This window comes from Cajanus cajan, chromosome 5 (genome assembly GCF_000230855.2).
Source record: "Cajanus cajan strain Asha chromosome 5, NIPB_CcT2T_4, whole genome shotgun sequence".
NCBI classification, from domain to species: domain Eukaryota; kingdom Viridiplantae; phylum Streptophyta; class Magnoliopsida; order Fabales; family Fabaceae; genus Cajanus; species Cajanus cajan.
Genome location: NC_138521.1, coordinates 3,796,416 through 3,940,594, shown reverse-complemented (window position 1 = coordinate 3,940,594; position 144,179 = coordinate 3,796,416). Strand labels below are relative to the sequence as shown.

At 32.3% G+C, this 144,179-nt stretch overlaps 12 protein-coding genes and 3 non-coding genes across 24 annotated transcripts; 10 read left to right on the top strand and 5 right to left on the bottom strand.

The window, feature by feature from the left end:
* The first annotated feature begins 2,422 nt into the window (after positions 1–2,422).
* On the top strand, positions 2,423–11,236 carry LOC109807913 (uncharacterized). 3 transcript variants are annotated; one of them, XM_020370639.3, is made up of 16 exons: positions 2,423–2,843; positions 3,321–3,928; positions 4,960–5,071; positions 5,176–5,377; positions 5,599–5,685; positions 5,763–5,822; positions 5,915–6,001; positions 7,259–7,330; positions 7,592–7,647; positions 7,968–8,053; positions 8,299–8,389; positions 8,469–8,626; positions 8,728–8,819; positions 9,722–9,802; positions 10,100–10,173; positions 10,792–11,236. In XM_020370639.3, the coding sequence occupies exons 2-16, from the start codon at positions 3,364–3,366 to the stop codon at positions 10,865–10,867; spliced, it is 1,899 nt and encodes a 632-aa protein (XP_020226228.1). In that variant the 5' UTR covers positions 2,423–2,843; positions 3,321–3,363; the 3' UTR covers positions 10,868–11,236. The 3 variants fall into 3 exon arrangements, with proteins under 3 accessions (XP_020226228.1, XP_020226226.1, XP_020226227.1); XM_020370637.3 differs by having other exon boundaries at positions 2,424–2,843; positions 4,942–5,071; XM_020370638.3 differs by having other exon boundaries at positions 2,424–2,843; positions 3,318–3,928; positions 4,942–5,071.
* Positions 11,237–14,161: 2,925 nt separating this feature from the next.
* On the bottom strand, positions 14,162–21,706 carry LOC109807860 (Ubiquitin-conjugating enzyme family protein). 2 transcript variants are annotated; one of them, XM_083074757.1, is made up of 11 exons: positions 21,474–21,706; positions 21,259–21,351; positions 21,077–21,144; positions 20,451–20,484; positions 20,221–20,290; positions 20,021–20,078; positions 19,649–19,777; positions 15,544–15,635; positions 15,218–15,296; positions 14,656–14,734; positions 14,162–14,544 (listed from the first exon to the last, which is right to left on the bottom strand). In XM_083074757.1, exons 1-11 carry the CDS (start codon positions 21,478–21,480, stop codon positions 14,462–14,464), a joined length of 792 nt encoding a protein of 263 aa, XP_082930883.1. In that variant the 5' UTR covers positions 21,481–21,706; the 3' UTR covers positions 14,162–14,461. The 2 variants fall into 2 exon arrangements, with proteins under 2 accessions (XP_082930883.1, XP_082930884.1); XM_083074758.1 differs by having other exon boundaries at positions 21,259–21,324; positions 21,474–21,704.
* An 8,170-nt stretch (positions 21,707–29,876) lies between these two features.
* LOC109809105 (Tudor/PWWP/MBT superfamily protein) lies at positions 29,877–35,443 on the top strand. The gene is made up of 3 exons (XM_083074756.1): positions 29,877–30,484; positions 31,908–32,977; positions 33,839–35,443. The coding sequence occupies exons 1-3, from the start codon at positions 30,294–30,296 to the stop codon at positions 34,918–34,920; spliced, it is 2,343 nt and encodes a 780-aa protein (XP_082930882.1). The 5' UTR covers positions 29,877–30,293; the 3' UTR covers positions 34,921–35,443.
* A 2,061-nt stretch (positions 35,444–37,504) lies between these two features.
* On the top strand, positions 37,505–39,909 carry LOC109807517 (large ribosomal subunit protein eL28y). Its single transcript, XM_020370054.3, has 3 exons — positions 37,505–37,701; positions 37,927–38,090; positions 39,550–39,909. Exons 1-3 carry the CDS (start codon positions 37,554–37,556, stop codon positions 39,688–39,690), a joined length of 453 nt encoding a protein of 150 aa, XP_020225643.1. The 5' UTR covers positions 37,505–37,553; the 3' UTR covers positions 39,691–39,909.
* On the top strand, positions 38,532–38,621 carry LOC114916582 (small nucleolar RNA R24). The gene has a single exon (XR_003805139.1). It is a non-coding gene; the product is annotated as a small nucleolar RNA R24 (small nucleolar RNA).
* LOC114916583 (small nucleolar RNA R24) lies at positions 38,783–38,872 on the top strand. Its single transcript, XR_003805140.1, has one exon. It is a non-coding gene; the product is annotated as a small nucleolar RNA R24 (small nucleolar RNA).
* Positions 39,036–39,125, top strand: LOC114916584 (small nucleolar RNA R24). Its single transcript, XR_003805141.1, has one exon. It is a non-coding gene; the product is annotated as a small nucleolar RNA R24 (small nucleolar RNA).
* A 2,844-nt stretch (positions 39,910–42,753) lies between the features above and the next one.
* Positions 42,754–48,256, bottom strand: LOC109808637 (anoctamin-like protein). 2 transcript variants are annotated; one of them, XR_014433823.1, is made up of 16 exons: positions 47,608–48,256; positions 47,402–47,471; positions 47,149–47,264; positions 46,705–46,831; positions 46,522–46,622; positions 46,336–46,427; positions 46,138–46,242; positions 45,763–46,032; positions 44,889–45,021; positions 44,695–44,808; positions 44,524–44,591; positions 44,291–44,418; positions 44,026–44,108; positions 43,787–43,894; positions 43,280–43,395; positions 42,754–43,187 (listed from the first exon to the last, which is right to left on the bottom strand). XR_014433823.1 is itself a non-coding variant. In XM_020371700.3 (16 exons), exons 1-16 carry the CDS (start codon positions 47,779–47,781, stop codon positions 43,059–43,061), a joined length of 1,977 nt encoding a protein of 658 aa, XP_020227289.2. In that variant the 5' UTR covers positions 47,782–48,253; the 3' UTR covers positions 42,754–43,058. The 2 variants fall into 2 exon arrangements, 1 of the variants encoding a protein (XP_020227289.2); XM_020371700.3 differs by having other exon boundaries at positions 43,280–43,438; positions 47,608–48,253.
* Positions 48,257–53,943: 5,687 nt separating this feature from the next.
* LOC109809373 (IAA-amino acid hydrolase ILR1-like 4) lies at positions 53,944–57,771 on the top strand. Its single transcript, XM_020372662.3, has 5 exons — positions 53,944–54,352; positions 54,859–54,984; positions 55,560–55,874; positions 56,799–56,927; positions 57,278–57,771. The coding sequence occupies exons 1-5, from the start codon at positions 54,005–54,007 to the stop codon at positions 57,683–57,685; spliced, it is 1,326 nt and encodes a 441-aa protein (XP_020228251.1). The 5' UTR covers positions 53,944–54,004; the 3' UTR covers positions 57,686–57,771.
* A 5,069-nt stretch (positions 57,772–62,840) lies between these two features.
* LOC109808265 (IAA-amino acid hydrolase ILR1-like 4) lies at positions 62,841–66,739 on the top strand. The gene is made up of 5 exons (XM_020371170.3): positions 62,841–63,286; positions 63,521–63,646; positions 64,238–64,552; positions 65,437–65,565; positions 66,167–66,739. Exons 1-5 carry the CDS (start codon positions 62,933–62,935, stop codon positions 66,554–66,556), a joined length of 1,314 nt encoding a protein of 437 aa, XP_020226759.1. The 5' UTR covers positions 62,841–62,932; the 3' UTR covers positions 66,557–66,739.
* A 17,268-nt stretch (positions 66,740–84,007) lies between these two features.
* Positions 84,008–89,114, top strand: LOC109808266 (IAA-amino acid hydrolase ILR1-like 4). Its single transcript, XM_083074755.1, has 5 exons — positions 84,008–84,427; positions 84,573–84,698; positions 84,792–85,106; positions 85,228–85,356; positions 88,536–89,114. The coding sequence occupies exons 1-5, from the start codon at positions 84,074–84,076 to the stop codon at positions 88,944–88,946; spliced, it is 1,335 nt and encodes a 444-aa protein (XP_082930881.1). The 5' UTR covers positions 84,008–84,073; the 3' UTR covers positions 88,947–89,114.
* A 730-nt stretch (positions 89,115–89,844) lies between these two features.
* LOC109809523 (glycosyltransferase BC10) lies at positions 89,845–95,745 on the bottom strand. Its single transcript, XM_020372857.3, has 2 exons — positions 94,539–95,745; positions 89,845–90,747 (listed from the first exon to the last, which is right to left on the bottom strand). Exons 1-2 carry the CDS (start codon positions 95,040–95,042, stop codon positions 90,106–90,108), a joined length of 1,146 nt encoding a protein of 381 aa, XP_020228446.1. The 5' UTR covers positions 95,043–95,745; the 3' UTR covers positions 89,845–90,105.
* Positions 95,746–106,852: 11,107 nt separating this feature from the next.
* Positions 106,853–115,830, bottom strand: LOC145957703 (uncharacterized). Its single transcript, XM_083074119.1, has 8 exons — positions 114,550–115,830; positions 111,870–112,954; positions 111,457–111,473; positions 111,281–111,340; positions 111,001–111,123; positions 110,687–110,877; positions 109,891–110,035; positions 106,853–106,918 (listed from the first exon to the last, which is right to left on the bottom strand). Exons 2-8 carry the CDS (start codon positions 112,945–112,947, stop codon positions 106,853–106,855), a joined length of 1,680 nt encoding a protein of 559 aa, XP_082930245.1. The 5' UTR covers positions 112,948–112,954; positions 114,550–115,830.
* A 118-nt stretch (positions 115,831–115,948) lies between these two features.
* On the bottom strand, positions 115,949–121,394 carry LOC109808113 (ELF3-like protein 2). 6 transcript variants are annotated; one of them, XM_020370964.3, is made up of 7 exons: positions 121,164–121,393; positions 120,501–120,742; positions 119,711–119,818; positions 119,255–119,615; positions 118,864–119,185; positions 117,533–117,584; positions 115,949–117,443 (listed from the first exon to the last, which is right to left on the bottom strand). In XM_020370964.3, the coding sequence occupies exons 2-7, from the start codon at positions 120,738–120,740 to the stop codon at positions 116,445–116,447; spliced, it is 2,082 nt and encodes a 693-aa protein (XP_020226553.1). In that variant the 5' UTR covers positions 120,741–120,742; positions 121,164–121,393; the 3' UTR covers positions 115,949–116,444. The 6 variants fall into 6 exon arrangements, with proteins under 6 accessions (XP_020226553.1, XP_020226554.1, XP_020226552.1 ...); XM_020370965.3 differs by having other exon boundaries at positions 118,864–119,164; positions 121,164–121,392; XM_020370963.3 differs by having other exon boundaries at positions 118,864–119,615; positions 120,516–120,742; positions 121,164–121,394.
* An 11,257-nt stretch (positions 121,395–132,651) lies between these two features.
* LOC109809159 (transcription factor bHLH87) lies at positions 132,652–135,403 on the top strand. The gene is made up of 3 exons (XM_020372396.3): positions 132,652–133,005; positions 133,212–133,401; positions 133,503–135,403. The coding sequence occupies exon 3, from the start codon at positions 133,570–133,572 to the stop codon at positions 134,896–134,898; it is 1,329 nt and encodes a 442-aa protein (XP_020227985.1). The 5' UTR covers positions 132,652–133,005; positions 133,212–133,401; positions 133,503–133,569; the 3' UTR covers positions 134,899–135,403.
* The last annotated feature ends 8,776 nt before the right edge of the window (positions 135,404–144,179 follow it).

Here is a 144,179-nt window from a genome sequence, read left to right as displayed (position 1 = left end):
GGGTAGAGGTGTCAAAAATTAACCTTATATGTCTTATTTCATTTTAGCCTCCAACTTGTATCTTGTGTGTGATATTCTTATTATTATTTTTCTATCATTTTGTTGTATTAATCTCAAATGTATCTTTATTGGTTACCTATATAATAAAAAAGGTACAAGTGTTATCACTTTTAAACTCGTCAATTTTTGTATCAATGAATGTCACATTTCATGAAATAGTACCCTTCTTTTCCAACCCTCAACTTCAAGGGGTTTATATTTTAGAAGTTAAATTTTTTTGGATTATTATCTCTTCCTTCCTTATAGGACGTACAAGATACTAATCTTGAAGAAACACAAATAGATCATTATGATGAAGCAAAGGAATATCACGATGATGCAAAAGAGAAAGATTGATTCTTTGGAAGAAAAATATTAAAAAGAAACCTATTGTATTCCTACAACAAATTGAATTGTCTAAACTAGAGGTAAATGTCCGTGTGGATGATAATGATGATGAGAAAGTTACAAATGACATGCTTATTGGCTTGAGGGAAGGGAAGATATCATATGTCATGTATCTTATTTCTTAATTTGTTTGCACCAACCATCTTTTTATTCAACATCAAAGTTTTGCTACAACCATTGATGTAATGAAAACACTTAAGTCAATACAAGAAATTCCTAAAGATAGAATTTGGTTTAGAACCATGAATGAAAAGATGGGGCATTAGAGAGAAACTCAACTTGAGATATAATTGATAAACCAAAAGACAAGATAATTGTAGAATCCAAATGGATATACATAATAAAGTATAAATCGGATGAGATATTAGATCGATACAGGGCAAGATTGATGGACAAGGGGTACACAAAAACTTATGGCATTACTATGGAGAAACATTTGCTCTTTTAGCAAAAATGAATACAATAAAAATCATTTTCTCCCTAGCTGTTTACTTTGGTTGGAATCTACAACAATTTGATGTTAAAAATATCTTCTTGAATGAAGACCTAGAGGGGGAACTCTACATGGAGATTTCCCCAGGATTTAAATCTCATGACGAAAATAATAGGGTGTAGGTTGAAAAAGGTTCTCTTTGGCCTCAAACAATCTCTCTGAGTATGGTTTGAAAGTTTTACTTAAACCATGAAGTCCTTGGGAAACAAATAGAATCTATCATACTTGATTCATAAAACATTCCCCGGATGAAAAACTCATTTTTCTTCAAGTGTATGTAGATGATATGATCACTGTAAGTGATAATGAGATAGAGAAAATAATCCTAAAATAAATTTTGGCAACTCAATTTGAAATGAAAAAGTTCTATAAGCTTGTAATTCCTTGAAATAAAGGCTGCCTATTCTAAAAAAGACATCTTCATCTCTACAAGAAAATATGTTCTTGATCTTTTGAAGGAAACATGAAATGAGATGCAAAGCTAAATAAAGAAATTTGAAATAATCACATCAACATATCTTTTAACTTTAAATTTTATGAAATGAAGGATTATTTATATTTTCTTTAAAATGTTAAAAATAAAAATAATATGTACATATATATATATATAATATTAATATATAATAATAATATATTGTTAAAGATAAGAAGTTATAGAAAAAATTCTGAAAAATGATTGTGTTAAAAAATAATTAAAAACACTTTTATTCAAAAATAGTCTAAAAACATTTTGATTCAAAAACATTTTTTTTCTAATTTGAGAAACATGATAAATTTCAATAATTTATTTGATATTTTTTCAGTTTTAACTTTAGATATTAATATAAGAAAAAAATAAATTATACTTTTAGTTTTTTTTATCTTATATTTAAATTTATTTTAATCTTTTATTTTTTAAAATGTTCATTTTAATTATTTATCTCTTAAATTTAGACGAATATGATATTTTTGAAATAATAATAATTTTTAATTTTTAAGAAATGATTTTAAATATTTTTAATTAATTTAAGATTTGAAACTCATCTCATTATATTAAATACAATCAACATTCAAACTAACAAGTTTTACAAACATGATAAATATAGTATAAAATAAGTATAAAAAAAAGTAAAAAATTCAAAAATTTAATTTTATACTATTTTTTAGTTAATCTTATGATATATTTTTCACTATATTTATAGTTTTTTTAAATTCAAACTTTAATTAAATTTTATAATTTTCATGCAAGAACAATCTCATAATTCAAAATTATGTCATATAATTAAAAATAATTATTTTAAAAAAGATTAATTTAATCAAATATAAAAAATTAAAAATTAAAATAAATATTTTATCATATATAACATAAGATTAAAATAAATATTAAAAATGGTCCTTTATTTATTGTATTGTATGTGGTAAAATACAAATTCTGAAAAATCGTAAAATCCAAATTTGATGTTTATCAGATGAAATCATGCTGGTGAAAACGTTCTTAATTGTTAATTTTGTTCTGGCATCAAATCAGGCTGACGGCAAGAGTGTTTGGTTTGCATATTTGATGGATGATGATCCCACACACAATCCACATCACATCACATCACCATCACATACATGAAATGATCATACCTTCATCCTCGTCACTCTTCACTCTTCCCACTTTCGATTCCGGAAATACCTAACAAAACAAACAGTCCCAGAAACAATCATTAAACTCCCAACCTCTGTGTTGTTCCACTCACCACTCACCATCACCCTCCACTCTCATACCCCAATTTCAAATTAAAGTTTCCTCCTTTTCTTCCTTTCGCTGCTGCAATCTTCGCTCTTTGAATCTCACTTGAACAAAGAGAGTCTCGGATATGTAAAGAGATGCTCACAACTTCCGCTTTTCAAGTTTGCCATTTTTATTCAAATTCTCAAGGTATTTGAGCTCATCGATTAAATTCAACTTCTGGGTGTCTCTGCAAATTTAATCATGATTTGTGGTCGTTGGCAAAAAAACATTTTTTTTCTCCATCACTTGTTGTGTTTGTGGACTCTGGCCTTTTGTATTAATGAGGGATTCTGAGGTTTATGCTGTGCCTTGGGGTGTAAACGATTGTCAATTCAAATGGGTACTTGCTAAATCTGGGGCGAGGGGAGTTTTGGGGGAATTTGTTCAATTGAAATGTTGTCTGAGTACTAGAAATGATTTTCATGTTTGGTACTTTTGTTTATTGAAGTGCTACTGTTTTGATTTCTACTTGAGTGGTAGGTTAGTTTTATGTTGTGTGTTTCTAGTCCAACTCAATTGAGCCAAGCAATCCAGACAAATGTTATATTGTTAATGAGTTTTTATTGTTTGTTCCATTAACTCTAAAATAGGTAAAGTGGTGATTTGATGTATTTGTTTTAGCAGAAAGAAAAGCATTTTAAATTTGTGGGGAGGGCTGTCATGCTGAATGTTGTTGCCTACCATTGGAGTAGAGATGAATTCTGCAATGGATGATATGAATTTGATTCAGCAAACCCAGAGACACCACCACTTGGTTGTGAGAGAAATTGGTGAGGAGATTGATTTAGAAATTGGACCTGGGGAGGATGACCCTTCATTTGGTAACACTACTCTAATTGGTGCACCAATGCGGGAATCTTCCGCAGAAGAACATGGTGAGAGCAAGCAGATGGGGATGGTTTCTCAGCTTCCTAATGATGCTCAAGATATGTCCAAGACCCAACAAGTAAAAAGGAAGAAAAAGGTTGTTAAAAGATGGAGAGAAGAATGGGCAGATACCTATAAATGGGCTTTCGTTGATATGAAAGATGGAACACCAAGGATTTTCTGCTCTGTTTGCAGGGAGTATGGCCGGAAGCATAGAAGAAATCCTTATGGTAATGAGGGCAGTCGTAATATGCAGATGAGTGCCCTGGAAGAACACAATAACAGTTTGCTTCACAAAGAGGCTCTTCGTCTTCAAATGGCCTCCAAAGATAAAATTGTGGTTGACAAGCCTGTTTATGTAAAAGGTTAGCCATCTTTGAAAATTTTAATGAATGTATACTGTGTTTTCTAATAGTTGAGTTGAACCATTTGATGTGCTCTTCCCCAATTCATTTTAATTTGTGGTCATAAGTTCATAAAAACATATTGTTAGTCATGTTGAAATTTCACAAAAGATGCATTTCATCAATTATATAGGGTAATATGAATATGTTTCAATGCTGCATTCAACATTTTAACTGATCTTCAGTTGTATGAAGTGCAAGCATTGTGTTATTATTAGAGAAATTTGAATGTAATTGTGAACTATACTTCTTTTTTTGGAGATTATATTACTGACTGATTTGACAGCATCCTATGGCATTCAACTATTTTTATTTGTTCCCTCCACTGGTTTAATGGTTGCTTTGCAAATCTTAGTTTCATGCACACTTTTAAATGCTTGTTTTCTGCTTTTATCCTGAATAAAATATTATTAGTTTGTCATTTTATTTAATATTAGAGTATACAATTGTATTTTGATACTGTAGTTGTATACTGTCTGTATCCTGAAGTTGTATATTGTTGCCAGTGTATTGTTAGCTTTATAACACATATACGTTCCCTCATTCTGTTAGTTATGATTATGAGAAGTAATTAACAGATCAGTTTAAGTGTTCAGATAGTTAGTAGCACAACTGTTCTGTTACAACTGAACTAATTCAGTTGCAACTGTATGCCCTACACAGTTTCCCTATACATCCAGAGCTGCACTCAGATCACAGGATTCACCTATACAACATTTAATGTCATTTTTTAAGTTTCAAGGTGCATCTTAAAATGTCAAACTTCAGATTATCATTACTATGACAAATTTCAGCTCATTTATGTTGTTCTGTGTGTAAGAATTTCTATTTTACAATTGACATCATCAATTTCTTGATTCTTGAAATATGTTGGTTATCTACACACAAAATAATATGTGAAAAAGATAAGTCATCTTCTTTCTTGTAAAAATGTTTACATTCTTGGGTATTGTCTGACAATTCTATAATTGAAGTTGCCATGTCAAAAACAGCGGGATCAATTCTTGAAGCTACACTGAAAAGGGATCCTCATGAGGTTGAATTCATTCAGGCAGTCCAGGAGGCAGTTCAAGCCCTTGAAAGAGTCATAGCAAAAAATTCTCGGTGAGTTTTATTCAAATGGCTATAATTATATATTTATTTATCCACAGATGACAAGACCAATGCTTTAGTATTGGATGCATCTCATCAATATTCTCATGTTTCAGTTATGTTAACATCATGGAGCGCCTGTTGGAACCTGAACGAATGATTGTTTTTCGTGTTTCATGGGTGGATGATAGGGGTGAGACACATGTTAATCGGGGATTTAGGGTACAATTTAACCAGTCAATGGGTCCATGTAGGGGTGGTATTCGTTTTCATCCATCAATGAATTTAAGTGTTGCCAAGTTCCTTGGTTTTGAACAGGTATTATGAATATTTTTAGCATTCATATATGGCATTATTTCCTGCAACTAATGAATTAACTATTGCAGAAGTAATGATATATATGTAAGCCTTTATTTGTTTATATTTGACAAATATACTGAGATTCATATATCAGAAAAAGTTAAGAATCTGGATTCTGTCCCAGCTGCATTTCTGTATTGGATCACTTTATTGTTTATACGACACATCCTTCTCTGCAGACTTTAAAAAATGCTTTATCACCGTACAAATTAGGAGGAGCAGCTGGTGGAAGTGATTTTGATCCAAAAGGAAAAAGTGATAATGAAGTGAGTTTTCAACTTATTCAATTGCGAGTAGTAAAGTAATTTTATAATTACTAAACGTTACCTTGATAAGTTGGCAGATTATGCATTTTTGCCAAAGTTTCATGAGTGAGATGTATCGTTACCTAGGGCCTGACAAGGTAATTGAAAGCATATTCTTTTTCTATATCTTTTAACCTATTAACATTCAAGGCCTATTTCATGTATTTTTCTTGTGATGGATGTGTATTAGGACCTTCCATCAGAGGAAATGGGTGTTGGTACCCGAGAAATGGGGTATCTTTTTGGACAGTATAGACGTCTAGCTGGTCATTTTCAGGTAATTCAGACATTCTCAAATCCTAACAAACTATTTGGTGGAAAAATAAATATTTTACCTTTTTTCTTATATGCGTTCTTCTGTACATTTATCCCTCATATTGCTTGCTTGTTGCACTTTATGTAAAAACATCAATAGAATAAATCCCAACGACCAAGTGGCATGATAGTGACGTGGCAGTGTGGAGTAGCCTCCAACTGTTATTCTAAACCTTTCATGGAGCATTTTTATGTAGCAGAAGTTGCATCTTCAAGCTTTGGCCTTTCTCCCAGAAATACTGTCATTGCAGCTGCTTTTGTTGATGGAAGAAAGGTCTCCTCATTAACCCTGTTCTTGTGGGATGCTGATCCTATTTTTGGGATATGCTGGTATTTTAGTATTCTTTTTGAGAGATAAGGTTTCTTTCATTAGAACTGCCATGCTTCTGTCACGAGAAGTTGAGAACAAATATGAAACCAGCAAATCAATGAGTACCTTGGTTTCTGGAAAACATGTCCATTTCTGTCACACAGCTTTGATGTCAGTTCTGGTGTTGTTTTTGACTTTCTGGTGAACTCCCACACCTGTTTTACCCTTCTTTTCTGTTCTCTCTCTCTCTCTCTCTCTCTCCAGCACAGCTCTCTGATCTCCATCCATCAGATTGACAAGGGTCGTTCATTTCATTGTTCTGCCTTTTCTGTCTATTCTTTTTTGGGTCATGTTTTCAAAGTTCTAACTTGAGTCTTGACCTCATCACCACGCCATTTTCATTATTCCTTGACTTGTGTTGTTATCAACTTGTGTGTTTATCGACTTCTCTGTTCTCCTCCATCAGATGGGCTTTTGACCATTAATTATTAATGTCTTTAATTTTACTTATTTTATTTTTGACCATTTATATTTAACTTGTGTTTATAATCTTTAAAATATATGTCATCCCACCATGTGTTATCCTATTATAATGATTTTGGGGTTGGCTGCTCTGCACTGCAATTCAAGATTGATAACTATGGACCCAATCTAATAGCAAAAAGAAAAGGATTTTGTTTGCAGTTGTTCTTTGTTTTTATGTGCGCAGGGATCATTGATTTACTGTGCATAAATGAATGTTGCATATCTTGCACGGTATGCATCAAGTATAGCATAGTGTCTAACATATCTAATCATTTAAGGAACATGAAATTTCAAGATACTGATTATGTTAGCATTTGTAGCTGAAAGGAAAACTATGTTTTCTTTTTGTTGGGTACTTTTCATATGTGTGCCTTACTTATGCAGGGAAGTTTTACAGGGCCAAGGATATTTTGGTCTGGATCCAGTCTTCGTCCCGAAGCTACTGGCTATGGGCTGGTAATTTCAATTATAAATCTTACTATCTAACTCTCCATGGATGTATGGTGAGATGTGAAATGAGTATCCTTCAATTTTCTTTCCCATAAGAGAAATCACTAAGCAGTGTTGCCCACAATGTCATATCAGCCAACTCCATTTCAGAACAAAGGACATGTAACATGCACGTCCATTCTGAACAAGAAGATCAATATAAAAAAGTCCTCTGCATCTATTGTTTCAAGTTATTAAACTTTTAACAAGTTTAGCATGCTTCTGCAGGTTTTCTTTGCCCAGATCATGCTTGCCGACATGAATAAAGAACTTAAAGGATTAAGGTTTCTATTTTAATTCAGACCATTTCATAAACATTATTGCTACCAACTCATTCATTATTGGTGTTACCTTTCGGACCCTCATTTCTTGTTATAATTAAATATTCCTTTGAGGATTTGAATATTTTCTTTTTAATTTGATATAGTTTTCTTTTCTTATATTCAAAATTCCATCAATATTAGAAACCTGGAAGCTCCCATTTTCCATGTTTTTTTAACTTATTAAATTCGTTTTAAGACAATTATGAATTTATTGTGATTCCTAAATTGATTTCAGACATTTATGATCCAGGAATCCTCTTATAATTTATAATTTCCTGTAGGTGTGTTGTGAGTGGTTCTGGAAAGATTGCAATGCATGTTTTAGAGAAGCTAATTGCTTATGGTGCTCTTCCAATTTCAGTATCAGGTAATTTTGGTTTTTTATGAAAATATGGGGGCTACTGCATCTTAGCAGATGCAGTGTATTCTAAATTCTTTTACTCTAGCAATAATGAGAATTTGTGCTTTGTTACTCATAAGAGTTCTCATCTTAATATTAATCATCATCAAATATAGTAGTAATTGAATCTGGGATTCTCATATTATTTTGAATACCTTTATTTTTCCTGGTCTTTTCAAGAAGTATCTTCTTTTAACAAATGCATTTGTCAGATTCTAGAGGATATTTGGTTGATGAGGACGGATTTGACTTCATGAAAATATCATTTTTGAGGGACATTAAAGCTCAACAAAGAAGTTTGCGGTTTGTATCACTTACGTTGTCTCTTTACTCTTTAGTCTATAATTTTACTGTCCTTGTTCATAAAACTGACAATATGCAGAGACTATTCAAAGACCTATGCTCGGTCCAAATATTATGATGAAGCAAAACCGTGGAATGAAAGGTGTGATCTTGCATTTGCTTGTGCTTCACAGAATGAAATTGATCAATCAGATGCCATTAATTTGGTTAATTCAGGTTGTCGTATACTAGTAGAAGGTAGTTGCTTTTGTAAGATGCAATATATATATGGCCTTTTTTCTGTTTTCTTTCTCTCTCATATATACTAATGGAAGCTACTTGTTTAATTTGAATCCTAGGTTCAAACATGCCTTGTACCCCTGAGGCAGTTCAGATTCTGAGGAAAGCTAGTGTTCTCATTGCTCCTGCAATGGCTGCTGGTGCTGGAGGGGTGAGATTTTTACTTTACAATTTCTATGTATATTGCGAACATATTCCCACGGTAACCTAAACAACAGCGACATTAATGATCATGGTGGTGTACAGCCTCTTTCATTTCTAATACTGCAATGATGAAAAATGCAAATATTATCCTCTTTAACTAAGCATGTCAATGCAAAGTTAGTTGTGTATTATATTTTGGTTATTAGGCATCAGTTGGCATGGAGATGTAGAGGAACAGGAAAGAAGATGGAGTAGTTTTCTAATGTTGAGTCCTTGTGTGAGGAATCTAACATCTTTCTCCTTTGCTTCAATTCCCCCCAAATTTCAGGCATAGCATTAGTTTTTTAATAAATACTTCCCTCTATTAGGCCCTCATTAAATGCATATAGTGAATGCTTAAATTGATGAGCAAGGGCCTTGCCTCAATGATAAGTTTTTTGTCTTATGACCGATGGTCGTTGGTTTTAGTTGTGGAAACTGACTCTATCCACGAGAGTTTGTGTACATCTGACTTTCTTCAGCCCCTACAATTATGAGGTGCACTCCCACACTTTTGTACTTGCCAAACTAATGCCATCATTAAGCTGAAGGTTTCATTTGATGATGGTTTAATTGACTAATTATATAATCCATTGGGCTAGAACTGCAAATCAGTCCATTATGTGTCTGTGGTGTATTCCCCTTGTGAAGAACTATATGCAATTGCTTAAAATAACTTGGTAGAACTATTAGAATCTCTAGTTAAGCCATTCCTGAATAAGCAGATTGAAACTCTGATCCTAAGCTCGTGACAGATTGGTTAGCATCATTTAATTGAGTTCAACTTATGGCAGATTCAATTTCAACATCAACATTAGACATGACATTTGGACGGACCGTTCTTTAATCTTCTGTTCTTATTACTTGCAGGTCGTGGCTGGAGAACTTGAACTGAATCATGAATGCAGTTTGATGAACTGGTCACCAGAGGACTTTGAATCTAAATTGCAGGTAGTTTTGTGAAATCAATTGCTCTTACAAATCATATAAAATCTGATATGCTTCTTGTTTGCAAAGGAATAAATTATAATTTGTATTTGTGATTTCCATTTTTCTTTTATTTTTGGGGGGGGGGGGGGGTTGACAATTATTGGGTCCATGGCACACATTAAGAATGATAATGACTGGCACCAGATGAAATTTGGCATAGCTGATAGAAATTGTATTATTAATTTTTCTTTAGTAAGCATCAGCCACACACTATTTTATATCAACTTGTGTATTCAAATTTGCTTTTTCATTGGGCAGGAAGCAATGAGACAAACTTATCAGAGAGCTATCAAAGCTGCAACCGACTTTGGTTATCAAAAAGAAAGCCCTGAGTAAGTGTTTTCTTCAGTAGCATTACAACAATGATCAATACTAAACATTATTTGCTTTTCTTTCCAAAATTAATGGCTCGCCCAGTAGGGGATCCTATCTGGTTAGTTCTCTCCCTCTTTCAATATTGATTAGTTTTCTCTCTTTTTCAATATATACAATTTTCCTCTGTGAAGATGTGTCTTAAAGTTCTGAGTATTGAGTATACCAATTTAGCAAAATTGTAGCGTTCATTAATTCATGATTCCGATTCTTATATGAGCAATTGCAAAGAAAATCATACTTTTACTTTCTTACAAAAACACATCAGGTACAAGACCTGTCTTAACATAGGTTATTTCTCAACCAACAAGATTGCATTGGTGAGATGTAATGTTTTTCTATTATAAAAAAAATAAAAAATAAAAGCTCAAGTCACCTATACCTATTGCATTCTTGTGTAACATGATTTATTGGGATAAGACTTTGTTTTTTGTTGTACAGGTATTTTGTGTAACATGTCATTGTAATTATTTTGTACTTTTCTTGCAATGGATTTTTGTTTGAATGATTATTCATCTTCAAATGTCTTTGTTCTAAATATGCAGCCTAAGTTAATATTTGTGTGCTTGTTATGTCAGGGCTCTGGTACATGGAGCGGTCATATCTGCCTTTCTAACTATTGCTCAGGCCATGACTGATCAAGGCTCTGTATAGAAAAGTTCACGCTGCAAAGTTTTGAATGCAATTAAATGCTGATTTACGTAGCAGTATGGTTCGAATCTGCATTCACTGAATAGTCCAAATCATTGCTGATGCTACACTGTCTAATTGTCAATGATAGTATGATACACGATTGCCAAAGCACATTGCCTTGTAAAATATGTAATATAAGAAAATTTAGACTTAGAAAAGAAAAATATCTAGAGGACAAATTTTAGTTCACAACAGAATAGGTATCTTTATTATTGCCAAGAAAAAGGAGAAATTGTCCTTGGCTTATTAAACCCTGCTTGATGCTTGTTCCAAACTTGAGAAATATTTGGATATTGATATTTGAAATAAAAGCTTAGCATTGAAATTGAATATGCTTATTGTTTAATTGGTTCAATTCCTGTCATTAGCAATCCATTTTGGCTGGTAAATTTTAAGTATAATTATTAAGCATTTTTTTTCATTGGTAGACAATTCGAAAATTTAAAGTCTGTACAAAAGATATTAAATCTTCCTAAACTTGCCAATAACTACTGAGAATTACTATAATATACTGATACAGATAAAAATATATATTCTAATCTAGTTTCTATAATGTACTGATTTCTATTAACGAAAATATTTTTTTTTTTTTCTGTTCTCAACTTCTTTAGCCTAGTTAATAATGTTAAAAGAAATAAAACATTAAAATTGGAAGAGATTTTTTAAAACCAATAAAAAAATCTTCTTTCTCACAAGTAATGTATGGTATTTTTTCCAGGCCCATGTTTCATAATCACAACGCCCTCAACACAAAATTCGAAACCTTAAACGCCTTTATCACTCTCACATCATTGCAAACAAATTTACTGTCTTTCCCATCTCTTCAATGCATTCAATCATAGGCCACTGAAAGTCTGGAACAATACCTCCCACTTTAATTGTCAAAATTTTCCTTCTTTTCCTTCTATTTGTTTCCCTGTCATAATAAGTGTTGGACACTTATTATTTTAATATTTTTATTTATAATATACAAATTTATCAAATCTAATTGATAAATCATATATTATATTAATAATTACATTATTATACATATCAATTTTTAGATAAATATACCATTCATACATAATATTATGTTTTAAAAGGGTAGTATGTGTTAAAACAAAGTTGATTAATGAAATATCGATTAATTTTTATATTTTATAAACTTGATTTCAGTCAATGAAACTTTCAATCCATTAATTAGATTGGTGTAATTCAATGTTTTATAAAAGCCTAATAAGATATACAAATTTAATAAGACACTCTTAAAGTAAATGAGTCATCACCCTCAAGATTTAGAAATAAACTTAGGTATATTTATCATTATTATAAACTTAGATAAAGTACTTTAAAAATTATGTATAAAATAAATTTAATTAGTGGTGTAAAAATATTTTACATAGATAGTATATAGAGACTTGAATCTTTGCTAACATAAATGTCTATATTTATATATGGAACAAAATTATTACCTTGAGAAAGATGCCTACTACTCTACTAGGGAATCTCTCCTCTCCCCTAAAAAAAATAAGCAATATATGGGATTCAAGCATTTTCTTTTATGCCCACACCAAAAGCAAAAAAGTATTTTCTTTCCCTTTTTTTTTTGTTTTTTGGTTTAGATTAAGACATGTTTCCACACTTTTGTGAGACAAGTCCTAGGTTAAGCGTCAGCCTAACTCTAAGGTAATCTAAGAAATTTTGAAATAAGTTTTTTTCATAAGCCGATTCAATGTAACCTGGGGAAAGAAAATGAACCAAAAAGTCAGAAAACTGAATATACAAAAATCAAACAAACAAAAAAGTCAAAATACCTGTTTTTGTTTTTTTTATTGGATCACATTTCAAATATGATTTTTTGAAAAGATTTAAATATGTTTTTAGTCTTTTAAATTTAAGATAAATTTATTTTTAATTCTTCTAATTTAAAATTATTCTTTTTAATTTCTATAATTTTAAAAAAAATCTTATTTTAGTTCTTATACTTAAATTTTGTTAGAAAATATGTTAAATGTTGTTGCATAAAATCTACCAAATAGTATCTTTATTAGTAAAAATATCACTTTAAACTCAATTGATAGTATATAACTATATCAATCTATCACTTTCAGATATATTATTGGTTATTTGAAGGACTAGAATAAGATTTTTAAAAATTACAGGACTAAAAATAATAATTTTAAATTTGAGGAACCAAAAATAAATTTATCCTAAATTTAAGAGACTAAATACATATTTGAACCTTTTTGAAAATTAGTCTCATCCAATCAAATTCAATCCTAGCTAAATTTACATGCACATAAAATTTCATTTGTGAATCTATCATACTACTCTTATTTGAGTAAGAATATGCTTATAAAATTACTACCCCAATTTATCTTTCTCTTAATCTTATTATCTAAATTTGTATTAGTTTATTTAGTAAGTTGAAAATTGTTCTTATATCTTATTCTTTGTTATTTGTTAAATAAAGAATACATTAAAGAAAATTAGCAAGTCCATGTTTACAAACTAAAACAATTTATTACATTTCTTGTTAAAATTATGATGAACTTTTATATTTTGAAAATTTAGATTATTTAAACTAGTGATTATATTTTTAATCATGTTTTGAAGTAGGATGAATCTTATTTAATACTTGGAATAACCTCTTATTTTATTTTATGATGTATTTAGTGTTTTATTTAATATTTTTGGTTGGTGTCAAAAATATGTATTTTGGTTCTTAAAAAACAAAAATTGATATGAATATACATTTCAAATAATTTATTGCTATAAATCAAATCATAATTTATTGTTATAATCAAATAGGCCTGACGTTGTAAATTGAATATTTAGAAAAACTATCTACCCCTTTATTGTGGCTTTGACCTTTAACTTTAAATTTAATGCAAAATTTATTTACATAGTGAAACGGTCCTCTCCTATGGCTAGCATGGACCAATCCTCCCCATTTGTAATTAAGATGCAGAGATCTGGTCCTTCAAAAAAAAAGGCGAAATATTTAAGAAAAATATGGTTGAATAGGTGTTATACAATCATAACTTGCATTGGATGCCGTAAAAACTTGGGTTACTGTGGGCACAGCAGAACTTTCGTTTTACATTTCAAGATAAATATGACCATATCCCATAAAAATAAATAAAATTTAAGAATTCCATTTATGTCTAAACTTGAATGAACTCAAATTCAGACATCTCCATACTCGATTTGAAAGGTCAAAAAGTCAGTTGTATTCTTAGTTTCTTACAGGATACTTCAGAATAGATACACACATTCACAATGAAATAAATCATCTTATTTCTACTTCGAATTGGGTTATAAAGTTGTTTAACCATGTGTTACTGATTTCATACAATTCAAGGATGATGGCTACAACCAAAAAAAAATCTTTTTATATCAAACGGTGTTTACAATATCACACATCAAACACTTCTGCATTGTAACTTGATAAATATCAAAAAACCAAATGCTCCAGTCCTAGAAAGATGGCAGAAACTGCCTCAGTCAGTGAGGCAAACCGTAAAACTCTGCCTGATATGCAAGTCATAAACTGCGATATGCGGCATATTCAATTTAACTTGCTCTCCTCGAAGAATGTGTGGATGAATCAGTTTTTTCAGCCAGATAATGCTCAAGCATATCCTCTTCATCATCATCTGTCATGACAAACATAAAACATGTATTTTATTATATTCAAAATAAGAAAGCATTTGTTCCAATGGAAAAACTGTGTTTAAAGAGAAAGAGAGAGAGAGAGAGGGGAATACCTTCAAAATCATCTTCATCAAAATCAATATCTTCCTCATCCTCCTCGTCAGATTCCTCCGCAACCGCAGCTGCACCTTTCTGTGAATGTACAAAAATAGCTGGTATATTTATATGTTCATAAAATTTAAGAGAATTATCGCAAGATGCCAATCGGAACGAAATTTAAAGAAATGGGATCCATTAACCAAGAGTGGTTAATTATGTTATGGAGTGCTTTAAGCAAGATTCATTTAACAAGGAACCTTGGGTGACTATATTCAACAACCAGGACGCATTAACCACTAGTATGGTTAATCTTGATACGAAGTGAACAAGAGGTTACTGGGCTAATTGGGATAAATTTTACAGCCCACATATCCTTTGTAATAATTATCTCAATTTTTAATGTTTCATTTGGAGGCATTGAATCACAGTTTACCAATAATTTTTTGGCCACAGGCCTTTTCTCAGACATCATTAAATCCAAGTTGTGGATTCTTTTCGCCTGAGTTGTTGAACGTTTAACACAGATTAATTTCGGACATCAAGATAGGAATAATTATAGTAAGAACAAGAAGGTACCGCTCTTCCACTTTCAAACCACTGTCTACCAGAGAGCTTCTTTTCCTTGGGAGCTGCGAGCGCAGCCTCTGGCATTAGCCTGCAATTAGAACAAATTATTTTGGTGTCAAAAGGAAAGTTGTTACGGCAGGTTATTAAACAGAATTTGAGGAACTGGTTGACTAATTCTTTATTATGTTATTTGTTATACTGCTACATTTCAAATTTACAATCCTCTCATCCCCCACAGATAATCACGTGTCACACATGGAGAAGATTCATCGATCTACAGAAAACTTGTATTCCAAATTGTAGATTAGGGAATTAGAAAACTAAAAGGAGCTTACTTGGCACGTTCCAATGCTAGTTCAGCTTCAAACCTCTCTCTCCATGCCAAAAATGTTTCAACAGTAACTGGTTCCCCGTGGGGTATCACTATCTAAAATGTTGCTTAGATAATATTGTCAGACAGCTTTTTCAACACAATTTCATATGCAAATGTATAAAATCATAAAAAGAATATATTACATAGGAAATAGATCATCTTAAAATGAATCCAGGTAAGAATATCAGAAGAAACAAACCATTACTGCTACCTTTAGAATATGAGTTTTAAGAACTAAGGATTATGCTCCAAAACATGTTAATAAACAAGAAGTAATTATATATAAAAATGAATGTATAGTTTATAATTCCATATGCTCACTACCATGTACAATCTAGTGGGAAAGCTTTTGTAACAATTACTAAGAGAAAGTCAGATAATAAAAACATCTACCAAGTAGGAATAGTAAACTGAGTGTGTTAGAGGTTATTGAACCTAATATATTACAATAAGTTGGTCAAATGGTAATTTTCCATCATAGTAAAAAAATTTATAGGAGGTTATCGGACTTTGAACTTTGATCATATCAGTCCTCTTATTCAAGGTTGTCAAACTCGAGAGTCTACACAAACTCGTGGAGCTCTCGTAGACTCGACTCGTAGACTCGACTCATAGACTCGTAAGAGTCTACCTAATATTAAAAGATATTAAAAAACATGAACACACACAATATGATATCACTATTTCAACATTCTAAGTCTGAAATAAGTCAAATAACGACAATAAAATGTCATAATACAAATCTTAAACCATACATAAACAACAAAAAGTCAAAAACACATAGGTCCACAAATCAAAAACATAAAACAAGATCTAAATCACCGGTTTCAAGGGCATTTTTCCTTGCTCTGGAAGAAGAAACTGCATTGCTTGAAGACTTTGAGCCACCACCGGTTTCAGACATCTTGCTAATTTTAGGAGTAAGAGACTAAGTATATAAATTGTGAATAACACTAACAGACCAAAAAATCAAAAAATGCTAGAGTGAGAAATAGCACTCACGTAGACGCGTTCGTATGCAGCAGAGATGCAGCGGAGGGAGAGAAAACAGAAACAAACCCGCGTCCTTCCCAGCAAGAGGACGCGCGTTCGTATGCAGCGGCGGCGTTCGTACGCGGCGGAGATGCTCGTTCCTAGCAGCGGAGATGGGTGTTCGTAGCGGCGGAGATGGACATTCGTAGCAGCAGAGATGCACGTTCGTACCAGCGGAGATGAGTGTTCGAACGCTCGGAGGGAGAGAAACCAGGTCAAAAACGTGAGAATGATGGAGGCATCTTCGCGCGAAGGGAAAAATGCCTAACCCTAGGTAAAACGACGTCGTTTTGGGCCATTTAGGGGTGAAAAAAAAACGGAACCAGACTCGTGGACTCGGCCTCAGACTCGCGATTCTGACCGAGTCTACCCGAGTCAGCCCGAGTCTACCAAAAAACGAGTCTATGGGCGAGTTAACCCGTTTGGCTACCCTAGACTCGTAGACTCGTACGAGTTTACGAATTGACTCGCGAGTTTGACAACCATGCTCTTATTCACTACGACTTGACTATTACCCTTCTGTAATTGTCCCTACTCCTACACGATGCCTAAGATTTACAAGCACACGTTTTCTCCTTCTACACAGCCAAACTTCTTCCATACACAAAACTAAACCATTTTCTGGTAAAGTCCTTTTCTATTTTCTTGTTTTATGTTGAAATTGTAGCAATCTCATTTATTGTTTTATCAGAAATCATTGTATAATGTATATAGCTTTAATCTTGTTCTACACAATTGTACTACAAGCTGTACACAGCTCTTTCTCCTAATAAATCTCAGACACAAGTTACTATCTCTTTTACAGAAGAAAAAAATACAATGAAACAGGGAATAAAACAACTAAGAATTTTGAGAACATGGGATTCTCAATGGTGATATATAAAAAAAATAAAAATAAAAAAATGCAGGCTCTGTCTAGATCCTGCCTCTTTACAAGTTATAAGAGCTTATACGACCAAGAAGTTGAGTTCCATCCAAGCCATTTCCATTCTTTATAATTAAATTGTAATTTTGTAAGATGATGGTCTTAAGCACTGGCCATGCTTAGAGCCCAAGGATTTTTGCATAATGAATGTGCTAGAAATTTAAAAACATTCATGTGTCTCCACCTAAACCTAATAGATTAAGATTTAAGGAGTTGGTATTCAAAGAAAATATATTCCCAGCAGTTAGCATCTTAGGCGTTTAGGAACTATACTGTTCACAACTAACAACTTAAGCTTTTAGCAATTATATTTCCTACAAGTACAAGTCAGCCCATGATCCCATTAAAGCAGTCTAGTTTTAAAATGAGGTATGTTGTAACACAGACACATACATCTAACAGGTTATAGTCCCTTCCAATACTGGGAGGAAGTATTACACCAACTAGGGTGGAGCTCAATATGTCCAGGATAATCCACTCCTAAGTGCCAGGTTGCTAAGAGGGGAAAGACTCCTCAATGGATGGGAGTTTTGTGCCTTAAAAACTGGCTGATATGGTAATCATGCTCCTTCATCAGTCCTATAAGATTGAAAAGAGTAGTCCATTCGCACAGGGGGGCAGAAAACCAATTTCTGATACAATACAACTTAATGTAAAGAAGACCCCAATCCTAAAATCCAGGCTGTTAAGATGGGATGGAGAGTCTCTACTTTAAAAGGGTTTTCCATGTCCCAGAACTGGACAAACCCCCTGCCTCACTACAGCAGCTGGGGCACTCTATTCCTCTCTTTTTAAAGTTCACCCCTTCATATCCATTTGAATGATAGAATCCCACTCTCCACTTTTCATTAGTGTTTGAAGAGATGAAATTGCCATTCTCCGATGTTTGATGTCCGAGAAAGTTGAAACTTGGTGGTAACTCAGAATATGGAGTTGGGGCCCAAGAAATAGACTGTAAAGTCTAAGGATTTGACTCTTCTGAAATGAGGGGGGAGTACTTTAAAGGATAAAGTCCACACGCAATTGCTGATTATAAAATTAACAATTAAGATTTGTGATAAAATCAAATTCTTGTTAAATAAAATTTAAAATTAATTATAATATCAACCTTTGATTTTTTAATCAATGATTATTGTTGCACTTTATTCTCTAAAGTGCAATTTTCTCACCTTCGAGGAGCTAGATCCAAAGTCTAAACACGAGAACATTGGAAAATATTATGGAAACTAAAAAGGATAGCATCAACGATTGAGATGGCAGAGAAGATGAAACATATAACTACATTTAGTAACTATCCTGATTGCAGTTCCTCCAGGAACTTTCACCAGTCTATACATATTAGCTTATATATCCTGCCATATCAAGTTAACTTCAGCCATTCAAGCTTTATCTTGAGTTGCATTATTTATTTAATCTATATCTTGATACTTTATATATGCTATGAATATCCAATTTGACTACTATACAATTTCAATTGTTTCACCATGTGCATTCACCGGTGCATCGCAGCTTACTAACATTCAGTAATATAAAAAATTATACTATTTTACTCTTGGAAAGTAGAAAGCATTCAACTAGGCCCAAGTTTGGATTGGATAATTTTTAGAGATTATAATCTGTTTCCTTAAAAACTGTTTATAGTATTGTTCTCTCTTGTTTGGTAATATTGGTGAACAGCAGATGACAATCTTAGATTATTCTATTACAAAGAAAAACGTTATTTTCAAATAAGCAAGATTTTGAAGAATATGGTTAATACCTAACAAATAACTTTCTAGCTAACTTCTATTTTCCTATTTTGTCACTAACAATTGATTAATTTAAATGCAGAGTCAACCACTACAAATAAGTTCATAGCTCATACCTTTTTTTTTATAGTAATTTTACTATAACAAAAATGATTACTTTAGACAATCTAAACAAAATAGATTATCTTAAAACTAGTTTTCACCTAACATGTCCAAAGTCCTGACATTAAAATTTCATATAATTGATTATAATAATAAATAACTATATATAATTGATAATTGAAATAATCTCTAAAAATAATTCAATTGAAACACACAAACCAAAATTTCAAAAGAAATCATAAAATAGATGACAGTCTTACATCATCTTTGGCTGCTTCTTCTGCTTCAATAATCTCAGCAGCAGAATCTTCACAAAACCGGTCAGCCAACCACTCTTTAGCTGAGGTAACAAGTGTATAGATCATAGCCATACCAAGATTTTCAGATGCCTGTGGAACACAATTTTTGCATCAAAATTTCCACAACCCAGCAAGAATCCACAACAAATCTAGAGTTCCATAACCATTAGTTGTTTGTGCAACATGAAAATGCACACATAACAACTGCAGACATATTAAATTCCAAGTGGCTATCAATATGTGTTTCAATCTGAATGACAACCAGTGCAAGAATAGCACAGAGACCAGATATGCTCAAACATTAAATAACAAAACTGCATTGTAAAAGACTACCTCTTGTTGAAGTTTTTCTTTCAAAATCCTTAGATCTTCGGTTGATAGTCCTTGCAAACTGTTGAGTATTGGTGAAATATGGCCACATCGTAATATTAGTGTATAATAAATGAAACAAAATCATTCGTAATGCAATTGACATTAACTGGACACACAAACAAAAATAATAAATATTATATTACTATAATAGCAATACTGACCTTTTCAAATTTAAAAGTGGAGGTTCATCGGGATATTTTTCTGTGTGTGAAAAGATCAAAGCCAGTTGAGCTGCAACAAAAATATCAATTGCATCTTTCATATTTTATGCAGTAAATAATCTCCAAAAGTAAAGCAACATCTTAGGAAGAAAAACAAGATATTCCAAAATCTGAAGTACAACACCAAAATGGAAAAGAGCATAATATATCAAAGAGAGAGAAAAATAAACCTGGATTAGTTATTGGCCCATCTACGTCGTCATCCTGAACAAATGAATAATATTTAAAAAAATATAAGGATATTTTTTGCCAAGTTATTCGATAGGGAAGACATCTCAGTTCCCTAAGTACATTGCATCAATCAGCAGGCGGGGGAATAATAGAAATAACCCAACTTCCAAATCCCCAAAAGATAAAACTACAGCAAACAGAGCACAACAAGCTACTCTACTCTATACCAAAAAAAGACATTAATAATATTCCAAATAATTTAAATGAGCGTCAGAACACTACAAACAACCGGGACATGTTCTCTTCTTCTCAACAACAGGAGAACTTCATTAAATAGAATAAGAAAAATTAAACGATTATTAAAATATATGGATCACTATAACATAAACACAAAATGCTTCCATCATAATTAAATAAGCTACATAAGAGCAACTATCATAGTTATCCATGCCATAGATTTCAACAACAGCAAAAGTATTTTCCGCCAGGTAGGGCCAGCTATATGGATCACAGAATACCACCATACATGTTACTACAAACCAACTCTTCCGACTTAAAAAATGAGAAGTAAAAACAAAAATACATAACATTAGCAACCACACTAAAAGAGAGGGGTAACATTTACCTGCGCAACAACCTTTATTTGGAAGCACCGATTGGAAGTACTTAGGCCACTTTCACCAGAGTGTATTTCTACATGGAATGTCAAACAGAAAATCAAGCCCTTTTTTATTATTAAGAAAGAAAAAAAAAAAGTAAATTTTGCATAATAATATATAATATCTTAAATGGCATAAATAAACAAACCTTTGAAGTCCTCCATAAGTATAGCTTCTAATGCTTCAATCTCCATATCCTGTTCTTGTTTGAAGTCTGCGTGACACGCATCATCAAAGAAGGCTTAACCAACGGTGTCGTATTGGGCAGTGTCCAAAATTAACAAAATGAGGAATTTGCAAAACGAAAAACGAAAAGGGGGAAAAATTAAAAAATAAAAAATAAAATTAAGAACAATGAATTACCCGTCATGGTTGGAAAGTAATTGGGAGATGCGTCTGAAAGTGTAGAGAGAGAGAGAGAGAGAGGATGGGATTAGAATAAAGAAGAAGCAGTGTGTGTAGGGTGCAGCTTAGCACAGAGAAGACCTAACCACTGAAACACTGCTTCTCTTTAAACGGTACGTTTTAACCAATATGAATCCTATTCTCCACTAGTCCTCGATCTGGGTTTGTCTAACCTCGTTTTCTAATCGGATCATAATACTAGCCCACAAGGGTTCATACTTCATATACATCAGATAAAATTTTAAATAAAATAAAATTAAGATGAATCAAAATCGATGCAAAATTAAAAATTATCTACAGATATTACCATTAAAAAAATCAGCTAAAATCACTCTAGTTAAAAAATATTGTACCTCCTAAAATCACTCTCGGATGAAAATATGATTCTAAATTATACAATTACTAGTATGTTAAAATTATATATATATATATATATATAATATAATATAATATATAAATTATATTTTAAATTTATGATAAATAATTTATGTTGTAAACAATTTTTATTTTTATTTACTAATAAATTATTTTAAAATATTAATATTAATTTATAATAATTATAATAAATAAAAATTAAATTAGAAAATAAAAAAATAATAATTACAAACCTTCTAGTTTTTAAAAAAAATCCTTAAAAACAGTCATGTGTAAAGTAAAGGTTCATGTATAATATATATGAATCGATTTTAATTTGTAAAATGTACATGTCAAATATTTATTATATATAAAATTATAAAAACCTAAAATATGAATAAATATTATATTTAATATATAATTTATATTAATTTATAATTTATATAAAAAAAATCTAAATACATAAATTCATTCTTGTATATTAAATACAATTTTTAATCGAGTTTTCCTCATCTCTTCACTAAATTAAATTACTCTAAGAATTGGTTACCTTATATCTAGAAATTTCCCTATATAATATGTTTTTATGCGATAAGAGAGTGTTTTTAAAAATTCTTTTAACTTCTTATTTATTTTAATAATAATATTTTAGTATATGCAATGCACATGCATTTTTATTTATATTAGTATACAAAGGAAATATTATTCTTTATAATTATTTTTTATTTCTATTTTCAATTGGACCATTAAACCCTTCAATTGTTAAGGAAAAATTAGAAAATTATGAGTTTATAATGTCATTTCATTAGCAACTTCCTCACACTATTCGATAATTACATATTTCATTATTTTTAATTTTTTAAAAACTCCAAAAAATCGGTAATTTAGCCACACTTTTTTTTTGTAAAGATAAGAAAGATTACAAAAATGGTCGCAATGAAGATTCAACCTAGATCCTCATACTTCTAACTACCTCAATCTCTCCCTACCCAACCACTAGACTAATATCCTAGTGGTTGGCCACACTCTTTAATAACTACTTGTTGTCCATTTTATTATTTATTATTTATTTTTATTTTTTTTAAAATAATTAAGAGGCACAAAGTGCCTTTTTCCCTAATAGTTATAAATAATATAATTAAAATTTATAATAAATTATATATAAAAATATTATATTTTAACATATAAATTATATTTAAAATAAATATACATAAATATTTTTATACATATAAATTATATTTTAGATTTATGATAAATAATTTGTATTGTAAAAAAATAGTTGTTATCTATTCATAATTTATTTTAAAATATTAATATTTAATTAATAAATTATTATGATAAATAAAAATTAAATTAGATAAGAAGTTATAAAAATTCTTATAAATCTTGTTGTTGGAAAAAAATCTCCTAAAAACACTCTCGTATAAGATAGATCTTCACGTTTAATATATAGAAGTTGATTTATTTACAAATTAATTTTTAATATTTTAAAAATAAATAATCAACAATTAAAATAATTTTATATTATAATATAAATTATTTATCATAAATCTAGAATATAATTTATGTATTTAAATATATTTTAAATATAATTTATATATTATTTATTTGTATATGTTTTATTGTGAAACTTAGTTATATAATACATATTTAACATGTGAAATAATTATATTTCATAAATAAAATAATATATATTGTGGCACATGATTATTTTTAATTATTTTAAATTTAATATATTTTATTTAAAATATAATAAATATAAATTAAAATAAAACAATTTTATGGCACTTTCTACCCTTCATACTATAACACATGAAAATATAAAAATTAAATAAAGTCAATATAATAAAATAACTCAAAATTTTTACAAGTATAAAGACTCATATTTTGTATCTTAAACAAATGACATAACATAACTATAAAAATTACAAAGAAACTAAAAACTAATGTTTTCCAAATGAACCAACAAAAACAAAGTTCTAACTATACTCTACTGTCACATATCAGAAAAACCTAACATGGAGCTTAAACCTCATCACCAACATTTTTCAGCATCATATTGATCATCACTTGCAAAATAAACATAAGAGCAACAATAAATATAAAAAGGGTGTAAGAAATATCTCACTTTGACTCATGGTGTAGAAATGCAAATCGGATAATCAAACACAAATAAGACATACGACAAGATATGACATAACATACACATACAATATCATTATCATGTTTGGTTTATTCATGACATAATAAATAATAACAGTTAACACTATAATGCATATGCAATGGACACGGAATACATGTTATCATGTATTTGACATTAGTAAAAACATTACATTTGTCCATTGCCACTAACAATACACGTAGAGTAGTATAGGAGTGCATGTTGGGTCACACTCTTTGCACACTCGCAATAAGAGGACATATTACCAGAGTATGGTTGAGATAGCTAAATCGTATAAGATATATCCCATGCACATGATAATAGGACTAAGACATTCCAAATTGAGTTATCCCTAAGGTTGATTCCCAAAATTTTACAAAAAGGACCTTTCTTACCGGTGTATTCCACATTATACCCCAAAAACATATTTTATGTCATTGATGCATGTCAGACTAACTCGATGCAATAACATACACATGATCTCACTTCATGTATCACATATTTCTCATATTACTTCATATATCTCATGTACATTTTTAAATACATTAGTTAGTTATTAGTAAAAAGGTAGTATAAAAATCACAAAGGTAAAACATCCAAGCAATAGTCATTAAGGGATGTTACCTCGTTCAATAGACTGAGCTCCTTATAGCCTTTCGCTAAGCGACAAATATCTAAGTGAGCCACCAACATTTAGCTAAGCAAGTTGAGCCCTCTAGGGCTTCTCGTTGAGTAACCAACATCTAGTTGAGTGAGTTGAGCCCCCTAGGGCTTCTTGCTAAGCGACGTAACACATCATTGAAAAGTTGTGTTGCCTATATGCTAAGTTGTAATTTGTTAAAGGCTTCAGTTCTAAATTCCACGATGTATGTTGTTTTTATTTTGTTAAATTGGGCTTTGGGCTATTGATATGTTAATTCTTTTGAAATATAGTTTATCCTTGTATATTTTTCATGTGGTTTAAATTGCGATGATTATGATTTTCATAAGAGTAAGGCAAAGTTAGCTGGAGAGAGAGCTTTTGGAGCTGTAGTGAGGCCATATCATTAGCGATGTAGTTAACAACTACTTTTGTTGGCCTATATAAACGTTGTTTGATCGATAACTTAGGATTTTATATTTTGTACTTATCAGATTATTGTATATATACTTGTATAGTTGTTTTAGTTATATTTAAACATTTACCTACTACAGTGTACATATCCTGGTATTGTGAGTATATGATCCTAAGTAGTAGTTACAGTTGTGATCCGTAAGTGTGATGGCTATGGCAGGTCATTATCGTTCTACCTCGATAGGAGTACTAAATTTTTTAATTTAAGTAGCGACATTCGATTAACCATGTTGTGTTATGGATTCATATTCAAATTTATTGTTGATTTATCAAGTTCAAAAGTATCACCTTGTGTTGTTGATTTGATAAGGTCAAACCACTTAAATTATTCACCTGTGTTGTAGGAGATCTCCTAGTCAAAATACGTGATGATACATGTAGTTGTTACGTTGTATATACTATGTTGTTGTGTTGAAATCCGAATTGTTGATGTTGTGTTACAATGTGGATTTGTGATGAAATGTGATATTATGTTGCAAATTGCGGTGTTGATGATGTGATGTATAAGTTGAAAATATGCGTTATTGTATTGAAAATTGTTGGTTGACATTATGTTGTAATAGATTGAGTTATTCATGTTAATTGTATAGTTGTTTTACTTATATTCTAACTATGTTTATTCTTTGAACTTTAGCTTACCCTTGCATAATTTCGTATGGTTGGACTGCAATAATCATACTTAATATAAGAGCAAAATAGAGATAGGTATAAGGTTTTGTGCATTAGAGGTCATCTGACAAATGGTGGAGTGATGTTTTTTGATACTACTACTGTGTAGTTTTGTATAGATGCACTTGATTGATACCTAGAGTTTCACTTGGTTATTTGGATTATTGTATAGGTATACACACATATTATGTGTCTTTTTAGTTGTAAATATGTATGTATATAGTGAGAGTTGAGTATCCATTAGCCACTTGATGTAATCCTTAGGCAGATGTTATTTATTTTTCGTTGCTAGATATTGAGTTGTTAAGTGTAAGGATCATAACAAGTTGTTACAAATATATTAACCCTTTTTAAAATAGAAAAGCATATAATTGGAATTTATCTTCTTCCAAAACTTTCATTTTTTCACACATCATTGTTCATTTATCAAATTTTGAGTTGGAGATAACAACATCTTGTACTCTCTCATAAATTCCATGCAAGCCTTTATCTTTCTTGTTATTATGTCTCTGTGTGATGTAAATATTTTTATTAATGCAAGACTCATTATTTTTATCATTTCCTGTTTTATTGATTTTTTTTATATCTATTTGTTTGATATGTTAAATTGTGTGTTTTTGTGATTCCATCAAATGCTTTTTTATTTTGTAATTAATATTTTTTTTATCCATTATCATTTGAACAAAAAATACAAAACACATTAATTTTGTTAACTAATTAAAATATTAATTAAATTAAATTTTTGTAGACATATTATTTTTTCCTTTTATTTTTTTTACCCTTTTTATGATATTGTTTTTTAAAAAAGAAAAAAAAAAGAAATCAATACAACATTTTGTATATACACTTTTAACAAATTATTTTATTATAAAATATTTGATTGTTTATTAGGTAAGAATTACTATTTTTTTTATCATTTATCTTGTTAACTAATAATAAAAACCAAATATTTATATAATTTTCATAAGATATGATATTTTTATAATTATTTAAAATTTATAAATTATAAAAATGAAGTTATTTTAATAAAGATATTTTTATAAAAATATTCATACAGTTAAGAAAGTAATATTGTAACTAAATAGAATTTTTTTTATTTTTTAAGAAACATATATAAACATTATTAGAAATCTTTATAAGTAGTCAAAAGAATTTAAGCTATTTTTAAGATTTTTAATTCTCAAACATCATGATTCTCATATATAAAAATGCTTTTCCCTTACCAAATATCCTTCTTAATGCAAAAATATTGACAAAAAAATTAATTTAATTTAACATAAGCACTCTGAGGAACTATTTTTTTTTTAAAATTAAATAATGATTTGAAAATAAAAAGTTGAAAGAATGAAAATGTATTTTAACCATTTCTATATAAAAAAGTTTTAAGTAAAAAAAAAAAAAAATCTTCCACCAAATCCCAATTAAGAGATAAGAGAGTTTGAAAAACTCTAAATTACACTTTATTTTTTTTATAAACTTTAAAAAGCATTGTATTATCTTTTATTACTATTTCTTATTTATTATTTCGAGGATCATTCCAACTATGATTAGAAAAATCTCAGGTTATTACTATTAATTTAAAAAAAAAAAAAAAACAAATGTTTGATTATTTTATCTCAATCAATTTATTTCTCTAACCCGATTACGTTCTTTCTGTGCCCATTTTCACATCCACAATTAACCTTTACCACTTTTGTTTTAAAATTTCACATTTTCACTGATATTGTCTCTCAAGTCTCAATCTTTACATCCTTCATATGCTTTGTTTTAACAAATCTCGTTTGACACCTTTGACAACACCTCTTTTAGCAATGTGTCAAGAAAGGTGACAATGTATGTAACCATAATAATTTGTACATATTTAAAGCCAACTAGGGATGAGATTTGGTTACATCACTATGGACATCTTAAAAGTTAAAACTAACATATTACAAATCTTACACATGACAACTTTCCCATATAATAATAATCAACGTACTTTTATAATCCTAACAAATGAATTATTGCTTATGCCGATATACAGTTGTTATGAAGTAAAAATATAAACCAAAGTAAGTGGTGAAGAGTGGTCCTATGGTGAAAATTATGGAAGTGAAGGTACATAGAAGTGCTTTAAAGGTGATTAAAGGAGAAAAAAAGTATTTTAACAAAAAAGATGGTGGTGACTATAAGAATGAAAAGGCTAGATGTTTAGAATTTGCAATGACAATGACCCAATGATGGAAAACTAAAGAGAAAAATTCAGGATTGTGATAATTTATCATTAGTTCTTATCACTATTTCCAACCTTATAAATTTAGAGTGTTTAGACAGATAATTTAAATAAAGTAATTTAAATTTTTAAAATTTTTAAATATTTTACGATAAAAATATTTTATTTAGATAGAGAATTTTAGAAATTCAAAGTTTAAGTATTTGTATTTTTTTTTTAAATAATAGAATTTTCAAATTCTAAAAAACAAAAAAAATCTTAATATATATATATATTTTTATCTTTCTTCTATTTCTCTTTTTTCTTCACCTTTTCTTCTTTCTATTTTGTTTTTTTTATCTCCTACCTCCCTCACTTCTTTTTTAAATTCAACATAAAATATCAATAATTTTTAATTATTAAATATTTAAAATTGGTCAATATTTATTATTATAAAATTTAATCTTAAAATATTAATATATATATATAATCAATTTTATCATGATGAAAATAAATTATCATATCTAAAATAAGAATTTAAAAATTTAAAAAATTAAATTAACTTATTCAAGCAAAATATTTAAAATATACAAATAAAAATAAAAATAATTAAAATTCTAAAAAATTCAAATATTTTTAATTTCTAAAATTTCTCTTCTACCTATAAAAGAACAGTTAGAATTTAGCAGAAGATGCTTAAATAAAATACCGACAACATGAGACGAGAAACACAATAAAATAAACAAGTGATGAAAAATCTTATAGTGTGTTTGGATGAGAAATTTTACAAATTCAAGGATTTTTAAATTCTTGGTATTTGAATTACTTTGATTTCAATTTCTATCATTCTTAAAATATTTTGTTTGGATGAGTCAATTTAAATTTCTTAAATTTTAAATTGTTAGGTTGAATATGATAATTTGATTCCATCATATAGTAAAATTGATTTTAAAAATATATTTATATGTTGAGATTTTTAAATTAAATTTTATAAAAATAAATATTAATCCATTTTTAAATATTTAATAATTTTAAAAATTAATATAAGATAATATTTAATAATTTTAAAAATATTTTTGAATATCTAATAATTAAAAGAATGAAGAGATAAGATAAAATATATAGGTGAAATAAGAAAAAACAAATATGAGAAATTTCAAATTCTTTCGTTTTTGGAAAAATTTAAAATTCTACTATTTTAAGGAATTTCACAAATGTTTGGATTTCAAATTCTTTATAAATTCCTCATCTAAACAAAGCATTTCATCTCAAAAAATTTGAAATTCTTCAAATAAATGAATTATCCTATATAAATTCTTCGTCTAAACACACCAGGAACGTTTTACGCATAATACACAGTCTCAAATTTTATAAGAAATAAAACCGAAGCACCTCCTCCAATAAAGGAAAAAACTGATACCATATTTTTAAAAACTCAATAATAATAAATACATGTACGCTGACAACACAGGAGAAACCTGACAAACGGTGTGCCACTTCAACTGAAAAAATGGGCTCTTTTTAATAAAAAATAGACTCTTATTATTTTTTATTTTCAAATAAAACTGAACCCAATTCAATCACGACTTGTTTGGATAAAATAAATTTAAGGTAATTTTAGAGAAAGATTAAAACAAAATTTTACACAAAAATAAAAAATAAAGTAAAATTAATTTATATATAATTTTTCACTTAACCAATATAAATTTGAAAAAATTAATAGAAGAAATTTTTTACAAACTAACTTGTACATAAATTAATATTAATTTATTAATTTACATAATAATTTATTAATTTATTATAATTTTAAGAAAAAACAAAAACGAAGACATCTCTTCCTCCCTGCTTGTTTATGTAATGGGCCATCATCGCCTAAAGATACGAATGTCACGTTTTGATCCAAACAAGGAACCCAACCCTTCTATCTCTCTCTCTCTCTCTCTCTCTCTCTCTTAGTTCAGAAACCGCTTCACTCTTTCTCTCTCAACCTTCACTCACTACTCACTCTCCCTACACTGCAGAGTAAAGTTGGCACCGATGATGAGCAGCACCCTCTCATGAAACCGCACCCAATGCAAAAACCCTTCGCACACCGCCATAGTAGATCCCTTTCCTAGATCTTCTCCCTGCATGCGCCATTACTCATTCCAAAGGGGTTTTGGGCTTCGAGGGGTTCACCCGTTTGGCGCAAAAGCGAAACCTTTGGGCCCTTTCCCAAGTGGGTAGCTCCGCAATGGCGCGTTTGGATTGATCCTTATTTTTTTTAGAGGGTTTAAGGGGTTTTGAGAAATGGGTAGCTCCGGTGAGTCGAACATGAACGGAATCGACGCGTCCGTCGGTGGCTTGGTTTGGGTCCGACGCCGAAACGGGTCCTGGTGGCCGGGTCGGATAATGGGTCACCATGAATTGTCGGAGAGTTGTTTGGTTTCTCCGAGATCGGGTACACCCGTCAAGCTCTTAGGTCGTGAGGATGCAAGCGTGTCAGTGCTTCTTTTTTCTTTTCTCAACTTTTTTTCTTTTGTGTCTTGCTCATATTTCTGATTGAACTTTTTTTTTTTTTTTTTTTTAAGTTTTAATTGGATGGTGTTGTGGTTATGTGATATGATACTGGTTTGATTTTGATCACTGGAGTTTTATTTTATTTTTTTTTGGGTGAGGTTGGGATGGGGGGACTGTTCTTGATTGAAGTGGCGTTTTCAGTCCAGATAGTGGATTGGGAATTTGAGATACTTGGGACAAGCTTTTCTGTAATTTTAATGTGATGTGGGTTTTTATGCTAATCGTCGAGTGTGGACCGTTATTTTAAAGTGATTTTCTAGACAGTTTTTTTGGTGTTTCTGGTTTTGTTCATTGGAGATATTGTGGGATTGAGTTGTTCTTTCAGTTTCTTAATTGTGTTCCCCACAACTTTATTGGGGACTTGATGGGGTTGCGTGTGTTTTTATTTTTTGAATTATTGGGGATTTTGCAGCCATTGAGCTATCGCGTTTTAAACCATAAAATTAATATTATTGGTATTGAAGAGAGGTATTAAATGTGTCTGTCATTGTTTCCTGTTAGGTGAAGCTTAGGAAAGAGTATAACTAATTTATGTTTCTCCAAATATATGATCGGAACTGTTTTGTTTTTGCTGATTTGTTGTTTGTTCTAAACTATGTTGAAAATGCTTTGTTTTTACTGATTGGTCAATGTCAATTGCTTGGCATGGGCCTTCACATTGACATGCAGAAATATCCCGAGTGGCTTTTCTGTGAATGTTTATCTTCTGATTTTTTTTGTAGCATAAGATCAAGATGCAACTTTTGATGAGAGTGGCAGTTATGAAGTTGTTTTTCTTTGGTTACTTAAGATAAATGGATGAAACTTTTTGGGTGTCATGATATAGGTTAAGAAATCACCTTGTGTAAGGTTTAGTTTTAGTTACTTCTTGTTTGATTACTATTACATCCAAGCAAGCTTTTGGGAAGGTTATCAAATGTGGTGATCCTAGCAATTATAGTTGGCTGTGGTTACTACCTTTCATTCTTCCAGAATGAAAATTGAACCATATAGTCTTGTCTGTCTCTGGAGAAACATTATGATGCTTACATCCTATAAATCTATAATTCCTGGTTAGGCTACAAACAGATTTTCAGAATAATCAGGTCCAATTTTAGAACTTGGTTGTTGTCACCACTGTTTTGGACATGGCTTTCCCTTTTTAGCTGAACTGTAAGCTGTTTGCCAGTAGGGAACTTACCGATTTTCCACTGTAACTTCCCGAATTCGATTCATTGTCATGATATAAAAAAAAGTTGAATCTGCTTGTGCACTTCAGTTGTCTTTCTTGAATTTGTTTGAGCTATTAAAGTTTCTTAAAATTTGCATAAGGTCTGATTTTGGAAAAGCTTCTTTGGGATGCAGGGATTGGTATAATCTTGAGAAATCCAAGCGGGTAAAAGCTTTTCGCTGTGGAGAGTATGATGAATGCATTGAGAAAGCAAAGGCATCTGCTGCAAATTCAAACAAGAAGGCAGTAAAGTATGCTCGCAGGGAAGATGCTATTCTTCATGCTCTTGAACTAGAGAGTGCTCACCTGGACAAGGAACCATTAAGCTTATGCTCCAGATTAGATAAATCTGGTAGTGATAATGGAGGATCAGCTGGAGAGTTACCACTTATGTCTAATTCTGAAGATGACAATGAGGATGTGATTGATGATCCGAGTGACTCTGATGACAATTCTAATTCAGCTCCAGAATTGTCACAATCTGGCATATCTTTTGAAGAGCCTAATCACAATGGTTCTTTAAAGATGCAATCTGTGCAAGGAAGGAGGAGGAGAACACCTAATGATTCAGAAGATGATGGATCTGAAGGAGTCAAGCGAATGAGAGGACTTGAGGACCTAGGCATTGGTGTAATGTCAAAAAGAAAGGTCCAAGGTACAGGTACATCGGAGATTGTTCAGCACATTAGTGCTTCACTCAACAATTCAACCACAGGGAACTGCCTGGCAAATGGGACTTCTGTAAATGGTGGTAAAGGTTATTCTGCGACAATGAAAAGGAAGAGATCACAAGTGGCAAATGCTCCTGAACTCCTGAAAAGGAAAAGTCGACGCCGACCATTGACTAAGGTTTTGGAGAGTACAGCCATGGTGTCAGTTCCTGTCATTTGTGATCAACTTCTCAGTTCAAGCAGTTCTCCACTTTGTGGGGTAACTGATGGAAGAATTTCAGGATTAGATTCTAATGATTCAAAGAAAACTTTTCCAGTGACAACACTTAATTCAGATGGTAATGAGGCTGCTTGTGAGAATGGAACTTCATTAATTGTTCATGACCATGGTAGTGATGATGCTTCCCAGATCAATCATGGGGTCAAGGAGAATGAGACTTCTGGCATACCAGAGCTAGTGGGCAAAAATTCTCCTGAAAAACTATTTGATGTGCCATTTGTTGGGGTTCTAGGGGAGGAAAAACGCACTCTGGGTATGCCACAGTATCTGAATTTCTATAGGTTCTTTTGTGTGTGTAAAGTGCAATGTTTACGATTGTCGTTGAAATGTCTTGTAGTTCATGATCCTCTCTACCCCTGCTTGCTAATATTATTTTTCTTTCCTTTTTGCTCATTATTCTATTTCTCCCTTTTGGTTTCTTGATAGATTCAAGTCTTTAGATGGGTGTGTTGCATAAGTATGATAGATAGTTTATGTTGCCTTACTCAGAACATGAATTTCAGAAGAAAAAAAAAATTGGAAATTGAATGTGGATTCTGGAAGAGGCACAGTGATCATACATTAGACTAATAACAGTTGAATAGGCTAGGTTACAACATGGTTTTATGGTTGGCTTCTTTGGAAGTAAAATATCAAGATTCACCAACTTTAAATTTTGCACCCGAGCAAGTGGCACTCATGTTACCTATGTTGCAGAAACAGTTATATCTGATTATAACTTGCTTCTCTTCACCATTGTGATTGTTGCTTGCTTTTGTCTGGTTTTTTATGGTTATTGCTTATGTCCCGATATTATGTGTAGTTGTGTACAAACTGTTTGGTTAGAGTTGCGTCACCCAGTTATAGTGCAAGAATAAATATATAAATTTCATAATATGTGATTTTTTTTTCCTGAGGTTTGCATATCAATGCTACTTGCTCCCTTATTTTCATTTGTTTATCTTTAATCAATAAAACCCTTTTTTACCTATTGTTGAAACTTGTAAAATATAGTTAATTGTATTGTCTGTAGTGCTTCAATTTAGCTGTACTACAACTTTGCATTTTATATGTTGTGGTTTGAAAAGATGTGGGATGGATAATTAACATGCACTGATGTAATTTCTTTTTCCAGGTTTCTCATCTGTACTAGTTTCTTGTTCATCTGGCAAGCCTCAAGTTAGTGCATTGGGACAACCATCTTGTAATGCTAGTCAATGTGAAGATGTGTCTTTGAGAAATGAGAGCAGGAATGAACCTGGTTGTACTGGTTCAGCAGCTGGTCACAATATTGGCCATAGAGCAGACAAAAGTAGTTCAAAGTGGCAGTCAAAAGGAAAGAGGAAATCGAGACATACTAGTAAAAATATAAAGCAACTCTCAAGAAAATATGAGGACACGGACCATCAATCCAGTGCTTATTTGCCAGGAATAGGAAACTCAGATGGAATCTATCAGGGTGCTGGTCAGAAAGTTGATTGGAATGAAATGGGTGCCCCTAACACTTCATACAATTGTACTTCTCAAGTTAAGGGCAAACCTGTTGCTGAAGGCCAACTAGATGGATTTCGGGACTTGAAGCATATCAAGGGTACAACAGTGGAGGCAAAGCTATTGCCCGATGTATCTCTCACACCTCAGAGATTGCTTCCTTATCGCCATTCACGCTTTACTGTTAACTCCAGATATCAAATGTCAGATTTTCCTGGAAGAAATCATTGTTCTGATGCTTCATTATACGATGTTAAGCTAGAAGTTAAATCCAGCTACCGGCCACAGCATGTGCCTTTGGTTTCTCTTGTGAGCAAACTGAATGGCAAAGCCTTCATTGGACACCCTTTGACGGTTGAGGTTTTGGATGAAGGTCATTGTGATAAAATGTTGAGTGGCATTGGATGTGACTTGGAGGCTAGTGATGTCTACTGTGTGGCCAAACCAAAATTGGTCAGCGGAAGAATACGATCCAAGAATTTGAGGCGTTTATCTAGTAAGTCTTCCAAGATGAAAAAATCTGGGCTTTCGAATAAAAAGATTCGGAAATTGTCATCATTGACAGGTCACAGGCAGTCAGAAGAGGGGAGAAAACCGGTGGTAGATAAGCTGAAGGGTCCAGTTATAGCCTGTATTCCCCTTACATTGGTATTCAGTAGGATACATGAAGCAGTGAGTGGTCAGGCACGGTCCACACACCGTGCAATACCAACATCTAATCCATGACTTGTGTTGTTGGGAAGGATTTAGAATGAATGGATGATGCTGCGGATAAATGCTTCTTTGGTAATTTGAGAGATTTTGGTTTAGTTATGCAGACCATAATATTATCTACTTATTTTTAACTATATGCACAGTTTGCAGCCCCACATATATGAAGGTTGAATCTTCTGTACAATTTTCAAGACATTTTCATGTAGTGGTAGGGAGTTATAAATCATCTGAGGCTTCTCCTGGCTCTGTAAATAATGTAACATTGGATGAGGTGTAAAGAGGGATATGGTCTAGTATTAGGTGTTTGACCTGATATTAGGTTCTTATAAAGTAATGAATTAGGATGTTACGGAGGTTCAATAACTACATTTTATACTCATGTTGGATTTGGAGTCGATAGTTTATACCTCTATGAATCCTACAAGGCTAAAACAAAGAAAAATGCAATTATGAGAACATTTGGATCAATCCCCATTTCAATTTATTGTTTGTATGGAACCTTGTTATGCATATCAATACATATGCCGGTTGCCCATATTATTTTGCATTTTCTTCGTTGTCTATGCTGATTCTTTATTTTGGGTGTTATTTCATTAGCGTAAATACATAATTAGCTGTTTCTGGTTGTGATTACTGATTATTTTAAGTAACATGCAAAAGAAAGAAGAGAATAATTTTAATTTATTAATAGTACATTTCTTTAATGAAATTTCATATCCTAGTTGTTTCCCCCAATCCCCCGGTTATGAAATTACACAAAAAATACAAAGACATAAAATAGAAGGTCACAATGTAATGTTTTTCAAATAATTAAGAGGGTTAAAGAAATATACAAGGGGTGATAATGTAATAGTTTTCAAACAATTAAAGGAGTATATTGTAGGGGTAGAAAAAGTATGGGATTTTGTACAATTTTACAAAATTTTAGGGACTATTAGTGTAATTTATTCTTTTTTTTTTGTACTACACCAATGATATCTTTCAAATGATAGTAAAAAAATATTCATTTAAAAGAAAAAAAATTGTTTGACAAAGAGGTGAAACTCTTCATCAAATGAGTCCTTATAAAAGTAAAATATATTTTTATACTTTATATAAGTCAAAATCAAACTTCAGTCATCTATTAATAAATACAAGTGTTAAACCATTTAAATTATTGATCTTTAATCTAATTCCTTACATTTGAGATGTAAAAATTATCAAAATAAGTTTTATTTCTTCCGACAAAATCTTTTGCACCCCTCATTAACAAAAATAGTATTTAGTAATTTGTAAATATTATTTAGTGATTTATGTAGTACTTAAGGTGTTCATTGATTGGATTCAAGCAATTTTGAGGGGAAAAATATCTTATCCAATCTCTTTGATTTTATTGCTTGACCATCTAATTTGTTTGGTTTAAAAATCAATTCAATCCAAATATATTTTGATTTGGATTAGTTTGGTTTTTGATTTTTAAAACATAGCTACAATATTTTCATAGATAAAATAAATTATTAGTATCAATAATAATTATTAATAATTTATATCTATCACTATTAATAAAAAGGAATATGTTATTTTGATGTCTACATTTTCAAGACTCTTTTATGCCTCAACTAATATCTATAATCACTCTACTAATATAAAATTCACTCTTATTTTATTATCTATTTATTATTTTTTTTTACTTTTTAAAATAATAACGAAATATAGAGTGTCTCATTTTACTTAGTTATTAGTAAGACAATATAACCCTAAGTGTGTGGTTCAGCAGTAGGGGTTGATTCACGCTTAAGCAAGGTCAGAGGTTTGAATCTTGCTTTGTGTATGCAGTCGCGTTAAATCTTGGGGTCAGCTATCCCACAAAAAAAAAAGTAAAGACAATATGCCTTTTGGATATACATATTTTATTGACTATTTTGTCCCTTAATTTCCAAAATACTCTTTCTCTTCCATTCTTTTCCTTATTTAGTTTTTATTTTATTTTTCTTCATTTCTTCATAATTGTTTTTTCAAATATCTCACCCTTTAAATAATTACTCAAAATTACTAACATCATCAAATTGTTAACCACTCACAAATTTAACACCAATTTTATTTTTACATAAAAACACACCAAGTCAAGGAATGATTTTTCTATACTAATAATAATTATATATGTAACATCATGACTTTTCTATACTATTAATAATAATATATGTAACATCAAGAATTTTTATTTTACCTTTTTAAAGTTCTCAATTTTTTAGTAGTAAAATTTATTTCATAAAAATAAATTAATTTATTAGTTTATTTATTATTTAAAAATGAAGGTTAATTTTTCTAATCTATATTTTATTATTATTATTTTTGTTTCAGATTTCATATTTAAGTATTTATATATTTTTTAATTTTTGAAGTAATTGTAAAATAATTTTATATTATTCAAGCACATATTTAATGAGCTTCAATAAAAGTACATGTTTAAATGGGCTGTGCGATCCTAGTCTAACAGTAATCAGATCCAAATCCAACCCACAAATACACGGATCTTGTTTACGGGTAAACGGGTCGAACTTGCCGAACCCGCTTTATTCAATTTTATAAATTAGGGTTTCTTCATAGTCCTATATATACAAAGCCAAACGCAAAACCCTAGTTGGGAATTGCAGGTGAAGTTGAAAATGGCGACAGTTCCAGGGCAGCTCGTGTGGGAGATCGTGAAGAAGAACAACTCATTCTTGGTGAAACAGTTCGGAAGGGGCACTCAGAGCATCCAATTCAGCAGAGAGCCAAACAATCTCTATAACCTCAATTCTTTCAAGTACTCTGGTGCGTTACCACTCAATTTTATTTTTATTTTTTTGAGAAAAAATGTTGATGGGGATGAGGTTATTTGATTCTTGAAAATGGGCACCTAGAAAAACCAATCCTTTTTATGACATTGAGTAGGAATACTTGGTTTATCTAATGATCTCAGCTGATTACATCTGAGAAACCTATTGTGGATTGGATCACTGTTTTTTTAATTGTTTGTTGCTTGCATTGGCATGATAGGTTTGGCAAACAAGAAGACTGTTACCGTTCAGCCAGCTGGAAAAGATCTGTCTGTGTTGTTTGCCACAACAAAGACGAAGAAGCAAAACAAGCCCTCTGCTTTGCTTCACAAATCTGTGATGAAGAAGGAGTTCAGGAGGATGGCAAAGGCTGTGGAAAACCAGGTAAACAAAAAAATACTTAGTATCTTAGAGTTTAGCTTTGTTATGCCTGTGAATGGTGTATGATATTGTTGTTGTAATTCCTGAGAGTTTGATTCTATTGCTATTTCAAATATTTGTTTTTTTTTGCTTATTTTTTTTCCTTTGATGATGTATATTTTGGCTGGTTAATTTGTTTTTGCTGGTAGTTTCTGTAGCCAAAAGTTGAATAGGACTAGTTCTTATTATACCTGTAAGTGTCATTGACAATAGTATTATGATCTGCATCTATGCTTACCATATTATGTCAGTGACTGAACCGGCCCCAGGTGGCAATTTTGGTGTCATTTTCATAAATGAAAAGAAGTTGCCTTGCTCGTGTTTTTGATCTAGTGATTGTTGTGTATTTGTTGGGGCATTTTTTGCTTAAAGGATAACTTTGTGGGCTTTTACCAGCAAGGCTCAGCAGCGGTGATGAGCTTCTAACATATAAGAAGAATCCTTTTCTGGGTTTCTTCAATGAAATATACATGTTACGCTTGGCTTCTGAGCTTATATTATTCAGAATTTCATTCATGAGTTTATTCTTGTCATCCCTTCCTGATGTTAATAGATGAAATCTTACCTCTCTTTCCTATGCTGGTTTATCAGTCTCTAGTGTTGGTGTCCAAATTTTCTACATTGTTTATAGTTATAGTCTTGGTCAACAAGACTCTGCAGCGTTGATGAGCCTCTAACATATAAGAAGAATCCTTTTTTGGGTTTCTTCAATGAAATATACATGTTACGCTTGGCTTCTGAGCTTATATTATTCAGAAATTCATTCATGAGTTTATTCTTGTCATCCCTTCCTGATGTTAATATAGACAAAATCTTACCTCTCTTTCCTATGCTGGTTAATCGGTCTCTAGTGTTAGTATCCAAGTTTTCTACATTGTTTATAGTTAGAGTCTTGGTCAATAAGACTCCACAGCGTTGATGAGCCTCTAACATATAAGAAGAATTCTTTTTTGGGTTTCTTCAATGAAATATACATGTTACGCTTGGCTTCTGAGCTTCTATTATTCAGAAATTCATTCATGAATTTATTCCAGTGATCCCTTCCTGATGTTAATAGACTAAAGCTTACCTCTCTTTCCGATGCTGGTTAATCATTATTTAGTTCAAGTGTCCAAATTTTCTGTATTATTATATTGTCTTGGTCTGAATTTCCATCAATATTTTGCATGTTTCCATGAGTTAGACTATTAGTTTTGCACGGACAGCAAGACTTCTTTTACCCTTGATTAGGTATACACGGTTCTATTTAGTTTAATCTATAATTATTTTCTATGTATATTCCCACTGTGCAAAATCTCTAATTAATGCTTGCTCATATTTTGTGAATTGTTGCTTGTAAGAATGCTGTTGTGCAGTTACCTCCTTATATTCATGTGGTTTCTTTTATCTGATTTCTTTTTTCTAATCATGCAACGTGCTGCAGGTGGCAGAAAATTACTACAGGCCTGATCTCAAGAAGGCTGCTCTTGCTAGGTTGAGTGTTGTTCATAGAAGCCTCAAAGTTGCCAAGTCTGGTGCCAAGAAGAGGAATAGACAGGCTGTGAAGGTCCATGGCAGGAAGTGAAAGCGAATTGAGAAGAGTTAGATTGCATTCGACCATCGTTTTTGCCTCCTTTTTTTTGTTTTTTTTTGTTTTTTTAGAACTCTATTTTAGATTTCCTGAGTTTTGAGATGCAATTATTTATCTAGTATTCAATATGAAACTGGAACTAGCATGTAATAGCTTACAACTCGTTTGATGTTTGTCTTTGATATAATCACTTTATTGTTGGTTTAAAGTCAACTGACAAAGTGGCTGGCTATTGCATCAAAGTAGGGATGATTAGTGTCTTTAGCATTAAAACCCTTGATTGAAACTATCTGTTTTTCTCGAGTTTTATCTAGCATAACGAAAACAGTTTTGTGGACCTTGAAATCAGCTGGAGTGAGGATTTTGGGGTTGAAGCACGGTAAGCCATATGCATCAATGTTCTATTCTTGTTTTGAAAAAGACGGGCCCTATGGTGGGTGTTTGATTCAGCAATCGTAATCATGTTTCCTCCATTTATTAATTAAAGTAGCACGTATTAATGTTGCAGTCTTCAAAAGATGGGGACAACTATTGAAAGATGAAACATCAGAAGATGAGCAATGGTTTTTTGTAAATTGATGAGCCATGTGTTGACACTTCCATGTTCATAAAAACCCGTGGGGGAAAGTATTGCCACTTGTTTGAGTCTATTTAATGTTAATGTGTAGAAGTCTTTGTTAATACAGGTGCATTTATTTGGAAGCTCTTTTCGTCTTTTGAGATATTAATCTTAAGTTAGTTTTGGCTTTGGTTGGGTAATATTTTTTTGTGTAAGAAATGTAGAAGTAAATTTCACATACCAGAAGCTATTTGATCGTGTAAAGGTTGATAGAAAAACAAAGGGATATACCACAACTAAAAGTATTTTACTTCGTGGCTAATAGTATTAACTATTAAGCTATTCAGAAGTTTCGGACCATATACGTTTGTTGGACCAAGATGTATGTTAGGTAAACGATTTCACATAATAACAAGTAGAATGTAGATATTTTATAAATATAACGACTGCACCTAGAGCCTCCAAAACTACCTTCTTTCATTTTCGTTACATTTATGAGTGGTGTCTGAAATATGCTGATGAGTCATTGTTGGTAATCTTATTATGAATAGACTTAATTGTCGGCTGACTGTCTTGCGTGATCAACACGATAGTTTTTAACCGCTTGAGGCACTTTGATTTGTGAAAAAAAAGTATTTAACCACCTTAAATTTCACCTCCTTTACAAATAGATACTGTAAACTTTAATTTGATCTCAATTGACCCTTAAACTTTATCTTGTTAGTAAATAGACACTATAATCTTTTATTGTGTTATAATTGATTTTTAAACTTTACCTTTTTTACAAATAAACACCTTGATTTTAATTTAATCTTAATTCTTAAATTTTTTCTCTTATGTATTTAGTCATCTCTTATATTATTTTGAGGTTAAAAAACTAATTATTTATTTTATATCACTCATTCATTAGTTTTTTTTATATCATTTTTTATATTAAACCATAAAATTTAAAATTTAAAAATTAAATATTTTTTTTTTATTATTCTTCCTTTTTAAAATCATATTTTATCATATTTAAAAATAATTCTAATACATGAAGAAAAAATTAATGAATGATCGATATTTAAAATAAATAATTGAACTCTAAATTAATAAAATAAAACTGTAAATTATAAATAGTAAATAACAATTATAATGAAATTAAAGTTGAAGGTGTTTATTTAAAAAAAAAAGAAAGAAAGAGAGAAGTTTAGGGATTAATTGGAACAAAATTAAAATTTATAGTGTCTATCTACAAATAAAATAAAGTTTAAGGATTGATTAAGATAGATTTAAAATTTAGGATGCTTATTTGTAAAAACCGTAAAATTTAGGGTGAGTGAATACTTTTTTCCTTGTTTTTTTTACAATGCGGATCTTTAATACAAACTATTCACGTTTAGTTGAGTCGGGAGGCTTCTCAAATCCAACCTCGGAAGAATTTGACACGCTATAGTTTTTTTTGTTACAAATTTTGAATAATCAAACTGTATTGTTCTTCTAATTATTCTTAATAGTTAAGTTAATGCGGTCTTTAGTATTATCATACAAAATTCTAATGATTAGAATTTTGTAGTTGGTGGGCTAGTACACAAAGGAATTTATCAAATTTAGAAGGGTAAAAAACTATCCCTATGGATGCCAACTTTTGTACTGCGTATTATATTCAAAGTTACAAGGGTTTTTGGTGTTAATAAAAAAATCAAATAGAATAGTATAAGGTATTAATATTTAAACTTGTTGAGGAATCCTTCCTAAAAAGTGTTGACAAAGTCTAAAGTCAATGAAAGCATATTATTACACGCATTGGAATACCATGTTACTTGTCCTAGTGTAATTCGCTAGCCTTATAAATGAGTCAGATACAGCACAAGGTTTCATGATTCGTTTGGTACTTACTGTACCACATTATATTCCGCAAACTATTCTGGCTGCTGATCACACAGCAGCTATGTCTGTTAAGAAATCTGTGTCTCTGAATGGTGGCAGTGCCATTACCAACCTTAAGGGCCAGAAACCTTCAAAACGGAGGCGTTTTGATCGTTATTTTTCTTCAGTTGAGTTGTCTTTGGAGCCAGGGAAGCAGCTGAAGGACATGGATTCCAACAAGTTGAAGGCTGAGATCAAGAGGTGGGCTAAGGCTGTTGTTGCATATGCACGCCAAGTAAGTGGCCGTTTTGGGAAGTCTCGTGGCTAAGCCACAAATTTAACTTTATGTAGCAACAATTTCTTGTCTAAGGGCCTATATCACAAACATGGCTTTTGGATTTGGTTAATGAAAGAAATGTTGGTGGAATTATGAGAATGAGATTTAGATTAAGTGGTTGTAGCCTTGAGAATTGTTGGTTGTATATTTGTTTGTAAAAAGCAAAGATCAAATAATTGTGTGGGGGAATTGCATCCATTTGTACGGACAAGAACCATGCCTTGTCAATCTGAAGGTAGAATGCCAAATTATAAATTTTCAATGCATTTAAGTTTCACAAAGAGATTGTAAATATACTCAATATAATCTGGAATTAGAAACTAATTTTTCTCTCCATTCAAATGCTTCCAAAGACAATCCTAATTTCACTAACATTTTGATAACACTTGAAGTAATTCGTAATTTTCATATCTACAATTTAGAAGGGAGACTGAACTGTAGGGTTATATGAGTTAGTTAGTACAGGTGAGGGAAGGCAAACAGGTCAATTAAAGCAAAATCCCTTCTTAATATACAATTCATCCATGGAAAACTGAGATAACTAAAAGACAATCCAGCATAAGCTTTCTTTCTCTCGTGTTAAACTGGTAATGACGTAAATGATAACGTGGAAAGGCATTATTCCAATTTTTTCTCCTCCATAAGAGTCTTCTCTCCGCCTGAAATGGACCTTAAAAGCTTCTTAGAACATATATCCTGTGCCTGTGTAGTGTGTTTTACACGGTTGGCTCTTACCCAAGCAGGTTCCTGCAGAACACAGTACCATATCCTGTTATCTCTCATAAAGCAATTTGAAAAGGAGTGATTGACTAATTGTGGATGTGAGGCAAAACAATCACCTCAGGAACAAAGCGAGAGAAACCAAACTTAATCAACAAGAGGACATGCTCCATGATTAGAATTGCTGCTAGTCCAGGCTCTATTTTCCATTTCCCCTCCTCATCATATAGCCATACTAAAAGAGCACAGTTTGTGCATATAGACATCAATATAAGAAACTGCAAAATGAAGAATGTCCTCAAATAAGAGTAACGTAAAAATCAAGTATAACTCAGTGTGAATTAAACATAAGTGAGTAGAGTTTACCCACGACGCACTCATTCATGTTTAAAGATGCAATTTTACAAACGCCTAATGGAAATGTCATTTGACTGTTACATCATTCCTTCCCATGCCTCTTTCTCAATTAAAACTTAAAAAAGGTTGCATGCTGAAAATTTCAGTAGATGGACCTCCCATATAGTTCGATATTTGGTAAATGTGTTCCAATTTATAATTAATATGAAGTGAATTCTCCAGAATAATTGACAAATAGCTTCCAAAGTCCTGTGTAGCTAAATAGATACCTGAAATATGTTAAGCCAGGCTCCTACCGTTGCAGCTGCACGAGGAACAGGCCGCCTCAAAATTGCTAGCAGCTTCAATGCATCTGTCCTGATTTCCATAACATTGTTCTGAACAGCGAGGGAGTTGTCAAAAATGTAATATTTTATAGAAGGCCACAATGAATTAAAGAGCACTTATAGCAATGGTGAAGGCAAGCGAAAGGAAGTTCCAAAAGGGATGTAGACAAAAGTATTTATACCACAGCAGCAAAAGCAAATGCAGGTGGGAATGCGCAAGCAAACATCATAATCATTCCAAACTGCAATGCCAATTCTAAGAAATCTGCAAACAGGATAGATAATATCAGGCTTGGGACACTTCTCAAACATGATCAGAAATAAAGCCTTTCTAGTTTTGACTGCTACATACACATGTATATCTAAATGAAACTACTTATAATATATTCCATATGTAACTAATTAAATATCATATACAATTTAGGAGTATAATGAATTTGGAAGTACCATCAAATAATCCATCTTCAAGTTCCTCACCAATACTAGCAGAGTAAGAGGGCTTAAGGTATTCTTTCTCTACTCTAGAAGTAAACTGGAATTTTTCTCTTGCTTCTCCTTTCTCATTCTTTTTGTGTCTTGAGAAATGAAAGATAAATTAGCTATTGCATGGTAGCAACATGGTAAACAAAGTAAATCAACCACATAGCATAGTCCATGTCCAAGGGGATGAAAAGGCTTACCGAACCCTGTACTTTTTATAGCTATACTTGAGATATGGCAATGAATTTTCCAACAAGTTTTCCAACACCTGGAAAGATGTTTTCTTTTACTCCACTATTTTAAAGGAAAAACCTCAAACTATAGAGCAGGAAAAAAAGTAGAAAAGTAAAGAGAAAAATTTTATCTGCAACCTCAGACAGAAGGAGCCGCTGAATCAACACTTGGCGAAGAGTTGAAAAATTACGATGCAACAGGGCATGATAAAAGATTCCAATGTATGTCTGCATGAAGTACAGGCCAAACACCTGCAGGAGAAGTAAAGCCCTGAGTTCCATGTTTAGGACCAGCGGAAAGAAGTATGGTGCCTATGAATCCTCATCATTACCTTGTAGACCAAGCTGTCAGCCCTTTTTTCTGTGTTTTCGTTGTTTTCATTCATGATAAGTTTTACAGACACCTTGCCACCAATCTTGGTAATATACTGAATGGCGAAAAGGTAAACAGCAGTGAGCCCAAACCTGAATCCCAACATCAAAACAAGAGTCATATTAATTAATTATCTGACTCAACCAAATAATTAATATGATTAACAAAAGATACTTCTTAGTATCAAATTACAGATTTAGTTGAGAAAAGGTTGTCCCTTTCTAATGGGATCAAAATCCAAAACCTCAGTTATTTGCCACCAACAAAAAATGGCATTCATGAGTTTTATGTGGATGACAGAGATGCTTGTGGGACTAATGAAGAACTTTCATGTCCTTAATCTCAGGTACAAGTCCAATAGGAAAATGTACACAACGGCATGCATGTATCATGGGATGAGTTGCATCTAGCAAAAACACACTCAATAGAAAATATGTCTTTTATTAAAAAAGAAATGGTATATCAAGAGCAAATTGTATCATACGGATAATGATTCCAGTGGCATTATGATTTACTTTACTAGATGGGGTTGAACTTTTTAGTTTGACAGAAAGAAGACTATAGCAGGGTAATTGCCACTAAAGAGTCAAAAGAGAACATGAAATGAGGCTAGAAAGAAGACTATAGTAGGATGAGAAAATAAATGTTGAAAGACCAATAATTATATAAACACAACAGAAGATACTTTAATTGAGACTCAAGAACGGAAGAACAAAATAGAATTATTGGAAAAAGAGAACAACACAGAGAAAGAAAAATCATAAAAGACATAACAGAATACTCAACTAACACTAATAAGTAGAAGCACAAAAAAAAATGATACGTATTCTTACTTAATTAAATCAGAACCAAGAACTTCATAAAGATGGGCATATGCCAACTCAAATGGTAACTGGAGGCATATGATGCCAAAGATAATTATAGCATCATTTCTGAATCGCATGAGACGCCCAAGCCACTCATGTCTCTGAAATATTTCCTTCTCTTTAGCTCTATCAGACTCAAATACTTTCAAGAGTTCCATTGGGGGCTGCCAGGAGCTGGCCTTCCTGCCTAGAATCTTGTATCCTTGGTCAGCTGCAACTGCAGAACTAATAGGCCATCTGCAATACCAAACACAAGAGAAAAGGTGTGAAGGAAGAGGGAAGAATCAAAGCAATTGAATGAGTAAAGTGATTGTACTGATCCCAAAAAAAGTAAGACAATACCTTGCTAACAGTGCAGAATTTTTACGTTTCCAGAACTGAGAAAACATTATTGCCCAAAGTATCACTATGATGAAGAAAGCAGGAAGCACCACTAATCTCAATGACCTAAAATGTAATGAGGAGCCATAAAACCACTTAACTAGATGCAATACTATAGAAGAAGTGGTAGCATAAACAAAAACAGACAGATTGGCTCACCCAAAATCTATCAATTGCAATGTAAGCCCACATGCAGCAGGGAAGAGCAGCCACCTTGTGAACATTCCAAGAAAAGCAAAATAGATTGCAATCTGCACATTATTCATTCCATCATTGGATAAGGAGAATGGACAATATCATCTTCAGATAATGTTATAAAGCTCATAGAGTCATAGTCACATTAACCTTTGCCCCATAGTAAGAATAAATCTCATCAATTGGCTGATTAGTTAAGTCCCACCAATGAAGTGCCCAACTTCTGAGAAGTTTCTTTCTCTTCTTTTCATCTATCAACCAAAAGCAATATTAGTTCAGGTTCAAGCCACACTAATCAAGAGAAAAAATGATGGCACATGTGAGTAAAAACACCATGCAAAGGAAAGACTTGCTTAACAATGTTCTCTGATTCCAATTTCTGAAGAAGATTCTCTCCAATTTCCCAATGGATTTCTTTTCCATCAAATTTAAGGGTTTTGGCTGACTTGCTGTTGTTTACCTGCAAATTCAATTTATAAGAGAGCCAAAATGTTACGACATGTCAATAGGAGAGTTCATACAACACTGCAATTCCATGGTAGTCATAGCACAGCAATAAAGCTTATTTATTAACATGTCACATTTTTTGTATTCATAATCACAAGAATGCATTTTCCTAATATTTTCTTGAATTAGAAAGCTAAGGCACCTATAATCTGAGAATCAGATAAAACAACATGCAGCATGCAGCATGCGTGGAACTGGCTAACAAGCACATCAAATTACAAAGAGAGATTTCGATTGTAGAGAAGACAAATGGCTAACGAAAGAACTCACTATTCCATATATCAAGTGACAGTAGCACTGAAAACGCTCACACCAACTGAAAACAGAACCATCAGGTTGTTTCACAAAAGCTTCCACCTCCTCCACCTCAAATTGCAAATCCATACCTGGCAGTTATTACAAGACACATTAACAGAAACATGGGAATTGCACAACCAGTCACATTCTAGTTAGCACCATCTGACACAGTGAACTTAAAAATAGTAATAAGAACAAATTCTCCCTTTGGGGGATTTGCATATACCAATAAGAGTCCGTTTTTTGATCTGTAGCTCAGCTGCAGCCCTCCCAAGTGTCTCCAAAGGTGCAGCCAACTAAACAAATGACAAATAAGTTTTAGCCACTCATCAAAAAGATTCAATTAGACACTCAGGGCTTGATTAAATCAAAAGATTGATAGACCATGGAAAAAAATTACTTAAAAAGTCCTTTTTAGAAAGAAAACCTAACCTTGATGAACTCATCTGCAATGCCAACAACTCTCTCAACAATAAACCCCATCTTCTCAAACTCCTTTACAAGGACAGATGCACAGTCCCAAGATTCATCTTTTTCCTGCACCACTCTCCTCGGAATCACCACCCCAAATTCAAAAACAGGTTCTTCATTTCCATGCTCGTTCATCTTTAACCTCACTGACCCAACAATGCACGTGAGAAAAGCCAAACAACAACAAATTCCCCCGTTCAACTGTTCAAGAAGCCAACTTAAGGGGCCTTTGTTTCAAAATGAAAAAAAGGTTCAAATGGACAAAAGAAAGATCTGTTTTTGGCCAAAAGGGTCGAAGAAAATGGCATTAAAAGAAGAATTTTGAGGAAGAATGGGTGTTACGTTGGAAAAAGGTAGCACCGTCTATCTAAGGGTGCAAAATTAAAGGTGTGTTGAACGTGTTGGGTCAAAGAAACAAACTCGAATGACGAGAATTACAAAGGAAAGGATTGGATTAAATTGAAGAGATGGTGATAAAAACGTCTAAGGAAAAAGACAGAAAGAATGAGGATTAAATTGAGTTTGAGGAAGGTGTCCTAAGCCTAGCAAACGGCCATTTTCGAGAGAAAGCTCTTGAGGAGGGACAGAGAGACTCACAAACACACATTAACATAGGGTCTGGTCCACGTGCATGCTTCCTACTTTTGTGCCTTTTTCTTTTTTTATTTTATTTTTCATGAAAATAACTTTATCTAAAATTATATATGTTATTACATTTTTTGTTATACCTTTAATAAATATTTTTTATGAGTTGGTACCATGGATAAACATAAAAAATTAAAGTAAATTTTATACCTTTAATAATTTTATTCAATCCATGAATTAAGTGATAATATATTCTAAATAAAGTATATCAAATTTTATATGATTGCAAAATTATTTAATAATTAATTATATTATTTTATTTCAAATATATAATATAATATTTAAAATATATATAAATATCTATTTTTGAATAATATATATAAAAAGGTTCAATTCATTATGTGAAAATTTAAAATTTTATATGTTATTACATTATTCATTTAAATTTTATTTTATCAAATTAATCAAAATATTAAAGTATAGTTATATCAATTTGAATCATATGTTATCATTGAATTAGTAATTCAAAAAATTAATTACCAAAAGAATTAATACTATTAATTTGTAATAAATACTGAACTAAAATATTTTTTTTATGAATCACGTGTATACTATACTATAAATAAGGCAAAATATTTACATTTATAGACAACAAAATTATCCTTATATTCAAGATTTGAAATTATTTATTAAGCTATTATTAAGTAAAATATCAATTTTAATCCAAATAAAACTAATAATATTTATGAAATGATATCTAAGTTTCGTAATTTAATTTAATTTTTATTTTAAATATAAAATGAAATATAAACTTTATACTATAGCTCCAGTTGCAGTGTGATGATGTTACCCTTCAATTCCTAATAATAATAATGTGGTTGATTCTTTTTGATATTTGAATTTTCATGTAATGTTAAGGTGAGTAGATTGGTATATATCTTCCAATTCATTCTCAATGAATTGCATGAAGACAGTTACACATTACATTCTTTAGGGACAGATATTTCATTAGCATATACATATAATTAATATACTAGTAATTAATAATAACAGATTGAATGGTAATTGTGAGATCATGATTACACGTGATGCGATTAAAAAGATAAGACGTGCCCACTTGTTGCTGAGTATCAAACCATACACACGTACGTACGTGTGGTAACATAATGTTTATCTTGCAGCATGCATGTTCTCATGCATGTATGTCAGCGGGATCTGCAAGAGTACAAGCTTACACAGTTATATGAATGATTATAGAAAATAAGATATTAATTACGATGCTAATTTTGATAATAACTATCTTATAATAAATCATATATTTTTAATTAGTTGATTGTAAAAAAGTATTGGGGGGAGATTTGATTTAAATACATGCATAACACAATGAGACCGGAAAGGTATTAATTTAGAGTTCAAAATAAAATCTTGCGTGGAGACCAACAAGGTACAAATATACTTGTACCTGTCTAATGGGCACACTAAGTCTTCCAGTAGTCCGAAGGCCGAACGAGACTCCCGACCCAGTAATCCGATACGCTGAAGAAGGGGTTGGTACCTGCAAAAGGCACTCCAACGTTCAAGTCAGGACAAGCTCGAATCTCTAGGATAATTAATGAACAGTGACGTTACCTTTTGTCCTGAGCTATTTATACTGTCATTTATGGGCTCTGGACCTCATGGGCCTCGCAGCATACTTACCGTATTAGGTAATACACCCTAATCAACTAATTAATCCCTAATTACTTGATTAAAGGTAACAAGTGTCGATAGGTCGATCCAGGTGGCAGATCAGCATTCGGCTGCCTGGTTCTGCCATTCAATGGCCGACATGGTGGTGGCCGACCCCCCTACCTGTACAATACTCATATTATAACAACTAGGATCTGATCTTAGTAAAATTGAATATGAAAGCATATGATCTTACATTCAGATTCAAATTCTACTGTCACTGTTGTATTTTACATGGATTAAAAATTGTATTGATATGTTTTTGAGACCTAAGAGGAATGCAATTACTAAAGCTCTATGGGATTGGAAGATGAATCGTAATGGTAATGGTAACGTATTAATTATTAAGTTTAGTCTATTTTTACTCTTATATAAATAAATTATTATTATTATTATAGCAAGCTGATTCATAATATATTTATATCAGTTGTATTAATGTACTTATATGTATATGAATTAGTTATATTTGTATTAATATATGTGTTATCTATATTAATATAAATTGAATTATATTTTTGGAGATTTATTTTATTTTTAAGATTCATTTTTTTTTTAAATTTAGATTAATTTGATCCTTTTAAAATAATAATCATTTTTAATTTTTCAACAAAAGTTTGGAGTCTTTATTTAATTGATTTAAGACTATAAAATCTTATCTTATTAAGATTAACTTATATAATGAATACAAAATTCAATTTATTTTCAAACCCAAAAAAGTTATAACCGTAAACCATATAAAAATTATATCACACAAGCAGACTAGAAAATAATTTAAAATTATATTTAAAAAAAAAATTGATTACCCTTTGGACTCATTTTCACACAATTTTTAGTGTATAAGACTATTTTTAGTTCAAACATAAATTGTATTCAATATTTTTCATGTAAATTAACCTATTGACATGAATTTTAAGTTCTAAATCAGTCAAAATATGGTTCAAATTTCAATTTGTCTCACTTAACCTATGAGTCAAACAGATTCAAGTATAAGTAAGGTAGGTTGAATCATTCAACCCACTATTAAAAAAATTAATATATATATATATATATATATATTATGTGAATTTTTATTTAAAATTTTGATTAATATATTTGTTTATGTATTTGCATTTGAATCAATGATAAATTTGATTTCTGAATATAAAATATTAAACAAAAACATGTAATTAATTATTTATTTATTTTTATTTTTAAAAAATCTAATGAGCCAACCTACCTAATTCACCGACCTGTGGTGGGTTGAGTCAGGTTGGAATCTTTTTGTCGACTCACTAGAAAGTGAGTCGGATTGGATTGACTCATTTAAAGCATCAACCTGTGGCGAGTCAACCCATATGAGTTAAATTGACACACTTTGACACCTATAATTTTAGTCGTTATAATTCATAACACTATTATTTTTTTTTTTATCGCTATGATCCATAACAATATATTTTTTTTATTTATTATTATGGCCTATAGCACCATTAGTTTTAAAATAAATAAATAAAATAAAATTGAGTCGTTATAGATTGTAACAACCCAATATAAAAAAATAAGTCATCCTTAAATTGCTATAGCTGAAAACGACAATATATAATTACTATCGGTTATAACGATTTCAACTGCATGACTTTCATAACTCAGAAACTATCATGTGACATATGTGTCACTATAAGGTGTAGCAACATATATAAAAATAACTCTAAAGGTGTAAATAATTATAAAAAAAAATTATTTATGTAAATAGTTTAGTAAACTGTCCCACAATGATCAAAAAGTCCTCTCTCCATTTAGCGTACTTTTTACATTTATCTATATGGAATCTTAATTAGTATATTTTTCCTCTATATTCACATCAACATGAATATTTAAAATCAAAAGTTTATGTTTATTTTATTAAAAGAAAATAATATAACAACTTAACATGGTAAAGAAGCACTATATAAAACTTCAAAAGAAATATAAAAAAATATATTACAAATGTCATGCAAAAGGTTTAAAATCTAGAAAAACAAAGAAAAATAATAAATTGATGTGATAAACTGATTAACAAGAAATAAATACTTCTTGCATCACTTCAATTGTATGCTCTATCACTTTCTAAATTTAATTAATAAGACTCATCTAAGAGAGTGTTATTGAGACAAGCAGCATGTAGGATACAAGTAAACATGCATATATAGGATAAGAACTCTAATAATAAATTTTAGTAGGTTAACTAACTTAATAACTCATTCCTTAGTTACATTCTAATATTCACTTTAAAATTATTGAATTAGAACCGTGTATACTTCTTTAAAAAAACTTGATTTTTGTTGCATGGATCGCTTTATAATTGTCTTTATATAGAAGAAGAAAAAAAACTATATTTGGTTTGTTATCTTGATTCTAAAGGACTAGTATTGAAATACTTTGAGGCTAGGAAATCATTCCGTTGCATGCTTGACTTTAACTTAATCTAAATAATCCTAATACTTTTATGAGAATAATGTTATCATTAGCACCAATTTTTAAATACTCATTTAGTAAGAATTTTGTGTGTTTTAAAAGTTTGGAGACTCCTCTTTATATGAGAAGGAAGAATTAATTGCACAAGTTTATCGTGGATAATGTAAAAATTTTAAGTTGAAAAAAAGGAATAATGTGAATCAAAGGTCAAAAAGTCTCGAGAATAAAAATCCTCATAATTGGATGGAACATGAAACAGGAATTTACCCGTAAAAATCCTCATAAGTATTATAGTCCCCACCTCACTCCACACCTTTATTTATATATAAATAATTAAATAAAAATACCTTATATTAGAATATAAAATCTTAACTTAAAATGTTAAATTTGTTGGGATACAAACAAGTCTCACATCGATAAAATAATACAATAAATAACAACTTATATAATATAAACATACTTCAATGATTGAGAGGTCTTTTGGGTGATGACCAAAAGCAAAACCGTGAGGGCTAAAGCCCAAAGCGGACAATATCTCATCATTGTGGAGTATGTTTGTGTAATAACCTTATAAAAATAACTCATAAAATATCTTCTCAAACAAATATCATAAAATTACACTATTTTATTTATCCATTTAGAGTTGTTAACTTGTTATATCTTTTGCTGATATTTTTAATTATTGTATTACATAGTTTTTTTGTGTGAATTATATTACATAATCTAAACCTTAATCTTTATCATGTTTTAATTTTTTTTGGTATTATTAAATCAAAATAATATTTAAAATTCAGAAATAAGCATTTACATAATATTTCATGATAATGAGATGAATATATAATTACTAATGATAAATTTGTTAAATTTAAAATAATTTTTTAATCTTTCAATTTTTTTATTTTATTTTATTATAAATTCTTTATAATCATCGTTAAAGGTAAAAATAATAATTTTAAGTTTTAGAGAATTAAAAAACATAGAGAATTTTTTTGCAGAACCAAGATAAAACTCAACATTAATTTTTTTTTGGGACTAAAAATATAGTATAAAGACTAGCACCTAAAAATATCTCTATCCCTCGCGTTCTAAATTCTAATGATAATATTCAGAATAAATGCATTTTTAATTCATCATATAACATTTGCATGATGTTAATTTCTTAAAATTTTTATTGAATAATTTAATTTTTTAAATATTATAATTATGTAATTTTCATTATTAAATTTTTAATTAAATAATTTTAAATTTTAAAATATTATAATTATATAATTTTAATCTCTCAAATATCATGATTATATAAATTTTTTATCTTTTTAAATAGTTTTTGTTAATAATAAATATTTATAATATTTTAATATATGAATAAAAATTATAATATATATATAATTTAAATAAATCAAAAAATTATATAATTATGATATTTAAAAAATTTAAATTATATAATTATAATATTTGAAAGGTTAAAATTAAAAATTAAAATATGTAACTATAATATAACGATGATGAAAATCGTGACGTAATATTGATTGGATAAAAAACCAATTAATCGTTTTGTTTAGTCTTGTGTTGCGTCTTTGGTTTCTGCACTTGATTCTTACACTTCCGCAAAGTTATCATGAGTTTCTTGAACTGGGTCCCTTTGTTCATCGTTTTTCACATCTTCGCTGCATCTCCCCACTTCTCATTAACTGATTCCTCCAAACAACTCCCCACCAACTTTCTAGATGCTGCCAATAAGGCTGAGGTATTTGATTGGATGGTCAGAATCCGGAGGAAGATTCATGAGAATCCAGAATGGGGTTATGAGGAATTTGAGACAAGTAAACTCATCAGAGCGGAATTGGATAAACTTGGTATCCCCTATAAACACCCTGTTGCAGTCACTGGTGTTATTGGCTTCATTGGGACAGGAAGACCACCTTTTGTTGCAATAAGAGCTGACATGGATGCTCTCTCCATGCAGGTCTCATAACTTTTCATATTCTTTCTTTCAAGGTTTTAAATTGGTGTTACATTAACTCATAGCTTAGCAGTGGTTAGACTTAGACATTTGTGTTCATAGCAGTTTTATGCAATTCTTTATATAACGAGAAATTGCAAACAATTGAAGTGACTCAGAATCCTTGATATTCAACTGCAATACAATAACTACTAAGGTTGGCTTGGTGGTGGAGGTTAGGATAATATGTATGAGATCATGGGTTTTAATCTCACTACAATCATTGTACATCAAGAAGAAAAAATCCTTGATGTTGCAGCCGAAATCGTAGTCATGGACCAATTTTTTTTTTAAAACCTTGCATATATATGTTTCATGTATCAGGCTTTTGCCTTTTGATTTATGATGGTGTTATTTTTATGGATTGTTTCCGTATTGGGATAAAACAACTAAAGAGTTTTGGTTGTCTTTCCTCAAGTTTTATTGATGTTTTGTACTCTTTGTTGATTCATTACCATGTCTAATGTTAGGAAATGGTGGAGTGGGAGCACAAGAGTAAAGTACCTGGAAAGATGCACGCGTGTGGTCATGATGCTCATGTGACCATGCTTCTTGGTGCTGCAAAGATTCTCAAGGAGCATGAAAAAGAAATACAAGTTAGACTTTTTATACTGCCTTCTTTGTTTCCTTTTCATATCAATATGATGTTTTGCTCTATGGTTTTGCAGATACTGCTCTTCTGATCTCAGTTTAAAATGTGTGGTCACTAATCATTGCTCTCCTGTTTGCCATATACTCAAGAAATTTGGCCCTATTAATGAATTATGTTTTTTATGTAAACTTTTTGTCTGATGATTCCAATCATGTTAGAATCAAAAACAAGTTCTGTTTGTATGGTATTTGTAAATTACAGTCACACAAAGATAATGGTAATTATCTTATATGTTGCCAATGTTTAAAATTAACTAAATTACAACCAATCTATCATATGGCATATATCTTGAACCAATGTAAAAAATTATTTCTTGGTTCTTGCTATTGTAACACAAGATTGAAGAAAGGAGAAAAGAAAGTGAAAAGAGAAGGAAAGATAACCAACTAATCATTCTACTGTACCAAGACAGTTTCCCATGTCCTCCTCTACTTTATTATGAAATATGAATTGTCCTATTCTCTTGTTTTCACCCTGCCATGGACCTATAATAATTTCGTTATTTTGATGTCTAAATAGGGAACTGTAGTTCTTGTTTTCCAACCAGCAGAGGAAGGAGGTGGAGGGGCTAAGAAAATTTTAGATGCTGGAGCCTTAGAAAATGTTACAGCTATTTTTGGATTGCATGTAGCGCCTAACTTTCCATTAGGTGAAGTGGCCTCTAGATCTGGTCCATTTTTGGCAGGAAGTGGTTTCTTTGAAGCAATAATTAGTGGAAAAGGAGGTCACGCTGCTATTCCTCAACATTCTATAGACCCCATTTTGGCAACTTCTAATGTCATTCTTAGCTTACAACACCTTGTTTCTCGCGAGGCTGATCCTCTTGATTCCCAGGTAAATTTGCTTCAACTTCATTTACTCCTTTTCCCTTGTCACCAACTATTAGTTTATACTTTATGTTATGTAGGTCTAATTGGGATTTAAAAGGCAAAACACTGGTGGCAACCAGACCAACTGATGTCCTTGTTTGATCGCTAAATAAAAGTATTTATAGTTTTCTGAGCCTATGGCTATGCAAAACTAATGCTTGTGCTAGAAACCTAATTTGATTTATAATTCTTGCTCCCTTGCTTTCACGATGCTTTCTTTTCCGTGTTATCTACATAAACTTTGGATGTACTAACCTTTTTGGTCACTTTTAGAACTTAAAGTTGCATATCATCCTTGTATCAAGTATATTGTGGAATGAAAATTTAGCCTGGTACTTTTGTTTTTTTTATTCTCTTCTCCGATTAATAATTGAATGTCCATTGAGTTTAAACTCAAGTTTGGATTGTCTAAAGCTTACTCTTTAGGAGTAAAATTTAACATTGTAATCCTTTTATGCGAGTATCAAGGATTAGGGAGTTTATAAAATACTAACATATGTGTAACATTAACAGATCATGGATATATAATAATCCACTTCCTCGATTTTCTTATGTTTATATGTTATCAAAGAATAGAGATAGTAATGCTGTATAAATAATTATTAGTTACGTAACTTTCGTTTAGTTTACTCAACTTAGGTGAACTTTGGCCACACAAGAATTTCCAGTGAAAAAGATGAGATGACATAACACAACTCTAGTTCCCATCTCTTTGATTATAGAGATTTGGGATCTAAACCTTGGGTCTTTTCCGCAATGTCTTTGTGTTTGTGCGTGTGCCAAAACATGTGTATATGTGATTATTACTACTTGTTGAATATGACAAAATGCTATTTCAAGGACATTCTATCCTCTGTGCCTTCCTAATAGAAAGCATCTCCCCCCACAGGTTGTGACTGTAGGAAAATTACAAGGAGGTAATGCATTCAATGTCATTCCAGATTCTGTCACAATTGGTGGCACCTTCCGAGCTTTTTCAAAGCAAAGCTTTGAGCAATTAAGACGGCGCATTGAGCAGGTATGTCATGGAGAAGAATAAATTCATTTTATATACATAAACTGAAATAAATGGTTGGAGTTTTTTTAATTATATCATGAGTTGTCTGTTGTATGTGTTTGTTATTTGTGCCTATAAGCCCAGCCATATATATACTTTCACCATTTCCTTTGCAAAGTCTTCAAAACATGAGACAAAATGAAATGAAGATAGTAATGTTTTTGCTATTATCAATAAAAGCTTGTTACAATGGAATCAAGAAACACCCTTAGCCTTATGTAATAATTTCAACTAAAAAAGGGATTCACTCATATTATACAGTTTTGAGTACAATTAATTCCGCAGGGGCTAAGGCTGATTCATTTACACAGGTTGTGACAGCTCAAGCTGCTGTGCTGAGGTGCAATGCAACTGTCAACTTCCTTGAAGAAGAAAAGCCTTTCTTTCCGGCAACCATAAACAACGGTGACTTGCATGAACATTTTCGGACTGTTGCAGGAAATTTGCTTGGCATCAATAAAGTTAATGACATGCAACCATCGATGGGAGCTGAAGACTTTTCATTTTATCAACAGGTTATACCTGGCTACTTTTTCATGCTTGGAATGCAGAATCCCTCACATGAAAAACTGGAACAACTACACTCACCCTATTTCAAGATCAATGAAGATGTACTTCCTTATGGAGCTGCACTTCATGCCTCATTAGCTGTTAGTTATCTTCTCAAACATCCGCAGGATGTACGGTCTGCAGAGGGGAAATATCACGATGAATTGTAACAGCACTTTTTTTTTTGGGTAGAAAAACAGGAATGTTAATAATCATTAAAATAAAAGCCAATATATATTGTTTCTTGTAGCAACGACATGATATTTGCACTCTTTTACTTGGTGCATTGATTGAATGGTTTGTGTTTAAATTTTAACTAAATGTAAAGCTAAGCCTTTTGCATGTGACTAAGTAAATAAAATTGTTTTAGATTTGAAAAAAGTAGAAATTTTGTCTATGGAGTTTCACCCTCTCTCCTACTTCGTCCCTTGAGTACAGGAAAAGTTTTAAAGTTTTATAACATCTGTCATAATAGTCTATAGTGACAGTAAGAATTGTTTGAGGACTAAGTGCACAGTTGGCATGTTAATTGCCACTTGAACTACTTTCTACTATGTTTGTTTTTAATTCATCCTTTTTTTTTTAATCTCATAACTCATTAAATTGGTCCTTGGTTAAAAAAAGGCCCAAATAGTATTCGCATGTCAGCTATTATTGCATCACATATGCAAAGTAAGATCACCACAAGCAGATAGAATTTTACAACTCTGAAACCCCTTTCCACTTTCTCTATTCTATTTCTCAAGTTGACATTGTCATAAACATTCACCCAAAAAAATAGGTTGAATAGTGTATATCAAAAAATCGCATTTTTGAAAATAGTGAAATAGTAAAAACTTGACAAACATAGTACTGAAATGTAACAGACGAAGGAGGTTAAGTCTTTTATACTAGTTTGTCTTTAAACACAGAGACTACATCCAATTCTGAATCTAATTAGATTAAGTTCCATTATCTTTTACAGGATACAAATTTTTTTTCAATAAGTCACTTTTGACTCAAACCCAAGTAGTCTTTTACTTGTCTCTCCAAGCAAACAACCCCAAGTATTCTTTAACAAATAAGTCTTTTTAGGCTTAATAATCAAGTATTCTTTTAACTAAAAGTCTCTTTAGGCTCAATTCTTACAAATAGAAATTTGAAAAGAGTTATAGGGATAGTTTCATTTCTTCTAGTCATGGTGCTATGAAAATTAAAACGCAAACAAACTGTAAAAGACAAAATTTATCTACAAGATATACACTTAGAAATTCTTCACAATGTGGTAAGTTCGTTTCTTGTCTCTCTTATTTCCTTTCTTGTTTTATTGTCTTGATTGAGAATCCTTTGTACAATAGCTTAGAAGAAAAATGACCGTTGAGCAACTTTCTCAAGATGTTTCGTTTGTCTTTTCTTCGAGACCAGAGAAAGAGAGTAAATTAGTCGTTGTTGTAAGCATTTAATGCATTGTGTGAAAATGTTCATCTCTTATATGATCTTGGTAGCTACTTATCATCATTTCGTTAGGTAGGGTGAAAAGTAGTGACGTAGGAACATAGACTTTTCTCGTGTTATATGTAGCGAGCACCCACTGTTCAAGTACTATTGTGAATCCTTTGACTTTCCTACTAAAGATATCTAAACCAAAAACTATTTGAGATTTTGGTACTCATATTTTCTTGGATCCTTTTTTTTATTAGTTTCCATTCCCTTAGTCTTTCTTTTCCTTGAATTTTTATATCTATAACCACTGGCTTTGTGAGAAAAGACTTTGGATTTGGCTAAGAAGTCTCAAGACTTAAGTCAAAATCAAGACCAGTTTTAACAAAAGGTTTAATTTTGTTGATTCATCATCAAATTTAGTTAAGTCCTTCCTAAATTGAATATTTTTTATTTTTAGGACTTCTATACCATGAGGAACAAAACTAATGATCTTATTTTTAAGACATAGTATCTCCTTAGCATCATCTAACATTTTTTTTAGTTCAACATTCTATTTTTCCAAAGCTTTATATTTTTCTTTCAGCTTCTTATACTCTAAAGCAATCATGTGAGAATTAGTTAAGAGAGTCTCAAAAGATATCTCATCGCTACCAGAATTAGTTGAATATGAACTAGAGTAAGAATTTACCTCAATGTTGGTTGCATTTGACTCGACGTCTACCATGAGACAGATGTTAGCAACTTCTTCATCTGAAATGTTGCTCTCACTATTAAGATCCTCCCAAGTGGCCATTAGACTCTTTTTGGATTTCTTTTTATTTGACCACTTTTTCTTAACTAAGGGACAGTTTGCTTTTAGATGTCTATGCTTCTTGCATTCATAACAGAGGATATCCTTGATTTCTAGTTTGTTGGTTTTTCTTCCTTTTTCTTCTTTTCTGTGTAGATTCCTTAGTCTTCCTTCTTTTTTTAGCATAATTTTTAACTTTTTGAACATGAGAGAGATTCCATTGTCTGTTGAATCTTTTGAACTATCTTCTGACATGCTTGACTCAGATTCAACTTTTAGAGCTTTTCCTTTCTCTTTTCTTCCGCTCATTTCACCACTGTTTAAGGCAATAGTATCTTTTGCCTTGGTTTGATCTTTGTTGTTTAGGTGAACATCATGAACAAGAAGTGCTCCAAGAAGTTCATCAAGAGTGAAGACTTTTAAATCTCAAGCTTCAAAGATGGCAGTGGCTTTAGGCTCCCAGACCTTAAGATGGCTGTCTAGGATCTTGAAATTATTTTGAGCTTTGGAGAACTTAATTCATAGGAATTTTAACCCATTGAGAATTGCTTGGAATCTTACACATGTTTCATCAATGATTTTTTTCTCCTTCATAGAGAACAACTCATAGTGTCTTTGAAGAGTGGCAACTCGTCTGAGTCTGACATCTCTAGTGCCCTCATGAGTTATCCTGATGACATCCCACATTTCCTTTGTAGTAAAGTAGTTGCAGAGCTTGTTGTACTCGGTTATGAATAGAGAACATGCAAGTATATATCTTGCTTTAGTATTTTGCTACAAGATGTTACAATCTTCTTGAGTGTATTCATTCTTAGTCTTGGTCAACTCAATGTCACCTTGGGTGATAATCCTCCAGAGTTGGTACTAGACGGATTTGATGAACATATCCATCCTATCCTTCTAGTAGGGGTAGTCTTCTCCATTGAAGGCTAGAGGCCTTGTAAAAGAAACTCCTTCTGACAAGTATGGTCTATTTTAGATCTTTTTCCTTTAACACTGTTAGATGCTCAGCCTCGTCAAAGGCTGAGCTCTAATACCAATTGTTGGAGAAAAGATACACACTAGAAGGGGTTGAATAATGTATATCAAAAACTCACATTTTTGAAAATAATGAAATAGTAAAAACTTGACAGATACAGTTTTGAAATGCAATAGACGAAGAAGCACAAGTCTTTTATATTGGTTCATCTCAAACATAGAGACTATGTCTAATTTTCAATCCAACTAGATTGAGTTTCACTATCTTTTATAAGATATAAGTATTCTTTCAACAAGCCACTTTTGGCTTAAACCCAAATAGTCTTTTACTTGCCTCTCCAAGCAAACAACCCCAAGTATTCTTTAACAAATAAGTCTCTTCATGCTTAATAACTAAATATTCTTTTAACTATAAGCCTCTTTAGGCTCAATTCTTATAAATAGAAATTTGAAAAGAGTTACAGGGATAACTTTGTCTCTTTTAAACGTGATGCTATGAAAATTAAGTACAAACAAACGGTACAAGATATAATTTATCTATAAGGTATACACTTAGAATATTTTCACAATGTGGTAAGTTCATTTCTGGTCTCTCTTATTTCCTTTCTTTTGATGTCTTGATTGAGAATCCTTTATATAGTATCTTGGAAGAAAAATGACCGTTGAACAATCTTCTTAGGATACTTTGTCTGCCTTCTCTTCAAGACCAGAGAGAGAAATTAGCCGTTGCTGAAAGCATTTAATACATTGCGTGAAAATGTCCATCTCTTATCTGATCTTGACAGCTACTTATCATCATTTTATTAGGTAGGGTGAAAAAATGGCTAAATCATAGCAATCTAGTGTAATCAGAGTTCATGTCAATTTTTTTTGTGATTTATGGGATTTTTCTCTTTCTTTCATGAAGCAAAAATTAACTTTCCATTCCTAACAACTTTTGGTGTCTTCAAGGAAGCTTTTTCATTTGATTTGTTAATGAATAAAGTATTTAATGCTCTAAATGATAATCTGACTTGATAATGAAAAATAAATTTAGCAGAAAGTCAGATTGTATGCTTCGTCTAATGTCTTTCATCTTATAAACGAAATATGATGTTTACTTTGTCTGAAATAGTCTCTTCTTAAAAAATATTTTATTTGTTATCATTAAAACTTATAAACTCTTAAGGGACCAAAGATCGGTTTTTTGATTTTACAAATAACCATAATAAAGACTCCTTCTTGAAACAAGACATGTGTAGAACCTTCAATTTATTCTCTATATATGGGGTCCTACACGCCATATTTTGGCTATAGTAACATGATCATTTTCATCCATAAGTATGTGTTGAAATAGAACATTTGTCCAAAAAAGTTAAACCATAAATCTAAGTATCATAAGAAATTAATGAGTGACTTTCAATTAGGAAATATCCTAGATTTACTAAAAAAAATTAGATTGAAAGTTAAAATTGAAATTTGTTGTTTAGTTACACAGGCAGTGTGTGAAATATACTTTTAAAGGATACAAGAGAGAATATTGAAAATAACTAATGGAGAGAGCAAAAAGCGTGAGTCTCATTCTCTTAGCTGTGCATTTTAATTTATAAAACAAGTATTTAGTATTTTAAATTATTTATTATTCAAGATTAACACTTATTTTTATATAATTAATATTTATAATAAATAAATATTTATAATATATAAATTACAATTAATAAATATTCTTGAATATATATTTTAAATTTATAACAAATTATTTCAATTGTGATATAAGTTTTTTTAATAATAAATATTTTTATATTATTAAAATTTAATTTAGAGATACATAATGACCCAGCAAATCGTGGATGGTATAATAATACTAAAAACATCGAAACGGTGCTCAGTTCTCACCCTTATTATAAGCATTGGTTAGCTCTTGGAATAATGCTTTGGCAAAGTGTGACAATGAAAAGACGGAATCTCTTGGTGGTTGTTTAGGAACCATGCATTGGCCCCTCACAATCATGTAAGACTAGTAAACAGTCACTTTGTTGTGAATTGTTATATTAGTAGAAAATGTTAAAACATAAGAAAAAAGTTAAATTAGTAATTACATTAATTCAAAACTTAAGAAAAATTGTGAGATATATATTTAATAACAAAATAACAATATAAAGACTACTCATTACTCCCTATAAACTAATCTACTTGTCTGTTGTTTCATTGTTCATTTCATTTCATTCTCTCAAACACCAAATAAACAATGCGTTACTTCAAATTCAAAGGGTTCCATTTGTTGATCTTTTTCCATGTCTTGGCTGCAACTCCAGTCTTCTCATCATCAGATTTCTCAAACCAACTCTCCACAAACTTTCTAGATATTGCCAAGAAGGCTGAAGTATTTGATTGGATGGTCAAAATCAGAAGGAAGATTCATGAGAATCCAGAATTGGGTTATCAGGAATTTGAGACAAGTAAACTCATTAGAGAGGAATTGGATAAACTTGGTATCCCCTATAAACACCCTGTTGCTGTCACTGGTGTTATTGGCTTCATTGGAACAGGAACCTCACCTTTTGTTGCAATAAGAGCTGATATGGATGCTCTTCCCATTCAGGTTTCATCAATTCTATGTCTTTTTTTTTTCCTGACATGTTTGAACCAGGATTTGACTCTTCTTTTATTTAGTAACTGTTTTATGGTTTTGTTCTATTTGGAGGTAAGGGTAAGACAACAAACGAGTTATGTTTGCCTTTCCTCAAGTTTTATTGACACTATGCACTAAAAACAATAAAATAATTGACAATGTAGATATATATTTCATTGATTTGGTGATGTGTTTTAACCTTAGGAACTGGTGGAGTGGGAGCACAAGAGTAAAGTACCTGGAAAGATGCACGCGTGTGGTCATGATGCTCATGTCACTATGCTTCTTGGTGCAGCAAAGATTCTTAAACAGCATGAGAAAGAGATTCAGGTTTTACTTTTTTTATTGCCTTCCTTGATTCCGTTTCTTTTATGTATGATGTTATGTTCTGCTTTATTTTTTTCCTTAAATACTGCTCTTCAGGTTTAAATTTAACAGATTAGACTCTTCTATCAACTTTAAACATAAAGTGTAATAATAATCATTAATTAAAAAATTATGAATTAATATAATAATTAATTTAAAATTTTATTTTATCAAAACTCTCAGTAGCTAGCTTTTAATAAACGATTTTGAGTGCAATTTATCTTTTAAACTGTACTCTTTGTTTCAAGAGTCAAATCCAGTCCTTTGGATGATATATATACCCTTTTCTTATATATTGTAGAATTCCAGTGATGTCAATGTCTGGTTTCTAACAAATTTATTATGTAGCTCTTTGGTTTCTATTATAGAAATGTTATTTGTTAACAACTAAGAAAAAGAGAGAAAAGGGCCAAGTATGAGATGTAATAAATGATGGCAAATATAAAGAGACATATATTGTGTATAAAACATACTTTTCTCTGGATTATTTTATTCTTCTGTTGTTTTCATTCTCTCTGATGGATCCCTGATAAATTCGTTATGTTGTCTAAATAGGGAACTGTTGTTCTTGTTTTCCAACCAGCAGAGGAAGGAGGTGCAGGGGCAAAGAAAATTTTACTTGCTGGAGCCTTAGAGAATGTTAGTGCTATCTTTGGATTACATATGCTTCCTAACATTCCAGTAGGTAAAGTGGCCTCTAGGACTGGTCCAATAATGGCAGGAAGCGGTGTCTTTCAAGCTATAATAAGTGGAAAAGGAGGTCATGCAGCTATTCCCCAACAAACTATAGACCCTATATTGGCAGCTTCTAGTGTCATTCTTAGCTTACAACACCTTGTTTCTCGAGAGGCTGATCCTCTAGACCCCCAGGTAAATTTGGTTAATTCTTCTTTTTCCTTTGTGAGCCTCACATCTATACTTATTTGATTGCTAAAATTAAGAAAATTTTACAATCAGCTGAATCTATAACTCTGCTAATAGTAGAGCAATCTTCCTCTCTTCTGCATGTTCACTTAAATTATATATGGAAATCATAAAGGAAGTAAAAGGGATTTATAATGAGTGCCTATGATTGCAACCTATTCATGTAAAACTTTCACATGCTAAACAAATCTATTTGAATAAATTTCTTCATAAGTATTTTGTTTGGAGAAAAAATAGGAAGGAAAATTAAAATAATTTTTTTTATAAATTAAAATTAGTTCATGCGTAAGTTAAAAATAAGATTTTAGAGAAGTTAATAGGAGAATTTCTATAAATTTCCTTATGCATAAACTTATTCTATTTTAAGGAGAAATGTATTTTATTTTATTTTTTCTTTTTAAAAAAAAAAATGCTTTTGTAGAAATTTATTCAAATAGACATATCCACTTAAAATCTAGAACTTATTAGAACTTTTCGAAAGTATTGAAAAGTTCACTAAACACTAGTTCCAAGGCTCATTGTTAATTATAATAAGAAATAAGAACACTATTACATTTTATGTAACAATCTGAGTGGTTAGCTTGGCTGAAAAAATGAGCTTCGATGAGCACTATATAGTTGAAAACAACTCTACTGTTTGCTAGTCAAAGCCATCCAGTTTCCGAATTATGGAATCTAGACCTTTAGGATGTATGTGTTTGAGAAAATTTTTATACGTCATAATATTGTTGATTTTTTTAAACATATGATAGGACTGGTTTATGAAGGAATGTAATTGTTTATGGTGACAAAATCCTGTGTCTTCCTTACATAAAGTATATTTCTCACAGGTTGTGACGGTTTCAATGTTCCACGGAGGTGATACATTCAATGTTATTCCAGATAATGTCACAATTGTTGGCACCTTCCGAGCTTTTGCTAGAAAAAGCATGGAGCAACTTAAACAGCGCATTGAGCAGGTTTGTTACGGAGAAAAATATATTCATTTTACATAAACTTAACTTTTTAAGTATTTGCTATCTACAAAGGAACTAAAAAGTTAAGTTTATGACACTACAAGAAATGTTACACATAGTGACATACAAAAAGTGTCACTATAAGTACAATATATGTAAGTATATATCTATTTGACATATAGTTACACACAATTTTAGTGTTGATTTTGAATGAGATTTAACAACATATTTTGTGTGTTACTATAGTCTATACCCACACTTTTTTATAATATACCAACAAATATTATGTGGATAAAAGTAATTTTTAGTGACATATATAGTGTCACTATAGGGTGTATGTCACTATATGGCAATTTTCTTGTAGTGTGAAATTGTAAAGAGTAAAAGTTGTTGTCAAGTTTATGAAACTAAAACGACTAAAAAACAAAAATGAAAATGGTATATATATAAATTAAAATAGAATGTTTTTAATAATATGAATTAAAAGATAAATTTCATAAAACTATAGGAACCAAACAAGTATTTAAATTTTTTTTAATGCTTGACAAGCTTATATGAGTTTAAGGGTGCACCATTTCATGACTATAGTTGGAGCTTTATGCAGGTTATCATTGGTCAAGCTGCTGTGCAGAGGTGCAATGCAACTGTCATCTTCCATGGTGAAGTGGAACCTTTCTATCCTCCAACTGTAAATAATGGTGACTTGCACAAGCTTTTTCAAAATGTTGCTGTAAATTTGCTTGGCACCGATAAGGTTAATGTTGACATGGCACCATTCATGGGAGCTGAAGACTTTTCATTCTATCAAGAGGTCATACCTGGCTACTTATTCATGCTTGGAATGGAGTATAATTCATCTGAACCGTTTCAGTCATTACACTCTCCCTATCTCAAAATCAATGAAGACGGACTTCCCTATGGTGCTGCACTGCATGCATCATTAGCTGCTACTTATCTTATAAACTATCAGCAGAATGTAACACAGTTAGGTTAATAATTATTAAAAGCTAAAACAGTCTTGGTTCTTTTCTTGAAATAATGAAATCATTGCGAAAACCTTTCATACTAGTGAGAGTTACATTAGTGTGAACGGAATCGGTCTCTAAACTAGTGAGTTAATTAAGAGTATCTGTAACAAGACAATATAAGATTTCTAAGTACTTTTCCTTTAATGTCATTACATGTGTATTTTTTTTTTTAATTTATGGGAAAATAAGAATGATAAAGATAATTATTTCACATAATCATCCCAACTATTTCAATATCTTTATTATGTGTTGAGGATTCACACACATCTATAAGTATGATATCAACTTATTTTATTTTATATATCAGTCAATTAAAAATATAATAGGTCCATAACCTTTAAATAATTAATATAAAATTATTATGTGATTTGTTGTTGAATAATAAAAGTCTTTTAGTTTATTATTAATACACACTATTTTTTTTTTCAACGATGACATGATATGTGACATTAATTATTTGTATTATGGGTTAGATTTCTGAGTGTTTTTTCTTTGACAAATTAGTGAGTTTATAAAATTACGTTGTTGCATTTCAAATTATGATATGATTTTTTAAAAGAGTTTGTTCAAAATTCAGTAATATTAATTTAATATATATAGTTTGTTCTATGAACTTTTTATATTTTTAATTATGTTCTAAATTAAAAATATTTTTAATTAAGTTCTTCATCTTTTTATATTTTTGTAATTTAGTTTTCAGGATTAGAAATTTGTTTATAATTTTGAAATATAATTTTTTATTTTATATCTTTGTACTTTTATAGTATTATTGTACATGTCTAGTAGATTTTAATCCACCCATAAATTATTTCATAATCTCGTTAGTCATAAAATTTTTAGAATAGTATAAAATTTTAATGAATAGGAATTAAAATTCAACATACATAAATGATGACATTAAATAGTAACTAATATAGTTGTTCAAGTAAGAAAATAAAAAACAACCTGTACAGAGGGGTTAGATTGGCAGCTCTTGAAGAAATTTCTTCAACTCACCCTTGTCAAATGGGCAAGGCTTGGTACTTTAGATTAGTGCGTCTATAATGTCTTGGGTGACAATAGCCTTCCAATTTCTAGAATAAATCACCCCTTCTTCTCTGCATCCTGAGATGGTGGTGATGATCAGAAAAGTGATTTTGACAGCCATATTTTCAACAGTTCCAAAGATGGCGTTTGGTTCCTAAATAGTAGATGTCCAGAAATTGGCATATGGGGTGTGGAACCGATCACATCTCATTTCCACGAAGGCAATCCATCCTACACTGTCTAAGTAGTATTTCATTGGGAATCCTTCGTCTTCAATCTTTTGTACTGTAATGGTCTTTCTAGGGAGGAAGACGGACTCTAGGTAGATTTCCTTGGACCAAGCTACGTTGTCCATCCTACACTATCTAAGTAGTATTTCTCCTTTTGTACTTAGACAGCGTAGGATGGTCACCCACCACACCCTAAGGCCCTTGGACCAAGCTAGCAATATCAATAATTTGTTTCCATAATAGGATATGATTATTAACCTGGGGACTACCATAAACCGCTGTGAAAAGCCAAGGTGATGAGTCTAGAAACTGCACATTCAAGTGAACATGAAAAGGAGAATCACCTAGCACCTCAATACTCCAAGTCAAGGTATTCCACAAAATCCAGATCCCTCCTACATGGCCTCTCGCCTCCACAATGTGAAAACCGTTAAAATCAAATCGAGAGATAGTACGAAGAGACCTATCATGGTTGGCATGAGTCACAACAAGAACTACAAGGGATGAATGATTATTCTTAACAAGATCTTTGATAAGGGTGGGGAAAATTTTGTTACCTGTGCCACTACAATTCCACGATATGATGTTCATCATAAGGTAGAGGGTTTTTGGGGACGCAAGGGAGGCCTTAACTATATTTGAATGTTCAATATCCTTAGTCTGCATGGGAGTAGGTCCAATACGTTTCATGCATGAAAGTGGGCCTTGTATCTCTGATCCACCCTTGGACTCTATGTTAGGATCACCAAAAAAAATCCCTGAATTGACCTTTTCAAATCCATCAACATCCATGCTTACAATGTGCAAACATGGGATACCGATTTTCAAGAAACTATTTTGTTTTGTTAAGATAGACATAAGTCTAACCATATCTCTATCTCTCTCCTTGGCCTTTTCTCTCTCCTCATTGATCTTTGCATACATAATCTTGGAGGAAGTTTGTAATGTCTCATCCGTTATGGGGTTCACCGGTTGAGGAACCACGTTTTTTGCCCGAGCAAGGGCCTTTATGTTAGATTTCTTGGTATTTTTTCCTTTTTCAGGCCCAACAGTTAGGCTCTTTTATTGTGAATTTTTACCTCCAATATTAAGTTGCTTAGCCCCCTTGTTTTCCTTGGGTTTTCTTTTAACCAACATCCAAAAGGGCCATAAAAGTGGTCATCTCTTCGTCCAGACTTTTGAACCTCCTATCTCGATGGCTGGGACTTATCTTCTTGAGAATTGCTTGACAGGTTCATTGGTGCTACATTAGACTTGATGACTGAGGCCGTTTTTGGACCAGAAGATGAAGTAGACGCCCCCAAGCTACACTGTTCCTTTTTGTGCCCATAGGTACCACATTTAAAGCAAGTAGAGTGCAAGCCCTCATATTCCAGGAAGTTAGGATGAACTTTAACCATAATGTGGGTTGGAAGTAGGCGTGAAAGATCCATTTCAACGCAAATCCGAACAAACTTACCCCAGGATTGGATAGATGTAAGTTTGTCTATCTTTAGCATGGTACCAATGAAGTTGTCCTTCGTCTTCACTTTTTTCGTGGGTTGTTTTGATGAGCTAGTGTTATCGGAATCCTTTGCAGAGCTCATAGTAAAAGCTCATTAATGTTACATATTTGCTGATGTTGATGCTCAAGGCATGCTTGATTGTCAATAAGTCCTTTTTAATTTATAGGAAAATTACAGTGAAAAAGAAATCTGATATTTGTGGTGAATAATATATGAAGGGAAGTAACAAATAAGAAATATGTATAATAAATAATTAAGTTTAAGTCATTTAATATATATATATATATATATATATATATATATATATATATTTGCATAATAAAGTAAAGACACCATAAAGAAGAAAATCAGTAATCTAACTAGTGGAAAGTTGAACACACATAACATGAGCTTGAAGGGTAAGCAGAATGTCTGATCTAATGGGGGAGAGATCCTAACCAACAAAGTCACATTCCTTGGCTGCATCCTTCGGATAATAATAATAATATAAAACAAATGAAAAGAATGAAATGCAGATAAACTTAGTTTTTTGTTTTTGCCATGTTATTGTGGTATATATAGGGGTAATTTTGTATACATATGTACAAAACATTTTTTTTATTCACATGAACCACTAATTTTTTTACCGATAATTAAACCGATTTAAGTATTGATTTAAGATTTAATACTTTATTTATAATTAAATTAAAATAAAACTGATATTAATAAATACTAATAACACATAAAATAATATTGTACTATCCATACCGCCATGCCGAGCTCGAGCTCGATATCACAGCGCAGAACGACCTCGGACATGTGCTGGGAGATCTCGGTCTAGACGAGATCCGCTATCTAATCAGATCATAACTGATCTCAGGCCCAAGGCCCAACGAAACCCTAATTCACACCAAGGTACGTGCATTACTTATACGAGACTCATATTCACACAAACCCTAACTTTAACATCGAAGTCTCTTTTGCAGGTACCACCCCCACCTTGGAACATCAAGCGTACCAGTGAAGGAGGCTCACCGACCTTACCCAGCGGATCAACTCTACCTCAGATCCCCGGTAAGAACATTTGGCGCCTACCGTGAGGCCGATCAAGACAACTCTTATCAGCCACACTTATGGTTTGCACCAGAAGCCATAGCAGACGCGCAATAGACGACCTAGATCACACGGATACCATGGATAACGAAGCCACATTGAGGAGACTGATCTACCAGGTCGAACAGATGCGGCAACAACACGACGCCGATATGCAAAACATGCGTGCCAAGCACGAAACCGACCTAGCAGCAATGCGGACCGCTAATGAAGCTGACCTAGTGGCACTACGCGCCGAAAACAAGCGGATTCGCGCCCAGCTCCCTCGATGCCCTTCTGATCACCCTCCTCAGGCGAGCAACCTTCACGAGGAAGAAGGGCATTCGGTCTCTCAACCCCGAACTGCGACTAGGGCACCGACTCCACGACCTGCCACGCATCGGTCTCATGCACCGACGAACAAGTCGGCCCATGAAGTCAGCAAGGCCCCTACTCATGTCACGAGGGGTCAAGCAACCTTCCGCCGTCATCCTTTTGTGGATGGCATCATGGAGACGCCACTCCCATACGGATGGAAGCCTCTCCACCTCGACTGTTACGATGGCACGACAGACCCGGATGAGCACATCGACCTGTATACAACACAGGTAAACCTCTACACTAACAATGATGCTATTTTGTGTAGGGTTTTTTCGACCTCGCTCAAAGGGGCCGCACTCAATTGGTACACCCAATTGCCAACTGAGTCCATTGACAATTTCCATACTCTGGTGAGACAGTTCACGGCCCAGTACGCCACCAGTCGACCCCACCATGTCACATCGGCCGCCTTGGCTAGCCTCCGCTAGGGTGACGATGAGTCACTGAGAGCATTCATGGAGCGTTTCGCCAACATCTCGGTCAAAATCCGAAATTTGAACCCTGAAGTCGCCTTGCATGCCATGCTCATCGCTCTCAAGCCTGGACTGTTTGTCGACAGCCTATGCCATGAGGCTCCTCGCGACATGGACGAGCTTCGCGCCCGTGCTACTGGGTACATTCAAATGGAGGAACACTCTGCCTTCCGGCGGGAAATCACAAGCAAAGCCTGACAGTGGCCCCAAAGACAAGATGAAGGTCACCAATGATAGTCAGTTCAAGAAAACTACTAGGATAGGCAAGGGGGGGAGATACGACTTCTACACTCCCCTGAACACGCCCAGAGTTCACATCCTGGAGGAGGCTAGTAACAGCAACTTGCTCACCCTGCCACCACCAGGTCATACTCCCAACAGCACGGACAAGTCCAAACACTGCCGGTATCACAGGAACCACGGTCACACCACTGAAGAGTGCCGCACACTCCGAGATCGCATTGAGGAACTCATCCAGGCGGGCCACCTCACCCAATATGTCCAATGTCATGCAGGGTCACCGAGGAGGCTATGGTGGGCGAGGACGAGGCAGAGGACGTGGTTCAGGAGCTCGCACGGACCAACCCTCTGGCTCTCAACAAAACGCCGGCGGAGCAGTGCAAGCCGAGGTAAGCCAGGAAATAGGATCAGCTCCCCTACAGGGAGTAATCAATACAATTGCAGGTGGTTTCGCAGGGGGAGGCGCCAGCAGCTCAGCTCGGAAGAGACACCTGCGCAATATAAACAACGTCCACTCCACTACCTCGGCTTCGCACCAAAGCTCACCACCGATCACCTTTACTGACGACGACTACGCTGGCGTCAACCCCAACTAGGATGACCCCATGGTCATCGCCGTGGAGGTAGCTAATTGGGAGGTCCACAAGACACTGATTGACCAAGGGAGCTCGACTGACGTCCTGTATTGGCCGACGTTCCTCAGGTTAGACATCCCTCACTCTCTCATCCAACCTCACACAAAGCCCCTAGTCGGTTTTGCAGGAGAGCGAGTGCACACGCTGAGATATGTGGACCTGTTGACAACCTTTGGGACCTCTCCAGACACAAGGCAGATTATGGTCCGATACCTCCTCGTGGAAGCCAACACTTCCTACAACATAATCATCGGGAGGCCAACCTTGAATCAACTCGGAGCAGTGGTGTCCACCCCACACCTCACCATGAAATTCCTAGGGAGTGGTGGGAACATTATTTCTGTCAAGGCAAACTAGAAGACAGCTCGGCAGTGCTACACCGAGAGTCTGAAAATCTCTTCGTCCGGCGAGCGATGCAAGAGTGATCCTCCTACAGTTGCTCACATCACCCACGGGGAGATCACTAACCTCGACCCGAGGTCTGATTCCCACGACGAACGACCGAGTCCCATCGATGAGCTCGATGATCTCCAGATCGGAAAACTCCAAGGGCAATGCACGAAGATCAGCAGGTAGTTGAGCCCGGAGTTACAGTAACAGCTCGAAGTTGAGATCCTCAAGAACGCCGACCTCTTTGCATGGTCCAATGCCGACATGCCAGACATAGACGCCAACTTCACCAGTCACAGGCTAGCAATTCACAAGGAGGCAAAGCCAGTGGCCCAGAGAAAGAGGAAAGTCGGTGGCGAGAGGTGGGAGGCCATCATCACCGAAACACAAAAGTTGCTGAACGCTGGCTTCCTCCGTGAGGTCAGGTACACCGCATGGCTGGCAAACGTGGTGCTGGTAAAAAAGAACTCAGGGAAGTGGCGGATGTGCATCGACTATACCGACTTGAACAGAGCATGCCCCAAGGACTCATATCCCTTGCCGAGCATTGACAGGCTAGTCGACGGAGCATCCGGGCACGCCCTCCTCAATTTCCTCGATGCCTACTCCGGGTACAACCAGATAATGATGTACCCACTTGACGAGGTGCATACATCCTTCATCACCGATCACGCCAATTACTGCTACCGAGTGATGCCATTCGGTCTCAAAAATGCAGGGGCTACTTATCAGCGGCTGATGGACAAGGTTTTCCACCAGCAGATCAGAAGGAACATGGAAGTCTATGTTGACGACATGGTGGTCAAAACCACTTCGGTCGAAGGTCATGCTGCCGACCTCGCCGAGGTCTTCAACCAGATCAGGAAACACAACATGCGCCTCAACCCAGAAAAATGCGTCTTCGGTGTCCAGGGAGGTAAGTTCCTGGGCTTCATGATCACTAGTAGGGGGATTGAGGCCAACCTGGAAAAGTGTAAAGCCATCATTCAGATGCAGAGTCCCCAGACCATGAAAGATGTCTAGCGTCTGGCAGGCAGATTGGTCTCCTTTTCCCGGTTTATCCCCAGGTTGGCGGACAAGGCAGGGCCCATCTTCACCCTTCTACGCAAGCCAAAAAATTTCGAGTGGACAGACCAATGCGAAGAAGCTTTCAAGAGCTTCAAAGATTTTCTCACGACCCCGCCAATCCTGCAGAGGCCGGATCACAAAACCGACCTCCTCCTCTACTTGGCCATGGCAGAAAACACCATCAGTGCAGTCATAGTACAAGAACACCAGAAAGTAAAAATGCCAATCTACTTCATCAGCCGAGTCCTCCAAGACACGGAGAAACGGTACCAAATGATCGAGAAACTGGCACTGCCACTCGTTACCGCGGCTCGGCGTCTCTGACCCTACTTCCAGAGTCACCAAGTAGTCGTCAAGACCGACTACCCAATCAAGCAGATCTTGAGGAAGCCAGAGCTCGCCGGACGAATGATTGCATGGTCGGTCGAGTTATCCGAGTTTGGCATCCAGTACGAAAGTCGTGGCACCCTGAAAGCTCAATGCCTGGCCGACTTCGTAGCCGAGCTCACGCCCACCTCTGCCGAGGAACCACAAGTATGGACTTTACACGTTGACAGGTCCTCCAACTCTAAGGGTGGCCGTGCAGGTATCATATTGGAAGGACCGAACCAAGTCACTTTGGAGCAATCCCTCAAGTTTAGCTTCAAGGTGACCAACAACCAGGCCGAGTATGAGGCGCTTCTCGCGGGGGTAAGGTTGGCTCATAACCTCGGAGCTCGGAGAGTGAGTTGTAACATCGACTCGAAACTCATGGTAGAGCAGCTTAGCGGAACGTATCAGGCCAAGGACGTTCTCCTACAACGGTACTTCCACATGGCATCACAGCAGATCTCGTCCTTTGACGAGTTCACCATACAGCATGTACCGCGAGAACAAAACACCAGAGTCGACCTCCTTTCAAATCTCGCCAACACCAAACGCCCTGGACAACATCGGACCATCATCCAGGAGACCTTACACTCACCTAGTCTAGACGACAAGATCGTCAAAACTAGCGACAGTGAGGAACAGGGATGGATGACAGGCATCTGGAGCTACTTGAAGGCAGGAGTTTTGCCCGCAGACAGGGATGAAGCTCGGAAGATGAGGTTGAGGTCGGCCAAATTCGTGATCGTTGGCGACGAACTGTTCAAGCGCGGCATCTCCACCCCACTACTCAAGTGCTTAACTGCACCCCAGGCAGCCTATGTCATCGAGGAGATCCACCGAGGCATATGTGGCATGCATTCCGGGGCACGTTCAATGGCGACCAGAGTACTCCGAGCAGGATACTACTGGCCCACTTTGAAATCGGATTGCCAAGACTATGTACAAAGGTGCAAAGAATGCCAGCAGTTTGGCAACTCACATCGGCAACCACCCGAAACTCTTCACCAGATGATGTCGTCATGGCCTTTTTCCCAGTGGGGAATGGACATCCTAGGACCATTCCCCCAAGTGAAGGGTCAGCTCAAGTTCCTCCTGGTGGCTATCGACTACTTCACAAAGTGGATCGAGGCATTCCCACTCGCTAAGATCACCACTGAGAACATACGACATTCACCTGGAAGAATATCGTATGCAAGTTCGGGATACCCCATTCCCTTGTTACTGATAACGGCCGACAGTTCATCGCACAGGACTTCGAAGACTTTCTTCGGGAACTCGGAGTCAAGCATCTTCCGACCTCAATGGAACATCTGCAAACTAATGGCCAAGCCGAAGCAGCTAACAAGGTGATACTCCGAGAACTCAAAAAGCGCCTCGGGAACGCCAAGGGGCAATGGGCTGAGGAACTTCCTAGCATCCTTTAGGCATACCATTGTACCCCCCAGTCAACAACGCAAGAACCGCCTTACAGGCTAACTTACGGAGCTGACGCAATGATCCCAGCGGAAGTCGGAGAGACATCGCACTAACGCCAAGCCTTCAACAGCGAACAGAACGCTCAAGAGTTAGCAGCCGACCTCGACCTAGTTGACGAGCTCAGAGACAAAGCTCAAATCCACGAAGAAGCCTGCAAGCTCCGAGCTTCCAGAAGATACAATACGCGAGTGCGGCCTCGCTCGTTCCGAGTTGGCGACCTGGTGTGGCGTTTGCTAGGTGAAGCTCGGAAAGACACATCAGATGGAAAGCTCGCACCCACCTGGGGTGGCCCATTCCGAGTTGTAGAAGACTTGGAAAACGGAGCATACCAACTGGAGTAACTCAGTGGAAAGTCCATACCGCGAACTTGGAATGCCACGCATCTCAAGTTTTACTTCAGTTAGTTTTGTACGAATGAGCTGTGCACTTTTTTCCCGCCTCAGTCTTTTATCCCAAGAAACAGAAAAATGGGTTTTGGCTGAGAGGGTTTTTAACGAGGCACATACAAATAATCAATAAAATGACTCATTCTGTTCCATTCATATTTTCTTAGTCTCACATCATTTTATGTTTTATGCTAAACAGAGGTCGAGTCCGAACCTTGACACAACTTATTTTACTTCACATCGAGGTCGAATTCGAAATTTAGTACAATTTATCTCGCTTTTAGTCAAGGTCGAGTACGAACCCTAAATACGCTGCACCAAAACCCAAGGTCGAGTCTGAACCTTGATGTTATTCATATTATACTAAAATTCGAGGTCGAGTTCGAACCTCGGTATGACCCACCCAGGGTCGAGTCCGAACCTTAATGATACTTATATCACACTAAAACCCGAGGTCGAATTCGAACCTTGGTATGAGCAATGATATTTATATCACACTAGAACCCGAGGTCGAATTCGAACCTCGGTATGAGCAACCAAAGGTCGAGTTCGAACCTCGGTATCATCAGCTCGAGGTCGAGTTCGAACCTTAATAAATGTTACCCTACAGATCGAGGTCGAGTTCGAACCCTAACACGGTCTATCTCTCCCGAAAGCCAAGGTCGAGTTCGAACCTTGGTACAATTTACGACATTCTAAAGGTTGAGTTCGAGCCTAAGAACAAATCAGTCACATCAGACAAAATTTGAGCCCCGGAAAAGCGCAAAACGCACAAGCACAAAATACACAAGTTCGAAAAACAAAATAACTATCGAAATTGCAAGAAAACAATGTATACACAACATTTTTATGAGTTCAGTACACGAATTCAAAGAAATGAAAAATATGCCAAACTATTACAAAAGCGGCCTAAGCAGAGGCATTCTCACTTGAGCTGTCCTCGAGGTCATCCTCATTCACCAGCTTCCCAAAGCGACCACTTTCTCCACATGCATGGCAAAGAAGTCAAACCCCGGTGCAAGTAGCCTCGCCTGGCGAGCTGCCTTGAGGAAACCCCTCTTATGCTCGACCACAACAGCCCGCTCGATTTCCTCAAGCATCTTTTCCAGCCCCGCCTTTGCCTCCTCCAGCTTTGCGAGGTCCACCCTCAGAGCGTCATTCTCCTCTACTTGGCCACCGAGAAGCACCTCGTCACAAAGACGCTTCTCGGCCGCCGACACCAGCTCGGCCTTCTGTGCAGTGATCTCGTCCTCCAAAAAACGTACCCGAGCTCAAGAGGAGTTGGCAAGATCCTGCAGCTCGCGCACCTGGGAAGCGTAGGTCTCATGGCCCTCAGAGCAATCTCCAAGGACTTCTGGACTCTTTCCACCTCCCTCCGGGTGGCCTGGAGCTTGGCCTCACTCTGCAGCTTGACATCCCCAAGGGCAGCCGCCAAGGACCTATTCTCGTCCCTCAAAGCCTTGGCCTCCTCCTTCAAAGGTTGATCCCAGCCCTTCAACTTCGCCAAGTCCTCTTGCTGCTTGGACCACTTGTGCTTCCAGTGATCCACAATGGTCATGCTTCTCTACAAGAAGACCTCAGCGGTATCCAGACCTTCCACGGCCCAGCCGACTCGATCATAGCTTGATCAGTCGTGCTCAACGAGGAACGGGAGAAGAACTTTTCCGAGGTAACCCCGCACTCCACAAAGAACTGACGTCCTCCGAGGCACTCACATGGTCTAACCGCACCTGGGAGGAGCCCTTTACGAAGCGCTGGGCGAGGTATTGGCTTCTTCGAGCCCCCTTCACCTGGCCAGACGACGGCGCCGAGGTCGCTGGTGCAGAGGTTGGGACTTCAGAACTTGGCCCCTTGCTGCGGACCTCGGCGGAAGCAGAAGCAGGCACCCCCTGCTCGGAAGTGGAGGATCCAAGCCTAGCGCATCCGACCTCGGAGGCACCGGGACCTCAACAGCATTCCCTGCCTGCAAAAAATCAAGCACAAAATTAAAATATCCTTTTAAAACAAAGCCCAACCAGAACACAACAGAAAAAGGAAAGCCACAAAGCAAGACACTTACCTCGGCAGAGGGAGCAACTTGCTCAGCAGTGTGCGCGACGGCCATTTGGGGAGCCCCTTCAGATGGTGGACTCCTAGTGAGGTCCACTGCATCAGCATCAGCAGCCTTGGAGGTCACCTCCTCGGCATCTGGAGGGGCAGAGGTCCCCCCGACCTCCTTCTCGCCCCTCTTTCTTTTTCTATTTGTTTTTAGAGGGGCGACCTCCTCCTCCCGAGGCTCGGGGACCTCAATTTCAGCAACATTGTAGCAACATTGTTGCAAACAGAAAGAACAAACACATCAGCAAGAGAAGTTTTAAGGAACCCTCACAATCTAAAGAAGACGAGATACTCACTCTCTAAGCCCCTCTCCTTGTACGCCGAGTTCGCAAGCGACAGGACGAGCTTGCAATCCAGCGGGCGAGGAAGTGCTGCAAGGTTCTTAATAGCGGCCGACTCCGAAGTCGTCAATTCCAACTTCCCCACCCCGTGAAACCTAGCCGGGGTGGAGCACCAATAAAAGGGGAACTTCAGCAACCTGCCGAAGTAGAATGCCCCATCCTCCAACGGATTGACATCCACCAGCACCACCCGAAAAAACTCTTGCTTAAAATTTTTATATGACTGGGAGTAAAGGGTAAATAAACCCCCATCCTTACTCCCACTTAAAGACAACAAGCCATAAGGCGGAACGCCTATTTTCAATTGGTAAAAATGAAGGAAAACGAAAAGATACACCTCTATCCCTAAGACCGAACATAGGACTTGAAAAGCCCGCAAAAAACCCCAACTGTTTGGGTGTAACTGGCAAGGAGCCGAGTTGATAAAATTTAAAAAATCACACTCAAATTGAGTAAAAGGAAGGCAGACGCCTAAATCCCTAAAGAAACACTGGTAGACATAGAAATGGGGAGGGTCAGTAGACCCCCCCATGTACACACCCTCACCGGCCTGACAAGGTTCAAGCCGGATCATCCGAGAGATGGAAGGGTCACAAATTCTATGTGATTTCCAAACCGCATTGACATCAAGGAAGGACCTAAACAAACTTTGGGCCTCCCCCACATCGCGCCTGACCCAGTTGTAGCCAGGAATGCCTGGAACGAGGTCCTTGGGCGGATTCTTCTTTTCGCGATGACCACCCCAGCAGCCACCGCCTTGCCGCGCGCCTTGCCCTTACCTTTGGCAGACGCAGAAGATGCAGCACCCCTCTCTCCAGCCATCAAGAAACAAAAGACTCGAAGAAGATTTGGGTAGAAGGAGAAAGAAAATTGTAGAAAGGAAGTACCTGGTACTCTTCCTCAGAAAATAACCCTAAACGACGACGGGGTCGCCGGAAGCGGAAGCGAAACAGAGAAAATGGAGACGGAAGACGAACAGAAACGAAGAGACAGCGTATGCAAGAAGCCAAGCAGTAAAAAAAAAGAGAGTAAAGTGAAAAGGGGAAGAGGCGCGACAAAGAGAAAAGGGGTTTCTCCGGAATTCAAACGGTTAAGACGCGTGTCACCCAAGGGACACGCCTGACCACGCATTAAATGAGGCCCATTATGATGGAGGAAACCATCATTGCATAACCGTCATGCCCATTAACGCGCCGACCTCGCGTTTCAAAATGGGAAATGACAGTTGTGACACATGGCATCTCGACAGGGAGGCGTACGCGAAAGGTCACGACCCCTTGACGAGCTCGGTTTTAACTCCTCGACCTGCGGTCCTCGGAGCTCGGGGGCTAGTGTACTATCCATATCGCCATGCCGAGCTCGAGCTCGGTATCACAGCGCAGAACGACCTCGGACATGCGTTGGGAGATCTCGGTCTAGACGATATTCGCTATCTAATCAGATCATAACTGATCTCAGGCCCAAGTCCCAACGAAACCCTAATTCACACCAAGGTACGTGCATTACTTATACGAGACTCATATTCACACAAACCCTAACTTTAGCATCGGAGTCTCTTTTGCAGGTACCACCCCCACCTTGGAACATCAAGCGTACCAGTGAAGAAGGCTCACCGACCTTACCCAGCGGATCAACTCTACCTCAAATCTCCGATAAGAACAAATATTAAATATAATATCATAATCTTATGATACTCAAAATTAAAATAAAACATCATTTATCATATAATATAATATTTAAATTCAAATTTAATAAAATATAAAAATGTTTATTAATAATAATAAATTTATTTTTAAATAAAAAATATCAAACTAATATAATATAAATTATAAACACTTAAAATATAGAATGTTACAAATTAATATAAGTGATTAAATTATATTTTATAAGAAAAGTATTAAAAATAAATTATTTCAATTTATATTCTTTATCTAATATAAAAAAGTATTTTTATCTATTTATAATTTTTATTAAATATATTTTCATTATTATTGAAAACATTTTAAATAATTTTTAAAATTATATATATATATATATATATATATATATATATATATATATATGTGTGTGGACAATAAGTCTACCATGAACCAATAAAGCAGATGGTTTAGATATAAATTGTGGACGAATGTTAGGGTGAGGTAATTCCTCATATGGTTCACACGTGAACAAGGAAAAAGTGCAACTATAACCAAATATTTTTTGATCATTTATTTAAATTATTATAAAATTACCATTAACCTCTAATTAATCGGATAAAAATGGGATATTTTTAGAAATCGCATAAAAAAGGGATATTTTCATTGAAAAAACTGCATAGGCCAAAGAGTTTTGGCTTGTCTAGTCATCTTTATCGCTACAATGGTTAACAGATATAAATATCATGTTGTTTATCCACTTTCCATCTTTTATATAAAAACAAACACCGAAAGTCATGAAACTTTAAAGAGCAAAAAATTCTAACATGAAGTAGCAAAAAAATGTGGTACATCGATGAAGCATTATTTTTTATTATTATATTTAATATTATAATAATCAACGGTTGAGATTTGTTACTGGTAACTTGGAAAATAATATTTTTGTATCTTGTAAATTAGTTCCTGTTTTGGTTTTCTTGTAGTGGTGAGTGTGGGGGGGGTGATCGCTGACACCGGTGGTGAGGACGAGGAAGATGACAGCGGCGAGTGCGACAGCAAGGCCGTCGAGGGCGAGCCAAGGGCGGGGAAGGCTGGATTTGGAGGTGGCAAGGTTTTGGTCATAGCAGATGTAGTTGACAGTTGAGAAGACGTAAGATAGGCCCTGAGAGAGTTGAATGTCGCAGACGATGAGGAGGGGGAGGTAGCGATGAGGCCGGTGGCGTCAAGGAGGAAGAGGAGGACGAGGACGAAGAGGCCTACGGTAGAGATTTGGGGGATGGTGAGGGGCGGGGAAGCGGAGATGACAACGGCGGCAATGGACTTCATGGGCTGAATGGGCATGGGGAGGTTGAAGAGGAGGCCGGTGGCGATGTTGTAGAGAGGAGTGAAAACGACGCCAATGATGAGGATAAGGGCTTGATGGGGGCGAGTGCAATGGCGAGGCCATCGAGGACGAGCCAGGCGTGAAGAAGGTCACGCCTCCGCTTCCACTATCGTGGAAGGAGACAACACCTCTGTTGCCACTGCGCGAACGAAGTCGCGCTTTCGTTGCCACCGCTTGAAGGAGCCTGCGGCTCCGTTGCCACAACGCGAACGAGGCCGCGCTTTCGCTGCCACCACCCCAAAGACCCCGCGCCTCTGCTGCGCGAAGGAGGTCACGCCTCCGATACCACCACCGTGAAAAGAAACGACACCTCCGTTGCCACCGTGCCTCCGCCTCCACCACGCTTTCATCGTACCTCCGCATATAATATAAGGACTATTTTATAATTTTAAACAAGTTAAAAAACTTGTTATTTCCAGGCAATAATTTTATTGCCTTGTAGATGAGGTATGTGCTCAACTACTTCATGTTAGAAGCACTCTTCAAGAGCAATGACTTGATGAGGTGTCATCGAGATCGAGATCCAAGTGTCCTCTTTCACTCATAGTCCATGACGGAAGAATAATCCAAAAAGTTGTAGCCGAACTTCGTGAACACTTATAAACTTTTTATTATTATTTTTATTAAAGATGTTAAAATAAGTCAAGTCATTTTACTTGAATTGGTTCACATGTTTTAAATAAGTTAGTTCAATTTGACTTACTAATGACTTAAAAACATTTTAATCAGATTTGATTTAATGGGCTCACAGGTTAGGTAAGTTGGTTTACCATATTTTTTAAAATTAAAAAATTAATTAAGTATTTATATTTTTAATAAGTTAAATAAAGTTATAATTTTTTTCATTAAAAAATCAAGTCAATCATTAATACAAATATAAATATAAAAAAAATATTAATCAAGATTTTAAATAATAAATACATAAAATATAAATATATATAATTTTTATTTTTTAATTATAACGAAATAAATGAACTAATCTGATTTATTTGAAGTTAAACTCTTTTAACTCATGAGTTAAGTGAGTTAAATTGAAATTTAATAAAATTTAGTATAAATTTTTATTTTTTGACTTGGTCTAACATAGATCCATGATGAATTTACTTTGATATCTCTATTTTTTATTACAACAAAGACAAATATATACAATAATAGCACAAGTTATAAAATATTTACTAAAGCAACACATTTTATTGTACAAGTGACATTTCCTACCCTTAGAATCTTATATCTTTACATAAGATGAATTAATTTTTGAATTTTACGGTCAAGAAATCAAAAATTGACTGCACGAATGTCTCACAACAACTTTATTTTTCTTTTACACACATATATATATATATATATATTGACTTTTTAATTCTAGTTTATAAATTTAAATTTTCTTAAAATTAATTAAATTAATTTAAAATGTGAAGGATAATTAAAAAATTAAATAATAAAAGTATTATTTTATTGATAATATTTTAAAATTAATACATCTAGTCATATGTTTACAGAAGTTGTTAATAAGACTATCGATTTTACTCAGGTCAGGCAAACATTCATTTTGTCAATGAGTTTAACTAATGAAATACAAGATTCTTGGTCAAGGAGTGAATTAATCCAAGTGAAGGATGACCAGCGAGAGAAATTACAATAAGATTGGATCAAAAGTGGTGTGATTGTGGTTACTTTAAAAAATTTCACATGTCATGTTCACATGTGATTGTAACATGTACTCATATTCACCATGACTATAATGCAACATATATTTGATCTACGTGTTAAAAAGTGTCTTCAATGTATAGGAGGTATCCTTCAAATAACTAGAAAATGAAGTGTATTAACCTAAATATAATGGAGCATAATTATATCATAATCTAAACATGAGAAGAGATCTAAAAAGTAATTCACACTTCATGTGGATACATACTGAAATAAATCTTAGAAAAAATGGTCATCCAAAAAGTATTATATCACACCCAAACCATACAAAAAAAATGTCTCAATCAAGAAGCAACATTAATAGAATAATTATAATTTATATTTATGTTATACTATTTTTCATTTAATTTAGTTAAAGTCATCAATAAATTTTATTATTCTCTTTTTTCTTAAATATAATTATTAAATTCTATAAAATAAAAATCTTAATCACGAAATAATAATTTTAATCACTAATTATTGTCAAAAGCTAAATTAAATTAGTTTTAACAAAATTTATTTGTTAATTCATAAATCAGATTATTTTTCTAAAATATAATCCTTGAATTCTACAAAATAAAAAAATTAATTATAAATTAATAATTCTTCACTAATTATTAAATTATCTTTCACAAATTAATTTAATTAATTTAAGAAAATAGATTTAAAATTAGAATTAAACAAATCAAAAAAAAAAAATATATATATATATATATATATATATATATATAAATAAAATTGTTGTGAGAATCTCGAATTACCAATTCTGATTTATCAACAGAAAAGTTTGAAAAGCAATTCATCTTTGTATAGAGAAATCGGATGTCAAAAGTCACATTCAAACCAACAAGTCCAGTGGAGAGATGCTCATTGCAAGAAACTAGAAAGGGACAAACCTTTATGACCATGATGAGTCATCATAAACTCCGAGGGATAAAATGGACATTAACATCTAATAATATAATAATACAAATATTGGCTGTTTTGAGAATAAAGTAATCATCGTTAATCTCATACATTCATTTTAAGTATATCTACCTATGTGTGGTTATTGATTCATTTGTTCCAATTCAGACGCCTAAGAAACCATGTGTTTCTTCCGATTCAAATGGTTCCATTTGTTGATCATTTTTCATGTCTTGGTTGCAACTCCAATCTCCTCATTAACAGATTCCTCAAACCAACTCTACACAAACTTCCTAGATATAGCTAAGAAAGCTGAAGTATTTGATTGGATGGTCAAAATCAGAAGGAAGATTCATGAGAGTCCAGAACTGGGTTATGAGGAATATGAGACGAGTAAACTCATTAGAGAGGAATTGGATAAACTTGGTATCCCCTATAAACACCCTGTTGCAGTCACTGGTGTTATTGGCTTCATTGGGACAGGAACCCCACCTTTTGTTGCGATAAGAGCTGACATGGATGCTCTTCCCATCCAGGTTTAATCAATTTTCTTTCTTTTTCCTGATGTGTTTGAACCAACCAGGGTTTTGGGTGGTTGGACTTGGTTCCATTTGGTTTGGGGATAAGGGTACTGCAATTTTTATTTTATTTTTCTATTTTCATTGATTTGTTGCTGTGTAGGAAATGGTGGAGTGGGAGCACAAGAGTAAGGTACCTGGAAAGATGCACGCGTGTGGTCATGATGCTCATGTCACTATGCTTCTTGGTGCTGCAAAGATTCTTAAACAGCATGAAAAAGAGATTCAGGTTTTACTTTTTTATATTGCTTCCTTTGTTTCCGTTTCTTCTTATCGAAATTTAAACCTGCCGAGAAGTTCATTATTATTTTTGTCTAAATAGGGAACTGTGGTTCTTGTTTTTCAACCAGCAGAGGAAGGGGGTGCAGGGGCTAAGAAAATTTTAGATGCTGGAGCCTTGGAAAATGTTGCTGCTATCTTTGGATTACATGTGGACCCTTACATTTCAGTAGGTGAAGTGGCCTGTGGCTCTGGTCCAATCTTGGCAGGAAGTGGAGTGTTTGAAGCAATAATAAGTGGAAAGGGAGGTCATGCAGCAATTCCCCAAAATTCTATAGACCCTCTATTGGCAGCTTCTAATGTAATTATTAGCTTACAACACCTTGTTTCTCGTGAGGCTGATCCTCTGGAGCCCCGGGTAAATTTGTGAACATTTTTATATGTGATAAGTTCAGATTTTTTTAACGGATGAAATGCCTTGATTTTTAAGGCCTTTACTTGTTTATGGTGTCTTCCTTACATAAAGTATGTCTCCATAGGTTGTGACAGTTGGAAAGTTCCAAGGAGGTGGTGCATTCAATGTTATTCCAGATTATGTCACAATTGGTGGCACCTTCCGAGCTTTTTCTAGAGAAGGATTGGAGCAACTTAAAAAGCGCATTGAGCAGGTTTGTCAAGGAAATACTAGATTCATTTTACATGCATAAACTGAAATCTGAAATTCATGATCTCTTCTGTTATATACAATATCACCTTACAGTAATCATTTTTTTTGGTTGTTATTCCTACTAGCTTGATTATGATTGTATTGGATATTAAAAAGGATGCTACATTAAGAATAACTTGTTAGTTTCCTTTTGTTTCAAACAACTTGTTTTAGTTATTAATATGCAATGGTGAATTTCATATAAGGGTGACAAATGCATCGGATAATTTTTTTTTAGATGGATTGTAATAGATTGGATAAAAATAATTTATTAATTTATTTAGATTTATTAAAAATTTATATAAAAATTTAATTCATTTAAAGTAAAAAAATCCATCAAAATCATCTATTAATTTTTTCATGGATGATATCCAATCCATTTATAAGATAATATTTTAAAAATTAAATAATTTTTATTTTTATAATATTTTATTTTTCTCTCTCTTCCTAATAAGTCACATTCTTAATATATAGTCTTTTAAAATTTACAAAACTTTTTTATGTCAAAATAGTCTTTTAAAATCTCAATCCAATAAATATCTCATATGGTAATCAATAAATTTTAAAAAAGTAATAGATGAATCACTAATCATCCATAAAATTAAATAGATGAATTAAATACAATTCATTATTTATTTTTATTTTAATGGATAGATTAGATGGATTTACTTGTGAATGAATCAGATGGATAATGAATAAATAGATTCATTTATCACTCTTAATTTCATAGGATCAACTATAAACTTGTATGTTTGTAAAGTTAAAAAAAAGGACTCAAATTTCACATTTACATCATATTTGTATCTTATTCATTGTCATATGAAAAACTTGTCAACATATATGAGTAGATTATACAATTTTTATTAGATAGGATCATCTTGAAAACAGGTAAAGGAATAAAGAGGAACTTGACTTTAATCGTGACCTATCAGTAGAATCAAAGTTATAAAAAAGAAGGATGATCCTAACCACAACATGACCTAGACAATATGAAAAGGCATATGAACTTAGAGCATCTTCAATGAGCAACCCCCACTGGAGATGCTCTTATTTAATTAAAATAAAATACAAAAATTACATTAAAATTGAGAAAATGGGTTTAAGTAACTTTTAAGTCCAAAAGGTTGGTAAACCATCCAAATAAAGTTCAATCGCTGTAGCATCTTTAGCCTTGGACTCATTGAGCTCTTCAAGTTATTATTTTTAACTTTTTTATATCTTCTTCTGGTCATTGGGTCTTCCATATTGATTGAAAAGGAGATTTTGAAAATATTGAACCTTGATAAATTCCTATCATCATCTCTCTCACTCTTTGATGTGATTCATCCTTGAGTTAAGCTCATCGTCCTGTTTTGCATCAAGGCAAAAGAATTTATAAGATTAAGTTGAAAAGAAGAATTAAATCCACAATAAGTTCCTTTGACCCTTTTAGAAATTTGCATCTTTGAAAATTCAAATGCATTTTCATTTGATGCTTTGCATTCCTTCTTGAGAAACACTTCTTCAAGTCCCTTCAAAAGAGAATTATTACCAATAAACAAAGGGTTAGAGCATAAAACTTTGCATTCTTTATCTTCCTCTCTCTCCTTTTCCTTCAACTCATTTTCCCTCATCTCTATATCTTTTATTCATTCATTTTCAATTTCTTTTGATTTCTCACACTCTCTTGTTTTTCTCCTTTGGCAGTGTCTATTTGAATATTCCTCTTTTTAAGTGTGTTGCCTTGCACTTCTAGATCTATATGCAAATTCAAGATTATCTAATTTTGCATTTAGGAGCTAGAATTGTGTTTGAAACTCCTTCGTCAACAACTTGAGATTAATATCCATTTCTCCTTTTCCTTCACCCATTATTAAAAATACGACACCTTTTTTTTAGGTTCAAGAAGATAAGAAGGTAAAGGATAAATAACACTTGAATTCAAGAGCTAAAATTCTGAAACCAAATGATATGATTTTTATTAGATAGGATTGTCTTGAAAACAAGTAAAGGAATAAAGAGGAACTTGATCCTAATCGTGACCTGTCAGTAGAACCAAAGTTATCAAAATGAAGCATGACCCTAATCATGACCTATTGGTAAAATCATTACTATAAAGTTCTTATCCAAGAACAAAGGAAAAAACTCTTACATGAGAAACTTACACTTTAATTAATCTTCAATTTTGTCATGGATGCTTACAAAAGGATCATATCTATAGATTAAGATAAACAACTTCTCATTTACATGTAGTAATTTTTCACTAAGCTCCATTAGGAAATAAATTGTCACTAGCAATTATTTTTCAATAGGAAGCCTAAAATCACTCAAAAACTAACTAGGCAATATAAAAAACCATCTAAACTTATTTAATTAAAATAAAATACAAAAATCACATTAAAATTGAGGAAATGGGTTTAAGTAACTTTTAAGTCCAAAAGCTTGGTAAACCATTTAAATAAAGTCCAATCACTTTAGCATCTTTAGCATTTGGTATTGGACTATTGAGCTCTTCAAATTATTATTTTTAACTCTTTTAAATCTTCTTCTAGTCATTGGGTGCATTGAAAATGATATTTGAAAATATTGGATCTTGATATATTCATATGAGTAGATGCATAGGTTACATAAACTTGGGGAACCAAATTCCTGTAAAGTAGTTTTTCTTCGTAGAGCATATAGGCTTGAATTACAAAGGGTGAACCTTAAGATTACTGTAAGAATAATACTGTTGCGTTGTCTTACGGCCTTCAAATCACGGGTCCTAATATTGGAAACAACTTGTTCACTTATGCTAAGGCTGCATATATTTAACCTTTTCTAAGGCCTTGTTTGGAAAATCTTCTCATTAAACACTTATAGAAAAGAAAATAAAAAGGTAAAATGATTCAAGTTTTTTCTACAAGTTAAAATCAACTAGTGCACTTTAACTATACTATTTCATTGAACTTATCCTAAAAGTTAATTTTAACTTACGCATGTTATTTTTGACTTAGGAAAAGTTTCATTCATTTTACCTTGTTAATTTCTTGTCCTATGGTATCTAAATTCCATAGTAATTGGAGCTTACGAGATTTGGTTGCAACTAAAAAAAAATGTTTGCACTTGTTTAGTATTTGTCACCAAATTTGTGGTAGGGGCTACGGCTGATTCATTATGCAGGTTATCATTGGTCAAGCTGCTGTGCAGAGGTGTAATGCAACTGTGGATTTCCTTGATGAAAAGAAACCTTTATATCCTCCAGTAGTAAATAATGGTGACTTGCACAAGCTGTTTGTTGATGTTGCTGGGAATTTGCTTGGCATCAATAAAGTTAATACTTACACAAAACCAGTCATGGCCGCTGAAGACTTTGCGTTCTATCAAGAGGTCATTCCTGGCTACTTCTCCACCCTTGGAGTGAAGAGTGCTTCACCCGAAACGCATCGGTCATTGCACTCACCCTATCTCAAAATCAACGAAGATGCACTTCCTTACGGGGCTGCACTTCATGCATCATTGGCTACTACTTATCTTATTAAGTATCAGCAGGACGTAGCCAAGGTAGACAGGAAATCTAATGATGAATTATAAGTGTTAATAACTATTAAAAGCTAATGTAGTGTAGCAACAATGACCTCAATGTGGCATTGTATTTCACGTTTATTTGTCGCATGATTTAGTGCACTTTTGATTTACCATTTCGGACATTCACTCACTCTAATGTACAAAACATTGAAGTAAGTCTTTTGTTTCATTGAAGTGGTCGTTAGTTACCTTGAACTTAAATTTTTTATAAACACACTGTTAGATCCCAAGTGCCTTCCCTTTAAAATAACTAGATGTTCATTTAGCTAATGGGAAAATGGGAGTAATACTCAGACACAGACAAGGAAAATAAAAATTAAAAGGAAAGATGAAAAAGTTGTTAAATAAGAGAATGGAAAAGGTTAAAAATAATCTAACTTATAAATGAAAATTAGTTATGAATAACTTAAATGAGAAAGATTTTATCCGTTTACTTTTTTACTGTATTTTTTGTATTCTTCAATATGTTGTTACTAAAGAAGCTCGTCTAATATAAGCCTTTTCTAATAACAAGCATTAGCCACCCTAAAAAAAATAGTGTAGGGCAAATTTTTTCCTAAAAGGCAAACACAACTTTATTTTCTTTCCAAACACTATTTAGTTTACTATTCAAACATGTCTGCTGTTTATGACGCCTTTGACAGTGACACTGGTAATCTGGTACCACAACTACTCACAGCAAAATAAGGCCAACAGAGTCAACATGAAATAAAACTATAATTCTGACATCTGTTTATGGTTCGTAGCTCTGGCCTTTGGCATCTTACTATCTTAGTAGCAAGAAAAACCAAGTAGCAGAGATGGAAACTGCAAATTGAAAGAACCACAAACTGAATGCCTATAAATAATAAGCTAGTGCATTTTTGAATGGCCAGAACGATTAATTTGTGTCAATGGTAAGAAATTCCAAAAGGATAACTACAATATTTATTTAACTAATAAGTAATCCAATAAAGTATTAGTCAATATTCTGGCTAATACTTAAATGAAATGTGGTTTAGATTCAATGTCCTACACATCTAAATGCTGGAGAGAGCAACTCAAAATTTCTGCAAAGCAGGAGATTAGATGATGATCATGTGACTAAAATGAAGTTAGCAGATAGCTAACTAACATGCTCCAATCAGCGCTCCTTCAAAGATGCAGCTAAGAAGCCAAGCATTCTTCAAATTCCTAGAGCTTTGGGAGCTATGTCTAAAAGAGGGTCCAAAGCATTAGGTGCAAATTTTCTTGCAAATAAGAAGCAAAGGGAAGTTGGCTGGTTATTGTAAAGACATGTCTGCTCTTGCAAAATTTTCTTGAAGAATTCCTCTTTGATGTCATTCTTCCCAAAGGTAGCTGGATGAGCACCACCCCTTGACCAATCCACATAAGTGAGGCTTCTGTTTGCCAAAAGATGAGGTGTATTAATTGTCAACATTGTCTGGAAATAGTGCTCATCCACATAGCATTTGTGTGGTATGCAGAATTCTTTGAGCTTAGGATAGTAAGTGCTGTCTTCAACTATCCTAACAGCTAGTTCTCGGCTAATTTCAAACCACTGAGACCCCTTACGCCAGTCACTCATGTTGATCTCGGGTGCCATGTTTTCATCATATCGTCCTCTCCCATAAGGACCAGGTTCATCAAATGCACCCATAAAGCTATATCTCGAGCGTGATATGTAACGGTATACAATACTGAAGTTCTGGAGAGGAATGCAGGACTCCGATAGGAGGATAAACCATTCATTTGAGATATCAAGCAATGCATTAGCCAGAAGTCTTCTTTCAGCATCGCACATACTCATCATTCCCCACTCTGCCACCTGTGAAGGATAAGGCTAATTAGAAATCTCTTAAAAACACAAAATATTCAACATTAAACCTATTATTGGTCTAACAATAACTATCAAAACTGAAAAGCATTGCACAATTCAATGAAATTCTCCAGGAGTTGAAGTTGATATTTTGTTTGGTTTTAGAAGCATATTCTTTTGGCTGATAAACAATAGCAGCATATTTAATTGCTGAGTGCAAGTTATTTCGTAATTTCCCCAAACTCCTATCCATCACACACACAGCAATTTTCATGTCCCAGCTCTATAATCTAATTTCAAAAACGTTTGTTTCATTTCCATTTGCCATCATCAAGAAATTCATAAATCATCAGTGTTGTTTGCATTTCAATGTTCTCTTCTAGATTATTTATTAAGTAGGATTTTTAAACCAAGTCTAATGATCAAAAACATGTCACCAGCGTTAATGACTCAATGCTGTACTTCGTAAAAATAAAATGCTGGCAAACTGAATCAATTAACCAACAGTCTTCATTGAATATAATTTTAATTCATAAAAAGAATTTACAGCTAGAATGCTTTAATAAATTGTACAAAATCTATTAAAACATGCACACCCTGCTGAAAAATGAGACAATAATTGTCGGCAGATTATAAGCACAACTAAGTGTAGGTAAATAAAACTATCTCAAGGTGGGGAAAAATTACAATTGACAAAATGATCATTTTTCATAGACATGCTAGCATTAATAGATACTGTTAACTCAAAAACTAAAGTAGTCCTTCCTAAGTAACAGCCACACATGTTTGTGAAGAATCACAAAAATAACAGCCACGCATTTTATGAAGGAATTCAGTTGTCAAATTAACCACCGATGTTTATTCTTCGAAAAATGACTTTCATATACATATTATATGGATAGAGGAAATAGCATAATACAGCTGGAACGCACTCCTTTGAGTCCTTCCTAAGTAAAATCCATAAACAGGCCAAAGCAAAGAAATTCCCCTTTTAACATGATCTAATTCATATATGAAGAACCAGGAATATGACTTTTTCTTTTCCAAAGAGTATCTTATTCCAATATAAAAAAATAACTCAGATTCATGAGTTAGATAATTTCATTTGAATCGGACTTAAAACAGAAAAAAGTACGATATTTGAGTGAAAAACTTGTTTGGGAGAGAATCTCCCAGCTTTATCATATACGTAGAAATACTATACACGGGGCTTCCTATAATTAGGGAAAGAATATTACAAGATCTACAAGACCAAATACATGGTAAGAGTGTCAAAAAGGCTAACCCAACACACCCTCAACCTGCTGATAAACAAGTTGGGTTGGATTGGACCCATTTTTTCATTGAGTTAAAAATCTCAACCAAATCCATCCAGTGATGGATTGGATTGGGTTGATCCGTCAAACAATTAAAAAAATATATAAAAAGTATTTTTTTCTATTTGTCTTAATTTCTTTTTAAATGTTCAATGGGATATGTACTTAATAAATCCATCTATAACATTAAAATAAGTGAACACAAATAGAACCATAAATCAATGTCAATGGGTAAAAGTCAAAGAAAAAATAGGTCAACCCAATGGGTTAAACCAACGAGCCATTGCCAACCCAACCCAAGTCGTCATTTAACCCGTCGGGTTGGTGGGTTATACAGGTTGGGTTATGTAGATTGAAAGGTTAAAAAAGTGTAACCCAACCCAACCTTGTTTGGGGGCGTTATATGGATCAACTTGTAGGGTGAAGAATGAAGATAATAAATTCAATGTCACATATATCCTGCACTAATTGCCGTTCCTATACTTTAGCCATGTATGATAAGAGTTAGTAGTAAAAGTTATGGAGCAATTGAGAGTAGTAGTAAGACGACTGAAAATAATCAAATTGAAAAGAATACCAAAAACCAAAAAGGCAGAATCTAGGGACAAAAGATGGGGGAAAGGAATGGCTTGTCCAGTACCAATGACTTTATTTTGGAACCATATGCAAGAATAATGTGATGAGGATTTTTAGGAGATATTTTTTTACAAAAGAAGGGGTTTAATAGCTATATGATTAGAAGCACCAAAATATAGGGACCAACAACCAAAGATTGAGAGAAACAAATTGTAGAATTACCAACATGAGCAATCATGGCTGAAGATGAGGTCAAAACACTAGAGGACTAAGATACATCAATTGTCTTCTTTGGGAAAGCATGCAGAGAAAACATGTTCTTAGACTAAACCTTTAGGATTATTTTCATATCCTAAAATATCTCCTAGGATTAATTTACATATTTCTCAGTAACTATCATGATTTACTTCTTATTTAAGTACAATTAGGAGTATATTAACTAATATAAATAAGGGTTAGTGTCTTAGTATTCTGAACAAGATCGTTGTATCAAATCATATTCATAATTAGTATAATAGTACATGCATTACTCATGATAAATATTTAATTTTATACAATTAAAATTTATAATAAATAAATATTTTTGAATATATAAATTATAATCAAAATTCATAATAAAAAAAATATCCTTAAATATATAATTTTATATTTTGGATTTATAATGTATAATTTAAATTGTGGTATAAAGATATTTTTAACTGAGAAAATTAAAAATAGATAAGTAAACTATTGAACTTTAATTTAAATATAGAGATAAAAAAAAATAGATTGAAAAGGATAGGCAGTTTAGAAGATCAATTATCAATTATATAGATAAATATAAAAGGAGGGTAATTTGAGCAGTTAAGAAGGGATTTTTTTTGGCTAGTATGCGTCTAGAGAATGAATATTGAGAATCTCTCATTGTCAGAATGGGAAGAGTGAGAGTTTCACTCTCCAACTTGTCATTCATTATTCCATTGTCAAGTTTCCATTTGGTACTGTATTGTAACAAAAAAAATTTCCGCTTCAAATCCTTCTCTTTGTTCCTTGTTGTTTGTCACTTTTACAATGTGAGTTTCGAGCTTAACTCAATTCTACAAAACTGACTTATAAGGTGAGGATTATTTCCCACTTATTTATGTTATTATGATTATTTCATTAGTCAATATGAGATTTCCAACACACACTCTTCACAACCACCATTACATCTCCTATGGTTCCTAACATCAACGTTCTTCTTTAGTAATTAGTTTTTTATATACACTGTGCATTTACTGATGTGTTTCATCTCTTCTGTCAATGATCACATGCGCGATTTTTTCTTAGTGATGAACCAAACCAATGTCGTAGCACGACAAATTTCTTAGCGATTATCTTGATTTTTTCCATATTTAATGAGAATAAGGAGTCTATTAATTAGTATAAATAAGGGTTAGGGCCTTAATCTTTTGAATAAGATCATTGCATCAAATTATTTTCATAATTCAAGGTTATTATCTTTTTCTCTTCTCCTTTCTCTCTTAAACCTTGTAATTGAACACATAAAACATTTGTTCAACATAAACAGGTATGATAGCAAAAGGGGCTTATAGGCCTCTTACATTGAGATTTGTTTCATACTGACCATATATGACACAAAGGAATGGGATCTGACCATCATTTAATATGACCATAATAAATTAGCACCCATCATAAAACTTCATTATAAATAAGGGTGGATGGGTTTAAACACCAATAAATAAATGGCATAGCTATGGCCTATGGCTCAAAATATAGAATTTAGATTTGGATGAAAACATGCCAATGAACAATTGAAAACATGGAAATCCATATAGATAATGCTACTTTCATCATCATGCGAAATATAGCACCTAACATCATGCGAAATTTAAATACAAATTCACATAGAATAAAGCTAGATTATACCTGGCTTGGAATTTGTCTCCTGTAAAAAACTGATGATGGTGGAAAGTCAGCATTATAAGACGGCAGCGAATGAACATAAATAGAATAAAGCTTCTCATGCCCTTTGAAGAACTTCTCCCATAGTGGTGCCATTGGCAAGGGTCCCTTGGTCAAGAACATGAAGGCAATCTTGGGAGTTCTTTTAAAAGGATAACCATTTGTCCTTGGAACAAAAGAAGCACGCCAGAAGAGTTCAGTGTCATTCATGGCATGCCTCAAACTGGATGGAGGCCTAATCCAACTTTCTATGGTTACCGGCTGCTCAAAGCAAGGCTTAAACGCAGACTGTACCAAACCCACATTATGAATACCAAAATGCCTAATCATGTACATGCTAAGAAGCGAAGCACCAATACCAATAACCAAAAAGAGCACAAAGAACTGAAGAAGTCTCAAAGGGAAGGGCCTAGAAGGAGTAGTTCTCAACGCAGCAGGGTCCTTCCCTTCCTCCAACCTAGACTGCATGGTTTTTCCTCTGCTCTCTCCCAATCAAGTTTAGATTCTCAGTACTTGCGTTCCTTCACACATAATCAAATCTCACAAACACCTCATACGCATCAAAAACCTCACTTTTTCACGGCAAAACCAAATCAAAAGAAACGTGTCACACTATTCTAATTTATCTATTACATGGGGCACCCTTCCTTCTTTATTGGGAGAACTAATCACAACCCATCTCAAACAACAGATCAAAACACCAAAGCAAGCTCGAGATCACATCAAATAACGAGGGAAAATCAGCTCCCCACAAAACCAACAAAGCTCGTACCGTTCAAAGACCATAAAGTTTTGACTTTTGAACAAATCAAAAGTTTTTTTTTTCTCGGCGAGGGAAGATTAGAGAGGGGAGAAAAACGAGAAAGAATAAGCAGAGAAGCGTGAGAAGCGCATTACCGTGATGGCATGTTGGGGTATGGTCGAAAGCCAGCTATATACAGAGTTCAATCAACGCCAAAGAAACCCGGTTGAGGAACAAATTGGTGGATCCCTTCACACTTTTCTCCCTCACTCTTGAATTACGCCAGATTTCAATGGAAGTGGGAATTGTGCTATCTCTGCAATCTCTACTCTTTCATTCATCACTGTACAAAAAAACGTGCTTAGTGATTTTTCTAATTTTCCAATTCCTGTTTTAGGCTTTGAATGGAGCCTCATTTAAAGGAATCTTGAAACGGGTACTCCTAGGAGAGAGAAAGATCATTAAAAAGGCTCAAATATATTTTTATTCTTTGAAAAATAAATTTCAAAATTCAATTTTATTCTTTATAAAAATTTAATATGTTTTTATTTCTACATTTGTTTATCCAAATTCCAATTTTATAACCAATAGATCTAACTCAGTTGTTGTTTAAATTTAATAGATTAAAGATTTTCAAATCATATGAATGTAGTTGTATTGAATATTTTGGAATGATAATCTTGTTCATATGGTAAGTAAGATTGTTTACTATAAAAAAATATACATGTAATTTTTAAAAAAATATATATGAAAAAATATTGCTCTTCATTAAAGTTGTATATTTTTAACCTCTAAAATAGCATATGTCTACTTAAGGTTATGTTAATTTTTTATGGGGTTATAACCGAATTTGAATACGATCCCAAAAACATACTCACAGTAACATGGTGGTTTGAAACCTAAGATAATTCATTAAGTTCAAAGATTTTTGTCGGTTACTTTGGGAGTTTAAGTTGTTGGTGTCATTTGGGGTTTGGTTCGGTTCGGCCCACATCATTGTCGTTGGTTTTTAGTTTTTTAGTTTTTACCAATTTATGCGGTCTATTATATTAATGGGTACAAGTGTTGGCGATTTCATTAATGCCTATGTTGTTGGAAATTATAATTATCTGCAAGCACATGTTGATCGTTGGCAATTCCCCACAATACCCATATTGTGTGCTGTATTGTAATTTAATTTTCTTAATTGGTTTATTTAGTTTCATTGATTCCTCATTAATAATTTGTAACCAAGTTCTTTAATTAGGGATGGAGCGGTTTCTAGAGAGAGTAACTTGTTGATGATGGGTCAGTGTAGGGTTCAGTTCGATTCTGGTTTGTTTTGTTTCTTTCTGAGCGTTTTTCACCAATGATGATGTTACAACTTACAAGGGTTCGTGCTTCGTGGGGCCACCAAACTTTTTCAACCCATTAAGTTTCCATTCGCCATCACCAGATTATTCTTTTCCTTTCCTTCAACGTTTTCATGGTGATGATGCCAACGTTCAATTTAAGATTCTTGGGTTAAAACGGGAAAAATGATCATATTCTTGTTCCTTAATTTATGGTTCAAGTATGCTGTTTCCAAAAAGTAAGCTCAAGTGCATTTAGAATTTCTGTAACATGAAATTACTGTATATTTCACTTATTTTAAAACCATTTCAGTCCTTTAAAATGAAGAGGACACTTTACTTGATAAAATGCAATGCACCAAAAATTGTGCTAAAATTAAATGCATGTAAAATAATTATTGTTTAAAAATTTTCTAAAAAATCAAAAGTATTAAATATTCTTAAATTTAAATATCATTTCACTCTATTAATATATTACTTAATTATAGAGATGAAATATTATGTATTATTCATGTAAAACAATTTTATATAATTATTTAATCATAAATTGATTTTTAAAATAATTATCTTAAAAGTTGTGATAATTGTGACTTTTTATTGGTTGACAGTGTAAAATTTTTTGCATTAATGATGTATAAGCATTAAATTTTTAATTATATTTTTTTGATTCAATTGAGTATCACAATTGTGTGATTTTAATTTTCTAAATTTAAATTTCATGAATTGATATCTGTATTATTTTGGTTCCTTTTTCAAAGTCTTTTGTTGAATATTTCATAAAGTTTATTAACATAACAATAAATGCATTATTTGCCAATAATGGTAATGGTGACCATAATAATAATGATGACATTAAAAGTGATAGTGAAAGTAGGAGTGGTAGTAAGTCATATAAGATGAAATTTGAATCAACTCTTATATATTAAACTTTCTTAAGAAAGTTGGTTAAGAGCATAACCCAACTTTACAAAATTAACTTATAAGGTGAGAGTTGACTTTTATTTATATATTATTTAATTATCTTATTTATAATTGATGTGAAACTTAAGTTTTTCCAATACACTTTCTTACATCTAGTATTATAGGACTTGGTACGTAAATAAATGGTAGGTGACCTTTTAATGATCTAGGATAGATGCAACTTGAGTTTTTTTCCCAATAAACTCCTTCAAATTCAACACGATTAGACTTGATGTATGTATCAATGATAGATGACCCTTTTAAAATAAATATAGATAACTCTGCTACCATTTTAAGATAGTAAATTAAGAGTTTAATTCAACCTTATAAAATTGACTTGAAAAATGAGGGTTACCTCCCATTTATATACTCTTTAATTGTTTTATTTATAATTAATGTGAGGTTTGGATTTTTCTTAAATAAACACGAACCTCCATCTCAAATAAGAGTGTTTTTAGGGTCTTTTTTTCGACAAGAAAATTTTTACTTTTAAGATTTTTTTTAAACTTATTATCTAATTTAGTTTTTATTTATCTTAATTATCAATAAATAAAAATAATATTATGTTATAATATAAACTAGTTGTTTTACTTGTTTGATGCATAGTATATTTAATATTCATTTAAAATTTTAAAAATAAATAATATGTCTCCCATCTCACCATGAACCTATACAATTCTTTTCTATTAATAGTTTTAGATAAGAAAGTTAGATGATTTTAAATAAGGAAGTCAAATAGGGAAATCAAAATAATATCAACTTAAATAATCATGTTCAATATGTTAAAATTATTACATATTAAATACATAGAAGAAGTCATATAAAAAAAGAAGATAATGAAGTTCAAAAAGGTAAAAGGATAAATGAATAAGAAGGATGGATAACAATTGTTTGCAACTCTTGTTAGGAAAAAAATATATATTGCAACATACATGAATTTATACATATTACAATTAAATAGTTTAAATTTATCATTGGTTATGATTACTTAACACATATTTTATTTTTTGTGAATAACTTTAATATATCAATTATTCAAGAATTGTGAATTTATAATGTTTAGAGGTAAATTATCCTTAACAAATAATTTTCATCATGAATTTATATGACTTAAATTTATAATTGGTTGTAATTACTTGATGTGTGCCTAAATTTTTGTATTGAAAAAATGTGTTTGAGATTAAGCGGGAAAATAGAATGAAAGACTATCTTGGATTTATTATTATTAAGATTTTTTATCATAAATTTAAAATATAATTTATACGATTTATACAAATTTTAAATATGACTTATCTCATTTTTCTTTGACTTGAGACATTAATTTGACCATAATTTATCTTAATTTGTGAAAAGTTAAAATTAGTTTATAACTCATCTTTTTAAGTAACATTAATTTGTAGAAAGGCAAAATAGTCATTCATGTTTATATAACACAAGATTATTTTTATTTATTAAAAAAATATTTTTAAAATATTAAAATTCATAAAAAAAAATATAATAAATAAAATTTAATTTATACATGAAGTTGAAAAACTCTCTAAAAAATTTATTGTAAAAAAAAGGTCCTAAAAACACTCTTATGTAAAATAATCATTCATATTTTATATATATAAATGTTGAATTTATATACAAGATTTTAATTAAATAGCGGTATTAATTTTGATATTTTTAAATTTATGTATGATATTATGATATATATATATATATATATATATATATATATATATATATATATATATATAAAGCGTAAACAATCACGTTAATTTATTTTTATGAATTATTTATTTAATTTAATGTTTATAAATAAAAGATTATTCAAAATTTAAGTTAATATATTTATCTTTAATAAATGATATAAATAAATATAATTAAAATATTACTATTTTTATTTTTAATCGAATTGACCCACCGATTTACAACCTTTTTTTTTTTTTCAGACCGATTTGTTGTAAATGAAACAGTTAAACCTTTTGGCCCACTTTTGTTATGTGAGACGGTATATACTATATATTGGCCCATTTTTAATGAGTTTGTGACAAGTGGACCATACGGGCTTAATTCATTTGTGACCTCTATTAATATTATCAATAAATAAATAATTATAACAAGATAGCCATCGTATCATATTATTTACCAGCCACCAAACAATTTTTTAAAACTTATGTGCTACATCATGCCTTGACTACAATTATCAGAAAGATCAGTTTTTTTTAGTAATTTTAATTGGTTCATACCAATATAAATTTTATCTCAAGAAATTTAATGATTCAAAGTGAGTGTGAGATATCAATTTTGGTAGCACTCATAAATATTATTAATCAATGTAGTTATTTTTATTATATTTTTTGTTTGTACTGCATAAAAAAATTATTTATCCACAAGTTTATAATTGATTAGTTGTTTTAATAATTTTTACAAAAGTTTAACATAGGAAAAATCCTAATTAGATTCTCTTCTTTTCCCATTTATCTTAACACCTAATTAACTATCTTTTTTTTCTTTATATTTTCAATATAAATTGCGATATTTCAAAATAGAATACTATATATAAACTAGATTTTAACTTATTATAACAGTTGATAAAAACTTAAATTTTATAATATTGTCGAATCTAATAAATTAACAAATTTAATCACATTTAATAAAAACTTAAATTTTATAATATTGTCGAATCTAATAAATTAACAAATTTAATCACATTTAATGAATAAAAAAAATTGTTTTATTATGCGGCAAATCTAATGCTCCCAAGATCATTTTTATTAATATTAAAATAATGTTTAATCAAACATAAATAAATCCTTATTTGTCTGTTTTAAGATATTGTATGAACTATATTCATAAATCAAACAAGAATATTGTTCATATTAATAATATTTATTATACAATTTTCATAATTAAAATGTAATATTACCTCCATATTTTATATGTCTTTTAATTTTTTTACATATGAGTCAATAAATGTAATAAATTTCCTTGATCTCAACAGAATAATTATGAAGTTTTTAAAAAAAATTATTTCATCACAATATTATAGATCCTTTCATCTTTTATTTTCATAATAAATTATGTGTAAATTCATTAAAAATGAAATGAAAAGAAAGGGTATAATTGATAAATGAATAATTAATGTTATCTTAAAATTTAAAAATAAAATAAATAATAACAAAAATGGTTCAAAAATCCGAAAATTAAAAAGGAACTGTGAGAGCAATATGTTTCAAAACTAAAAGATGAATGGAAAAAATAGATATGCAAATAATATAATAAATTGATTTATTTTATTTTGTAATCATAACTTCATTAAAAAATTTGATAATTAATATTTTTAAAATTTAATTAAAAAATATAGTATTTACAATGAATTATAAATTGATAAATATTTTATTTTTTAATATATTTTCAATATGTTCAAATCATATTTTTAGATTAGAATACATGTATACCACGAGTATATTACATCTAGTATATATGTAAATGAGACATGAACAAGTATTAGTTGTTGATCATATGTAATTAAATTTCATACGTTAATATTATTTATTATACAATTTTGATAATTAAATAAGAATTTTGATATTATGTAATAACATGTTATTTATTGATTCACAGAAAGAATATGTTATTTATTATACAGTTTTGATAATTAAATATTTCTTTTAGAAATAAGTAATCACAATAAATATTATATTTTATGCTCTATTTTTTAAATTAATTACTTTAAAATACTAACAAACAAATTTTGAGAGAACAACTAATTTTCTCTCCTCAGATAAGCATTCCATTAGAAGGATTTTTAACGACAAGAGAATTAATGTGTGTGGCTTGTGCTTCCTCCTCAATGAAGCATTCTTATCATGGTTAGTGAAGCATTCCATCATACCATCAAAATCAAAATAAATCATAATATTTCTTTCTCATCTTGTGTGGGAATATGCGAACCTTTTTTATTATTGTTGATGGAGACTTGGAGTTTATGATAGCCATTGAATTTAATCAAAATTAATGAATCTAATCACATTTAATGATTAATTAAATTACTTACACTAATGATAACATTAAATATTACTTTAATAATTGTGCTCAATTTTTTACGGGTATTAAAAATGACTTGGTCTGAATTTTCAAAAAAAAAAGTAGCTTAGGACAATTGAATCACTAATTTTTAGGTTTGAATTTAATGGAGTCTATTTTGCTCATAATTTTTTAATTTTTTAATAATTAAAAGTTTAGGTGAGTTGGATATCAGAATTCACCATAATTATACTATATCTCATATGAGCACTTATGATGATACTTATAAATCTTTCATCAACAAAGTTTAACATTAACAACAAGAATCAAACTCGTATTTTTTAAAATACGAGTTTATTCTTTACAAAATGAACCATTTTTTATTAACTAATTTTTAAATAAAAAAATAAAAAAAAATGGATCAATTTAACTTAATTCAACAAGTCAATTTAGATGATAAAAAGAGTAACCAGTAAGAAAATTGGACAAGGCCAACCAAGCTAGCTGACATGCATACACTATTAGCTTGTGTGAGCCAACTATTATCATTTTTGACAACTTTAATTTCTTTTAGTTGTTAAAAGATATTTTGCGAACAATAATAATTAAAAAAAATTATACATATTATATAGTTAAATTTAAAATAAATTCAAATGAGTGTATTATCGTAAGTGAAAACAAGTTGATAGAATGATAGGAACTTCTTTTTTCATCTCATGCTGCCAGGATGAAAAAAGGAAAGAGAAAGATGAAATTTCTCTTGATTTTGTCATAACAGGCTTTGGCAGGAGGCCTGCACAACAAGTTATTAACGTAGAGTATATTTTAAACTATAATTATGAAAATATGATTCAGTCCTTTAAATTTTCTAATAACATGTATAATAAATAAATATTATATTATATTTCATAACTATATATATATATATTATAAAAAATTTAATTGAGAAAAAAATACCTTTTATTTATAACTAGTAAGTTACTCATTTTTACGTACACCATTTTTTTTTATTTATTTGTGAAATAAATATTCCTTAAATATTTTTACATTAAATGAGAATAAAACATTAACATCAAATGTACAAAGGAATAAATACAATGTAAAATTTTATATTAGTCTCAAATAGAATTTATATTTATGAATTATTATAATATCACAAAAAATACTCATTCTAATTCTAGTAACGAACATTTAATCGAAGAATGTATAATATCATACAAAATCAATGTTTTTAAAATTGGAAAGAACATTAGGGATGATTAACGATCAGGTACGGTCAATTTTGGGTCAATATAGCTCAAATTGACATAACCCACTGATTGCATTATTTAGACTTAAACTCGACCGAATGACTTATCAATTTAGGCGGACCTCGATTTGAGTGAATTTCGGTTGTAATGGATGATTTTGTATGATAGAAATGTATTGGACTTTGAATCATTTAATTGGCCTAGATAAAACTTATAATCAATTTATTATCTCTTTCTTTTCAATTCTTGTATCCTTCTTTATACATTTAACAATTCAAATAGTATTTAGTTCGTTTAGACTCAAAATGAATAAAATTATTCAAGTTTCAAATAATTTATTTAAATATTATAATATTTTTTTTAACTACATGATATGAAAAAAGGAAGTTACAAACTACCCCCTTAACTAGAGTTTTTGTGTATCAACAATAAAGATTAAAGATGAATCAAAATAAGCTTAACTTTTAGGTCTGAATGATAATTACTTTGACATTTATTTTATTTGGACAGTTGGATTCGAATACTAATGGATCCAAAAATTCAAACCAAGTCCGATCAAGATTAACCATTATAAGTCATGTTTTTAACTCACCTAAACCGTAATGGAGTACCATGAGTCCAACAATCGCTAACACATTCGAGTCAACTCACTTACTTTTTTTTTTTCTATCGATTTTTTTGGTTTTGGGTTGGTGCTCACCCCTACCAGATATTGAATCAACCTAAGCATTGATTCAAGATTCAATGGTTTAACCGTGATCAAATTGATATTAATAAAATAATAATAATAATTATTATTAATATAAAATTATTATTAAATAAATATAATTTTATAAAACTAAAAATTAAAATAAAATATTATTTATAGATTCTTAACCTTTAATGTGTACGTAAAATTTTAAACTATATATAATATAATATTTAAGTTTAAATTTTGATAAAATATAACAATGTCTATTAATAATAACAAGTTTACACTTAGAATCATAGTTTTAAAAATCGAACCGGTCATCGAACCAGTTAAGGTATTGGGTCAGTGGGTCAAAGGTTGAACCGGTGGGTCACTGGTTGAACCGCATGACTCGATTTTTATTTATTTTTATTAAAAAATATTCATATTAAATATATTTATACTTATAAATTTTAATAAATTCATATCTTATTTTAAATTTAAATTCTTTTATCTTATTTAAAATTATTTTTATTTTTATTTTGTAAAAAAATATATAAAAAAATTACATGTTAAACGGTATATTAATACAAATTAAAAATAGAAATAATATGTACATATATAATATGCTTGCAATTAATATCACAAAATAATATATGTAATATTTACATAGATATTGAATTATTAAATATATAATTTAAAATTAATAATATATTATAAAAGTTATTTAAGTTGTATATATTGCAAACAAATATATTAGAACAAGTAGTCATTGTTATATTTAATAAGACTCCTTGCTTTTTCATTAAGAGATTCAATTTTCATTATTATTTTTGTGATTTATGGTCCCTTAAAAAGTTTTAAAAAAAAAAAAAAAAAGTGGTTGAACCGGTTTGACCCACCGGTTCACCGGTTGAACCGGAAAATTGACCGGTTTAATCCGGTTTGAAACGGGTCGACTGCATAACCGATCCAACTTCAGATTCGGACCGGCTGGACCACCGGTTCCCGGTCCAACCGGTCCGACCGGCCGGGTCGGTCCGGGTTTTAAAACACTGCTTAGAATAAAATGTACCAAATTAATAAAATATAAACTATAAAAATTCACTTGATTGGTTCAAACTGGTTTGACCTTTTTTTAATCGATTTTGACTGATTCTACAAATTTTTTTACCGATTTAATGCAAATTGATTCTTTAGGCCACTCAAACTAGTTTACGACTAGTTCTTGGTCGACCAGGGTGTAACTAACTGCTTCGATCTGGTTTTCAAAACTATGTACGGGATGTAAACACCATACTCTATGCACTTAGACAAATGAGTTATAGAAATTTATCCACAAAATTGTTAATATCATATTAACATGCACAATATTGTATTCTTTCAACACCGAAAAAAAAATATTGTATTCTTCAATTAACTACCTTGAAGATTAAACTATAAAAATATATCAAGTGATCAACTCCTATATATTAAACATGAACTTTTATCTTGCGTGAGAGTGTATTCAGGGAGTATTATTTTAATGAGCGTAAGAATTTTTTGATCTTCTTATCTAATTCAATTTTTATTTATCATAATTATTTATGAATTAAGTATTAATATTTTAAAATAACTTATCAATAAATAATTTTTTTTATTACAATACAAATTATTTATCATAAATCTAAAATATAATTTATATTTTTAAAAAATTTATATATACTAATTTTAAATATAATTTATATATTTAAACATGAAACATAATTTATTTTAAATTTTAATTGTATACAATAAATATGTTTGTGCATTGTCCATGCGCTAAAATATTAGTAAAGAGAATAAAGTAGTTATAAATGATAGTTGAACTTCCAATCAAATACTTTATTCTTTTTAGCCATGCACACTTTAGTCTTTAGCATCATATTCATGCTAGAGATAAGACAAATTATTTATGTAAAATTCGTGATAGATAAGTAATGTATTTGAGTTTGTTAAAGTGTGATTATACAGTAATGATTAATACACAACTAAAAATAACATAAAGTAATTCAAGAGTTCAGAAAATATATTTAAATTTATCAATTTAGGTAAGATGAATTATTATAAGATAAAAGAATAACATTTTAGAGAACTAAAAAATAACTTACAACTAAAATTTCAATGGTTTAGGACAAATATATTAAGATCACATATATGAAATGCAAATAAAAATCAAATATGAAAAAAATTGAAATGTTAGTTTATAGGATAGCTAATTTTGCATAGATATAGATTAAAGTGATTATCAAATTTAATAAATAAATATATGCTTTAGATTTTGATGAGTAAGAGATGTGCAAAATGCATGTCTCACTATAAACTAAAAGAAAAGAGTATTTAAGTTCTATAAACTAAGTTCTTTTACATATAAACTCTCTAAGTTTTAGTTTTATCGCATTATTGATAATTTCTCAATAAGATTGATAATTGATTTTATAGTTATAAAGCTAAAGTTTGAATCCTAAATTTTGATAACTAAACCACTAATTTTCATGTTTGAAATTTATTTGGTCTATTTCACTCATATTTTGTTTTATAAATACAAGCTTGGATGAGTTGAATCTTAAGAATTACTGGAGTTTGGAAAGACCTCAAGACTCTATAAACACATAAAAATACTTATAAAATTTTCACCAAAGTTTCCACATCGATAGTGAGAATCAAACCCACACTTTTTTAAGTTATGATTTCATTCCTTACAAACTAAATCAATCTTTGTGAATTTAGTTTTTTTAAAATTTAAATAAAATTAAAAAATAAAATAAAATGAGCCAATTTGAGTCAACCAGACAAATGAATTTGAAAAATGAGTGGCTTATAAGAAGATTGGACAAGACCAACCTAAATCCTAAACCCTAAATATATACTATTAGCTTGTGCCAGCCAATTATATCTATTTGAAAACTTTAATTTCTTTTAGTTGTTAAAATATATTTTATAAATAATAATAATGATATAAAGTTTATAAATAAAATATATAGTTAAATTTAAAATAAACCCATGAGTGTATTATCATAAGTTGGAACAAGTTAATAAAATAATAAGAACTTCTTTTTTCACTCTGTGACACCCTTACTACCCCAAAACATATAACGAAATAATATAACAAAATTAAAGAAAATAAACTTTTGAAATTGGTAAAAGGGTTCACATAACAAAAATTCAATACACCACATTAATAGAAATATCAAACCTAAAATACAAGAGTTTCTAAAATTGTTTTCAAAATAATATTACAGAATTTTCATAAATATCTTAAACTAGAAATCCTCTGCCCCGATGTCACACTATCAGAGCATTATCCCAAATAAAACTGCTGACATACTATATACCAATTGCAGCTGGATCCTCTCCACCTAAAAATATCCACAATTTATACGGTGAGAAAAGAAAAGTTACTTATATGCAAAATACATACAAACACATCACGGTATAATGCATACAAGTATACATGTATTTAATTATCAATTATCCATCATTTTCACAATATATCACAATTAATAATATCACATCAATAATACATGCCAATCATACAATTATTTCCCCATCCATATCCATAACTCATATCACTTTCATAATTTAACGATAATATTTCTACATTCATAACTCATATCAATCTCACAATTAACAGTATCAATTATTCATCAATCACAATCCAACAATTCACATCAATATCACAATTAACACTATGCCAAGACCTCGCCACATCTGACACCAGTGATACAGGTTAATTGCCTCCCTTACTCACACCATACCAGGGGTACGCTCGTCCTTGAAGCATCACCTACCCAAGGTTCGTATCATCCCTGATCTACGAGGAGTACGCTCGTCCCTGAATCATCCACCACCCAGGGTTCGTATCATCCTTAATCCTTCAGTGTGAGTAACAACAATCACATACAATCAATACAATCTATTGCAATTAACCCTATGCCAGGGCTGCCATAACTGACATAAGTGATGGTGTTAATTGTCTTTCTCATCCCACACCATGCTAGGGTCACGCCTTCCCTGTAGCACCACTTATACAGAGCCGTGCTATCCTAGTCATCGATGTGAGACATCACAATCACAATCAATATCTCAATCATATAACATCTCATCCAATTATTCAAATTTATAACACGTATATAATTTCATACAACAAATAAACTTAACAAAGTAGAGTTTACATATCCCTCAAGCATATTACATCCATATCATTCATTTAATAATCAATAATACAGCAATTCCCTTCATTAATAGAATAACAGTAAAATCCCTAATTATTCCAAATTATAAGTTAATAGGAGGCTCAGCCTTCCATTCAGATAAATTCAACATTATAAACTATTAGGAGGCTTGGCCGTCCATTCACATAAATTCCAAATTATAAATTAATAGGAGGCTTGGCCGTCCATTCACATAAATCAAACGTTATTCTAAGAAATTCTACCCAATACCCTCATGTATTCTACATATAAATAATCCTCTTTTCCCCCGTACCTGATTAAATAGAAATTTTAGTAGAACCTCCTCTTCTTTCTATTAAACCAGGACCGGAACTAAAGCAGAACCTCCCCTCTTTCTTTCTCTCTTTCTCTCTCTCCTTTCTCTCTTCCAGAATTTCCTTATCTCAAGTTATGAATTTCTTTCAGCCCCTAGCCCCTATTTATAGAAATTCTGAAATTACTATGCACTATGCACTATTCATTAAAAATATTATAAATTACTATGCACTATTCATTATTATATTCAAATTTATTTAAAAATTTGAACCCGCGTCCCTCGCAGCCGTCAGTTACTGTGCACGTGCACAGTAAAACACTATTTACAAATACGTAAATACGTATTTATGAATAGTGAAAAATGTATACGTGAATAGTAAAATACATGAATAGTAAAATACGTAAATAGTAAAATACTTAAATAAAAATATGATAAACCTTTTAATAATCCCAATACATAAAAATAAAATTTTGGGATGTTACATTACTCCCCTCCTTTTAGAAATTTCGTCCCCGAAATTACCTGATGCAAATAAAAATGGATATGAAGCTTTCATCATTTCCTCTAATTCCCAAGTAGCACTTTCAGGTATAGCTCCTCCCCAAATAACCTTTACCAAAGGAATTTCTTTACCTCTAAGTTGCTTTACCATTCGATCCTCGACTCTTATCGGGGTAGCTTCCACCGTCAAGTTCTCCTTAACCTCAATATGATCCGACTCAATCACATGCGAAGGATCGTGGATATATTTTCGAAGTTGAGAAATGTGAAAGACATCATGAAGATTTGACAAATTAGGAGGCAAAGCAATTTGGTAGGCAACATTGCCGACTCTTTTAAGAATTTGAAAAGGACCAATAAATCGAGGAGTAAGTTTTCTGGATTTTAATGCCCTGCCAACCCCAGTCCATGGAGTGACTTTCAAGAATACATGGTCACCTTCTTGAAATTCTAAATCCTTTCTTCTTCTGTCAGCATAACTTTTCTGTCTACTCTGAGATGTCCTCATCCTTTCTTGTATCAATTTAACTTTTTCAGTGGTTTGTTGCACAATCTCAGGTCCTAAGATGACATTGTCTCCAGGCTCACTCCAACACAAAGGAGTTCTACACCTCCTACCATACAAGGCTTCATAGGGTGCCATACCTATGCTAGAGTGGTAACTATTATTATAGGTAAACTCTATCAAAGGTAAAAGGCTATCCCAACTTCCTCCTTGGTCCAAAACACAGGCTCTAAGCAAATCCTCTAAAGACTGAATAGTCCTCTCAGTCTGACCATCAGTTTGAGGATGGTATGCTGAACTAAGTCTCAGTTGGGTCCCCAAGGCTTGTTGTAGGCTCTCCCAAAATCTAGAGGTGAATCTAGGGTCTCTGTCTGAAATTATGCTAGATGGTATCCCATGCAATCTCACAATTTCATCAATGTACAATCTAGCCAATTTCTCTAGAGAATGCCTAATGTTAATAGGTAGAAAATGTGCACTCTTGGTCAACCTATCAACTATAACCCAAATGGAATCATGCCCTTTCCTAGTCCTAGGCAAAGCAACTACAAAGTCCATAGAAATGCTATCCCACTTCCACTCGGGTATACTCAAAGGCTGAAGTAGTCCTGAAGGTTTTTGATGCTCTATCTTAGCCTTCTGACATACTAGACAGGCACTCACAAATTCAGCTATATCTTTCTTCATCCTAGGCCACCAGAATATCTTCCTTAGGTCTTGATACATCTTAGTTGCTCCTGGATGAAAACTAAGCTTGCTCTTATGACCTTCCTCTAGTATCAGTCGTTTAAGTGTAGGGTTACTAGGCACACATACTCGATCTTTAAATCTTACCACTCCATCTGCACCCAAGGTAAATTCTTCTCCAATCCCTTGTCCTATATCCTTTCGTCTAGCCTCTAGAAATGAATCCATTAACTGTGCTTCTCTAATTTCCCCCAACAACTCACTAGTCACCCGAGTCATACCTAGTCTTACACTATTATGGTTCACTTCACAAGTCAGACTCAAGTCTCTAAATTGTGTCAAAAGATCCATCTCTCTAATCATAAGAGAAGACAGATGCAAAGATTTTCTACTCAAGGCATCAGCTACCACATTAGCTTTTCCTGGATGATAATTAAGATCAAAATCATAGTCTTTAAGGAATTCCAACCATCTCCTTTGCCTCATATTTAATTCTTTTTGGTCAAATAAATACCTAAGACTCTTATGATCACTAAACACCTCAAATTTTGAACCATACAAATAATGTCTCCAAATCTTAAGTGTGAATACCACAGCTGCTAATTCAAGATCATGGGTGGGATAATTCCTCTCATGTACCTTCAATTGTCTGGATGCATAAGATACAACCCTACCCTCTTGCATTAATACACCACCCAATCCCATCTTAGAAGCGTCACAGTAAACCACAAAAGTTTTACTAAGATCAGGCAATACTAAAACAGGTGCACTAGTCAATTTTTCCTTAAGGGTTCGGAAACTATCTTCACATTTACTATCCCATACAAACATAACTCCTTTCCTAGTCAAACTTGTCAAGGGTAATGCTAACTTAGAGAATCCTTCTATGAATCTTCTATAGTATCCAGCCAATCCAAGGAAACTCCTAATCTCACTAACTGACTTAGGTGTCTCCCAATTAAGCACAGCCTCAACCTTAGATGGATCCACTGCTATTCCTCCACTTGAAATTACATGTCCTAAGAAACTCACCTCCTCTAGCCAAAAATCACACTTGGACAACTTAGCATAAAGTTGTTTCTCCCTGAGAGTTTGTAGTACTACCCTTAAGTGTTCCTCATGCTCCTCTTTAGTCTTGGAATAAACTAGTATGTCATCTATAAAGACAACTACAAATTTATCCAAGTATGGATGAAGAATCCGGTTCATGTAGTCCATAAAAATTGCAGGAGCATTTGTCACACCGAAAGGCATTACTAGATACTCATAGTGTCCATAGCGAGTTCTAAAGGCTGTCTTAGGTACATCTTCTTCCTTAACCCTAATCTGGTGGTATCCTGATCTAAGATCAATCTTACTAAACACACAAGCACCTGTCAACTGATCCATAAGATCATCTATCCTAGGTAATGGATATTTGTTCTTAATGGTCACCTTGTTCAACTGGCGATAATCCACACACAATCTCATGCTACCATCTTTCTTTTTGACTAAGAGTACGGGTGCTCCCCAAGGTGATACACTAGGTCTCACAAACCCCTTCTCCAACAATTCTTCTATTTGCTTTTTCAGTTCCACTAACTCTATGGGTGACATCCTATAAGGTGCAATAGAAATAGGTCCTGCTCCTGGAACTAAATCTATGGAAAATTCTACTTCTCTTCTAGGTGGTAAGCTAGACACCTCAGAGAAGACATCCGAAAAGTCACATACAACAGGCAGTTCATTTACTGAAACATTTTTCTCAGAATTTAAAGAAGTTAACAACATGTACACTTGGGCATCCGCTTGCATAGACACCTTAACTTGGTTGGCAGTCAAATAATCCTTACTCACTCTTTCAACAGGTTCACCAAAAACAATAGATTTACAAGCACAGTTCAAAAGGACATGATTGGAGGATAACCAGTCCATACCCAGAATAACATCTAGTTGACTTAGAGGTAAACAAATTAAGTCAACCAGGAAATCTCTACCTTCAATAGTTAGAGGACATTTTGGACAGACATCAGAAGTAATTACAGAACCATTAGTGGGTGTTTCGACAATTAACTCAAAAGATAAGGAAGAGACAGGTAATTTTAACTTAGACACACATGCGTGTGATATAAAAAAGTGAGTTGCACCAGAATCATATAAAACGGTTAAAGGAGTTCCATTAATGAAACACATACCCTGAATTAAGTCCTCGGATTGAGTAGCTTCAGCACCACTCAAAGCAAATACTCTTCCTGTGGTTCGAGGTTTGCTAGCGTTCCCTTCAATCTCCGTTGTCCCTTTCCTATTCTGAGGACATTCACTAGCCTTGTGTCCTTTCTGTTGACATTTGTAGCATATTATTGCTTTTGGTATCCGACAATCAATTGCCCTATGCCCTGGTTTTCCACAGTTGTAGCAGCTTTTGTGTGGAATAATACTCCCATTTCCACCTCTAGAAAGTTGACTAGCTTGGTTCCTTTGCACAAAGTCCTGATTATTTACTTTAGTGTTCGTATTTCCAACAGGCTTGTTATAAGGTTTTCCTTTATTGGATGAACCAAACTTATTATTTCTCATTGGTCCTCCACTTTTATAATGAGTCACCCTTGCTTGGTTGTCCTCATCATAAACTCTGCACTTATTTACCAAGTCATGATAGTGCGTGATCCCTTGATAATTGAACACCTGTTTAATCTCTGGGCGAAGACCGCTCACAAACTTTACGCATTTGTCCTCCTCATTACCCACACCGTCATACATAGGGCAGAATCTGACCAAATTTTCAAATTTAGTTACGTACTCAGCTACTGAATCCTCTCCTTGTTTCAATTCAAGAAATTCCACCTGTTTCTTATGACTTATATCTCGAGGAAAATATTTCTCCAAGAAGAGTCGCTTGAAAATATCCCAGCTTACTTGGGTTCCTAGAGCCATTATTCTTTGCCAAGTACTTTGCCACCAGATGCCAGCTTCTCCAGAGAGCATAAAGGTAGCCAAAGTCACCTTCTGTGTCGTAGGACATCCCATAACTTGGAATATCTTTTCAACTTCAAATATCCAGTCAGTAGCTCCGTCAGGATTATAGCCTCCACGAAAACTTGGTGGATTATTTCGTTGGAATCTTTCTAGCCAATCAACTTCTGGTCGTTGGTTCAAATTACCCAGAGCCTGAGCCATTGCTTGTAGAGCATCGGCAATTGCTTGATCATTTCTACCTCCTGCCATTGTTTTTCTGTTTTTCCCCCAAAAAGTTAACAATCATACTCTAAAACAATAAATTCAATTTATCTTCATATTATCAATAAGTTCAACAATCAATTTTATCACATCATTCATTTACCAAACAAACACAGTAGACTCATAACTCAAGGCCGATTGAATCGACCTGCTCTGATACCACTAAATGTGACACCCTTACTACCCCAAAACATATAACGAAATAATATAACAAAATTAAAGAAAATAAACTTTTGAAATTGGTAAAAGGGTTCACATAACAAAAATTCAATACACCACATTAATAGAAATATCAAACCTAAAATACAAGAGTTTCTAAAATTGTTTTCAAAATAATATTACAGAATTTTCATAAATATCTTAAACTAGAAATCCTCTGCCCCGATGTCACACTATCAGAGCATTATCCCAAATAAAACTGCTGACATACTATATACCAATTGCAGCTGGATCCTCTCCACCTAAAAATATCCACAATTTATACGGTGAGAAAAGAAAAGTTACTTATATGCAAAATACATACAAACACATCACGGTATAATGCATACAAGTATACATGTATTTAATTATCAATTATCCATCATTTTCACAATATATCACAATTAATAATATCACATCAATAATACATGCCAATCATACAATTATTTCCCCATCCATATCCATAACTCATATCACTTTCATAATTTAACGATAATATTTCTACATTCATAACTCATATCAATCTCACAATTAACAGTATCAATTATTCATCAATCACAATCCAACAATTCACATCAATATCACAATTAACACTATGCCAAGACCTCGCCACATCTGACACCAGTGATACAGGTTAATTGCCTCCCTTACTCACACCATACCAGGGGTACGCTCGTCCTTGAAGCATCACCTACCCAAGGTTCGTATCATCCCTGATCTACGAGGAGTACGCTCGTCCCTGAATCATCCACCACCCAGGGTTCGTATCATCCTTAATCCTTCAGTGTGAGTAACAACAATCACATACAATCAATACAATCTATTGCAATTAACCCTATGCCAGGGCTGCCATAACTGACATAAGTGATGGTGTTAATTGTCTTTCTCATCCCACACCATGCTAGGGTCACGCCTTCCCTGTAGCACCACTTATACAGAGCCGTGCTATCCTAGTCATCGATGTGAGACATCACAATCACAATCAATATCTCAATCATATAACATCTCATCCAATTATTCAAATTTATAACACGTATATAATTTCATACAACAAATAAACTTAACAAAGTAGAGTTTACATATCCCTCAAGCATATTACATCCATATCATTCATTTAATAATCAATAATACAGCAATTCCCTTCATTAATAGAATAACAGTAAAATCCCTAATTATTCCAAATTATAAGTTAATAGGAGGCTCAGCCTTCCATTCAGATAAATTCAACATTATAAACTATTAGGAGGCTTGGCCGTCCATTCACATAAATTCTAAATTATAAATTAATAGGAGGCTTGGCCGTCCATTCACATAAATCAAACGTTATTCTAAGAAATTCTACCCAATACCCTCATGTATTCTACATATAAATAATCCTCTTTTCCCCCGTACCTGATTAAATAGAAATTTTAGTAGAACCTCCTCTTCTTTCTATTAAACCAGGACCGGAACTAAAGCAGAACCTCCCCTCTTTCTTTCTCTCTTTCTCTCTCTCCTTTCTCTCTTCCAGAATTTCCTTATCTCAAGTTATGAATTTCTTTCAGCCCCTAGCCCCTATTTATAGAAATTCTGAAATTACTATGCACTATGCACTATTCATTAAAAATATTATAAATTACTATGCACTATTCATTATTATATTCAAATTTATTTAAAAATTTGAACCCGCGTCCCTCGCAGCCGTCAGTTACTGTGCACGTGCACAGTAAAACACTATTTACAAATACGTAAATACGTATTTATGAATAGTGAAAAATGTATACGTGAATAGTAAAATACATGAATAGTAAATATACGTAAATAGTAAAATACTTAAATAAAAATATGATAAACCTTTTAATAATCCCAATACATAAAAATAAAATTTTGGGATGTTACACACTCTATGTCGCTGGGATGAAAAAAAAGAGAGTGACAAGGTTTCTCTTTCTTTTGATATGGCAAATTCCAGCTAGATACCTGCATTAGCATCGTATAATTTTAAACTATAATTATGAAAATATGATTTGGTCGAGGAATATTATATCTTATATTTATAAAAATAATTAAATATGTCTAATAAATAAATATTATATTATATTTCATAACTAAAAGTATATATATTACAAAACTTGCACTTGAGAAAAATAATCTTTTTTATTTATAATAATATTTAACATATTTTTAAAATAAAGGAAAAAAATAACAAACAAAAATAAAGAAAAAAAAATGAAAGATGTACCTATCGGAAAAGAGACACTTGAAGTTTTCCAACAAAAATGGAAAGCTTCCTATCCTTTTTCTCCTTTAATATTTAATATATTAAATGATAATGATAATCTCTTGATTGGACAAACTACATACAAGATACTCTAGAGCTTAAGTTAAAAAATTTACAATGTTATGGATAATTAGTACTCTTTCTATAATCTATTATAAGCAAACAGTTTTATTATTTCTTTATATATTTTTTATTTTTTAATATAAATTAATTTAACTACTTTTATATTATTTAATAATATTTTCTTTTTACATTTTTTATTTTTTAAATATAAACAAATTTAACTACTTTTATATCATTTAAATGATATTTTCTCTAAAATATCTTTCCTCCTTTGATACATGACCTTTCATACGCCCTTAGGACAAATAAGGCTACCGAAACAATTGCCACCACAAAATATTATATTCTATTATATTATATTAATGTTTCAATATAATTTACAAAACTTGCTGATGAGGAGAATTATTTTTTATTTATAACAAAATTGAATATATTTTTAAAATAAAGTAAAAAAGATGACAAAAAAAAGAAGAAAGAAAAGGGAAGATAATTTATATCCTCTCTTTCTAGTTTATAAAATAATAGCACCATGGTTGTGACTTATTTCTATTAATCAAAATACAAAAAAAAAATAAAAAATCAGATGTGTAAATAATCAAGTGTGTACACGTATCAAAAAAATTAAGTGTGTACATTATTGCAGTTGCCTTGCTAGAGTGTGTTTTGTTCCCGGATGACAACTTCTTTGTACATGGCAGAGCTAGCTGCATGAGGTGTCTACATTTCTTCAAGTGGTTGGTACAAATTTAGTATCATGAATTTACAATGCTGCTTCAGCTTCCACCCATGCATGTGCCTCTTCCTTAAAAGTCCTGAGTATTATTATCAATACATTGCAGGTATATTTACCAGAGAAAAAATGGTTATAGATACAGTGTTAGAGTGTCAGGGAAAGTATATTGACAAACTAGAAATATCTGGAATTAACAGACATGCCATGTCATGGGACAGACTATGTCATTAGTTACAAATGCTTCCTTTCTTCTTGTATTGATCTGAATATCCTTGCAGCTGATTCAGTAGCTGATTTTGGATTGTGAGGCATAGCTTTGATTACCCGTGGCTGTTGTTCAACCTGTGTGCTCCTATCTTCTGTGTGACAAAATGTTGGTGCCAAAGGAAACAAAGGAAGCAATTCTCCACTCGTCCTCTTGGATGGACTGCTAGCTGTGCTTCTCTGCAATTCTTTATCTTTCACCGAATGGTAAGTTGAAATGTTTATTGACATCACTTGACTAGTGGGGCTGGAGATGTTAGATGAGCTTTGGTGCAGTATGGCAGAATTGACTTCTCCACATGAGTGGTGATTTTCCGGGCCATTAGACTGCCCCATTTGCTCAACAGCTGAAGCTGATATAGAAGATGGAGGCACGAATGGTGGTGGTAAAAACTGGGGTAAAGATGGACCAGAAAGGAGTCCAAACTTTTGTTGAGAACTTGGAGCAAGAGCTGCATCTAAAGAAGCATCCTTGCTTCCTGGATTGAAGTTCACTGTGCCACAAGTGCCATATATGGGTGCCATGAAGCCTGCATTTGGAGGGCATGGCCCTATGATTGGTTTGTATACTAGGCCTTCAGATGGGGACATGACAGGAACTAACCACTGGTTTCCTGGTGGGGGGTAGACATAGCTTGGGGACTGTTTGGAATTTGAATCTGCAGAGGCTACTGCAAGGTTTCCTAAATGATGGCTGTAGTTTGGCAGTTGATTAGCATGGCCTTTGGTTATGTTGTTGACACAAGGAATGGGAATCTTCCCAAATGCATTGTTTGTAACATGCTCGGTAGGAGGGGCATTCCCAGATTTGCTGTCAAGTTTAACAACTGAGGATGGTTTTTCACCGACAAAGTCATCAGATTGTAATTTCTTGGTTGTGGATGTTTTTGGTGGTGGCTTGTTAAGTAAAAGGTTATCTTCAAGCAATATATGAGGTGAGCCTGCGATTAATCTTTGCACCTGCTTCTAATAAATAATTTAGTTACTATGAGTTAAAAACAAGACACATATATTTGATAGAACAAACTGTCAAGAATATCTAGTCTGGCAATTACCTTAATCAGTCTATGCAACTCAAATACTTGCATGACAAAGATTTTCTGTTGACTGAATAAAGCATAGTCATAATCAGGTCCAAGTAGAGATCAAAATACAAAAAACATCTTAATAAATTAGTGGATGAAAAATGAGCACTTCAAGAAATGGTTCACTAGATTCAATCTGCATTAAAATTTGAGAATTGCAAGACTTTAAGTTTGGAGGATGAATCTTGTCCATGATTAAATAAGTGGAGGAAGGCTAATGAGGAATTGAGGTTTGGAACTCTTTTGCCTTTAGTTCAAAAATGAGGTAACATGAATATTTGAAAAGGCCTGTTAATGCAAGCAATAGTAAAATCCACAAGTGATATGCCGAAAAAATAGAACCACAAGTTAAAAGATGCACAAATCGCACTGGTTTGCACAAAAATTGTTATCTGGCCTGATTGTTATAGTCCAACTTTTAACTAGATCATAATGATTTTAGTTCATTAGGATTAGTAAGCTAAACTGTACTTAATATTCTATTTTCAGTCATAGGGGTAGGTTTAGTTTAAAGACTGTGATTAAGTCTTTAGTTTTGTCTATGCATGGTTATGGTTCATTAGGCTTTCCCTTCAGTTATTATTGTTACTTGAAACTTTATATATGTTCATTGGAGACTGGTAATTAACTCAGGAAGGACTTTAAGTTGTGTACTACTAAGTCCCCAAGTTTGAGTAGTCCAGTATAGATGGTGTACTTGACAATAATACTTTCTTAATGAGAGATTATTTTCAGAGAATCCTCAACCACTAGAAGTGTAATGTATTTTTTCTTGTACATGATGTCTTCTCTCTATTTCCATCTCATCTACTATGATTCACCAGGTTAAATTCATTTTCAAATAATCAAATTTGTTTGCCCGACTTCATAAATTTCCCAATGTCACAAATCTTAAACCATCATTGTACAAAATTTTCCTAGTTCTCAACAAATCCCAAACAACCATCATTCTATGAGGGTACAATTTACAGTGCCCTAATAATCACCTACTGACCCTAACATTTGTCCTACTTCTAGCAAACCAGTTCCAGCACCACAGATCCCATATGAGCCTTTAATTCCTTTATTTCACCCAAGGAAACCCCTACTTTTGATGTTGTGAACCCTAAGCCTTCCACTGTTTTGCATCAGTAGTAGAATTAAAATGTTGGTCACCATTCACTAAAAGTTTATCATAAACTTATAGAAATTATCTATGAACAATAACAAACTCATTATAGTTTAATTGTAAATTTAAGTAGTTTAACAGAAAGAGAGAAAGGGCAAATCATAAACACATAATACTTGGCAGATAAACTTACTTGATGATAGTTCTTCTGGCTTTCCAAAATTGTTGTACACCTATAGCTTCTACAACATTGTCAGGGGTAATATCCATAACCATTGTACATTCCGAATTGACTTTATTTAAGGCACCATAATGCCTGTTTGTCTCTTCATCTTCATTCCTATCACCCTTATCCAGGAAGAACCTTCTACCAATTTCTAACTCTGCAGGACATTTTTGAACATCACTAGCTGTTGGCTTCTCAATGTGATGGTCCCTTGAGTTGATTTTGTCCCCAAAAGCTGCATGATCTTCATGTGTATGGACACTGCCACCTTGCAATGTTTTCAAGCTATCTACTGAAATACTTCGAATTTCATCCTTCAAAGATCTATTTTCTTTATTCATTGATATAGAATTCTTACCTTTAACCAATGAGATTAATGATGATGCATCTGGCATGCCACCAAAACCATCTAACGAGTGAGTAAGCCCTTCCTCTATCTTCTGATCAATTTGACTCACTTCTATATGCTCTGCCATCTGGTTCTTCCCATATTGTGCTGACTTCAGTTCAACAACACCAAGTGAATTCACCTTCTTCCTAAATGAATCAAGACTTTTAAGCGAATAGCTCAAATTACAACGAGCAAGTTTGTCTTCATCTTTATTATTTTGGATGATGCTACAACATGATTTTTTTGCATATGCAGGACCAGAAGTTACAAAAGAATCTTCACCATCAAGTGTTTTCAGAGAATTCTTACTATCGATGAAATCTTCTTGCTGAAACAAATTGTGTTTACTAGTCAATGACAACGAGAACAAGAAGTTTAAATTCAGTAAGTTGAAGGTTTCATTGGTTTACACTCATGACTCACCGTGAATTTGGTTAAGTTATTCCTTCTGGAATTATATGTTTGAGTTTTCTCAGGCAGAATAGAAGGTGCAATGGAGGTGCCGAATTGGATGCTTTGACTGCTACTGATCTGCATCATAGTGTAAACATCAAAATTAAAAATGGCTGCAAAGGATGAACAGGAAAATTCATTTGATATAGATTTGTAACTATGATCACATATATCTTTATGTGTGCCTGCTAAGTACTCCATGCTTTCCACTGAAGAAATAGAGAAAACAAAAATAAGATAGATTGTTGAAGTGGGGATGTAAGTATATCTAAAGCATATTGGTGGCAATGGCTAAGCTCTCTACTTGACAGTTAAAAGATGCACTGCTACTTCCCTTGCTTCCATAAGAAAAAAATAGTGATATTAATGATTCGAAGATTCAAAACAGAAAAGGGAACAGAAACAGATAGGTATTAGAGAAAAAGAGAATAAGGAAAGAAAAAGATGTTAAAAGAGAAGAGAGATTCCACAGTTGTTACAGTTTTGTGCTTCATTAGAATATCATTTAAGAACACTTCAAAATTTTTTTTAGCGATGTTACTTAAATTATGTTAAGAAATTCCAAGTTAGGTGACAATGTCTGGTACCATCATGAATTCACTCAACTTTAATACCTTTATTCAAGCTTAATACTTGCTCTCAATAGCTTATGAAATGGATAGAAATAGGAAAAACAAGGTGAGTTTTGTTCCATCCATCTATGAAATAAGACAAAGATAAAGAGGGTACATGACATGATTAAAGGCAAAAATTTAGAGACCTTCACTTGACTCACGTGGCTCGATGCTGTAGGACCTGTGTAGTTTCTGAACGGGAGTGGAAATAAGGATGGTGATCCTGAAGCAAAATTTTGAGAAGGAATGCTGAATTGTTCGTAGAGTGCCATCTTATTCCTTGGGGGTGCTTTTGGCCCTCCTTTCTCTGCATCTTTAACATGCAACCTTGGAAACATTGGGCTAATCTCCTTGCCCTCTTCAATTTCCCCTCTCATCCTATTCATCTCTGATCATACATTATTAACAAATTAAGGGGAACAAAAAAAAAACGTCATAAAATGAGAGGCAAAATAAAGAACACAAATTCGCAGGTACCCAATTCTCAAAAATTAAACTTTTTAGTTGAAAAGTGAAAAGAAAACAATGGTACCCAAACAACAACAACAAACACACTAATGAACCCAAATGAAGGTTAGTTAAGCCATAAACAAGGACACACATGCAAAACCCTAGCAAATTCAAAGAGAGATGATAGAATTTCTTTTCTTTAAAAGATAGATTGAGTAGGAATGCAAGGCCACCATAAAACCACGAGGGCACACCCAATAAAAAATTACAAACAAGCGAGAGAAAAACTTGAAAGGAATGCAACATGGGGTAGTTGTTTTATAGGGAGCCAAACAAGCCATAGGTAATGTGAAACATACCCAATAATGTATGAAGAGTTGAGTATGAAAGAGCAGCATTGTGAGTGACCCTAGCATGTTGTTGAATTGGTGAGGAAGAAGAGGAGGCTAAGAGTATAAGAGGGAGAGTAACATGGCATGATGAATGTGGATGATTGGAGACAGAGGCAGTGACCGAGTCTCTCTTTCTCTCTCTTGCATGTACTTTCTTTTGGCTTAGGCGAAGTGCAAGGCAAGGCCAAAGGGTAATGTGAGTGCATGGTTACCACACGTTGCATTTGTCCAATCTTTCACGAAAAATCTGTTAAAAATCGTGTCCTTCTTTGTATATTTTAGCATTTTTCTTTAAGTTTGTAACACAAGTGCCACTCCTACTCCTACGTGCGTGCATGTCACCTTCCAATCGTGTCTGCTTTGCATCACAATCTCTGTTGCTCGCGACTGTTTCAACTTTCAACTTTTCTTCAACTTTCTTGAGGGAACAAAGATTTTTCTTTCAATTTTTTCTCTCTCTCTTTTTTTTTTTTTTTTTTTACTAACACGTGGTTGATTAGTTTGGCTTAAGATAAACATGCAGATTTAATAGGGAGACAGGAAGAGGGGGATACTGATAAGTTTGGTCCAAGACACACGAATATTTTCCTGCTTAGGTGACACAAACACTTGTCGTTCTTAGGTTGTTTAAGAAGTTTTAAAATATTCTTAATAGTAATAGAATTCTCATTTATCACACAACTCATGATGTGTTGTGTTACCTAGTTGTTTCATTATCATCTACAGAGATAATTTTAAGTAAATATATTTCAGTTTTTATAATTTAAAATAATTTTTTTTGAAGTTTTTATATTTGTATTTTCTAATTTTTTATTTTTTGTTGTTAATTTTTTTGTAATATCATTTTTCTGTGGGTAATAAGAACTTATTAAATTTATACAATGGTGATATATTTAGTTTTTTTTGTAAATGGTGATGTGTTACTTAATAATTTGAGAGCGAAAAAATGAAGAGTCGAGATAATTTTGTAGACAATCAATATTTATTATGACTGTATGATTCAGATGAGTGATTAAATTATTAATCAATATATAATAAACTATTAAGTGATTCATTGTCACCCAAATAAATCAAATACATCATTATCTCATGAATTTAATAAACTCATGTTACTTACATAAAAACGGTGTTATAAATAAATTAAGGATAGAAACTAAAAATGATTAAAGAAAACATAAATATATAAACTAAAAAAGATTATTTTAAATTATAAATACTAAAAGTTAAAGTAAATAAAATTATAGAAAAAAAATGTATTTGTGTTAAATAGATGCTAAAAACGATAAATTTAAGTACAATATTATAAAATAATATTATTGTTATTATTTATTTTTATTATTAAAATTAATATTTTAATATGATATTTATTGCATTCATCTTAGTAATTAAGATAGAAAATAATTACTAAAATGAGAATCAGTTTTAATGGGAGAATAATATTATTGGGAAATATGATATTTTAAATTTTGTACCATAGTTATGTGCATTTTTTTGTTGTTATTTTGAAAAAGACACAGTTCTCTCTATTAAGAGATTAATACGAGTCATTTATTTTAGTATGAATGAGTGTTTCATTAGGAAAAAAAAAAAAAAAGTGGTGGGTGTGAAAGTCCTTAGTTTGGTTGAACAAAGATAATCAGAAGAAAAGAATATAGATTTTATGCCTTCTTCTATTTTGCCCAAATTAACCAAGAAAGTTGTGAGAAAGGGTCAAAGATATTGCTTTTTACTTGCTTTCCAATATTATATATCCTTGAATTTTCATTACAACTTTTGCATGCCCCAAATATTGTCTCATTACCTTCCATGATTATCTTTTAACCAGTTACTTTCAAGTGTCATCTCGTTGATTAAATAAATATTATATTTTAAAAGATTTAAAATGATAAAGAAATTAAATAAAATATTAATACCTTTTTCATATAAGACATATTTACTTTATCGATACAATTTATTTAAGAAAACCATAATTACAAGAAAATAAGTTTCTAAAAAAAATTACAGAAACAAAATAAAAGAAAGAGACACCCAAAATGAAGATAAATACACATATTTATTTATCAGCTCTTCTTCTATAAATGTTCTTACATTTGGGTCAGAAAAGGTTGGAATAAAATTCGAAGCCCGAAGGCTACAAGCTCAAAGAAAAAGATTGGGGTTGGGAACATGAGCCCAGATGCAAAGTGGATTCTATTTGGGCTTAGCTCAAAGAAAAAGATTGGGGTTGGGAACATGAGCCCAGATGCAAAGTGGATTCTATTTGGGCTTTCCAATTAGATCGGGCTTTTCTTTGGATGTAGGAACCTGGAACGGCATGTTCTAATGGTAAATCCAATCATCAATTGTTATTTATCTATAGTTCTATACTATATATAAAGAAATTTTTTATTAAAATATTATACTCCCTTAATTGCTAAGAAATATTTTTAAAATAAAATTAAAATTTTTTAGTCTTTCACATTACAACTTCCCATATTCTACTCAATTATTTTATTTATTTATTTTTAATTTAAAGAAATTAAGAGATACAAAGTATATCTTTCTCACTAGTATTTATAATATATATATAAAAGGATATTTCTCTTGATAATCATTTTGGTGTCCACTTTTTATTAGATCATTCTATCCTCAATTGCTAATATTTTTTATTTAAATTAAGACTTTTTAGTATTTCACATTACAACACACTCTCTATAAATAACTATCTACTCAATTATCTTCTTTTTTTAATATATTTAATTTAAATAAACTAAGGGACACAAATGTCTCTTTCTCACTCGTATATGATAAAATTGATAACATTTATAGTAACTATTTAAAAAGTAAGATTTAGGATGACTTATTTTTCATTAGTTGATAATGTAAAAAAAAAAATTATATTAATATTGCATACTACATATTAGTTAAATTCTTTAAAAAAAATCATTTTGGTACATTTTAGAAATCTTCCTTAATAAAGTAATTATAAAGCATTTAAAGTAATCTCACATAAATAGTTTAATTAAGAACATCAAATACAAAACATAACACAGCCTATCCATTAACGAAGCAAATCACAATTGTTTCGTTGTTAAATAAATCTTGTTTATAATCACGTCCAAATGCTATAATATGCAAGAACATATTCCCATTTAAAGTGAAGTATTTGTATAATAACCTTGTTGTGGCATACTCCACTTCAATTTTCGGTTCATCATCCAATTAATGTGGATTTTCGCTAGGCTTATTTTTCATGTATAAGTAGAATACAATTTTGTAGGACCCGTTTCTTGGTTAACTTTATTATCTTTATATATTTATTATCAACATGTTCATATTCACATTATTTGACTAAAATGATGAAAATATCATAAACATTATAGATTGTTCAAGTTGCATACCGACGTTGTATGAATATTGGGATGCTTCGTCCATTAATTGTTTAAACTGGTATAAACAAATTGCAATCCCTATAATTGATAATGGTACCTCGATGTGAGAGGAATGACAACTCGAATGTATATTTTATATCCTAGGAAAAGAAATATCATATGGCATGTACACGAAGCAAGCATCTAATTTTGATGATTTAATCTGATAAATTGTTAATTCTTGTTAGTTGGTGTTATTAAATACAAAATGTGTATATAAAAAAATATGATTAAGAAGAGAAATGTTATTAAAAATAATCGATAAGATGTTTCAATAATAATTAATCATCCTTGAAAAAAATGTATATAGCGTGTTTGGCACGTGATTTATGCACTAGTGGAGCAAAGTTCACATAAAGAAAAAAAATGATGGACTAAATAATTAAAATGGTAATTAACAATGATCAATAATTTCCAAAACTAGTAACCAAAAAAAAGGGAAAAGGACATAGATGATTGTGTGGGCCTATTGTGTGCACGTGGGGGTCAAAATCATACCATCACCCTTGAGCTTTTGCAGTGGGCAAAGCCAGCTTATGAAATTGAATCAAGATAGAAATATGTATAATATTTCTAGAAAGGGTAAAGAGAATATGAATCATTGAATGTGATGGTTTATTTTGTGAAAGTGATAATAGAGTCCCCATTAGAGGTTCTCTTATTTGGTTGTTGTTGTTGACCTAAGACCATTCAATGTGAGGGACCTATTGTACATGAATGTACAGAGAAGAAAGCACACAATGCCATGGAAAAGAAGGAAAATTCTTTCAATCATAGTTGATATGTAAATTCCATTTTGTCAACAATGGTGGTCACACCCTTTTTCTTATCTCATCTTTAGCCGACATGTTCATTCACACTTTTGTACATTAGAGCTTAGCTTAGCACATCTTGAAGGCATTCAAAGAGATATGGAAGAGCTGGCAATGGCCACTATATTGTTTATCTAAAATTGAACCATGGACCCTTACTGTTCATATGCACTTAGCAAGAAAATGAAGAAGATAAATACATACTTGATAGATAATATCACGACATGGTATAAAGAGTAAGATAAAAAAAAAGTAACAATAGTATCAAATTAAAAGAGTGTATCATATGTTATGTCCATAAATAAGAAAGTTTAAATAAGTTAGTTGAATAAAATTTAAGTTTGTTAAAATTTTTCATATCAAGTTTGATTTGGATTACTAACTCATAATTAAAGAAGATGTTTATCTCAGCTTAATTATGATAAATCAAATAAAATATATTATTATTATTATTATTAGTTTTACAATAATTCTTAGGGTATGATAATGATTCTAAATTGGGCCACTATAGAAGTTTGCTTAGGAAGCTTTGACACCTGAAATATATATATATATATATATATATATATATATATATATATATATAATATCTTATTAGTAAAATTTGAATGTAATAAATAATATTTAAATATTATTTATCTCTTTGACAAACTATTTTATTTTATTTTTATAATTTTTTATTCTATTTTTTTAGATTCATATTCTATTTTTCTTTTCATGATTTCTATTGAGGAGAAAATTGCATTTTTCTACTTTTAAAAAAATCAATTGTTTACTAACATCGTTTATCATTTTTAATTGTCTCTTTTTCTTTTATAATTATTTATAGCTATTTTAAAAGTTATATAAATAATTATATTTACAATCAAATGAATTATAAGACTTTCTTTGTATGAATTTGATTATAATTTGAAATCACTATAAGAGTTTGTTTTGATTTTTAAATCACATCAATAAAATTTATTTTATTATACGACTACTTTTTATATATATTTTCTTTTTATTTTTTTCATCTCTTTGTAGTTAAATAACATGATATTTTTACTTTCTTTTTAACGGTTATCAACTGTTATTATGTTAACAAAATAATTTGGTGAATAATATAATTTATTTTGATTTAGTAGATTTTTAATAATACTTTTTTTAAAAAAATTATGATTAACGTGTATATCAAATTCATTATAAATTTATGAAAGATATTACAAACACCTAAACTATGATTGGCAAATGTAATTTTGGAAACTCTATAAAGTATAAACTTAAATTGTTGTCTATATAAAACATTTATTCTGAAAAAATATTGTAAACCATTTTAAAAAACAAGTAATTATGAATATTTATATATAAATTTAATATTTAAATATTTATTAAACAATGGTCCATAGACTAGGATAGTCTACTATTCTTCATCTTGTTCGGTTGTCTTTATCCCTTTTATTTTTCTTTCTTTTCTTCCTCAGCAAGATTATATACCAATGGAGCAACCTCTAATATTATCACCATTTACAAAATATTGCTGATTTTATGTATTTTGAAGAGGAAAACAAGTTGGATATATAGATATACTTTATGGCATCATGCATAGTTACATATATGCACCGAGTCAATATATTTATTAATATTTATGTCAATCTGAACGTTTCGGTGGAGTTAAGGCTTCAAACAATTGGTTGGTTTATGATTGGGTTTATCACTTTATCTTATATATTCACTCAATCAATGCTTTTACATTGAATTTCAGCCACTCAATTATTGAACTCTTTTCAACAGAAATGCCCTAAAGCTATATTATTTTGTTGTAATTGTTGAAAAAAGTTTGTTGACATGAATGAATAGTTTAATTTATTAGTTTTATCCAACAACCTCTCATATTTATTTATTGAAAAATGGATACTTTGTAATAATTTTCTTTTTTAAATATTGAATAAATTATTTTTTAATATACAAATTCAAACATATCAAAGTTTTCTACATAAGACAAACGACATTTGTTTTCGAGGTGTTCAAAATCAAATAAAACTATAAAAGAATTTTCAAATAAATAAATAAAATAAAATCAATTAAATAATTTATAGAAAAACAAAAACCTAAAATAACTACATTTTTTTATTTCAGTTTAATTGAATTAATTTTATTTTATTATATTTTAATAATTAATTTAAATATTAAATATTTAATATTATTTCAATAATTATAGACATCCACTAATTTTTAAATAAATTAGATATTTATATTTAATTAATTATATAAATGAAATTAACATACATAAATAGAAAAATAAATAAATAGTGATTCTCGTGAACACATTTATTTATGTGAAAATATGAAATAATTAACAATAAATTTTTAAGTAAATCTATAAAAAGATAATTTGTTAAGATAAAATTTAATAAGTAATTCTTATAAAAATTATTAGAATTATTTTTGTGGTACAAATTTGATATAATAAATATAAGAAGGTTTAAATTCTGTTATTTATATTATAACTTTTATTGATAAAAAAAATATTTATATAAAACTATTAATTTTGTCATACTACTTTCACAACCTTGTTATCATTAACATTGTTATCGTCATTATTTTACCATTATCACTATTCTTGTTATCATTATTATAGTGACAAACAATATTTATTGCTGTGACAACAACAATAGTGGAAAGAGTAGTAATTTTAGTTAAGACAATGATAACAATGATGATTAAAAATGAGAATAGGTTAAGATAGATTAGATTTTGAATATATGAACTAAACTTATTATATAAAATTAAAACATAAGTTTGACCTATTATCTATTATAGATTTTTTTATAGGTATAGCTTTATAAAAACTTGACCTATTCAAAAACCTATTTTGTATTAATAACGATAAATAAATTAATAAATTTAATTTTAAATAAGTTAATAATTATATTTTAAATACATATGTAAGTTTTTTTTTTCAATCTACATGATAAAAATAATTTACTTTATTATTCTTTAAATTTAGAGTTTAAAATAAAAATTAAAAACTAATCGAAGAACAACTTATATATATCCATTTACACTAATGTATATGCACGCGCACACAAACTATAATGAAAGAAGATCATTTTATCGAGAAACAAATTTTTTTAAATATTCCTTATACCTCATTTGAAGTATTTCAAATAATCAATCATAAAAATGAGAAAAAAAGAACAAGTGAAGATCTGCTAAAATTTTTATTTAATTTTTTTTTATTTCATATAAATAATTATGAAAATGACAACATATTGACAATTTAACTTTTCTTTTGTATATTATATCATATAAATAAATAAATCAACCAATTATGCCTAACATACTTTTTTATAATCCTAAATTTATTTTTTTAACCAAATAGACATTTTGTAAAATCCTAAAACTGAATTTTTTTATTAAATAAATTATGTTAAGACGTTAAACTATAAATTCTTATTTAAAATCTGACTTATTCGCATTTTTAATAGTGACAATATTAATGATATATTAATGATGATGATAGTGAAAACAATGATTGTGATATAACAGTGATAACAATAATAATGATAATAGTGATGATAATATCAATGATAATAAAAATGATAATAATTAACATTAATAATATCATAAAAAGTTAGATTTTAATCTCAAAATTATTATTATTATTATTATTATTTATATTTTGATTGATTACATGATCATTATTAATTGTCTTTTATGTTATCATACAAGTAAATATTTTTACATAAATTATTATATATATATATATATATATATATATTAAAAAATTTAAATCATATACTTTTTTTTTTATATAAAAATATGTATTTATGTATGTCAATATTCTTTCACTTATCTTTCTTTTTGGAATAAACATTTTTACAAACTACACTTTTGAAAGTATTTTAATAATTTAAATTAGAATTTCTTAACTTGATTATTTAAAAAAAAATGATGCATATGATCATGTCAATATTATTTTCAACTAAAACACATCTCCAGCTATCTATCTGCAACATTAAACCCATGAATAAAATTAATAAATGGTATATTATACTGGCATGATTTTATTCATGTTATCATCACATGATCATATCATATCTTATGATATGACTAGAATGAGTTGATGACAACTAATAAAAAAATAAATTAAATTGAGGTTATATATATAACATGTTTACCAATTAATAATCAGTCTGTATACCTGATTGGCACATGAGACAAAATCAATTAATAAATTAGATAAAAAAAAAAAAAGAATAATTGTAATATTTAGAAATCTACATAATTGTGAAGGGATTGAAGCCAGAGGCTAAGTTAGATGGGAACGAGGGAGATGATAGTCCTTGTTTTGATCTTGCATGGCACGTGGGCGAGGCTATCTCATCATACATTGCACCAATGAATGGTCTCCACGTGTGAACAGGAGTGTTCACTTCACGTGACTTGCTGATGATTGAAGCCGGTGAGCCGAGCCGCCGAGCTGACAGCTCAAGGGGGTGTTTGGCAGAAGAATGCGCCAGCATACCATTAATTCAGATTTTGACATTCTGTCACAGACAAATCACTAGGCCCAATTTCAGGGCCCACTGGATAACTATGCAATTGCAATGGAGGTTTCCGATTCATACATTTCTTATTTACTGCACTTCACAAAAATATATAATTCTTAGAAAATAAATTATTATCACCATTAATCAGTTTATTAAATGGGGTGGGTTAACTTGAAAAAAATAATTTATTTACTTTTTTTTTCGAGTCTTTTAGAAAAAAAATTGTTCTAAATTTTACCTACATAATAAAGATGTGAGATTATCCGGGGTATTTGGTTTACTTCTTGATCCTCTTTATTATATACAACAGAGTAAGAGTAAGTTTTAATATTAACTAAAAAGTTGTCATGAAATTTGACCCAAACTTATTGAACATTAGGTGAAGAAGAAAGTCATGCTGTAAATCCCATTTTTAGAGTGTAAGATGATAAAGGAGGATCAAAGAGATAAAAAGAAAATGAGATAAAAAGAAAATGAAACCTATAAATAATTTATTATATTTTATGTAATATTAATATATATATTTTTATCATGTTAACTATTTAGAAATTATTATTAAATAACATTTTTTAAATAATTATTATAAAAATCAACAGATCATTCTATGAATGCATAAATTATTAATGATGAAAGATTGATTTAATATTTATGTAGTTATAAGTTTGAACTCTAATCCTTTCATTATATTTGTGACTGATAAAAAAAATTATATTTATTCATAAGTGTTACTTTGTTGATGAGAGTGAGATTTTTACTTAAATTATTTCTCGTAAAATCTATACCAACTCCATTTTCTTATTATTTTATCTCATATTTTTAATTAAAATTAAAATTTTACCTGATAATAAAAATGTTATATAAGAAGATGCAAGTCCTGTTATTATTAAATAATTCGACTTTTATTTTAAAAATAATTTAATTAAAATATGTATTAATAGTGTAATTCCTTTATATTATTATCTAATCATGAATTATATATATAAAGAATGATTTTGTAATAATTAATTTAAAATTTATATAAATATTTCTAATTAATTGATAATATGAAAATATTTATATCAACAGCAGTGTATCAAAATTAAGTCTTAAAAAATAATCTCTAACACATACAAAGTTAATTTGAATAAAAGACGGCTAAATTTCTATACATATAACTTGCGAAAATCAAAATATAAAAAAGGTTTATTTGTAGATTTATATACTCACGTAACTTCTATATATCATCATGCATGAATTAGTGTTTAAAATGTACTAAAATTGCTTAAATTTGAATTACACCCATCTAATTTCTATGTACAATACAATTTTTTTTCTTCTCCAAAGTAACGTAAACTTGACGCCACAAATAATAATTTAAATACGGTAATTATATATATTACTATAAAATAAAAGAATGACCTGACTCCAAGACGTGTATGTACTATGTTGCATATCTCTGACTCTTTTACTACATGTCTCTCTCAAATGAAGAAAATATTAGTTTGACATTCATAAACATGACTCGATCTGCACATAATGCAGGTGAAGAAAATTAAACAGTACAAGATGTGCTATGGGAACCCATTCACTGAGCTGGAAGATGTAATAATGGGGTGCATGTGAAGGAGCTATAGTGTTATGATCAGAACTCACTTCATCTACCTGTGAATACAAACCCAAATAAATCTAAACAATGAAACATAAACTATGATGTGATGAGACACATTTCAATACTCCCACTGCTAATCTGACTGCTGCCAACTAGTTTCTGTGCTCTGTGGCTCTCTCCACTTTCAGGTTTTATGCACAAAACAAACAATCCTACAAAAATATATTTCTAAGCCACGTCTTTTCATCTTTATCTATCTGCTTTTTTCTAATAATTTTTCAGCTGCACACGTATAATACTCTTACTTGTACATTGTTTGATTTTTACACAAAATTTTAGAACCCAATATATATTCTATTTTTGTTTACATATACCCTTTATATAATATTCTGTAAGATATTATATAAAATAATGATTTTGACATGAGTGGATAATTACTGTAAATGGTTGTGTACTTCAATAGTCATATTTTTTATAATAATTATTTTAAAAATAATACTATAAATTTTTATTGATTTTCAGTATTCTTAAAAATACATTTCAAATATAATTCAATTTTATAAAACTAATCTGTAAAGTTTAAGTAACTCTCATTTATATACATTATTTTAGTTACATCAATAATTGATATATAATCTTAAACATACTTTTTTATATTGCAGATTAAATATATCTGGAATATAAAGTTTATAGATTAAATATTTACAAATAGACTGATGACAGTTTGATAACATGTGTTATGAAAGATTTGATAACAATAACTAAAATATACTTCAATATTATATTAAGAACGTTGATTTTGAGTGATGTTTTACAGCATGTCTGTTAAACTATTATATAATTTACCATTTAAAATATTAATTATAGTATTTTCTGTATATTTACCAACTTATACGAATATGGAGGTAGAAAGTGAAAACATTGCAGGCTATGATTAAAACCATGATTAACAGAAAGCTTTTATAAAGATGGTATTACTGTGAAAAGATGCTTCACTTGCACTGCAGTTTTTACTAAGCAACTAAAAAGGGGTCAGAGCTTTCCGCACTTAAAAAGAATACAAAAAACAGGTATAGTTTACGATTAAATATTTGAGGATTCGAGTCATTTGACATTCAAAACACTTCTCTGAAATCTCATGCTCTGTGTCTGCAAAAACAGTCTTAACTTTAGACCCACCTAGCTGATCAAAAAGCATTATCCTTTTTCAAAACCCACTATATTGCTCTAGACTGTTAAAACCATATAATATAATAAAATAATTGCCTCTTCCTTTTTATTTTTCTCTTATATTCTTCATGTTCAAGTTCAAGGGCCTATTTATTATACAATTTCCTGACGTAATTGCTCAAGTACCAATATTTGTTTTATTATAAAAGCATGTACCTTTTGTTCTTCCTACCTATACAAGGTTCTCCACAACAAACACGCTGCACCGGTACTGGATTTCTTCAATGGTAGCTGAAGGTACAACCTTAACCTTATTGTCTCACTTTCTATTCTCTTTCCAGTTTGTTAAATGTATTTTTGCTATCTATCTTTTAAGGGGCAGAAAAAAAATTCTCTTTCTTCTTCTTCTTCTTCAACTTGTACTTTCAGAATTTAGCACTGCATAAAATTCAGTTTCTCAATCTGACCTAACCCTTTTGTTCCTTTCGTTCCCACCCTCACAGTCATTGAATTTCAAGAAGGAAGTTAATGCTACAACTAGATTGTGCACAACCTTGGTATAAAAGCTGGGTTTTTTCCTCTGTTTTGTTGCTAACATTGAAGACTCTTAAACAATTAAGGATTCTAATAATCCTATTGGCTCTTGGGTTAGTGTTTTTGTTCCGGAAGGAGTTGATCTGCAAGTGGTAACTGGTAAGGTCTTCAACTCAATTTTTATTTTTGTACTCTATGTATTTGAGGTATGCTTATTTCATCTCATATATTATAATTATTATTGTCTTTCAACATGATAGGTAACAAGGATCACTTTCTCCTACAAGATTTCTCTAGTTTCATTTCATAAAAAAATTACAATTATCTATGGATGGTTTGAGTTGGGATGCCTCACAACTGTGGAGTACTATTCAGCAACCACCAGACTTTGAAGGAGGCTACTCCATGCCCAATGTTCTAAACCAAATACAAGAGATGCAGAAGGCTCAAACAGGTCATGCACACTCAAATTCTGAAAGAGTGATTTATCATTCAGCAGGTGCTACCACTTCTTCAGAGATAATGGATGTGATGCAAAAGCAAAACACAAATCTGTCACAGCATGTGTCAACCATGCCAGTGAAATCAGGAGCTGGTGCCAGTTGGGGAGAAACTTTGAAATCCCAATCATACCCATCCCTATCAATCAATGGACCTCATCACAGTATGAACCTAATTAGCAACTACATGCCAGATTTCAACATGGCCCACCACCGCCAACAACAACAACAACTTGTCAATGGCTCACAAAATGGGAAGGGTGCTTGCTCTATTGATTCTTTTGATCATTGCTTGCTTTCAGCTACTAACAGCAACACAGACAATTCTGTTGAAGATGATGGGATTTCAATGATCTTGTCTGACTGTGGAAACTTGTGGAAGTTCAGTTATGGCAGTGCAGCTTCCACTGGTGAATCTGAGAGTAATGCTTCCAATGGTAGAAACAACAAAGACATGCAGTGTTCAGTCAATGAAGTTGATGAAACAGTTTCTCAAAGCACCTTGGGTAGAGGAAAAAGAGTAGAGTCAAAGACTAATTGTTCAAAGAGTAGTCATGATCAATCTGAAATGATCAAAGTTGGTGCCACTGCTAGTGATTCCTGCTTCAGTATGGTTCAGAATCCTTCTTCTATTGAAGAAGGTGGTTTCAGACTTATCTCAGACGATCCACCACAATGCAAGAAACCCAGATGGGATAGGAGTTCCTTTTCAAATAGTATCAATTTCCAGCAACCAACTTGTTCTATTGAAGAACCTGATCCAGAGGCTATTGCACAGATGAAGGAAATGATATATAGGGCTGCTGCCTTTAGGCCTGTGAACTTTGGCATGGAGGTGGTTGAAAAGCCTAAGAGGAAGAATGTGAGGATATCATCTGATCCACAAACTGTGGCTGCAAGGCACAGAAGAGAGAAAATAAGTGAGAGGATTAGGGTTTTGCAAAAGCTTGTGCCTGGCGGAAGCAAGATGGACACAGCATCAATGCTTGATGAGGCTGCAAACTACCTCAAGTTTCTCAGGTCACAGGTCAAGGCACTAGAAAGTCTAGGCAACAAAGTTGATGCAATGAATTGTCCTCCTACTAGCATTGCATTCTCTTTCAACCCTTCTTTTCCCATGCATCCTCTCAGTCACATCCATCATTCCCAGGGTTGAAGTGGTTACTATCATGACCTCTAATCATTTTGTTACCAATCACAATGATTAACATATCTGATCTTTATTTTCTAGCCAAAGCTGCAGGAAAATTCTAATTGTTGACTTGTATCTTTGTATTGTAGTAATTGTCTTCGTGAGTATAATCATCAGCTACTTGTTTAGAATTATCTTAATGATGATATTCTCTGGTTTCTATCATAATTAATCAGCTGCACCACCACCATCCATGCACGACCAAATACAGTTTTCTTTTTTCCTATTTTCTTTTGGTACACTATTCATGATGTTACCACTGTCACTGCATTTTCATTGATCGAAAGTGCGGTTAACTGATTACCACCAACTAGTGAAAATTATGGAAATAAACTAGAAAAACGTAAAAGATTTTTATACTATTCTCTGACCACAAATTATCATGCATTGTACTACTTTAATATCGTAGTTAAACTCAATGAATTAACTCACCTTTTAGCATGCAGAAAGGCCTAGCAATTATAGCAGCCTATTATTGAGATAAAGGGCTAGAGAAAGTGATTGGCACTTTAAGTTTGTGTTTATATAATATATAGTTTAAGGAGCATTTTTCTTGGAGAGCCTTTAACAAGATATTTTAATTGATGTGCTTTGTTGGCTAACCAATGCACGAGACATTCTCTTAGGATTAGTGAGCATAGTCAGTGGTCCTGTCTCCTTGATTCGACCCAACGCGTGCTCTTGAAACTCACTCCAAACGCATTGCTCACCACGTGCATATTCTTCTTTTTAGCACAAGTGTTTGTCACAAGCAATATACATATAAAAGCTCTCTGTCTTATTTAAAAGTGTATCAATTTTCTCATATATTAATTAATGTGGCTAATGATATCGTTAATGATGATGATTATGACAAGGACGGCTACGACGAAACGTGATGTGAGTCTTGTGCTATTGTCATCAAACAGGGTTATTTTACTTCGCTCAAATATCTTCATTAAGCACGTCTTTGAGTTTGAGGCTACTGTTACTGTATATGCATGTGGAATTTCCAGTTCAAAATGAAGCCTTCTCCTTAAATATCTCTTTTGTTTAAGAAACATTTCTACTTTTTGTTCACTTCTGATTACGAACACAAAACCCAATTCTTCCACTAATTCTTTTTTTTATTTTTGTCTTAACAGTTAACACCTCTACAATTTTGTTAAATGAATCTTTATGTTGCCTAGAACAATTTTACACACATATAATTCATGTAAGTTAAAGTCGATTAAACTATTGCACATGGGCCTAAAATAATGTAACATGGCTTTGAATTGTTTATACGATCGCAATTGGGCCGTACAATATTGCATTTTTTTAATGTCTTTGGTTGTAATTAGAAATTTGTCTATACCTTTTCATAATATTGCTGATCAATAAATGCAGCTGTAATTGAAACCCATGGAATGTAATTTATTTTAATTATATTATTGATATAAAGTATTTATCAATTTTACTAATGTCTAATATTTTAAAAACGTGACTGATTACTTTTTATGAAATTTTTATCACATATTTTGTCTATAAATATTTCTCAAGAAGAATGAATTCAATTTCATTCGGATAACATTCATGAATATAGTTAAACTTTCTTATAACATATAGGATGCGTTAGTTAATTTCATATGCACTTCAAATAGTTAATGTATGTCAAAAACATAATTAATACTCAAGATATTATTTCCTACGGCTTAACCTAAGTAATTGGAGAATCTAGTGTGTCATGAAGAATTTGAGGGAACTTTTTTCTGCCTTTATATGTGGTACAATGCATAAGTCATAACCATCAAATCACAAGTTGAAGCCAATCAACATGATCAACGAAAATCAACTGGGTTTTCAAATACCGTGGGTTCGGCTCTTGCTTGTTCCCATTCATTTTTTGTTTAGACAAATTGCGAGTGAAGGTTGATAATTGGGGGAAAGGTTGGCCATGGTTGAATCAAAAGGGGTTATAGTTCCTTGCTAAATTTGGAAATTCTGTTGTGAAATGGATTGGTAGATCTTTTGCTTAGTCAACGTGATTTGATTTTATAATCAACAAATAACCAAATTCCGTCTTGGAAATGTGAATAGATAAAATTCTTTTGTAGGCTTTGACAAGTGGGAATGACAAAGACTTGATTGTGTTTAACAGACAGTTGTACATGTTGTAGCTGTTGATTCTCCGCCTTGGTTAGATATATCTGATTCGAGTCTTTTTTCTTAATTAGGGATGATAAATAAACTTGAACCCGTCCCATGAGTAATACCCGAATCCGTCCTAATTTTGATGGAAAATACCTGATTTGACCGGGTATGAATACAAGTACGGGTAAAACCCGATAAATTAAACCGGGTACGGGTACGAGTATGGGTATATACATACCTGCTCCGTACCCGTACCCATACCTGTACCCGATTAATTATATTTAAAAATTTAATATTTTAATATATGTAATTATTTATTATAATGCAAAATATTTATAATTGTGTAATTATTAAGAAATCTCTTGATTAAAATATGAGATAAAAAAATAATCTAATTATAATTATAATATAATAGAAAAATAATTTAAAAATATTATATATTTTTTTGCAAAAAATAAAATAAAAATTTACGAGTACGGGTATACTCGATATCCGACGGGAACAGAGATGAGGATGAAAATCACATACCCGACGGGTACGAGTACAAGTACGAGGATGAGTTTGTGTCGCGGGGACGGGGACGTTCATCATAAAACTCGTACCCGATTCGCCCTGTTGCCATCCCTATTCTTAATTAGTTAACGAAGATAAACTAAATTAAAATTAAATCTATATTTTTTTTTTCTGTACACATTTTTTTAATATAATTTTAATCATTTATAAAAACTACATTAATAGCATGATAATAATTAATAAAGACAAAAAAATATTTTTGTATAGAAGTTTTATACTTAAAACTAATTGCAACTACACACCATCCCTACCATGTGTGTACTTAAAGAAGACACCACAAAAATACAAATGTCTTCTTTTTTACTAGTAATTGTAAAGATAATTATTTAAAAAGTTATCCATATGATTGTAGTTCCATGTTCAACTAGAAAATGAGTTTAGATCCTTGATTAAAAAAATAAAAATATTTAATTATTTGTACTAACAATACTAAGGAAATAAGTAAGATTTTAAATTAGTGATCATATTAAAAATTAATAACAAGAGACTAAATAATAATGACTTATAAATAAACTTCACAAGTAGATCTTTATAAGTTCGCGCCAAGTCTTTGTCCAAGAAAATAAAAAAGAAATTTTTTTTATAACTTTGTATTATTTCTTTACTTAATTATTTTTTTTGAAGAATTTTTTTTAAATAAAATTAAAAAAAAAGTTACAACAATCAATTCAAACAATTTTTTATATCATTATTTTTTTTATCCTTAAGAATTAAACTCAAATAGGATAACAATGAACTGAATTAATTTAAAAATAGTTTAAAATTTGATTTAATAATTAACTTATTGAATTGAGGTCATAAATCAAATGAGTTAAATTCTTGACAAAAATTGAGTTCGATAAATAAATGAGTTAAATTTAAATTTTATATAGTTTAGTTTGTTTAATTCATGAATTGACTCAACATATAAATATACAATTTATATAATTATTTTTTTATTTAATTTCAGCTTATTAAAATTTTTAAAAAAACTTTCAAAACTTAGTTATAAATTAATAATAGTAAAAGAAGTAAGCAATTTAAAATTTCATGGTTATGGATTAGGTTTTCTATTATTTTATGTAAAGTGAAATTATTTTAATTTATATAGATTTTAGTCATAATCATGTTTCTTTAGAGTTGTACCTCGTAATCTTAGAAAATTAATAAAATAAATTATGTTTTATCTTTTTTTAAAAAAAATAAATAATCATTTTATCTAAAATCTATTATTAAATTAAAATTTTGAAATGTATTAGATTAAAAAATTGAGTCTTGATTCATGAACCAAGCTGTTAGCAATAGTTAAACTGAGTTAAATTCAAATTAAAAAAAGGTTAAAGTCGAATTTGAATTGAGTTATGAGCTCAATCAAAGTCAAGTCAAATTGATTAATATTAACTTAACTCGACTCATTTTTAGTTCTAAACTTAACAAACTAAAGTATATTTTCTTAATTTTTTTTTATTATCACTGCTGTAACATTTTTTATCAACTTAAATCTCAACAAAAAGAATCAATTTAAAATGTCAATATCCAATAAAAACATCTTATAATTACTTTGGTGATGATATGATCTAAAAATTTATAGTCAACTATTTTTATTTAATTATATAATGATATTTAGTTTGGTCAAAGAAATTAATAATATTTTTTTAATCCAATAATAATAATATATAAAATAAAAAAATATTTTCAAAATATAAGATAATTTATAACTAATAAAAGATCACAAACACACGAGCCAATACTTCAAGACAAGAACAGTGCATAGTGTAAATTAAAAATTATCTTATGATTTTGTACTGCATTATTTTTAATAAATTTTTTGCATAGCATACAATTAATATTTATTTTTTCTTGTAACCTTTTTTTACCTTTCTAAAGAGCTAAGTCCACTGATGGAACCCATGGAGAAAATTTGAATGGATCCACTGGACGTACTCTCAAGTTTCCCCATGGGCAAACACTGTTTTAATTCCATCACCACTTCATTCATTCTTGGCCTATTAACAGAATTAGGAGCTACACAAGCCATTGCTACATCCACCACTTTCCTTGCATCATCACTGTCATACTCTCCTTCTAACCTTGCATCCATAATGCTATCAATTTCATCATCATCATCCACCATGGATTTTACCTACTGAATTATGTGAGTTCTCTCAGGGCTTTTCAATATTGCGGCTCTCCCCGTCATTATCTCTAGCAGATCAACCCCAAAGCTAAATACATCACTTTTTTCATTCAGCCTATTTGTTATGTTGTATCTGCATCACAACAATCACTTATAAGTTTGCTTTTTCATATAATTTAGTAGTCACAATCTTTTATAATAAATTGCAGGAAAAATATATATCATAGGTTAATATTTTTCTTTAACCACAATTAAAATTTTATCTTAATAATATATGTAATTCATCTTAGTAATATGTGTAAATATATATTACCAGATCTGCGCATAAAATGTTGTTGAGATTCATCCCAAGTCCCACATCGGTAAAATGAAGGAACATTGGCTAGCTTATAAGGGTGTCCACCATTCCATAGTATGAGGCCTTTTGGAAAGGAGCCCAAAAACAAAACCATGCGGGCCTAGCCCAAAGCGGACAATATCATACTATGGTGGAGTAACAGGTGGACTATCGGGCCCTACAAGTGGTATCAGAGCCAACGGTTCGGCCGGGTTTGATGCGGGAAGACCCTCAGTAGAGTTAACGATGGACTATCGGGCCCTACAAGTGGTATCAGAGCCAACGGTTCGGCCGGGTTTGATGCGGGAAGACCCTCAGTAGAGTTAACGTCACAAGACATGTGGTCCTTGGTCTGAGGGGAGGTTTGTTGGGATTCATCCCAAGTCCCACATTGGTAAAATGAAGGAACATTGGCTAGCTTATAAGGGTGTTCACCATTCCATAGTATGAGGCCTTTTGGGAAGGAGCCCAAAAACAAAACCGTGCGGGCCTAAAATGAAGGAACATTGGCTAGCTTATAAGGGTGTTCACCATTCCATAGTATGAGGCCTTTTGGGAAGGAGCCCAAAAACAAAACCGTGCGGGCCTAGCCAAAGCGGACAATATCATACTATGGTTGGTGGAGCAACAGGTATACTATCGGGCCCTACAAGGTAATTGTTGAGATGCCTTGAATTTATAATTTTGTCCGTTACTATTTCCACTATTATTTGGGTTGTAATGAGGCTGTTATATTTTATCCTTGTTATAAGGCTAAAAGGCATCTGTATCAGATATCTCTATTCATTCAGAAATAAGAAACTCTTGAACTGCCCGTGGACGTAGGTCACACAGACTGAACCACGTAATTTGTGTGTCATCTTCTTTCTCTTCTCTTTCTTTTACATATTGTCATAACAATTGGTATCAGAGCTCTAGGTTACGCTAGGGCCTGATCTGAAGAAACGCAATGTCTTCGTACAAATTTGATATTGATATATTCAATGGATCGAATGATTTCACTTTGTGGAAATTGAAGATGAAAGCGGTTCTTGTGCATCAGGGTTGCGCTGTAGCACTGGAGGGTGCGGATAAATTACCCATAACTATGACTGATGATGAAAAGAAAGCGATGTTGGAAGAGGCGCACAATTTGATTCTCTTGAGTTTGACTGATGAGGTTCTGCGAGAGGTAGGTGAAGAGACAACGACTGCAGGGATGTGGAAGATGTTGGAAGATAAATTCCAGCAGAAATCCCTAACCAATCGGTTGTATCAGAAGCAACGTCTCTATACCTTGCAGATGTCTGAGAATATGTCTGTGAGAGATCATCTTGATAATTTTAACCGAATTATCTTGGACCTACAGAGTATTGGAGTTAAAGTTGATGATGAGGATCTAGCTATTATTTTGTTATGCTCTCTGCCAAAATCATATGAGAATTTTATTGATACTATGTTGTATGGCAAGGATAGTATTACTTTCAATAATGTGAAGGACAACTTACAATCTAAAGAATTGAAGAGAAGAGTAGTCTCTAGTTCTAATGTGGATGATGTAGGTTTGACAGTTAGCAGAGGCAGAAGCATGGAGAGAGAAAATAGTAGCAAGGGTCATACACGCAGTAATTCACTTTCAAAGTCAAAGAAAGTGAGATGTTACAAATGCAAAGAGGTGGGGCACATAAGGAAGAATTGTCCACAACTGAAGAAAGATAGAAATAGTAATGCCAGTGCAGCTGTTGTTCGTTCTAGTGCAACTGTCTCTGGTGAGAGTTCAGATGAAGGAGATGGCGGAGATGTTTTGACTGTTAGTACTACTGGTTTTGCTGATACATGGGTAATGGATACCGGAGCTTCTTATCACATGACTTTTAACAAGAAGCTGTTCAATTCATTTAAAGAATAGAATGGTAGTGTAAAGTTAGGTGATGATGAAGAGCTTGGAGTAAAAGGTAGTGGCGCTGTACAGATAAAAATGTATGATGGCATGGTCAGAACGTTTGATGCTTGATATGTTCCTGGCTTACGGAAGAACCTGATTTCTATTGGTACCTTAGATAAACAATGGTACAGTTTTTCAGGAAATGATGGACAAATTACAGTTTCTAAAGGTGCTCTGGTTGTTATGAAAGGAAAGTTACAATATGGAATTTATGTTATGCTTGGCAATTCCTTTCAGGGAACGATGCCTATATCCCATTCCTTAGAGCAACATGTTGATAATACAAAATTATGGCATTGTAGGTTGGGACATATGAGTGAGCGTGGACTTGCAGGGTTGAGTAAACAAGGACTGTTGGGTGGAGCGGTGACAGGGAAATTGAAGTTCTGTGAATCTTGTGTTATGGGTAAACAACGCAGGCTGAAATTCAGTCACGGTAAGCACACTTCAGCCGAAATATTGCAATATGTTCATTCTGATTTATGGGGTCCTTCCCCAGTTCAGTCCCATGGAAGGAGCAAGTATTTTGTGACGTTTATTGATGACTACTCTAGAAAGGTTTGAGTGTATTTTTTGAAGTCCAAGGATGAAGTGTTTGGGAATTTCAAGGAGTGGAAGACTATGGTTGAGAAACGAACCGGGAAATTAGTCAAGACTCTAAGAACAGATAATGGATTGGAGTTATGCAATGCATTATTTGATGATTACTGTAAAGAAGCAGGTATAGTCAGGCACCTCACAGTGAGACATACACCACAACAGAATGGTGTTGCTGAACGAATGAATCAAACACTACTTCAGCGTGCTCGGTGCATGCGTTTAAATGCTGGTCTCTCAAAAGAATTCTGGGCTGAAGCAGTTAATACTGCTGCCTATTTGGTGAACAGGTCTCCATCTACTGCAATTGACTTAAAGACTCATCAGGAGGTATGGTTTGGTAAACCTTCTGATTATTCTGGCTTACGTATATTTGGTTGTCCTGCTTATGCTCATGTTAATGATGGTAAATTAGAGCCTAGGGCAATGAAATGTATATTTCTTGGATATCCTACGGGTGTCAAAGGATATAGATTATGGTGTACTGAAAATAACAGAACAAAAAAATTTGTTCTTAGCAGAGATGTTACTTTTAATGAGTCTGCTATGTTTGGCCAGAAAGAGGAGGTTGAAAATCTTGCAGGAAATAAAAGTACAAATAAGGGAGTTCATCAAAAGGTGGAGTTTGAGGTTGAAGATTCAAATAAAGAAAATTTGAATCCTGTGGAACAATCCAGTAATGTTCAAGAAGAGCCTCAAAGCATAGCAACAAGGAGAACAAGAAGGGAAATCAGAAAACCTACGAGGTATGCAGATGTTACTAATGTTGATAGTAACTCTGTTGCATATGCCTTGCTAGTAGGTGAAAATCTTGATTCTGATGAGCCTAAATCCTATAAGGAGGCGATTCAAAGTAAAGAAGCATCGAAATGACTAATTGCCATGGATGAGGAGATGCAGTCACTTAAGAGAAATCAAACCTGGGAGTTAGTACATTACCTAGAGGTGTGAAGCTAGTGGGATGCAAATGGGTGTTAAAAAGGAAAGAAGGGATTCCTAGTGTTGAACCATCCAGATTCAAGGCAAGACTTGTGGCAAAAGGTTTTTCATAGAAAGAAGGAATTGACTACCATGAAGTGTTCTCGCCTGTGGTAAAACATAAAAGACTATTCGAGTTCTGTTGGCTATGGTGAGTGCTTTGGATATGGAGTTAGAGCAGCTTGACGTGAAAACTGCATTCTTACATGGAAATTTAGAAGAGTAGATTTACATGTCACAGCCAGATGGATTCCTTGAGGCCGGAAAAGAGAACCATGTGTGTTTGCTGAAAAAATCCTTGTATGGTTTAAAACAGAGCCCGAGGCAGTGGTACAAGAGGTTTGATGCTTTTATGATTTCCTATAATTTTGTCTGAAATAAGTTTGATAACTGTGTTTATAGTAGGAAGCTATCAGATGGTTCCTATATATATTTGTTGTTGTATGTGGATGACATGCTAATTGCAGCTAAGAGCAAGACTGATATTGATGCTCTTAAAGCTATGTTGAGCAGTGAGTTTGAGATGAATGATTTGGGTGCTGCCAAGAAGATTTTAGGAATGGAGATTTGGAGAGACAGGAATGCAGGTCTACTTTATGTATCTCAGA

Bases quoted from the DNA above. Each gene is read 5' to 3' on its own strand.
- LOC109809159 (XM_020372396.3), top strand. From the start codon at position 133,570: ATGGATGGTTTGAGTTGGGATGCCTCACAACTGTGGAGTACTATTCAG.
- LOC109809523 (XM_020372857.3), bottom strand. From the start codon at position 95,042: ATGCAGTCTAGGTTGGAGGAAGGGAAGGACCCTGCTGCGTTGAGAACT. The intron at 90,748-94,538 runs GTATAATCTAGC...TATCCTTCACAG, and splicing joins GGAGACAAATTCCAAGCCAG to GTGGCAGAGTGGGGAATGAT.
- LOC109809105 (XM_083074756.1), top strand. From the start codon at position 30,294: ATGGGTAGCTCCGGTGAGTCGAACATGAACGGAATCGACGCGTCCGTC. The intron at 30,485-31,907 runs GTCAGTGCTTCT...TTTGGGATGCAG, and splicing joins GGTCGTGAGGATGCAAGCGT to GGATTGGTATAATCTTGAGA. The intron at 32,978-33,838 runs GTATGCCACAGT...TTCTTTTTCCAG, and splicing joins GGAGGAAAAACGCACTCTGG to GTTTCTCATCTGTACTAGTT.
- LOC109807517 (XM_020370054.3), top strand. From the start codon at position 37,554: ATGGCGACAGTTCCAGGGCAGCTCGTGTGGGAGATCGTGAAGAAGAAC. The intron at 37,702-37,926 runs GTGCGTTACCAC...TTGGCATGATAG, and splicing joins CAATTCTTTCAAGTACTCTG to GTTTGGCAAACAAGAAGACT. The intron at 38,091-39,549 runs GTAAACAAAAAA...AACGTGCTGCAG, and splicing joins CAAAGGCTGTGGAAAACCAG to GTGGCAGAAAATTACTACAG.
- LOC145957703 (XM_083074119.1), bottom strand. From the start codon at position 112,947: ATGGCAGGAGGTAGAAATGATCAAGCAATTGCCGATGCTCTACAAGCA. The intron at 110,878-111,000 runs GTAATGCCTTTC...GTTTATTCCAAG, and splicing joins ATGGACACTATGAGTATCTA to ACTAAAGAGGAGCATGAGGA. The intron at 106,919-109,890 runs GTAAGATTTAAA...GGATATTTTTAG, and splicing joins CCTTGGGTGCAGATGGAGTG to GTGGAGAGGATCCAGCTGCA.
- LOC109808637 (XM_020371700.3), bottom strand. From the start codon at position 47,781: ATGAACGAGCATGGAAATGAAGAACCTGTTTTTGAATTTGGGGTGGTG. The intron at 44,592-44,694 runs GTTGCAGATAAA...ACATCTTTCCAG, and splicing joins AGCGGCTCCTTCTGTCTGAG to GTGTTGGAAAACTTGTTGGA. The intron at 44,109-44,290 runs GTACTTCCAAAT...TCCTGTTTGCAG, and splicing joins TGAAGATGGATTATTTGATG to ATTTCTTAGAATTGGCATTG.
- LOC109808266 (XM_083074755.1), top strand. From the start codon at position 84,074: ATGTGTTTCTTCCGATTCAAATGGTTCCATTTGTTGATCATTTTTCAT. The intron at 84,699-84,791 runs GTTTTACTTTTT...TTGTCTAAATAG, and splicing joins AGCATGAAAAAGAGATTCAG to GGAACTGTGGTTCTTGTTTT. The intron at 85,357-88,535 runs GTTTGTCAAGGA...TTCATTATGCAG, and splicing joins TTAAAAAGCGCATTGAGCAG to GTTATCATTGGTCAAGCTGC.
- LOC109808265 (XM_020371170.3), top strand. From the start codon at position 62,933: ATGCGTTACTTCAAATTCAAAGGGTTCCATTTGTTGATCTTTTTCCAT. The intron at 63,647-64,237 runs GTTTTACTTTTT...TTGTCTAAATAG, and splicing joins AGCATGAGAAAGAGATTCAG to GGAACTGTTGTTCTTGTTTT. The intron at 65,566-66,166 runs GTTTGTTACGGA...AGCTTTATGCAG, and splicing joins TTAAACAGCGCATTGAGCAG to GTTATCATTGGTCAAGCTGC.
- LOC109807913 (XM_020370637.3), top strand. From the start codon at position 3,364: ATGTTGTTGCCTACCATTGGAGTAGAGATGAATTCTGCAATGGATGAT. The intron at 8,054-8,298 runs GTAATTTTGGTT...TGCATTTGTCAG, and splicing joins TCTTCCAATTTCAGTATCAG to ATTCTAGAGGATATTTGGTT. The intron at 8,820-9,721 runs GTGAGATTTTTA...TATTACTTGCAG, and splicing joins TGGCTGCTGGTGCTGGAGGG to GTCGTGGCTGGAGAACTTGA.
- LOC109807860 (XM_083074757.1), bottom strand. The intron at 21,145-21,258 runs GTTTGTTTATTT...CATTCCATGTAG, and splicing joins ACTTATGGAGGACTTCAAAG to AAATACACTCTGGTGAAAGT. The intron at 19,778-20,020 runs GTAGTCTTTTAC...TGTGTTCCACAG, and splicing joins AAGAAAAACTTCAACAAGAG to GCATCTGAAAATCTTGGTAT.
- LOC109808113 (XM_020370960.3), bottom strand. From the start codon at position 120,740: ATGAATAGGATGAGAGGGGAAATTGAAGAGGGCAAGGAGATTAGCCCA. The intron at 119,819-120,500 runs GTCTCTAAATTT...ACTATGATGCAG, and splicing joins GCCACGTGAGTCAAGTGAAG to ATCAGTAGCAGTCAAAGCAT. The intron at 119,616-119,710 runs GTGAGTCATGAG...AATTTGTTTCAG, and splicing joins ATAACTTAACCAAATTCACG to CAAGAAGATTTCATCGATAG.
- LOC109809373 (XM_020372662.3), top strand. From the start codon at position 54,005: ATGAGTTTCTTGAACTGGGTCCCTTTGTTCATCGTTTTTCACATCTTC. The intron at 54,353-54,858 runs GTCTCATAACTT...GTCTAATGTTAG, and splicing joins TGGATGCTCTCTCCATGCAG to GAAATGGTGGAGTGGGAGCA. The intron at 54,985-55,559 runs GTTAGACTTTTT...ATGTCTAAATAG, and splicing joins AGCATGAAAAAGAAATACAA to GGAACTGTAGTTCTTGTTTT.